This window comes from Cricetulus griseus, assembly GCF_003668045.3.
Source record: "Cricetulus griseus strain 17A/GY chromosome 1 unlocalized genomic scaffold, alternate assembly CriGri-PICRH-1.0 chr1_0, whole genome shotgun sequence".
Classification (NCBI taxonomy): Eukaryota; Metazoa; Chordata; class Mammalia; order Rodentia; family Cricetidae; genus Cricetulus; species Cricetulus griseus.
In genome coordinates this window covers 198,308,005-198,446,660 of record NW_023276806.1, presented here as the reverse complement: position 1 = coordinate 198,446,660, position 138,656 = coordinate 198,308,005, and the positions used below count along the sequence as shown (strand labels likewise).

At 50.7% G+C, this 138,656-nt stretch overlaps 7 protein-coding genes and 1 non-coding gene across 15 annotated transcripts in view; 6 read left to right on the top strand and 2 right to left on the bottom strand.

The window, feature by feature from the left end:
* Positions 1–1,044, top strand: part of Calu (calumenin) — a 29,350-nt gene extending 28,306 nt beyond the window's left edge. For both annotated transcript variants that reach the window (XM_027391355.2, XM_027391356.2), the window contains exon 7: positions 1–1,044. This exon is cut by the window's left edge and continues 1,219 nt beyond it. The gene's annotated coding sequence lies outside the window, so the exon portion shown is untranslated.
* A 220-nt stretch (positions 1,045–1,264) lies between these two features.
* Opn1sw (opsin 1, short wave sensitive) lies at positions 1,265–4,861 on the bottom strand. The gene is made up of 5 exons (XM_027391354.2): positions 4,457–4,861; positions 4,056–4,224; positions 3,648–3,813; positions 2,979–3,218; positions 1,265–2,344 (listed from the first exon to the last, which is right to left on the bottom strand). The coding sequence occupies exons 1-5, from the start codon at positions 4,800–4,802 to the stop codon at positions 2,225–2,227; spliced, it is 1,041 nt and encodes a 346-aa protein (XP_027247155.1). The 5' UTR covers positions 4,803–4,861; the 3' UTR covers positions 1,265–2,224.
* A 9,281-nt stretch (positions 4,862–14,142) lies between these two features.
* Positions 14,143–14,214, top strand: Trnap-agg. The gene has a single exon. It is a non-coding gene; the product is annotated as a tRNA-Pro (tRNA).
* An 8,242-nt stretch (positions 14,215–22,456) lies between these two features.
* Ccdc136 (coiled-coil domain containing 136) lies at positions 22,457–54,247 on the top strand. Of its 5 annotated transcripts, XM_027391345.2 has the most exons (19): positions 22,457–22,566; positions 23,301–23,408; positions 25,642–25,887; positions 25,972–26,046; positions 32,360–32,680; positions 36,418–36,529; positions 37,255–37,423; positions 38,435–38,575; positions 38,875–39,033; positions 39,521–39,691; positions 40,044–40,229; positions 42,243–42,437; positions 42,890–43,114; positions 44,520–45,023; positions 45,380–45,592; positions 46,442–46,723; positions 47,312–47,453; positions 47,667–47,830; positions 54,001–54,247. In XM_027391345.2, exons 1-19 carry the CDS (start codon positions 22,509–22,511, stop codon positions 54,109–54,111), a joined length of 3,582 nt encoding a protein of 1,193 aa, XP_027247146.1. In that variant the 5' UTR covers positions 22,457–22,508; the 3' UTR covers positions 54,112–54,247. The 5 variants fall into 5 exon arrangements, with proteins under 5 accessions (XP_027247146.1, XP_035306839.1, XP_027247139.2 ...); XM_035450948.1 differs by lacking the exons at positions 47,312–47,453; positions 47,667–47,830; XM_027391338.2 differs by lacking the exons at positions 47,312–47,453; positions 47,667–47,830 and having other exon boundaries at positions 38,875–39,048.
* A 5,884-nt stretch (positions 54,248–60,131) lies between these two features.
* On the top strand, positions 60,132–88,214 carry Flnc (filamin C). Of its 2 annotated transcripts, XM_027391357.2 has the most exons (48): positions 60,132–60,743; positions 65,548–65,796; positions 67,252–67,349; positions 67,485–67,635; positions 67,722–67,840; positions 67,955–68,032; positions 68,185–68,347; positions 68,509–68,709; positions 70,001–70,138; positions 70,486–70,612; positions 70,767–70,903; positions 71,106–71,299; positions 71,396–71,509; positions 72,089–72,232; positions 72,453–72,576; positions 72,680–72,840; positions 73,105–73,195; positions 73,296–73,465; positions 73,669–73,786; positions 73,871–74,133; positions 74,462–75,059; positions 75,633–75,806; positions 75,911–76,073; positions 76,324–76,484; positions 77,139–77,306; positions 77,396–77,519; positions 77,972–78,128; positions 78,204–78,393; positions 78,592–78,615; positions 78,732–78,979; positions 79,428–79,526; positions 79,839–79,938; positions 80,262–80,402; positions 80,672–80,800; positions 80,890–81,063; positions 81,746–81,907; positions 81,985–82,188; positions 82,626–82,778; positions 82,867–82,989; positions 83,149–83,391; positions 83,586–83,855; positions 83,977–84,114; positions 84,380–84,495; positions 85,583–85,715; positions 85,814–85,990; positions 86,221–86,439; positions 87,020–87,229; positions 87,346–88,214. In XM_027391357.2, the coding sequence occupies exons 1-48, from the start codon at positions 60,389–60,391 to the stop codon at positions 87,531–87,533; spliced, it is 8,181 nt and encodes a 2,726-aa protein (XP_027247158.1). In that variant the 5' UTR covers positions 60,132–60,388; the 3' UTR covers positions 87,534–88,214. The 2 variants fall into 2 exon arrangements, with proteins under 2 accessions (XP_027247158.1, XP_027247159.1); XM_027391358.2 differs by lacking the exon at positions 79,428–79,526.
* A 5,276-nt stretch (positions 88,215–93,490) lies between these two features.
* Atp6v1f (ATPase H+ transporting V1 subunit F) lies at positions 93,491–96,341 on the top strand. The gene is made up of 2 exons (XM_027391361.1): positions 93,491–93,721; positions 95,894–96,341. Exons 1-2 carry the CDS (start codon positions 93,564–93,566, stop codon positions 96,093–96,095), a joined length of 360 nt encoding a protein of 119 aa, XP_027247162.1. The 5' UTR covers positions 93,491–93,563; the 3' UTR covers positions 96,096–96,341.
* Positions 96,264–102,153, top strand: Atp6v1fnb (ATP6V1F neighbor). 2 transcript variants are annotated; one of them, XM_035451241.1, is made up of 2 exons: positions 96,264–96,400; positions 98,830–102,153. In XM_035451241.1, the coding sequence occupies exon 2, from the start codon at positions 99,628–99,630 to the stop codon at positions 100,165–100,167; it is 540 nt and encodes a 179-aa protein (XP_035307132.1). In that variant the 5' UTR covers positions 96,264–96,400; positions 98,830–99,627; the 3' UTR covers positions 100,168–102,153. The 2 variants fall into 2 exon arrangements, with proteins under 2 accessions (XP_035307132.1, XP_027247161.1); XM_027391360.2 differs by lacking the exon at positions 96,264–96,400 and adding an exon at positions 96,480–97,452 and having other exon boundaries at positions 98,830–101,779.
* Positions 102,154–107,720: 5,567 nt separating this feature from the next.
* Positions 107,721–133,399, bottom strand: Kcp (kielin cysteine rich BMP regulator). Its single transcript, XM_027391362.2, has 38 exons — positions 133,327–133,399; positions 131,081–131,247; positions 129,813–130,002; positions 129,647–129,723; positions 127,351–127,447; positions 127,155–127,237; positions 126,863–126,956; positions 125,786–125,874; positions 123,580–123,673; positions 123,365–123,444; positions 123,199–123,292; positions 122,859–122,944; positions 122,709–122,790; positions 122,342–122,494; positions 122,156–122,262; positions 121,987–122,080; positions 121,234–121,407; positions 121,068–121,150; positions 120,878–120,971; positions 120,619–120,807; positions 120,224–120,394; positions 118,299–118,475; positions 117,535–117,620; positions 117,236–117,326; positions 117,026–117,108; positions 116,841–116,934; positions 115,588–115,761; positions 115,266–115,348; positions 114,427–114,547; positions 112,884–112,963; positions 112,600–112,699; positions 111,372–111,514; positions 110,957–111,129; positions 110,763–110,874; positions 110,574–110,675; positions 109,535–109,699; positions 108,317–108,623; positions 107,721–108,145 (listed from the first exon to the last, which is right to left on the bottom strand). The coding sequence occupies exons 1-38, from the start codon at positions 133,397–133,399 to the stop codon at positions 107,874–107,876; spliced, it is 4,734 nt and encodes a 1,577-aa protein (XP_027247163.1). The 3' UTR covers positions 107,721–107,873.
* Between the last annotated feature and the right edge of the window lie 5,257 nt (positions 133,400–138,656).

The window sequence follows — 138,656 nt, the reverse complement described above, 5'->3', positions numbered from 1 at the left end:
TTATAAAGACCTCATGCTGCTGATTGGACCAGGGATCCTCATACCTCAGAATGCAAACCACTCTCTGTCAGGCCTCTTGCTTACCAGAGCTTGAGCTCTGACTTAAGGATGGATGGGCACACAGAGGGGGCTCTTTGGTTTGAGGACCTCTGCTCACCCTTCCTGTCTTTAACCCATCACATCCCATGTTGTCATCTGCCTTTCTCTCTGACACTAAAAGGTGGGGTTGGTAGGAAGGTCATGAATCACCAGGTTGCCGTCCTTAGCAAAAACCCCATCTGTTGCCAACTATTTACCCATATTTTGTGCAACCTAGTATGGGTCTCTTACTATGGGCCTCTTAAGAATTATTGTATTCCAAATCTTTAACCCTCAGGTTACTAAGATAAATATATGTATGTATAATCTTTATTATTTCCTATATCTGAATAACACATTCAGGTGGTGCTGGGGGATGGTCATATCTGAACCTGGACCTACCCTTTGGTCTTCCACAACCCTGTTGAGGTGGGCTGCTTGGTGTGGTGTAACTTCACCCAAGCCATTGCATCAAGCTCTTGATATCAAACACACTCGAAGTTTTAACCCCAGGATAGGAGTAATGAACATTCTCTGCCTTCCAGACCCTCAACTCTTTCTTGTTAAGGAGACCAGAGATAATTAATGCCACCAGCCCTGGCTTAGAAGGGTGTGCCATCCTGTGTGACAAGAGAGCCTTAGAGCCTAACACTGACGTGAATGTCACACACTTAACCAGCAAGCTTAGCTGCTACCATGGCATATTCTGGACATGGGGTGCTCAGCAGCAAGAATTGTTCTCATCTCCATGCCCCCCACATAGTGTTGGGGTTTGGGTTTGGGTTTCTGGTTTAAATCAAGTCTGAGGCAGTGGGCAGTGGCTGCATGTCCATAGGGTGTGCTCTGTGAATGCTAAGCTCTCTTGAATTTGAGTATTGGTTCTTTTTATAGAGTGTAAACCAAGTTTTATATTCTGTAATGCAAACAGGTACCCATCTGTTTCTGAATAAAACTGTTTACATTCATCAGGGGTGTATCTGTCTTTCATTCTCTTGGAAACGGGATTGTGTTCCAGGCTAGCCAAGGCTCCATAGTGAGACCCTATCTCAAACTATGAAGGGGCTGGAGAGATGGCACAGTGGTTAAGAGCACTGGCTGCTCTTCCAGAGGACCCAAGATCAATTCCCTGCACCCACACAATGGCTCACAACTGTCTGTAGCTCTAGTTCCAGGGGATCTGATACCCTCACACAGACATACATGCAGGTAAAACATCAATGCACATGAAATAAAAGACCATTTTTTAAAAAGAAATAGAGGAAATGGGATTGTGGCTTATTGTTCTGTGTTGTCAAATGTCAAAGGAAAGGAATTCTCCCAGAAGGTCCACCATATCCCCACCAGACTGAGAGAGCTGCCTTCTCCCTCACACTTAGTCCTTTCCTCTTCCTGAGGTTTCTGGTTGCTGACCCTCCTGCCTCCTGGTGCATCATTACCTGAGACTGGCACCCAGTATTTCTTGAGTATAGCTGAACACAGGTGTATCTTGGTTTTCATTTCAAAGGTGCTCATTTTCCAGGAGCAGCAGGTGTAGGGAGAGCGTAAGGTAACATGTTTTTAGCACTTGGGTTTGGTTTATAAATGGTACTGAGACATGCAAATTCGATTTGAGGATGTCACGGGATTAAACCACTAACTTTAATCAATGCACAGCTTTAAGTGGATACATTCATTTAGCCAAGTGAGGAGGAAAACACCTAGAATACTTCTGTTTGAGATGAGTGAGCTGAGGCAGCTCTGGCCATAGTAGCTACAACCTAGGCTGCAGCGACTGGGAGGGACCACATAGGGAAGTTCTTTTAAGTTCACGTGGGTGCTGGTGTTTGCTGCCTTTTCTCTCCACTGCCCCTATTGCTTATTCTAACACAGTATATACCATCTCAGATCCAGAAAGGGAGAAGAAAAAATGACTGAAAAGGAAAGTGTTGCCCATACACCAAAAACAGTCCCTTCTCTCACAGTTCTCTGGGGGTGAGGGTGCCACTTAGGAGTAGAAACTGACTGTTGAAATGGCCCATGTGGGAACAGTACCCTCAGGAAAATGAAACTGATTCCCAGGAGTGCCATTACTCCTCTCCCATCCTTTCCCTGCCTTTGGGTTTTAATGTGGCGGTCTGATTGCTGCCAGTGGGCCAATTGAGGGTCCTTAGTGAGGGCCAACTTTGCTAGAAGAGACAGTAGAAGCTTCTGTTTTCTGAGAGCCAGACATGTCGGATTCATCTGTCACGGGCTTCCTGCACACCATCTCCATGATGCAGGCCCGGAACTGGAAAGAAAGGTGTGTGTATGGTGGGTGTCCTTGTCCTGAAAGGCTAGACTTTAGAAGGGTCGGATTAAGAATTTGTAGAAGGCTAGGCATACGTGGTGGTGCACACCTTTAACTCCAGCGCTTGGGGACAGAGGCAGGCTGATCTTAGAGTTCAAGGCCTGCCTAATTCCCATAGGAGTTCCAGGGCAGCTGGGGCTACACAGTTTGAACCTGTCTTAAAAGGGGGGGGAGGCGTGTAAAAAGCTAGACATCTGTTTACTGATGCTGGTACTTTTTTACCTAAACAGAAAACGTAAGGCCAGGGATGTATAACTCAGTACTAGAGTATTTGCCTAGCAGGTGAAGTGCCCTGTGTTCAATCCCTAGCATTGCCAAAAGGTTCCCATCTCATCCCACTCTTTAGAACAACTCAGTTTTTCTGCCTCAAGGCCAAGCCTACCTTCTAGTATTTTAGTAACCACACACCATACATGTGCCTACCAAGAGCTTCCTGACTTGCTTGGACTTTCTGTAGCTTTCCTCATCTATAAGGCCTGTGTAGCGTCCAGGTGCTCAGTTAAAACGTCAGTGGGGGAAAGAACCAGGGTCGAGTGGACCAGGACCTCCTAGGGAGGCAGATAGACAGCTTTACCTGCTTATTCATGAAGCAGTAGATGATGGGATTGTAGACACACGAGCTCTTGGAGAAGAAGGCAGGGATGGTGACTAGCCGCAAGTCCAGCCCGTGGTTGCGATTGTTGACCATGTACATGGCCAGGGCAGCATAGGGCACATAACAGAGACAGAAAGATCCCACCATCACCACCACCATGTGGCTCACCTCCCGCTCTGCCTTCTGGGTCGTAGCTGACTCTTGCTGCTGAGCTGCCACCTGGAATGGAGCACAAGGGTCATATCCCTCTCACTTCTGGCCTCAACTCCCAGATCGCCAAACCCTTTTGTGGAGGGAAAATCTCTCACTGGCTCTTCTGGCTGAGTTTGGCTTCTCCTTGAGGGAGACATCATGGAGGTGGATCTCAGCTCTTTGGCGTTAGGAATGATCACAGCCTCAGCCCCTTCCTCCTCCTCTCTCAGGTCTTTTATTCCTTCCCCCACTGCCTCTTGTGCTGGGGATGGAGCCAGTCCCTCGCACCTGTTGTACCGCTGGGTGGTAACTCCACAACTTTTCATTCCTTTACATGCCCCCTTCCCCACCCTTGCTAGCTCCTGATTCTCCTCCTGCTTGCCATGGATATTCCAGACTTGTGTCCTGGGGCAGATACACATGCTCCTTGTCCTGACCCCCTCAAAAGCCACTCACAGCTCTGAGAGTCCTCAGCAGCTGCGAGTAGGAGAAGCAGATGAGGGAAAGGGGCACGATGAAACAGAACAGGAAGAGGAACCACGTGTAGTACTCGCTTCGATACTTGGTGCCCACCGTGTACCAGTCCGGGCCACAGGAGCACTGCAGGCCCTCAGGGATGAACCTGAAAAGGATCAAGCGTTCACTCTGGGCTCTCCCTCAGAACTAGCAGGGTGGGAGCTGGGATTCCTGGATTAACCTGTCCAGCTGAAAGAATGCCAAAAGACTACAGTCACTCCAGCTGCAGAGTAAACACGGATGTCTCCAGCTGCCCTTTCTCCTTTCTTATCTACCAACTCAGATCAAAGAATAAAAGGCTATACCCAATCTCTCTTCCCACATCAAACCACTGCTCTACACTCTCACCTGCTCCAGCCAAAGAAGGGTGGGATGGACACACCAATACCAATGGTCCAAGTGACCAGGACTACCATCAGTGCATGCTTGGAGCTGAAGCGGATGTTGCCAAAGGGCTTACAGATGACAATGTAGCGCTCAAAAGCCAGGAAAGCCAACGACCATCCAGTCACTAGACCTGTGGCAAATGTGAAACAAATAGGGTAGACAGCCTCACCCAGCCTGGAGAGGAATAAGGGTGTAATTGAGCAAATCCAGAGAGTTGGAATGGAGTTTAATGCTCACACATCCTACTTTGGCCAAACTACTCAGGGTAATTTAGGGCCCGCTCCAGTCTCAAAGTCTGGCTCCAGGTTCTAATCCTAGAGCAGCATCCTTTGCCTGGCCCTAGCCCCGGGTGCCTGCAGTACCTGCTACAGAGCCCAAGAAGGCCTCCAGAGCACAAACATGGCGGCCAAAGAGGAAGTATCCGTGACAGCTGGCGATGAAGACAGTGAAGACGGAGAAGCTGCAGAAGAGGAAGCCCCCGAGGGATACGTTGACCAGAATGTAGTTGAGGGGCTGCCGCAACTTTTTGTAACGCAGTGTGACCACCAGCACCGTGGCGTTGAGTGGGGTCCCTGCAAGGAAGACAAACCCCATGAAGGCTGCCTGGAGGTGGAAGGCCCAGACGGGAGCAATGTGGTACTGAGGCCCATCCCAGGGCCCCACCGAGGAGATATTCTTAAACAGATAGAACTCATCCTCCCCAGACATCTTGTGCTCAGGACACCCTCACCACCACCTCTAGTCCTCCTATAGATTAGTCTTCTGCTGAGGCCCCTCCCCACAGCACCCACCTTTAAAGACAGAGTGGGACTGAATGATCCTAAGCCTCCCAAAAGATGAACCCCAGGATTAGATATCACTATGTCCCCACCTAAACCTTTCTTGATCCCAAAGCTGATTGCAATCTTCAGAGGATAAAAGATTGGGGTCAGAGACCCTGGATATGCAAGGCTGGGTGCTAAGGTGGGTCAGCATTGATCTCTGTGGCCTGGAAGACGCTGACCTATTTATATCCACCGTAAATGCTGCTGTACACTTCTTTAGCTTCAGGCTCCTGTGCACCTCACCTGGCCCTTTGTGAATGGTGCCCGTCTGAGTGTCCTTATCCAGAGAGCCTGGGAATTGGCCCCAGGAAACAGGAAGGGGAAACACCCTTGGGAGCATTTTTTTTTAATTTAATGATTTATTTTTATGTACATTGGTGTTTTGCCTGCATGTGTATCTGTGTGAGGGTGTCGGAGTCCCTGAAATGGAGTTACAGAGATTTGTGAGCCACCTTGTGGGTGCTTGGAATTGAACCTGGGCTAATGCTCTTAACCACTGAGCCATCTCTACAGTCCACTTTGGGAGCATTTTAAACAGCCATCATGGAACATTACAGAAGCAACTCCAAAGGACCACAGTAATTCCAACTGTCTTGGGGTCCAGGGTGTGCCTGAGCCACGACTATGTCATTTGAACCTCTGTGGGGAGGTCTTCCTACTTGGACCTCAGGCTGCTTCTTAGACTAGACTTTTAGATTAGAACAGGAGAGGATGACTTCTGAATAAACCAGGCTCACCGTTAGGTGATGGACACCCAGTTAGCATCTTAACATCATCACACTCAGCCTCACACAGAAGACAGAGAAATGAAAGTGGGTAAGGCCACAATCTCCCCAAGCCTGCCCCTAGTGACACACTTCCTCCAGCAAGGGTCTACACCTGGAAAGTTCCATTATCACGCAACCCCACCCCCCACCACTACTGTCATCACCTGTGACCCAAGTGTTCAAATACATGAGCCTATGGGGGAGGGGGTGTTTCTCATTGAAACCTCCACAGCAAACTAAAATATGAGGGCTAGAAAGATGGCTCAGTGGTTAAGGGCACTGGCTGCTCTTACAGAAAACCTGAGTTTGGTTCCCAGCACCCACATGGTGGCTCACAACTAACTCCAGTTCCAAGGAGACCCAGTGCCCTCTTTTGGCCTCCACAGGCACCAGACATGCACACCTTGTTCATACATACACATAAGTTAAAAAAACAAAACAAAACAAAATAGCACTGTTTGTTTGTGGCAAGGTTTCTCTGTAGCTTTGGATCCCGTCCTGGCACTCACTCTGTAGACCAGGCTGGACTCGAACTCACGAAGATCTGCCTGCCTCTGCCTCCACTGTCGGGCTAAAATAGATTTTATTTATTTATTATGTATACAACATTCTGCTTCCATGTATATCTGCACACCAGAAGAGGGCACCGGATCTCATAACGGATGGTTGTGAGCCACGATGTACTGGGAATTGAACTCAGGACCTCTGGAAGAGCAGTCAGTGCTCTTAACCTCTGAGCTATCTCTCCAGCCCTGAAATAGGATTTTTAAAAGGAGTTTAAACACAGGTAGGCTGCACACTGAACAATGCTTCCCCCAGATTACATGGGTTATTAAATGAACATCTCAATGCCAGGCATGAGACACCTCCCTACAAGTTTCCAATCAGGAGGCCTCACAGGTCCCAGAAACAGCACAAACTATTGCCATCGCTCCTGCTGCCCACCATAGCTAGGGTGTTAACACCCCATTGTTGGCCACTCTGGTTATAAGGGATCAAGCTGGAACGTCTTCTCTGCAGGCTAGCTTTTACAGTGCCAGCAGGTGCTATACGTGCCATGGGTGGGGGGTCAGTTTTATCCAGAAATGAACCCTAAAAACTACGATACCCACATATCAGGTAATGGTTACAGGGGTAGCCAATCACTTCCTGATTGGATTTTAGGCCTGGCACACAGGCAGTACAATATAGATTTACAGTACAGTACCTGGTACTCTAAATCTTTCTTTTACAAGATTGCTAAAAAACCCATAGCTTGGGAAGTCTTGGTGTACATGTTGCTAAACTGCCTCTTCAATACTTAATCTTACACACATAAACTAGAGCTGTTCTCAGCCTTAGCCTGGGAAAGCCTCTTCCTCAGTGGGCAGCGGTTAATGAAGAGACTCATCTGGTCAAAGGGCTGAGAGTGACTGTTGAGTGCCCGGCCCTAAATCCTAAATGACTGGAGTGTCTGTATCAACTCTCTCTCTCTCTCTCTCTCTCTCTCTCTCTCTCTCTCTCTCTCTCTCTCTCTTTCACACACACACACACACACACACACACACACACACACACACACACACCCGCGCGTGCGCGCGTGCTCAGGGACCATCACAGAAGAGAACAGGAAGAATGGAAAAGCCAGAGGATGGAGAAGAGTGCTGTGGAATTCTGTCTTCTGGACATGACCTGGCCTTTGCTGTCATCACCTCACTGCTGCTATGGTTACCTCCACAAGACCCAGCCAATGAGATCATCAGCACTCCAGCCAGCAGCACTGGTTGGGCTCAGCGGGTCACAAAAACAGAAACGAAAAGGGATGGACACCACAGTGGGAGGGAGACATGTTGGGGAGAGTGGGAGAGGAGAGTTGGGTCTTGGGACTCTAAGTTCAGGTCCTCATACTTATACAGCAGCCTTTACACCATGGTGTCGTCCTCTCTGCCACCTTTTCTTGTACACTTAGAGAAGTGTGAAAGGGGAAGTGTGTGCTGGTCCAGTAAGCAAACCTGTGTGAGTTGGCGCTCACTGGCCCTGCTACACCAGTCACCCAGTAGGAAACCTACAGTTCTGGCCAGCTTTCACCACTCCATTCCTCTAGGCCCACAGGCCTATTCTAATACAACACGTGTGTGTGTGTGTGTGTGTGTGTGTGTGTGTGTGTGTGTGTGTGTGTGTGTGTGTGTTATAGGGCTAGAGAGGTGACTCAGTGTTTAAGAGTACATACTGCTCTTACAGAGGACCCAAGTTCAGTTCTCAGCACCCACATAGAGCAGTCCACAACTGCTTTAACTCCATCTTCGGGAGATCCAATTGTGTGTGAGTGCACACACACACACACACACACACACACACACACACACAAAGAGTCCTAATACAATTAAGACAATAAAAATACATTAAAAACTTCTTTAAACAAAAAACCCAAAACCTAGCCAGACCAGGATATTTGTTGCAGTCCCTTGAACCCTAAGTCAAAAGAGCTAGGAGGAGACTAGTCAGCCATTTTGAAAAGGCTGACATTCCCATGTGCACACACAGTACCTCACACAGATGCTCACAGGTAGGATCCTGCAGAGATTACTCAAAAAAATCCATCTGAGGGTCTAGAATCCGCCTGGGCAGGACCTGAGGACAGAGCCCGAGGCCACATGGCAATTGTTCAACCAGCATTCTGAAAGTCAGCATACTGTTTCTGACTGTCATGGATTCAAGGCAGCCTTGGCTCTCTTACTCCTAATGAAAGGCTGCACTGTTGACCCCTCTTTGGCCTCTCTGAAATCCAGATACCGACTCAGACAGTCCCCTCCCATGTCAGAGGGTTTGGGAGGAACCCAGACCCAGTTACAATGTTACAGATGACCCAGTGAGGCTTAAACCAAAAAGTATCACCAAAGTACAACTTCTCACCAACACCAAGCAGAGGCGTGCCTCTTCAGAGACCCTGAAGCCATGCAGTAAGGGACAGATGGGAGATTCCAAGGAGGGGGCATGGGACAACAGAGGAAGGAAGGCCATGATACATAATTGGAACAGTGTCTCTGGGCCTCTTCCTGGACTCACTGGCACACCCTCATTCTAGGGGATGCTTTTCCTTTCTGTCTCACATTGTTTTGTGTGCGTGTGCGTGTGCTTGGTGTGCGTGTGCTTGTGCGTGTGTGTGTGTGCGTGTGTGTGTGCGTGTATAGGTGTGCACATGTGCTTATGGTGCCAGCAGAGAATGTCACATCCCCTGGAGCTACAGTTACACGCAGCCAGTTGTGAGCTGCCCGACGTAGGTGCTGGGATCCAACTCTAGTCCTTTACCAGAGCAGCAAACTTGTAACTGCAGAGCCAATGTTTTTTTTTTTTTTCCTTTCTCGAAAAGCTGTCTCCATTTCTGTTTCTAAATATGCTTTCCCCAACACTTGGCATTTCCTCAGTTTCTCTGACCTCCATGGCCAAGTCCTCCTCCCTGAAGAAAAGGACCCCTCCTTTTGAGAACAACTGATTTAGATGCATATTATAGATGCTCAGTGTAGGAAAGGGACATAGTTTCTTAACCATTTCAGGGATTTTTCTTCTATTCTGTTTATGGGTTCACAGACTTTTTTTTTTTTTTTTTTTTTTTTTTTTTTTTTTTTTTTTTTTTTGGTTTTTCGAGACATGGTTTCTCTACATAGATTTGTAGACCAGCTGGCCTCGAACTCACAGAGATCTGCCTGCCTCTGCCCAGCTGGTTCACAGATTCTTATTTCTAAATAGATTACAGAAGACTAGTAGGAATATATGGGACACCATAAGAAGCCATGAGTCAAAAGCAGGAACAGAAGAAAAACAGCTCCACCAAGTGAGAATTCTGAAAGTGAACTCTGATCGCCTGTGAACTTGCCACCCAGGGCCACAGACTTAGCTCCAAGCATTCTAGATAGCAGTTCTCTACCCTTTGGAGGTTGAATGATCCTTTAACAGAGGTCACCTAAGACCATTGGAAAACACAGATATTTACATTAGATTCGGAACAGTAGCAAAATTACAGTTATAAAATAGCAATGAAAATAATTTTATGGTTAGGGGTTACCACAATATAAGGAACTGTATCAAAGGGTCACAGCATTAGGAAAGTTGAGAACCACTGTTATAGAAGCTACTCATCTCAGGAATCTACAAGGTTGACCCCAGCTGAGACTCCTAGCAATAGTTGAGAGAGTGTCTGAATGGGCCTTTCCCGTATATCGGATTAGTGACTACCCTAATTGTCATCTTAGAACCTACAGCCAGTAACTGATGGAAGCAGATGCAGTGACCACAGCCAAGCACTGGACTGAGCTCCTGGAGTTCAGTTGAAGAGACGGGGTAGGAATCAGTTGAAGAGAGGGGGTCAAGAGCATGATGGGGAAAACCACAGAAACAACTGACCCAAGCTAGTGGGAGCTCTCTGTCTCAGGACTGACAGCTGGGGACCTGCATGGGACCAAACTAGGCCCTCTGAATGTGGGTGACAGTTATGCGATTTGATCTGCTGGGGAGGAGGTGCTGGCAATGGCACCAGGACCTATCCCAGGGGCATTAACTAGTTTTTTGGAGCCCATTCTCTATGGTGGGGGGAGACCTTGCTCAGTCTTGATGCAGGATGGGGCTTGGTCCTGCCTCAGCTTGGTATGCCAGACTTTGTTGAGTCCCCAAGGACGGCCTTACCCACTGTGAGGAGTTGGAAAGGGGGGAGGGGGGAGTACAGAAAGAGGGGAGGGAGGTGGAACTGGGGTTGGTATGTAAAATGAGAAATTATTTTTAAAAATCAAATAAAAAAGAAGCTACTCATTTACATAATTCGAAGTTCAGGAGAGTCTATGGCAAAAGTTGATGTAAACTAATGCAAACCAACTATTTTTGTAGTTACGATAATTAAGAATGCTCTCTGGGGACTCACAGGGGAGACATTGGTGAGTTACAATAAACAATGTCCTCAACAGCAGACACAAGGAATGTACCACTGGATCACTCACTCCCAAAATGGGCTCACAGCGCGTAAGTCAGAAGCACTGTGTGAGGTGGAATTCCACAAGTCCATGGGGCTCCTCTGGTCCAGGCAATGTCTTGTACCTGGAGGCTTGAGATGTATTTCTCCTTATCCTAATCATTTTACTTCTCTGCTTAGTATTTATGACATTTAAAAATCACCAAAAGAATATATGCTAACGTTTTATTCCACCCAGGCTCCAGCTGGCTACTCCTTCCAGAGACAACTTTAGGGTTAGCTTGTGCCCCAGAACCCATGTGGAGGTCAAAGGACAACTTGTGGGAGCTGGTTCTCTCCTTCCACCATCTGGAACCAACCTTGACACAGTCACCCTTACCACTGGGCCATCTTACTGCAGTCTTGTGTGCTTTTCATGCAGAGGTGACAGTGAGCTTGACACCTTTGTGACAATTCTGCTGATGTTGACCCACAGGGCTCCCCAGATGCGTGATTGGAATCAGGAAGGCCTGACACACTTTAGTAGATCTGAGTGGGGGAATGTGCCAGACTGGAAGCCATCCTCTTGCTTGGGAGAAAGTTTGAGAGCTCCAGGGGTACAATGGGGTCTCTCTGGAAGATTCTCTCTGTGGCTTCTTTGATGTAGAAACATCTGAACAATGATGAATCTGGACTCAGGGCACAGCCATTGTCATCTGGCACTAAACTGCAGACAGGTGCTGATGGATTTCCATCAGGGTACCCCCCCCCCCGCCCGCCCACGGCCACCATCTGAAAGCATGAAGGAAGGGGTGGTTCACGATGCCCAAACTGCAGAGGTGAGATGGCTGGCATTCAGTACCCAGAATTGTGCTCCAGAGAACAATCCTGCCCCAAATTCAGAACCTTTCCCACCCCAAAGCACTGGCCAGGACCTAAAGTGGAGTTTCAGCTCCGAAACATCTTTAGCAAAGTCCCTTCAAGAGCAACACCCACCCCTGACCCACCAAAGAGAATGCATGCTGAGGTCATGTGATGACGTGTTGTGTGTACTTTTTATTTATACGTCAGTTGAAAACATAGGAACAGCTACAGGAAAAGCTTCTCTGGTTTAAGAGTAGATGAGCCTCTCTCTCTCTCTCTCTCTCTCTCTCTCTCTCTCTCTCTCTCTCTGTCTCTGTCTCCCCCACACACACATACACTGGTGGTCAGAGTCACCTATATGGTACAGACAGTCCTGAGTGGCAATAATAAAACTTAACAGCCCAGGAGGAAGGAACGCTGGCTAGTCCATTCCCAGAAGTGAGGCCCGTGCGGGATCTTCAGAAGGATCACTTCACAGGGTGGGATTCCACTCAGAGCTCCCCGGCCCATCTCTTCCCCCTAGTGATTTTGTGTGTGTACATTCCTGAGACTTTCATTCACTCGTTTCTTCCTCCCACAGCCTCTGCTGAGTGACAGATACAGGCATAGTTACACAGAGAATTCGGTGAGACTGGTCCTGTCACGTGCTTAAGTGGATCAGGCCCACAGATTGCCAAAGGCCAGGCACAGGGTTAGACTCAAAGAGCACTAAAATAAGTCTTTGCCCACTGGGAGCTGTCTGCTCACAGAAGCCCCTGCCAAGAGAGGGTTCCCTGTGTGTTAGATGTGGAATAGGCCCAGCAGAGACCACTGCCTCTCCTACACGGTCCTCGAACCTGAGCCATGACTTCATCCCTCACCCACTTTGGGGATCCGTCTCACCTGCCAGACCCCCATCCTCACCGCCCTTAGGCTGTGTGCAGGTCATCTTTGTGTGGATGGAAGTTCTCAGAAACAAACTAAGTCTATGTTAAAGGTCCTGTGGGACTGATCAACTGATGAGAATTTCATAATTGTGTTAGCTGCCAAAGCAGCTCAGTGGGAAGAGCATTATACTGAAGAACTTAATAGTGGTAGGGAGTTGGAATGTTGCAGATCTGGGGCTAAATTATCTTGGGCTATCTTTATCCATATTAATAGCCATTGCCCACCTCTGTGTCTGGCCTAGTGTCCTTGTGACTATCACATGAAGCATTTTGCAAGGTCTTAACATACCACTAGCTTCCACCGTAGAAAATGAATGTTATCAGACAGCAGTGAAAACCATAGCAGAGATTTCCCCCACTTTGTTCTAATCCACCTACATGACATTCCCATCAATGCATTTGATAAGGGCTCTAACTTATAATACTCTTTTGTTGTTGTTTGGTTTGGTTTGGTTTGGTTTTGGGTTTTTCTTTTCTTTTCTTTCGTGACAGGGTTTCTCTGTGTTATCATGGCTGTCTTGGAATCTCTCTGTAGACAAGGCTGGCCTCCAGAGAGTCACCTGCCTCTGCCTCCTGAGTGTTGCAATCAAAGGTGTATGTCACCATTTCCTTGAAAAACAAAAACAAAAAACTTCATGAACCTGCCACCACTCTAGAAAATGGTATTTGGGGCAACCTGGGCCCTGGTCACTCACATTTGGCTCTACTCTCCTCCTCTTGAGACAGGGTCTTACCATACAGCCTCAGGTAGCCTGGCACTTGCTATGTAATCTATGCTGGCATCAGCTTCCTGAGCCTTGGATCATAGGCTGTGCCGCTGCATGGCCTCAGAAACTAGCTCCTAACTCTCTGCGATGAGACTGTTTGGAAGTTGACACTCAGCAGCTTCCGTGGACCGCTGAGTAGGGCTGGCTGGCTGGTGGGAGGAAGGCCGTGTAGGTGTGTGAGGATGGATTCCTGTCTCCAGTTTTCTTGAAGCCGCTTCAGATGCAGAAGTCTGCAGAAGCTGAAGCCAGGCGAGGATTCCAACAGACAGTGACTCTGGGTGAGTGCAGGCAAGTGTCCTTATCTTGCTGCAGGGAATGTGGACCTCATCAGGCTGCCCCAAAGTTAGCAGGTTGGTAAAGCACAGAGCACATGCTTTGCAGTGAGTCCGCTAGGTCCTTCCCTGCTAAGCTTAGGTCACCACTGAAACCATGTGTGTTGGAGAGCTCTTTACGAGTCCCCTCCCCTGGTTCTTACCATCACGCTGTAAGGTAGACAGGGCAGGTGTTGCCTTTCCCAGTAGACAGAAGGAGATAGGTAAGTCAGCCAATGTGGCCTAGATAAGGATGAGCTGGGTCTGGCTTCTGGGTTGCCACCCAGGAGTTACCAGATGTGGAGTTTACCACTTTTCCTAGGAGTCTGACCAGGAGCTAAGAATGCAGAACAGCTCTTAATTGACTGCAAGAACTCCTAGACAGGCCTTGTCAGCCCTGGGGCTACCCGGAGAAGAGGTGCCTGCTGGGACCTGGCCTTCTTCCACCAATGTGTTTGGAAGAATGAGCCCTGTATGGAGCCCCAGGCAGAGGAGTGGCTGTGTGGCTGAGGAAGGAGCCCAGGAGCAAGGCCTGCTGGAGAACTGCCTGCCTGGGCTGGGAGCCAGCCTGAGAGGAGCAGCAGAGAAACTGTTCCTAGGAACCACAACTACTGCTACTAATGATGATGATGTGGTAGAGAGGACACATCTGGCCAGAAGTAACTACCAGTGGCTCGTTGGTCTAGGGGTATGATTCTCGCTTAGGGTGCGAGAGGTCCCGGGTTCAAATCCCGGACGAGCCCTGTTTATTCTTTTCTGTTTCCCTTTGGCCAGCTGCCACATACACTGTCTGCTCATTCCAGAGTGGACACACTAATATATATCCTGTTATTTCCAGTGGTTAAACTGGACAAGCATGCTGTGGTTTCCAGGCATCCTGGGTGAGAGAAGCTTACTGTAAGTCATCTGCATGGTACTGGGACCTAACAAAAGGACAAAATGAAAGCCTGTTTACTAACTTGAAATTCCTAGAAATACCACATAACCATACCGAAGCCAAGACAGAGTTCAATAAACAAGGGTATATGGGGGAATTTCACCAAAAAAAAAAAAAAAAAAGAAAAGAAAAAAGAAAGAAAGAAAGGAAAAAACATTAAAAAGGAAAGAAGGAGAGAGAAGGGGATGGGGAGGATAAGCCCGAAAGAGAACCCTGCTAAAGAAATCACTACACTATGATTTGTGTAGGATTTCCCAGTTTCTTCTACATTTTCTAAACAAGAAGTTCAAACTGCGTTAAAAAAAAAAAAAACAACTGTTATGCAGCCAGAAAAGTGTTATACAGTCTGTATTTTTCCTACAGACTCGACCACCCCCAGGCACTGATACAGTGTTTAGGTGGTTGCTCAAAACACTGGCAGTCTTGGAGTATGCTCCATGCTCCATGGGGCGGAGGACACCCACAAACACACTGGCAACACTAATTCATGGAGGAGGAGTGGGGAATAGATATGATCAGGGCGTGTTGGATACATGTATGAAATTGTCAAAAATAAAAAGAATAGAAAAGGTGTCAAATAACCAAATACACCCAATCTGCAGCCATTCCTTACGCCCCTCCATACACTCTGTGCCCCAGCCTTTTATTGTGGACATACCCGTGCAGAATCCCTCACCTCACTGTGTTCCTGTTCCTAACTGTGCATGTGTGTCTCCCTAATCAATGCCTTGGACTCATCACCTGCCATGCAGAGCTGCTTTCTTTAGGCTCCCTACCGGTCCATCATGTACATGCCCCACTAAGAGTGCCCTGTCATCATCTCTGGGGTGACGCCCAGGTGAAATGAAATTCGTCCCTGAGGTAACTCCTCCTAAGGGGAAGAGGAGGACACAGCACACAAGAGTGCTCCAAGAGCTGGAATAGTAAGTACACATCAAATATTAAAGATTAAGACTAGAAGGTGAACTGTGATGAGAATAACAATGACTATAAGGAGATTGTTGAGGGAATAAAATAAAACACTCAGAAATGAAAAACAGAGGGCTGGAGAAATGGTTCAGTGATTAGAGGACCTGGGTTTGATGATCAACACCCACAAGGCAGCTTATAACTGTCTGTAACTCTAGTTCCAGGGGCTCCAACACCTTCTTTTGGTTTCCACAGGAATAGGCACACACACGGTACACAAACATACATGCAGGCAAAACACACATACACATAAAATGAATCTTTAAAAAGGGCTGGGGAGGAAGCTCAGTTAGTTGCTTGCCTAGCATGCCGGCAGCCATGCACATCCGTAATCCTGAACCAAGAAGTGAAGACAAAACAGTCAGTCATCAGGTACAAGAGGAGTATCAGGCCAGCCTGAGACTGAGATACAAGAGCTCTGTAAAAACAAACAAACAAACAAAAAAACAGAGTGGGGGGGGGCAGCAACGATTCTCCAAACAGATTAGACTCAGAGAGCTAGTGAAGTAGAAGACAGAGCTAATAAAAATCATTCAGAATCACTGGGCAGTGGTGGCACACACACCTTTAGTCCCAGCACTCGGGAGGCAGAGGCAGGTGGATCTCTGTGAGTTCAAGGCCAGCCTGGTCTACAGAGTGAGTTCCAGCCAAGGCTATACAGAGAAACCCTATTTCAAGAAACAAAAACAAAACAAACAAAAGGATGACAACAAATCATTCAGAAATGTGAGCAAGTAGAAAAATAATATGAGGAACCCTGAAAGAATAGTTAAAAAACACAAGGGAGGGAATGAGACATGCTAAAAGGCTGAACAAGTAAGAGAATATAGTATTGTAAAAAACTAGAATCTTTCCAGACTCTAAACCAGACATAAATCCTCACATTGAAGAATCCTGAACTCACTAGGGTGGTAAAGCTATAGAAACCAACAGAAAGGAAGATCTTAAGATCCAGTCAGATGGCTCAGAGGTTAAGAACACTGACTGCTCTTCCAGAGGTTCTGAGTTCAGTTCCCAGCAACTATAATGCCCTCTTCTATAATGCCCTCTTCTGGTGTGCAGATATATATATGGAAGCATAAAATCTTTTTAAAAAAATCCAGTCAAAAAGGAAAGTACCTGTTGTTGGTAGAGTGGTGTGTGTGTGGTGTGTATGTGGTGTGTGTGTGTGTTGTGTGTATGGGTGTGTGTGTGTGTGTGTGCAGAGTATGGTGTTTGTGTATGGGGGTGTGTGTGTCATGAAAACCAGATGCTGTTTGTTGTCAGATGTCTTCTTTTATTATTCTCCATCTTATTTTTTAAGACAGGGTCTTTCCCTGAACCTGGAGCTTGCCGTTTTGGCTAGATTGGCTGGGCAGCAGGCCCCTGGGATTCACATGTCTCCACCTCCCAGTGCTACAATTATGGTTGTATGCTGCCATGCGTGGCTTTTTAAGGATCCAAACTCAGTTCTTTTGCTGACACAGTATTTTACTCACAAAGTCATCTCTGGAATTTAAGGCCAGCCTGGGCTACCTAGCAAGTCTCCCGCCAGTATGGGCAACAGGGTGAGACTTTGTTTCAAAACAAAAAGTCCAAGAGAACAACAACAAAACTCTGTCCACCTAACTTCCATTGAAGGAGTATAAAATCCAGGCATTTTAAGAAACAGACTGAGAATAATTGCCAGTCAATGATTTTCACCAACATGCTACAAATAGATATGTTTCATAAAAAGGAAACAGAAACAAGAAAGAGTGGAATGCAAGCAGAAATGGTGAATAGAGAAATTTAAAAATACATTAGTGAGGCTGGAGATGCATTTGTGGCTCTGTTGGTAGAGATTTAAAGGAAAAAGATTAGGGGACCTAGTTGCAGGGAGCCCAGGTTCTATCCAATAAACCGTGTGTGGTGGTACACACCTGTAACCCCAGCACTTGGGAGATGGAGACAAAAGGGGGATCAGCTAAGTCCAAGGTCATTCTTAGGGCTCCTGTCCTAACATAAGATAAAAACAAAACAAAACAAAACAACAAACAGAACAAAACAAAACAAAACAAAAAACAGAAAGTAAAAGAAAAAAGAGTGAATCTAAACAAATCGTGTTCAGAGGGTGATGATGGTAGATTACAGATGATGGTGGTGGTGGTGAATCTTAGTGGGGTGAAAGACAAGCTGAAACCAAAATACCACATTGAAATATGGGGACTGGGAACGAGTGTCGGCTTGTGCTAAGCCATTTCTACTTGCTAGAAAAGCATGGTGACTGCAGACTTACATAGTGAGGAATACAGCTGGGTGTGGTGGCACACACCTTTGACCCCAGCACTTTGGAGGCTGATGTAGACAGGTCTCTGTAAGTTTGAGGCCAGCTTGCTCTACATAGCAAGCTCTAAGTTAGCCAAGGCTACACAATGAGACCCTGGCTCAACAACAACAACAACACAAAAAAGAAAAAAAAAAAAAAGGAAGGAAAAGAATTGTAGAAAAATGTACAAGGAGACTAGAATGAGTGAGTAGCTTTTACACAACTGACAGCTGGGAAATAAAGAAGACAAGTAAATCCACAAACTGTGGCCTTTAAATTGGCCCAACTACTTTACAGAGGAATTTGGCAATAATTAGTAAAATTTAAAGGCACCTATTCCATGACCCAGAAATTCCCTTCTAGGTATCTGTCCTTGGGACAGTCACACACATGCCAAGAAGACATATATAGAATTGCCAATTGCAGCATTTACTTTATTATGGAAAACTGCACACATTCCAAATGCCACTAGAGGATGAAGAGAGCTACATGGTATCATGGGTACCTACAATTTTAAGGTTTGCAGATGAAGGTGGATAATGTAACATTATTTAGACAGATGTCTAAACCACACAAATCAAAATTATGTAATTTTGTGAATATAAATGTACAACTTTCTTTCTTTTGGTTTTTTGAGACAGGGTTTCTCAGTGTAACAGCCCTAGCTATCCTGGAACTCACTCTGTAGACCAGACTGGCCTCAAACTCACAGGGACCTGCCTACTTCTGCTTCCCACACGCTGTGATTAAAGGCATGCACCGCTATGCCTGCCTAAAGAACAACTTTCAAACCAAGGATGGTCAGGGTTGGGTTTTTCCAGGTTCTGGGCTTCTAATTCAAGTAAGGGCTGACACAGATCTTCAAAGTGCCAAGAAAACTGTTCAAAAGCAAAGCAAGCAGTATGGACCCAAAGAAATCCATGGGATTTGTGGTCCACAGGACGAGAGACTGATCAAGAACCCCCAACATTGACTTGAGGTTTCCCTTTGTGGGGTTCAGAGAAGAAGTTTGGTTTCTTAAATGCATAATCAGAGTAGCTCTCTATTTTCATGAATAGGTTAGGTCATATAATTATTTTTCCCATGTCCCTTTCCATCATGCATCTGATTTTAATTGTAGAGGCACCCAATTATACATAGGCATAAGATTACAAATAGGGATTTTCCCTAAAAGTTTACTCACGGACACACCTTACCTTTCTGTGGGCACACACCCCAAACCCAGTTCAGGTTGGACGGCCTTTCTTTTCTTTCTACTCAGGTGCATTGGGAATATATTTTTCTTTTATCATCATTGTTGTAAGACTAGCCTTTAACAGCTAAGACCTCTCTCCAGCCCTGTTGGGAATACATTTGAATAAAAATCTTGATAGTTGTTAGGGATGGAGAAACTTAAACTGTTGTTCAAAGAGTGGTGTACGTGTACTCTGATATAGGTAGGGATCCACGGCTGCTAGGTACGTTGTTTGAAGAAGGTTGTGTATACATACATAGGACAGGAGGGAACTAGGCTGCCAAGCACATTACAAGATGGAGGGAGTGTACGTAACTAAACCCAAACAGGATCCCAAGTTGCTACACTATTCCCTGTGCTTACCTACCTCAGAATCAAGTTTGGCAAGATACTGTCCTGGAGAGATGGCTCAGTGAATAAGAGCACTGGCTGCTCTTCCAGAAGACCTGGGTTCGATTCCCAGAACCTACATGGCAGCTCACAACCATCTGTAACTTCACCCCACAATCCAATGCCCTCTTCCAGCCTCCTTGGGCACTTCACACATGTGCTTCGAAGATATAAATGCAGGCAAAAATGCTCATGAACCTTCACATAAGTAAGTTTTTAAAATATAGTTGTAAAGCCGGGCATTGGTGGCACACACCTTTAATCCCAGCACTCGGGAGGCAGAGGCAGGCAGATCTCTGTGAGTTTGAGGCCAGCCTGGGTTACAGAGTGAGTTCCAGGATAACCTCTAAAGCAATACAGAGAAAAAGTAAAATTGCTTCTGGGAGAGAGAAAGTCAGTTTTCTTTAATGATGTGACCCCCCCACCCCCGGCCGTCGGCTGACCACACTCCAGGGCAGGCCCTGCTCCCAGGGGTAGGAGGACAATACAAAATGGATTTGATTAAAAAATAAAAGAAGACAACTCGCAGCTGGGGGATTAGTGAGAGGAGTGTGAAGGGGGTGGACATGGGAGGAGTGGGGGACAGTAAATAGAATCAAAATGCACTGTATGAAATCTCCAAGAATTAATTTGTTTCACAATAAAACTTAAAAATGGCTAGGGATGCAGCTGGCTAGTGGGACACTTGCCTACCATGCCCAAGGTCCAAGGTTCAGTGCCCGGTAGCCTAGGAAAAATAAAATGATATGCGCAGTCTGGCATACACACATTTGCCACATTAGTCTTTGAACTGTACCTCTCTGCATGTTGCAAATACTCATCTTCAGAATGTTTTAATGGCTGCTCTGAGCATTTGGAAATAGGGTAAAGGGGGATAAATGGATGATCTCCTGGGATGGGATTGGGGCGAGACTGAGTCCTAAACCCTGCGATTATGAGGATTAATCCAGATCATCCATCTAAGCTGTTCACCTGGCTGACACACCCAGCATGCCTGGCCTTTCAGAGACACACTCCTGAACCACAGCCCCCCTCCCCAGACCCGATGAGCTCTGTCCTTCTGCCCTCTAACCCTCATCTCAACCCCATCCTGGTCTGAATAGGGTTTGCTTCCTACTAATAGACTGGTTCAGGTTCTTCTTGAATGTTCTCCCAGATCAAAAGTGAGTGATGATCTGGACCCCAGGAACCAGGGAGAGATTAGTCCAATGCTCAAGATTCAGGCTCCCCTAAGGAGAGCTTGGACTTCTGGATGTCACAGCTGACAACTTCTTTCTTCCCATTTGCCCACTGCCAACTGCTAGTATGCCCTCTGCTGACACAGAACCAGAAGGAGGTGCACAGGGCAGAGCAACTGAGCTCCCAGAATTCATCTCCTTTAGCCCCCCTGGCAGCCACTTCCCATCATCTCTACCAATCAATCATCAGAGGTGTCTGAGCCCAGACACCTCTGCCCAAATCTGGTTGGATGACCTGCTGACCTGCAGGTTAATGTAGTTGGAAGATTCATTTTGTTCCATGGGCCAGGTTCTTTGCTGGAAGCTGAAGACAAGATGACTATCTTTTTTGTTTTGTTTTGTTTTTTGTTTTTTGAGACAGGTTTCTCTGTATATGTAGCTTTGAAGCCTATCCTGGCACTCGCTCTGGAGACCAGGCTGGCCTCGAACTCACAGAGATCCTCTGCCTCTGCCTCCCGAGTGCTGGGATTAAAGGCGTGTGCCATCAACGCCTGGCTGATACTTCCCAATCTTAACAGCAAAGTCAGAAGAGCACAGCAGAGTATCTAACAAGGAAGGGCTAGGGTGTCCAGAGACTCTCAAGGTAGGGCTGAAATGACTGATAAGTAGGGATAGGTAGGCAAAGAAGTACTTCGTTCCTGTGGAACATGGCATCCTGAGAAGGTGAACACAGCCAATCCATGTCCAAACTTTAAGAATGAGACTACAAGAGAAAGAACTAGTGTGTGTACCCAGCTTAGAAATCGCCCTCACAGAGCCCATTCCACATAGAGGGATACTCCCTGAGCCCAGACACACGGGGGCGGGCCTAGTCCCTATCCCAAAGGACACAATAGACTCTGATGACCCCCCCCATGGAAGGCCTCACCCTCCAGGGGGAGCAGAAAGGATATGTGATAGGTAGGGTTTTAGTTGGGGGGGGGGCTTGTAGTGGAGGAGGGCAAGGAGAGGGAACTGGGGTTGACATGTAAAACCATCTTGTTTCTAATTCAAAAAAAAAAAAAAAAAAGGAATCGACCCACAATTTTGACTTGGGGAGCCAGTTCCTGTGTACCCACTTCTGACCTGAATGAGACCTGCTGAGAAGTCAGATCTGTCTCAAGATCAAGATCGTCTCTTGAGTGGATAGTTGAAAAAGTGAAATAAGCCCTGTGGTTTCCCACACCTTCTGTTAGAGGGGACATCAGCGGTGCCCACAGGACATGGGGGCGTGACTCAAAGGACATGGAGAGGACAGGTCTTGGTGCACCGAGGGCAGCAGGGTTGGGCTACGGAGGGCTCCTTCTAAGTCAGTCCTTGGCTCTGGCTTGGTGGGAATTCGGAAAAGGCAATGATGCCTGCCTTGCAGTTGGCACATCCAAGTCTCAAGTTCCCTACTCTGCAGCCCTGCAGCAGCTCTGTGGCACGTGAGGCCGCCAGGAGGAGATGGATGGGCTCGGTGAACTGCGGCCATGGAGACCAAGAAGTGCGCGCGTGTCTGCGCATTTGCAGGAAACAGTCCATTCTTGGTTTTTTGTTTGTTTGTTTGTTTGTTTGTGCCTCAATCACCAGGTAGGACCAGGCCCAGAGACCCAGAGCAGAGAGGTCCTTAGGAGCGACTGACCTAGGGTGGGTTCTGTCGCCAGAAGCCACCCATCTTGTCACTCCTTGGGAGCATCCTTAGGACCCGGTAGCTCACGTCCGCCGTGCAGGAGGCGCAGCAGACCCGGAGCTGCCTCCGGTGAGGCTTGGGCACTTTGTTAACGCGCAAGGAGCCTCCAGGGCTGGTCCCTATGCGGTCCGGAGCCGCGGGGACAGAGAGGGTTTCCGGGCGGCGGCAGGCTGGCACCCGCGTCAGGTGGCCAGGCCAGGCCCCGCCCCCTCGCCCCGCCCTCTCTCCTCCCTGCGCACCGCACCGGGCTCCCGGTCCCCGGCCCCGCGGCTGCGGCTTCTGCTCGGAGGCTGCGGCGGCGGCGGTGGCGGCGGCGGCGGCAGGAGCGGCCATGGAGGCAGGCGGCGCGGGCCGGCGCGGGAGCGCGGGCTGGAGCTGCCCCGGCCCAGGTCAGAGCCGCCCCTCCCTCAGCTCCCCATGCTCCTTCCCCCTCTGCTCTCCTTCCTCCTGACCCCCGGGTGCCCGGGGTACTGAGTCGACTTCCTCCACCCCGGCCTCCATCTTTCGACCTGGGGGTGTCCCCTCCCTAGCGGTCACTCCTCGAGTGCTCCCCACCTCGTCTCTCCAGCCCGACCGTGCTTCCAGCTCGCCAGGGGCGGTGGAAGCAGCGGGGGGGGGGGTCTCGAGCCTGCACCCTTCCAGTTCATAAAAGCTCTTGACCAGGGGGTGAGGGTGGGCTGGGCGAGGTTTGGTGAGGGAGGGGAGGGGAGAGGAGAGGCCTGGGTTGGAGCCCCTTCCCTCCAGGTCCGGCCGCCCCTCCCTTCCCTGCCTTGAGCCACCCGCATCCTCCAAAAACCTTCTTTCTTAGTTCCCATCCTACCCCTCTTCTCCTTGTGCCCCAAGCTACACACTCACCCTCTTTCTGTCTGGGCGGGGAGAGGAGCCGGCGACATCCTGGATCAGGGGTGCTGAGGCTGGGCAGCGCCGCGCTGGGGTCCTCTCCTTAGGCAGAGCATGGGAGGTGGCGAAGGGAGTAGAATCACACAGCTGGACAGCGTGAGTCAGGCTCCTCCAGTGGGATTACAAATTTCGGGGCTCCCAGACAAGAATCCGCGTCCCTTTCTTTCCCCTCAGCCCCCAGCCTCTTTCCAATCCTACAGTGCCTACTTTCTCCTGCTCACAGGACCCACAGTAACCACTTTAGGCTCTTATGAGTTATCTGAGGGTTGTGAGAGGAAGAAAGGCCAACGCTGGGGGTCCCTGGAACGCCGTGGGATGCAAGCTATGGAGGGTGAGTTTTCTGTCGAAAAAAAAAAAAAAAAAAAAAGCTTTTCCATCTTCCATCACCCTACTCCCCAGTTCCCTTCCATCCTACTTCCTTCCCTGACCCCAGAGCTCTGAGGAGCCAGGATACGGCCCTTCCCTCACTTCATCTCAGGCCCCTCCTCCCTGGTGGCAGAGCTCCAAGCCTGTCCTGGGCTCAGGCATTGATGGAAGTTTGGGCACATCCCTTTGGGCTCCAGTCACCCAGCTAACCAGGTTGTGTGTCCTGGGGGAGCTGCCAGACAGACAGAGGTCCTGCTGAAAGGAGCCTGGAAGCAGCCTTTCAGCGGGGCGCTTGTTCTCACTGCCTGCTGACCTGGATCCCAAGCTGTCTCTTATTTTTAAAAGCCAGGACATGGGCGGGCGTGTGAACTGTCTTTCTGATGCCTCCACTGTCAACTTTGAATGGAGCCTTGCAGCTTTAGTAAGAGAGGCTTAGGAGAGATCGAAGTCAACTTCCCACCACCACACCACAGGACAGGGCAGGGAGGATCAACCAGGACTTCTTGTGAAGTGACCCCAGGCCCTTTTACAGTTCAGTACAGGCCTCCCCTAGAGACTCGATAGCATAAGGGGTCTCAGATGAACCATATGCTATTGGTATTAGAAAAAGAAAACCAGAGATTCAGAATTTAAAAACAAAGCAGTCTCCACCAAGACAAGATTGCTATTTACGGGAACTGCATTGCAGTAAAAGAAGTGCTCACCAATCCAAAAATGGGACCAGTACCAATTCAAGATTTTTGGTTTTTTTTGTTTTGTTTTGTTTTTGGTATTTGTTTTCTAAGACAGGGTTTCTATGTATAACAGCCCTGGCTGTCCTGGGACTGGCTCTGTAGACCAGGCTGGGCTTGAACTCACAGAGACCTGCCTGCTTCTGCCTTCCAAGTGTTAGGATCACACCTGGCTCAATTCAGTGTTTGGTTTTTTTTTTAATAATTTTACTTTTACTTTATGTGCATTGGTGTTTTGCCTGCATGCATGTCTGTGTGAGGGTATCAGGTCCCCTAGAACTGGAGTTACAGACAGTTGTGAGCCGCCTGTGGGTGCTGGGAATTGAACCCAAGTCCTCTGAAAGAGCAGTCAGTGCTCTTAACTGCTGAGCCATCTCTCCAGCCCCTCCAATTCAGTTTTTAAGATATGTCAACAGTACTGGAGGGATGGCTTAGCAGTTATCTTGTGTTTGATTCCCAGCACCCACATGGGAGCTCACAACCATCCTATAACTCCTATAACTGACCCCCAAGGCTACTGCATGCACACTATAGACAGACATACAAGCAGGGAAAACACCCAGATGCATAAAATAAATAAATATTTTTTAAAAAAATGTGTTTGGATGGCAGGCTTTCTTTTATGCATGAGTTCAGTTTCAGACTTACCCTGAAAACCAACTTGGGTCAGCAGGAAAGAGGTGGCACCCAACAGGAATAAAAGTTAGTGTAGAAATTTTCAAAGTCGGGGCTGGAGAGATGGCTCAGAGGTTAAGAGCGTGGACTGCTCTTCCAGAGGTCCTGAGTTCAATTCCCAGCAACCACATGGTGGCTCACAACCATCCGTTATGAGATCTGGTGCCCTCTTCTGGTGTGCAGATATACATGGAAGCTGAAATGTTGTATACATAATAAATAAAATCTTTAAAAAAAAAAAAAGAAATTTTCAAAGTTATTTGATAGCTTGCTTTTGAAAGGGTTCCCACATTTACCCAGTAAACAGCTCAGAGCCATTCCCTTCCAATGTTTTCCTTCTCCACTACAGGCCAAGCCAGTACTTTCCTATTATTAAAAGGCCACCTGGATGTGGGTTTTTTGCTTGTTGCCTTTCCAACCTTGCCCGATTTGGCCTAAATACGCAGCTGTGTCTGAATGTCTGAATCCTTTCTTAACTCCTTGTCCCATTACCCTGTGATCATACTGGAAGTTCCAGGTGTCCTTATGCTACCAACTTCTTGTAGATGAGCCAGGGTGGTGCTGTAAAGGCAGGAGACATTCAATATTAGGAGCTTGGAAGGGGGAAAGGGTACTTCCAAGTCCGACCCACCAGTGCCTCACTGTGAGTTAGGTCCAGCCCAGGGGATCCTGAGAGGACACTGGGTGGCACTCTTCTACTATCCAGTCCCCGGGTGGTAAGATGCAGGACTCTGGAAGGACTGTTGAGGGAAATGGCCATTGACTCTCCGGTGGGATGGTTGTCTCTCCTAGGGGAGGTGCTACTTCCAGCTCTGTATGAGGAGGAAGAGGAGGAGGAGGAAGAGGAAGAGGCCGAAGAAGAGCAAGTGCAGAAAGGAAGCAGTTTGGCTTCCCTGTCCATGAGCAAGCACCGGGGCCTGAGCCTCACAGAGACAGAGCTGGAGGAACTGAGGGCTCAGGTGCTCCAGCTGGTGGCAGAGCTAGAGGAGACACGTGAGCTTGCTGGACAGCATGAGGATGACTCCCTGGAGCTTCAGGGTGAGCATATGTGACAGGGCAGGGGGCATGGCCCAAAGGCTCTGTGTTTCCCTGGTTCCAAACCAGATGTCCCTCTCACTTCAGGGCTCCTGGAGGATGAGCGGCTGGCCAGTGCCCAGCAGGCAGAAGTATTCACCAAGCAGATTCAGCAGCTCCAAGGTAACTGCCCCCCAAGTCTAGACAGACACTGGCCACCCTAATCAAACAAACCTAACTCAGTACCTTGGTCTCTTTCTCTCCTCTCTATTCTTTCTTTTCTCACCCCTTTCTCTTCTCCCTGCCCCGCCCCTCCCAGGTTCTCTTCTTGCCTTCATTTCCTATCTTTGCATTTCTACATGGCAGTCCTCACCTCCTCTCTCTTGACACCTTTTTCTCTTCCCAACCTCTCCCCGCTCCCTACATCCCTGTATACTTTGTTCTCCCAATCCAGGGCCAGGGGTGGATGATCAAGATGGAGTTCTAGGCTATATTTCTTTTTCTGGTTCCTCCAAGGGGGCCATAGGAGCGAACAGGGAGCCAGCGGGATGAGACTGGAGGACACTCCATGTGTCTTTGAAGGAAACATAAGAACATGAGTTTGCCCCCCCCATCCTCTCTTCCAAAGCCTGTGTCCCTTTGTCTCAGAAATCAGGAAGGCAAGCGTCCCAAATTCCACTGCACTACCAAATAAAGAGGGAGCTTTTGTTACTTCTGTGGGCTTCCGGAAGGTTTTGAGGATCTGCCCTAGAAAACAGCAGGGACTCTGTAGAGAGAGCTGAGATCAAGCCAAATGGAAAGTATAAATGGAGGAAAAAAGGTCTGGAAGCCGTCCTGGTGAGAGCAAGCGAGTGTATAAGAGGAGGAGCAGAAAAGAAGGGTACAAGATGTAAGCAAGGGGAGACACAGGAAAAATGGCAAAGAGAAGAGAAATGGCAGAGATGCAGAGCACTGGGAGGGAGGGAGCGTGGGTGTTGTTTTCATAATATCTGAGCTCTTGGGCTTAGCTTTATCGTGTACAAATTTTTGCTAACCTTGGGCAGGTCACTTTTATCCCTGTGAGTCTCAAGTTTCTTGTCTGTAAAATGGGTTAACTCATTTGTCTGTCAACTATTTGTTGAGATCCATTATATTTAAAGGACCAACAAAGAACACAGTTGACCAAATCCCTAAAGAGTAGATTCCAAAGCTGGGCTGGGTGGCGTAGGCCTGTAATCCCAGTATGTGGGAAATAAAGGCAGGAGAATCAGGAATTTGATGCCATCCAAGGCTTCATAGTGAGTGCAAGGCTATCTGGGCTTCATGAGACCCTGTTTCATTTTTTTAAAAGTAATTCTAAAGGAAAACATAAACAAGTTCAGTTGGCAATAAAGGCAATGCATATATGAACTCAGTGTAGACCTGTGATATGTGGTCGGGAATGAGATAGGAGTCCATTTTACATAGATGCCTTTGACAAGCCTTTAAGAAGATGGCACTTAAGTTGAGTAATGGGAACGACCCAGACATTCAAAGATCTGATGGAAGGACCCAGTGGGCAGAAGGACCTGAGATGGGAATGAGCGTCATGTGTTGGGGGGACAGAACCAAGGTCATTGTGAAGTGCTTGTGAACGACTCTGGTAAGAGAAAGTTCCAAGAGAAGGCAGAGGTCAGGTTACAAGAGGCCTTTTAGGTCAGCTGACAGGGCTGGGTTTCATTGTAGGTGAGGTAGAGACTACAGGATGCATTTTCCAAGGCTGCAGTCACTGATAAGGTTTACATTTTTAGTTTAGCTTTGCCTTTTTCCTCCACTGTCAAGTGTTCTACGACCGAGCAACATCCCTAACCCTCCAAAAGAGTCCTTTGGAATGCAGGGGGAGGAGGAGGAGGGAGTCAAGTATGCTAGTAGTTCATTTAACCAATTGTTTTCTTGAACTAAGGCAGTAGAAATGGAGATGGCTCAGAATATGTTTTGAAGGTGGAACCTTCATGAGTTTACCCAGGGAAAACGGGTAAATAGTGATATCTTTTTTTTTTAAGATTTTATTTATTGATTCTGTATACAACAGTCTGCTTCCATGTATATCTGCACACCAAAAGAGGGCACCAGATCTCATAACAGATGGTTGGGAGCCACCATGTGGGTGCTGGGAATTGAACTCAGGAACTCTGGAAGAGCAGTAGTGCTCTTAACCTCTGAGTTATCTCTCCAGCCCTAAATAGTGATATCTAATAGGCATGGAAAAGGTTGGCAAGAAACAAGTTTGGGGACTAGGGAAACCATTTAAGAGTTTTTTACTGGGTGAGTTTGATGACCAAATGAGTATGTGAAGAAAGCATTTGGGTGTATGAATCCACAACTAGGGAAGAAACAAGGCCTGGAAATGAGATTTGGTATTTTTTTTTTTAATTCAAACCTCAACTTAAAAAAAATTATTTTATGTATGAGTATTGCATCTGCATGTACACCTTTATGCCAGAAGAGGGCATCAGATCCCACTAGAGATGGTTGTGAGCCACCATGTGGTTGCTGGGAATTGAACTCATGACCTCTAGAAGATCAGCCAGTGCTCTTAACTGCTGAGCCATCTCTCCAGCCCCTGACTTAGTAGTTTTTAACGTGCATTATAATCTATGGGAGATGGGCATTCAGTCACACCAGGAGATGCCAGAGGGGAAAGGCCCAAGACAGGAGGACCTTACAAAGGAAATGGTGATAGAAGGAACACCTAAGTCCATTCTGCCCTGAAAGCCAAGAGTAGACAGAAATGCTTCTGCGAAGGCAGGTGAGGTGGCCCCTGGAGTTGGCAAGATGGAGAACCGGGAGACAGCGCAGACTGGATTGGAACTGGAGAGAAAACAGGAGGTCAAACGGAGAACTGAGCACAGATCATGGCGATGACCGTTTTAAAGAGGAATAGGGACAGAGAGAGAAGCGGGGTCAGGGGAGAGGGCTTGTCTTCTAAGGAGCCCTTGATCTTGTTTATACGGTGAAATTGAGCCAAGTATTAGCCCTTGCTTCGAAAGGAACATTCTTCTCCTTCCCAGTATGGCGAAGTCTGAAAATCTGAAAAGGGAAAGGAGCTGTTGCTAGATGCCCATGACTCCCGGGCGAGGGGCTGCGGCGCTGAGACCCACCCAGGCCCCGCCCCTCGGGAGGAGCCTGAGATGGGTCGGTGCGCACGCGCGTTGCCCGTTTCCGCCGAGTGGGGGCGCTCGCGGCCTCAGAGGTACCTGGTGTTCAGAGGCGGTTCCGGCCGCCACAGCCCCCCCGGGGCGGCACCGGCGGGGAGGCGGGAGGCCCCCTGGGAGACCGCTTGTGGGGGGCCGGCGAGATGCAGGCCATAACCAGTAAGTGCAAGTCGCCTTCTGCGCCCCGCTGGCTGACGCCCGAATCCTCCTCGGCGCCCCGACGGCCCCAGCCCGCAGTCAACCGGCGCCGGCTCTTTGGAACCTGGTCCCTGCCTTTCCAACTCCTGGCCGGCCTGCCCCATCCAGTTCCAGGATAGGCCTGGCTCCTCGCCACCATCGCTACCCTGACTCCCAGCATCTGAGAAGGCACTTCACAGAGCCCCATTCCAGAGAGCCACCGGGCGGGCGACGTCTGAGGGAGGGCTTGCTAGAGGGAGACGAGGCTGGTCTGCCCCCCCCCTCGAACGCCCAGCCTGGGTGTTCCGCCATCACGGTGACCAGCTGACCTCCACGTCTCCCCCCTCCAACCAGACTGAGCTGTGTCGTGGGGTGCTGTAGTTGGCCTCCCCGTCTCTCGGCTATGAAAGCAGGGAACACGCTCGCTTTAATTCCTTTCAAAGTCAGGGCTTGGGGGTGTAGTTCATTCAGTGTCTACAATACGTGAGGTGCTGCTGGGTTCAACCCCTAGTAAAGAAATTTAAAATAAAAACAAGACCCAGGAAGTTAGACGACCCGGTGCACATGCTTGACGGAGACCTGGAGACCTCTTCTCCTTGAGGTGCCCTGTCCACTCAACAGTGATATCTGCCATATATCCAAATAGGTCCTTCTCCCTTCTCCCCGCTCCCATACAGCTTGACCCAACCTGGGCTCACACTCCTAGGCTCAAACAATTCTCCTGCCTCAGCCTCTAGGGTGCTGGGACTACAGGCATGTACAACTATGCGCTTAAATCCTAGAGTCTCTTAAACATGTACTTTTGTATACACAGAAGAGACTTAAGTAAAAATTGAACAAATGAGTCCCTCCATCATGCATGAATACGGGAAATATTTGTTGAGCCGCTTTCTGCCAAGCACAGTACCAGATATGGGAGCGGTAATGGTGAACAAAACAGGCGCGTCCCCTGTTTTCATAGTTTATACCTAAGTGAGGATGGAACGGAACACAGGCACACATGCTGCTAAGTTCAAGGAGCCTTGAGAGCGTTGGGGATCCCTCTTTAGGAGGAGGTGAGGGAGATGCTAGAACAAGATGAAGTCTGGATGTCTGGTAGAGTGAGCGGGGGATGGGACATGGGGGCAGTATGAAGTCCAATTCTCTTTAATCCGTTAGCCCCACCTCTACTGAATTCTTTCTGGAATCCATGCCGTTAGCTCTCCACTTTTGAGAGTTTGGCCCATTCCAAATGGGTGACCTGCATCTAGAACTCAGAGAGGCAAAACTAGACGTGGTGGTGACTCATGTCTGTAATTCCATCACTTGGGAGGCTGAGGCCAAAGGAGTTTGAGACCAGCATGTACCACAGAATGAGACACTGTCTTAAAAACAACAAAAGAAACCTCAGATGTTCTACAGAGCTGGACACATTTGTTTTGCAAATTTTAATATATGCATAACCATATATAAAATGTAGAAACTTGTGAAAATCAAGCAACACAGGTATGGTATGGAGATTGAAATACCTGCCATATGTTAGCCTACTCCTCTGAGGCAATTGCTATTTTTTTTAAAGATTATTTATTATGTATACAACATTCTGCTTCCATGTATATCTGCACACCAGAAGAGAGCACCATATCTCATAACGATGGTTGTGAGCCACCATGTGGTTGCTGGGAATTGAACTCAGGACCTCTGGAAGAGCAGTCAGTGCTCTTAACCTCTGAGCCATCTCTCCAGCCTGCAATTGCTATTTTTTAAATGAATTTTCTGTATATGTGTGGCATATGTGTGTTCATGTGTGTACGTGTGTGTGTGTGTGTGTGTGTGTGTGTGTGTGTGTGTGTGTGTGTGTGAATGCATATGTGTGCATATGAGTGTGGAGACTAGGAGTCAATGTCAAGTGTCTTCCTTAGTCATTGTCCACCTTATTTTTTGAGACAGGAGTTGCTCACTGAGCCAAGAGCTCGCTGATTCAGCTAAACAGGCTAGCCAGTAAGCTTCAATGATCTTTCTCTGCCTCCTACCCCCTCCCCAGTCCCAAGGGCAAGGGTAACTGACTCATGCCACTATGTCTGGGTTTTTATGTGGATGTTAAGGCCTGCACTCAGGCCCTTATGTTTGCATGGCAATTGTTTTACCAACTAAGCCATTTTCCCAGCCTTGAAGCAACTGCTCTATGGTTTGGGGCCATAGATTTTTCTAGGCCTTTCCCCTGTGTTTTTAAATGTTTGTTGTGTAGTGTCTGGTTTGGTTTTCTTTCTAGTCACAATAGCATGGGAACACTTTGATATTTTTAGTTAGTAAAAAGGTTTGCTTTGACTGAGGTCTAAAGTGACACTGATTGGCTCCTACTAAGGCCCTCTTGGAGAATAGCACCATTGACTCAAACAGTTGACATTATCAGTCACCTTGTAGGTTAGTATTCCATGTTTTATTGTTTTATAATGAGCTTTTAAAATTTGACCTTGAATTCTAGATTAGTGCTGTCTTTCATCCTGTGCTTTACAAGGTGTTTGGGGTAAGGGGCAGCCTCTGAAGCTGTAAGTCTGAATTTCCTAAGCTCCCAGGATGGAATTTTTGGTAAGACTTAGGACACTGGTAAAATACTGCCTAATAGAATACCTAGCCCAGGCTGGACCCAGATTCACAATATAGCTGAGAATGACCTTGAATTTCTGACCTTCCTGTTTCCACCTCTCAAGTTTTGGAATGACAGTGTGAGTCACCACACCTAGGGATCTTAGATTTTAACTGGCAAGTGGTTTTTTAGACATACTTAATACTATTCTGTTTGTTTATTTTTTTTTTTGTTTTTTAGATGAGCATACAAAGTAATGGGTTTTCTTGTGGCCTCTCCACGCAGGCGTCACTGTACTGTGTTCTTGTAACACTTCATACTTTCTGTTCACACTAGCCCACATTGATGCTATGAATGTAAGCCCTCAGAGTCTGCCTTTCTACCACATTTACTACAAAGAGTCATTGTCTAACCCTTTCTTGAGTACCCTTTCATCCTATACCTTATGGTGCTCTACTTCTCTTGTGGGGGTCAAGACTAGGTAGGTTGTCAGTAATTCCCAGACAAGAAGTAAGTCTATCTTCTAACATGCTTAACTTATCCACTTATCTTCTTGACCATCAACCTTTGGGTTTTCCAGGTGAGCTGCAACATCTACGGGAGGAGATTTCCCTGTTAGAGCATGAGAAAGAAAGTGAACTTAAAGAAATAGAGCAGGAGTTGCATTTGGCCCAGGAGGAGATCCAGAATCTACGGCAAGCTGCAGCAGATTCTGCAAGTGAACATGAGAGTGACATAGCATCCTTGCAGGAAGATCTCTGCCGGTTGCAGGGTGAACTTGATGACATGGAACGCATTCGAGGGGATTATGAGATGGAGATTGCCTCGCTCCGCGCAGAAATGGACTTGAAGACTTCTGAACCATCTGAGATAAGTGTCTCAGACTTCTCTGGGGTACAAGGTATGAGACCTTCTGTTTCATTCACAGAGTTGAATAGAAGAGAAGACATTGTAGATAGGAAGATGGTGGAAGAGTAGTATTAGATTATATATTAGAAACCTCTAGGGGGCTGGAGAGATGGCTCAGAGGTTAAGAGCACCGACTGCCCTTCCAGAGGTCTTGAGTTCAATTCCCAGCAACCACATGGTGGCTCACAACCATCCGTTATGAGATCTGATGCCCTCTTCTGATGTGCAGATATATATGGAAGCAGAATGTTGTGTACATAATAAATAAATAAAATCTTAAAAAAAAAAAAGAACGAAACCTCTAGAAAAAAAATCCCCCATGTTTACTTCGAGACTGGAGAGAAAGACTCACTCAGCTGTTATATAACCATTCCATGGTGGTGTAAGAATTAGTGCCATAGAGATGTTCCCTGGAGACTTTTTTTTTTTTTTTTTTTTTTTTTTTTTGGTTTTTCGAGACAGAGTTTTTCTGTAGCCTTGCAGCCTGTTCTGGAACTCGCTCTGTAGATCAGGCTAGCCCCCCTGGAGATGAACAGGGAGCTGTTGGGTACTGGTCAATTTAACTCACTGGGGAATAAAAGGTCTAGGGAGGATACAGAAGGAGGAAAGATGTCACCGTAGGAAAGCCTTCTTGCTGCTGTGGTATCATGGCTCTCTGCCTGAACCTGTTTAGGCCTCTAGTCCTGAGTCTGAGAACCAGAATGCTAATTCTTAGGTTTCCTTAGCCCTCCCCAGAGTAGACACTTTTGCAGATCAGAGCACAAGCCAGCTGGGGAGAAAGAGAGGTTATTTCTAGTAAGCATGGGGTACTCAAAAGCTTCAAGCCCTGTTTTCAGACATCTCCCAGCTAGATGCTAGGATTCATGACATCAGCGGGTTAGCCTTTATTCTAGCCTGGATTTATGATCTAGGTATGATGGAGGCCCTCCCTACGTTTGGCCAGGTCTAGCAGAGATAGTCAACAAGGAAATAAAAAGAATTGCAAGTTTTCCAGCTGTATTAAGCGTTTTTCAGAAGTGCCTTTGGACAGGTGGTGCTAAGAGAGGGAGGCAGCACAAGGGAAAGGATGCAGCCAGAGTGGACCAAACCTGAGTCAGGAACTCAGCTCTAGCTGGGGTAGCAGGATCAACTCAGTCAACTTATTACATCTTTCCAAGCTTCATCTATATCTGGACTATGGATCCCCAACGTGGTCAAATCTAAATGACATGTGGAGTTAATCGAAATGTATGGTTGTTGATTCTTAATCGTGACAAGTAGGCAATGTAACGTAAGATGCTTAATAGCTGAGGAACTTGGGTGAGAATTCTCCCAGGGAAATTTGAACTGACTTTGTGCGTGCACTGTCTTAATTTTTTCCTTTTAAACCTAAACCTGTTCTAAAATTAGGTTTTTTTTTTTGTTTTTGTTTTTGTTTCTTTGTTTTTAAACTAGGGGTCTGGGGAGGCCTTATACAGGGCTATTTCAAGGATTAAATGGGGGTAAAAATCATCAAGTCCAATGCTGCATGCACAGTTCTCATTAAAGGTTTCCTTCCTTCCTATGGTAATCTTCAGAACTTCTCTTTCTTTCTTTCTTTCTTCCTTTCTTTCTTTCTTTCTTTCTTTCTTTCTTTCTTTCTTTCTTCTTTCCTTCCTTTCTTTCTTCCTTTCTTCCTTTAGTTTTTTTTCATTTACTAAATTGAAATTTATTTATTTGTTTATTGAGACAGAGTCTCCCTACATAGCCCTTGCTGTTCTGGAACTTGCTCTGTAGACCAGGCTGGCCTCAAACACACAGAGACTTCTCTGCTTCTGCCTCCCAAATGCTGGGTTTTAAGGGATTTGCCACCATGCCTGGCTTGGGATAAAGAAGAGACATTAGAAGTGTTGGTCAGGGATGTGACTCTTCTGTCAAAAAAAAATACTATCTTGTATTAAATAAGGCCAGTTAGTGTACCTTCAGTGTAGTCAAATTAGTGCTCTAAGTGCTGTGATTTCTTTTGTGTGTGTTGGAGTGTGTGGTATATGTGTGTTGGGGCTGGGGAAGCACTGTCCTCTACATGCAATGTAGAAGCCAGAAGTTGGTGTTACGTGTCTGTTCTCCGTGTCCACCTTATTTTTTTGAGACAGGATTTGTCACTGAACCTGAAGTTTACCACCTTGGCTAGACTGGCTCACTAGTGAACCCCCAGGGTATCCCACTGGTCTTCATACCCTCAGTTCTGGGTTTATAAAGGTACAAGCTGCCATTCCTGGCTTTTTATGGGGATACTAGGAATCAGAACTCATGTTTATACAAACAAGCACTTTACCCACTCAGCTATCTCCCCAGCCCCAGTAATATTATTCTTTTCTTTAAATATTTATTTACTTTTATTTGTATGCATACATGTCTGTGTCTTTCACATGTTTGGGTAACAGCTAAGTCCAAAAGAAGGTATTGGAGCCTCTGGAGCTGGAGTTATAGGTGGTTATGAGTCAGGCAACATGGGAGCTGGAAACTCTGTTAGAGGCTGAACCTCCTCTATAGCTCTGATGGTTCTTACTCAGAGAAATACAACTTGGGTATTTATAGCAATGGGGAATTTCAACAGGACCTCTTCTCTCTTCTAATGCTTGAGAAAAACAAGCATTTTAGATTGGGATGGGCGTTTCTGTTAGCAGATGAAGAAAAATGAGTGTGGCTTGGTGGTAGCGTGCTTGTTGGTACACATGGTGAGACCCTAGCTTTTATCCCAAGCACCCTTTGTCTTAGTTAGGGCTTCTGTTCTGCAATAAAACCCCACGGCCATAAAGGTTTATCCAATGTGCACTTCCACATTGCTGTTCACCACTGAAGGAGGTCATGGCAGGGACTCCAACAAGGCAGGAACCTGGAAGCAGGAGCTGATGCAGAGGCCATGGAGGAGTGCTGCTTACTGGCTTACTTCACATAGCTTGCTCAGCCTGCTTTCTTATAGAATCCACGTCCACCAGCCCAGGGATGGCACCACCCACCATAGGTTGGGCCTTTCCCCCATTAACCAACCTTACAGCTGATGCTCATAGAGGCATTTTCTCAACCGAGGCTCCTTTCTTTCTGCTGACTCTAGCTTGTGTCAAGGTGACACACAAAACCAGCTAGTACACCATTCCTCCCCACCAAAAAGCAAAAACAAACCTACAAACAAAAACAAAAAACCCAACAACAAGGAGTATTTGGACTGTTTCCAGTCCAGTGTCTTCAGTGTGGTGATAAAGGAAATAAAGGATACTCAGAATGAGTGGACTGTCTCTGAAAGGCAGATCTGGCAATTTACATCTCTCAGGGTTTTGCGCTAAAAGCATGTTGGGGGCTATGGCTGTGCCTCAGTTGCTAGAGTGCTTGCTTAGCATGCATGAAGTGCTGTGTCTGATCCAGGATACCTCATTAAAAAAAAAAAAAAAAAAAAAAAGGTTAGTTAGAGACTAGCCTATGCTACCTGAGGCTCCCTCTGAAGAAAAAAATAATGGGGAGGCAATCGTAAATAGTTAACTAGAAACTTAGATACAATGAATTCAACTTAAGCCTTCAAGAGCTGCTGAAAGCTCAAGACAGTATTTCAGTTGGGGCTGTAAGGATGAATATTCAGGGTCTGTCTTCTGTGCCTCGGGAAAAGAGGGACTGTGTAGCTCTTTGCTGTTGAGTTTCCATCCACGAAAACTTGGGACTGGTCATCAGGGCTTCTATCCACTGAGGGTCTTCTTTCTCTCTGCTTATCTTCTGCAGAAGAACTACAACAGCTTCGGGAGCGCTACCACTTCCTGAACGAGGAGTACCAGGCCTTGCAGGAGAGCAACAGCAGCCTCACAGGGCAGCTTGCTGAGCTGGAGAGCGATAGGTATGGCTAGGAGGCAGGAGCGCAGCACATTCTCTCTTGGGCTCTCTTGGGCCTTCCCAGAAGGCAGAGGCTGGAGTAATGAATGGTCCTCTGCCTCTGGCAAGCAGTTATTTCTTTGTTATCCCAAGGGTATGAGACCTCCCAGGAGCAGACTCAGAATGCCACCAAACTATATTATCAGAACTGTAGTTAATGAGCAGCCACAAAGATGTAGTTTTCCTCTATTTTGTCATTGGTTCTGCTTTGTATTGGATCAGCCGAGATTCCTTTGTTGTCCATAGATATAATTCAGTCTAATGTCATAGAGCAGTGACTCTCAACCTTCCTAATGCTGCAATCCTTTAACACAGTTCCTCAGGTTGAGGTGAGCCCCAACCATAAAATTATTTTGTTACTACTTCATAACTGTAATTTTGCTACTGTTATGAATTGTAATATAAATATCTGATATGTGACCCCCAGAGGGATCATGACATGAAGGTTGAAAACCACTGGGATAGAGCCTTCAGGTTAGAGGTGGCTTGGCATCAGGCCCAGTCTTGAAACCAAGATCCTAGGATTTCCCAAAGTCAAAATGCCCATGCAGTGAGGCACTGGAGGTTTTGTGTCATCTTCTAAACACATTTATTTGAGAGGTGAAGCACAATAAAAGGCTTGTTAGTAATGTTGGCTCAAATTGGAAGCACTGGGCCTGAGCCTAATCAACCCTGGGTTCTGGATTACAGGACACGAAGAGCAACAGAACTATGGCTGGAATCCCAGATGCTAAAGAGCAAGATGTCAGTAGAGTCTCAGACTTCAGAACTGGACTTTCCAGAGCCTAATCCTGAGATGCAGCTTTTGCGGCAGCAGCTGCTGGGAACTGAGGAACAGATGCAGGGCATGAAGACCAAGGTAGGTTTGGAGGGTGAAGGTTCCTGCTGCCACCTTGCACCTTTTCCTTGCCTCTAGTAAGCATAAGGGTAACAAAAGAGCCATGCAGTATGGCACTGTGGCACGGTATGGTATCTTGGGGCCTTGCCTGACTGATGGAAGTATAGTCACGTGTCATGTGATAGCATTTCAATCAAAAAATGGACCAGATACATGGTAGCAGTCCTATACAATTATATGAGTGCTAAAAAGTTCTTACCCCTACTGATGTTGTAGTGTAGCAACTTACTGAACAGGCGTATGGTTGTGCTAGTGCAAAGGAGCCTACTGTGTGTGAAACTTCCAGTTGTGTGATAGTATAACACACAGTTATATAGTACAACAACTTAATGAGAAGAGACTACTAATATTTTATGTTTTGACTGTATTATGTTTTTATTATTTTTAAAAAGCCTTTCTCCTTAAAAAACAAAAACAAAATGTTCATTATGAAACAGGATGCCAGCCTGAGGTGGTGGCACACACCTTTAATGCCAGAATTTGGGAGGCAGAGGCAGGCGGATCTCTGTAAGTTTGAGGCCAGCCTGGTCTCCAGAGTGAGTTTCAGGACAGTCAGAGCTATACAGAGAAACCCTGTCTCAAAAAAAGAAACAAAAAACTGAGGATGCCATATTATACTGACAGCATCTTCAGATATCTTTCCTTTTTTTGTGTGTCTGTTAATGACATCATTCTCTTTTGTGCTTAGTTCAATCTCAGGGTGTTCATTGGTACCCTAGGAACAGTAAAGCATGGTCACCACACACACACACACACACACACACACACACACACACACACACACACACACACCATACTAAGTTTGTGTAAGTATACTCTGTAATGGTCACACAATTATTTAGTAGCTTAATGACAAATTTCTCAGCGTGAGTCTACACTGTTATGTAACATCTGACTATATTCAAATCAGAGGAATGATGTATTTTCCCTATTCCTAGTGTGCCAATCAGCCCCATTCCATTTCCCACATAGTGTAAGGACTTGTGTTCTGAGTTGGAAGAGCTCCAGCATCATCGCCGGGTCAGTGAGGAGGAGCAGAAGCGGCTGCAGAGGGAGCTCAAGTGTGCCCAGAACGAGATGCTTCGGTTTCAGAACTGCCACAGCGTTACCCAGGTAAACACAGCTAGGGTAAGAAAGGGCGGCAAGGCTAGAGTCACTGCCTCCAGGGAGGCTGGACATCAAAGAGTGAGGATGAACTCTGCTGACAGCATCACCCAAAGCCCCTGCATAGAGAAGCCACATAGATGGCATGTAGAAAGGTGGTCCTTGTTGAGTGTCATCACTGAAGAAACCCAGCCATAGATCGAGAGAGCTTCTCAAGGGTTCTGCACCAGAAAGGTACCCTAGTGGCCTGCATAGAGCCCTACTGCTTCTTGAGAGTAACTGCTCTACCCACATCCTCCCTACTGCAGAATGAGGAACTGAAGAACAAGCTCTGTGCCCTGCAGCTAAAGTATGAGGCTAGCCAGGATGAACAAAATGAGCTTCTTAAGGTGCAGTTGCAGCTTCAGTCAGAACTCCGGCAGCTTAAAGTCACCAGAGCCACACCCATAGAGAGCCAAAATGAGAAGGTAACAGAATCAAAGGTAAAGGGACAGTGGAGGGGCCAAGAGCGCTGGACTGAAGTTTTGGGGGAAGGGAGATAATAATGACTGCAAAACTGGGGTTTTGGCTTTTGGTAGACTTCCTGCCTAGAATGCATGCGGTCCCAGGTTCAGTCCCTAGCACTGAAACAAAAGACAAAAGCAGACAGCATTTGTTGAGCCTGGTGTGGTGGAACACATGTATAATGACAGAACCAATGAAGTAAAAGCAGAAGAATCGGGAGTTCAAGGTAGCTCCAGGTACACAGCCTGGCTTACATGAGATTGGGTTACATTTATTGTAAACACACACACACAAGCCCAAAAGATAACTGTCTCCCTCAAGTGCTGCATAGGTGGGAGGGCAAGTGGCAAGTGAGAGGAGGGGAGAGATTGTCAAGTGGTCAGTGGCTGAGTTAGGACAAGAGCAAAGTCAGAAAACCCAGCACCACTACCCAGAGCCCCCTGCACGCAGGAGTTGATGTGCCGGCTCCAGAAGCTGCAGGCGCTGCACCAGTGCAGTGAGCATGAGAAGGAAAGGCTGCTGGAGACGCAGCACCACCTGCAGGACAAGCTGCGCTGCCATGAGACAGAGCTGCAGCGTCTCCGAGGCATTGTGGACTGCTTGCAGGAGAAAAACGATAAGGTAAAAGGAGGAGCAGGCCAGGAGCACACAGCCAGGCAGCATCTTTTGTGAGGGTGAGCCAGAGTGGGCCTGGTAGAAGTTCTGTGGAGAAACTGTCAGTGAGGTGGACCAGAGACGTGTAGAGACAGCTGCTGGAGATATCCCCAGCTTCCTTTTATTTTAAGCCAGAAGATCAGTCTACAGAAAGAATCCTGTTGCAGTGTCTTGAGGTCAGGGTGTTGAGCCTGTTAGAGAGACGGCTATTTGGTTCTCCCTGGCTGGGTGAAGTCAGGCTTGGGAAGGTCAGGGGAGGACAGATCCAGAATGAGCGGATAGGTGTACGTGGGACGACGGCTCTGCCTCCCCTACCCAGAATGCAGGGTTGCAAGCCCAGCTTCAGGAGATGAAGGGACTGTATCAGTGCAGCCACGACGAGCTGGAGCGGCAGAAGCACATGTATGACCAGCTGGAGCAGGACTTCCAGCTCTGCCAGCAGGAGTTGACAGACCTCAAGGCCAGCCAGTCTGCTTGTGAAGACAATGGAAAGGTTTCCAGCAAGGTAATTGTAGTTCTGAGTGCTTCTGGCACCAGCTTGGGAGAAAGGAGGTACAAAGGCAAGGGATGAGGTTACCCAGCTAAAAGCAGAAGACAAAGGCAGACCCATTTCTACTGTCCTTGACTTGTCTAGAACTTGACTTGAATGAGAGCCATAATCTAGCAGATCAATGCTTTTGATCTCAGTAAGTATGAACATCTGTTTTTCATATGACTCCATGTATATGTGCATTTCTCCACTGTACATATATATACTGATGTCCCATCATATCTAGGGAGGAACATACACATAGGCCCATATATGCTTAACTAAACTAAAAAGAATAGGGCCAGATTCCTGAAGCAGGATGCAAGTGATCTTCTTAGGGGTTATGGTCTGCACCCAGAATACTGATTGAATAGCCAGTGCTCTTTTAGGATATAGTCAGTCTTGGAGTAAATTCTCAGATCTTTAATTTTGCTTTCTTTAAGTTAAACCAAATGGTATTTATTTGTTTGTTTTGGTGGAGACAAGGGCTGAGGCAGTCTCACTGTGTAGAGCAGGTTACTCTTGATCCGGTGGCTGTCCTCTTGCTTCCCTCGATTGCTCAGATCACAGGTGTAAGACCTGACTTGGTACAGAACAATATTTTGTCTCACTTCCCTTAAGAAATAAATTCTGGCTGGGCAGTGGTGGCGCATGCCCTTAATCCCAGCACTCAGGATGCAGAGGCAGGTGGATGTCTGTGAGTTGGAGGCCAGCTTGGTCTATAGAGCAAGTTCCAGGATATCCAGGGCCACACAGTGAAACCCGCTTTTGAAAAAAAAAAAGAAAGGAAGGAAGGAAGGAAAAAAGGAAGAAAGAAATTCTAGCAGTGATACATAAGGGTTTATATACTTTTTCTGTGGTGCATAGAATGTCAGCCATTGTTACTTACTCTGTTGGGCACTATCAGCCCTTGGTTGCTAATGGGAGCTGGAAAGTCATGGAGCGCATTGGAGAAAAGGCACATGAGCCTTGGGAGATGGGGAAGCCGGTCAACATTCTTCTGGGATACTCAGGCTCCTGCCTCTCCTGCCTCATATTCCAGTAGCAGACTCTGTCCCTAGGGAAAGGCCTCCACAAGACAGGATTGGAAAGGTTGCAGTCCAGGTGCTTCTCCATGCCCAAGGCTTGCATTTTGCCTGCTCTCTTCACTCCCACTCAATTGAGAGATCTATTAGGTCTGTGATTTACTCGATGCCTCTTAAGTGGTATAGTTCATAAGAAGGAGAAATGCTGGACAGTGGTGGTGCACACCTGTAATCTCTATTTGAGGTCAGCCTGGTCCACAGAGAGAGTTCCAGGTCGCAAGGGCTACACAGAGAAGCCCTGTCTCAAAACCCTACTGCCCCCAGAAGGAAGTGAGAGACATGGTGGAATAAAAATCATTGAGATTTTGCTTGATTTTTAAATGTCTGGTTTTGAGAATCATAGGATAATGTCATCTTAACCCAAATTCAGCAATAGCTCATATTTTTCTAGGGGTTTTACAATATGATTAAGACTGGGAATGGAGCTTGCTGGCTGGTAGAGCACTCACTGCCTTAGCATTCATTAGGCCCCAAATTCAATCCCCATATGGGTGGGAGATAAAAGTAAGGGAAAAAAATAAGAAAAATTAGGTCAAAATTAAATCCTTTTTCATGAGGGAAATAAATTAAGTCTAAAATTGGCAGAGTGGCTTGAGCTGGAGGTCCCTACAGAAAGGGGGCCACAGGAAAGGACCTGAGAACAGGGAGGGCAACTGAGATCACTGCTTCTCAGATCACCTCTGAGGGGACTGGCAGATGAACCCTGAGCACAGACATTGAAAGTACAGCGCAGACTGCTCAAAACTACCCAGTTCCCCCACCCCCAGCATGGGTTAGCCCATGGTGACTGACAGGGGAGAGGGAGGGCCTTGTGTCACAGGAGGCTGGGAGCACCCAGGTGCTTTGCCAGCCCCCAGAATAGACCTTACACAGAAAACATGCCCTGCTCCCCTCCCCACCTTAGTGTGATGCACTGATGTCCAGACTGACAGAATTGCACGACAAGTTCAAAGGCTGCCAACAGGAGATGGGGCACCTGCAGATGGAGCAGTGTGAGCTCCTGGAAGACCAGAGGAGACTGCAGGAGGAGCAGGGCCAGCTGCAGGAAGAGCTGCACAGGCTCACATTCCCACAGCCCAAATGTGGCCTCTTGCAGAAGGTACTCATTGCTGGTCAGGGGAGCTGTTTTGGGAAGCTTCCAGGTATAAAGAATCTGCCCATGGGAAAAATTAAAGTCAGGGAAGTGAGCATTTTCCTTTCTTGGCGAAGCACTTTTTCCTTTCTGACCATTCTCCCTGCAGAGCTGATTTGGATGTTTCTTCAGAAGGGCTTTAAACCTTAAAATATATTTTATATTCTAAAATCTGTGCAGCATTGTATATTTAGATATTTGGTCCATCTGGAGGAAGTACACCTGAAAATCCCTTTGTAAGCTGGAAAATATATCCGCACATAGGAATCTTTTTTATTCAATTAGCAGAGCTCCATAGAAAGAAGCCTGTTCCCCATAAGGGCCATGTGGATCAATAAAGAGACAGAGCCCCATGTGGATGGGGCCTAGGAGAGGTACTTTCCCTTTAATCATCACTTTTGCTTCCTGTGCCCGACCAGAGTAAGGAGCTGCTTTCAAAGTTGCAAGACCTATGTGAGATGCAGCTGCTCTACCAAAGCATGCAGGACCAGCAGAGAAAGCTGATAAAGAATCAGGAGAACTTACTGAAGGAACAGCTAGAGGCCCACAAAGAACTCCGAGAGTTTACAGACTCTGGTTTCCACGATGTGGTGGCGAATCCTCAGGACACCAAAGGGCCTAAATCCTCCCTTTGTGAGAATAAGGTAACCACAGCAGAAGGAAGGGCAGTGTGGCAAGGAAGGGGGACTCTGTGGAAGAGTGGAGTCAGGAGGAGGCCTGTTTGGGTAGAAAGCAGGGTAAGGCTAACATCCTGCCTGCCCTTCACTGGTCAGAGGCCTCCATTGGCCCCAATAAGCTGATGCCCACACTCTGGTCTGATGTTTGGAATTATAGATGATTTACTTTAAGAGCTGAAGTGTAGTCAGCATCTAGAACAGAGTTCAAGGGGCACAGAAGTCTGTCTGACCACTGGATTCAGTCCTACCAACATGGCATTTCCAAGATATGTGAGATCAATTCAATGTTTGTTTTGGTTCCTTTGGACTGGCCCTAAATGTGTCATCTTTTTTGTTTTATCTGGAAAGTCTACTTCTCCGTTTTTTGAGTTTTTAACCTTTTGAGGCTCCATGAACAAATCTGGGCCCAGTCACCTGCAAGGAAAGCAGCTGCAACAGACAGACAGACAGACAGACAGACAGACAGACAGGCAGGCAGGCAGGCAGGCAGGCTCATGGTACTGACTACACTGTGCAAGCCAGGCCACAGGGACATAGCAGAAAATCAGTGTTTCTCAAGCACTACCAGGTGCCTATGAGGTAAGATAGGTAGAAATTTCTATACTAGTCTGTTCAGAGTTGGGGAATAAATTTGGTGTGAGGTAGAGCACATAGGCAGTTTCAGTTCAGGCTACATGAACAAGGAGAACCAGGAAGTAGCAGAAGTCCAAACAGTGGAGCTTGATCATTGCAGGGGTGTCACATATCCAGGCTGAAAAGCCTGGGTGGCATAGAGACTGGGAAACCAGATAGAAACTATTCCCTTAATCAGTTCCCTTAGTCTAGTGCTGTATATCCACTGGGCTTGGAAAACATTCCTCAAGACCAGATACAGAATCCTAGCAGAAGGTAAAGGGACTAGTGGGTAACAAGACCTTGATTCCAAGCTTGCATCTTCCAAGGACAAAATTCATCTTCACACATTCCCAGCTGGGATGATTTTACCATGAAGAGAGGGGGAGAGGACTGAGGATCAGGATAGTGGGTATACTTGATTTAAAATGATGGTATGGTAGGGAGCCAGGGTGTTCTTGAGACCCACCTACACTGCTCCAAGGAAGAAGATGTATATGCCAGAGTCAGAAACCAGCAGAAACAGAAGCCCTAAAAAAATCACTGAGTATCTGCCCTGGGGAGAGTTTCCCAAAGGAGCAGAGAGCTGACATATACCAGTCCCTGTAGGTTAAGTCAGAGACAGAGGCCTTGTTGGACTGTGGTGTGAATGTACAGTTCTCTCAGGTGAGCACTCATACCTGCCCTAGGAGATGGGGCAGCTGAAAGTACTGAAATGTCTCAGAGTAATAGTGATGTCTCCTGCTCCCCCCCTCCCCAGTCCAAGGTGCTTATGGACCAGCTGCAGGCTCTGCAGGTGCTATATGACACCAGTCAGAGGCAACAGGAGCTGCTGCAGCAGGAGCATGGGCGGCTCATGGAGGAGCGGAAGAGGCTGCAGGCTGAGCTACAGCTCTGCATGGAAGAAATACAGCTGCTCCAAAGTCAGTCCCCCACCATAAAAATGAGTCTTGAGTCCTACAGGAAGACCCCAGGCAGCATGGCCCCCAGCAATGAAAGCTTTAACAGGAGTTATGACAGCACCATCGAGGACAATGAATGCTTTCAAAAGAGTTACGTAAGCTCCCAGGCCAGCAATGACAGCTTCCTCAAGAGCTATGAGAGCAGCGCCAGTTGCAATGAGGCCTATCAGAAGAGTTACCGCTCCAGCAACACAAGTGTTGCCTATAAGAAGAGCTATGGTAGCACTGCTAGCTCTGAAACCTTTCACAAGAGTTATGTTAGTGTTGCTGATGAGGACCCAGCAGAGCCTGGAGACCTAGAGGTAACCATTGTGAGGTGACTGGTCAGAGGGACAGATGGGTTTCTATCTTTGCAAGAAACATCACCAGGGGGAGGGCATAAAAAGAGTGAGATAGGAGTAGGATCAGAGCTGGCCTGGAAGACTTCTTGAAGTATGTGAGGCTTCTGTTTATGGTCGCCCTGCTTCCCCTCGCTCCTGACATAGGTGGCCTGATTTGGACAAAGTCCCCAGGGTTCAGGACTTTGAACAGTCAGGAAATTCTTTCAGGGAAGAAATACAGTCTCCCCTAGGCAGCTCCAGGGATGGGCCTAGCAAGGTGTAGGGCAGAGATCAAATGCTTCTTGGGGTGCTGTCATTGCTCCCCCCACTCTCTGCAGAACTTTGAGGAGACAGTGGCCAAGGTGCTGACCAAGTTGCAGGCTGTGAAGGCCCTGTACCAGGTGAGCCAGGAGGACCACTGCCAGGTGCAGGAGCAGATGAACAGGCTTCTGGTGAAGCAGAGAGAGCTGAGTCACGAGCTGGAGGACTGTGAGAAGGAGTTGAAGGAGTGCCTGGAGAAGCCTGCAGCTTCCCAGAGCGACAAGAATGAGGTAACTGCTGCGGTGGCAGAGCTCCCACTCCGAAGCCCCTAGAACACTTTAGAGAACAAGGTAGGCAGGGCAGTGCAGGAAAACCAAATCCCAGGAGGCCAGACAGTCCGCTGTACCTGATGGACAGTGCTCACTGCTGGCATACTGGTCAACCATTCTACTGTTCTTCCCTTTGCTGCTTCTATTCTCTCTAGTACTTTGTGCCCCCAGAGCACTATAATATTCTTTCATTATTTTGAGTGCATTGTCTTTTTTTTTTTCAACTAGGTTATATGCACTTCAAGGACAGGTTCACTGTCCAGTGGGAGGGTCACTACATATGTGCCTGGGAGAGATAGAACAGACCCAAAGAGTGATGGCCACATGAACCTAGTCTGATTGGTGCTTATTGAACAGACTGTACGCTGCCATAGGCCTAGGAGAACAAAACCTGAGACTAGGGGCAAGGTTATAACTGTGTGTTACCAGGAGGGAGGTGCAGGTGCCCAACCAAGTACATGCACCAATTCCCTAAGTTACTATCTGTTAGAGGAATGGACTGGGTAAAGTAGGAGTTCCTGGAAAAAAGAATTAGATAATAATAAATGCCTGAGGTTCAGACATGGTGGTAGTCCTGTAGTTATTCCCCAGACAGGTCATGATCAAAAACATAATATCTATTGATTTAATACTAGTTTTTTTACCATGCAGACCTTCATTTAACCTCAACTTAGGAGGAAAGCTATCTGCATTAGGTCTCATGGTCTACTTGGAAGCGTTAGCAGGGAGAGTTGCAAGGCAGTGCTCCCTTGAGGGCCTGGGCTGACTGGGTGGGACTGCCATGGATAACTGGAATCCCACCACCCACAGATCAAAGAACTGCAGACTAAGCTGCGGGAGCTGCAGCTTCAGTACCAGGCTAGCATGGATGAGCAGGGGCGGCTTCTGGCCGTGCAGGAGCAGCTGGAGTGTCAGCTACAGTGCTGCCAGGAAGAACTCCGCCAGCTCAGGGAGAACAGGCCCTCTATTAGCTCAGAAGCCAGGGGCAAGAATGTCAATAAGAATGTGAACAAGAATGTCAATGAAGTGAGAAGTAAGAAGACAAGCAAGGCGTGCTCAGAGAGCTCAGAGAGCGACTTTGGGAACGAGAAGGTGAGTTACAGCCTCAGCAGCCAGAGGCAGGTAGATGGAGGAGGCCCTGGGAGGAAACATCATATCCTCTAACAGTTCCTGCCAGGAAAGCTACTTTGAGGAAGGCTTTTGGTACTAGTAATGTCTGCAGGAGTTCTGTCTCTATAAGAGTTTGGCCACTTTTCTGGGTGCTACGGGGAGAATGCCCAACAACTGCTTTCACTAGCCTAAGCTCATCTCTGGGACTCCTTTGTTCCTAGTTACATGATCAAGAGAAAGACCAACTAGACAGAGAGAAAGGAATGTATTCAAGAGGATTGGTTGTGATAAAAATTACCAGGAAGGGTAGGAAGCAACAGTTGAGGAGCAGAGCCCAAGAATCTTGAATTATCGTGAACTGCCTTAAATGGCTTAATGATCGCATAAGAAGCGCTGGTTTAACAAACTAAATGTGACTGCCCTCCATGTCATTCTTGGAAAGATTAGCATACAGTCCCACACTACAGTCCTGCACAGTGGAACTCTGACATGGTACAAGTAGAGCTTTATGTCTGTAGTCTTTTCTTTATCAGTAACAGCGGCCCCACCCTGCCCTGCCTCCACCTGCAGAGTCTGGAGGTGGTACTGTACTACAAGGCCAGCCAGAGGAAATTAGATGAGATAGCGCAAGAGGAAAAAGAGATGGAAGAGGCAAAAGGGAATAAAAAACAAGACAAGAAAAAATCATGTGAACTAGCTACTGAGCCAGCAGATCCTAGGAAAGAGCCTGAGCCTGAGCCTGAGCCTGAGCCTGAGCCTGAGCCTGAACCTGAGCCTGAGCCTGAGCCTGAGCCTGAACCTGAGCCTGAGCCTGAGCCTGAGCCTGAGCCTGAGCCTGAGCCTGAGCCTGAGCCTGAGCCTGAGCCTGAGCCTGAGCCTGAGCCTGAGCCTGAGCCTGAGCCTGAGCCTAAGCCTGAGCCTGAACCTGAGCCTAAGCCTGAGCCTGAGCCTAAGCCTGCAGAAGAGGAGGATGGAGTCTACGAAGAGTACAGACAAGGGCAGGATAAGGAAGCCAGTGAAGATGAGGAGGTTGAGTCTTCTGAGACGGCTGAGGAAGGCAATCCTCTTACGATTTCTGAGAGCAGAAAGGTAACCACAGCCAAGGTGGATGGAGTGGGAATGAGCCTAGGGTTCAGGTGCCTAATTTTCAGAAGTGGTCCTACACTTGTACAAGAGTAGAGGCCAGTGAATATGTGCTGGGGATGGGGATGGGGTTGGTGAAGGCAGTCTTTCTGAGCAAAATGGCAGGCCTAGACTAATTTGCTGTGGAGACATTACACCATGACTGCCTTTTCTCAGAGCCAAAGTGGAGGTCATGTGTACTTTCGCTTACACTGTAGTGCTCAGAACCTCCCTATATCAACAGTGTCCCCTCACCCCTCTCCCTGGCCTCCCTTCTTCATGTCTGCTAGCCTCGGCAAGTCACTTCATCCTGTTTTCCCATGATACCCTGTGAGAGTTCACATGTATTAGTGCTGTGGCTTGCAGACTTGTACCACCCAGTAGGTTTTGCATATTATAGGATGTGAGAGTGTTGGGCCTTGGGAATGAACAGTGAACCCGGTGACACTCAAAGTTTCAGTCTGCACAGCAGGGACACTGGCCAGCCTGCCACGGGTCACTGCTCTAACCCTTTAGTTCCTGGATCTTTGAGAGACTGGGAGGGAGGTGTCTTGGGGTATATGCAGATGGCAGGTAAGGCAGCTGCTTACGGAAGTATTATCATCTTTCAACAACTGGTACATTTCCATAGGTATGTGTCAGCTGAACTCCTACTCTGAGGCTAGTTAGCTAAGTCCCCAGTTTACTGTGCAGAAAACTGTCTCTTGTGATGGACTATCCCACTCACTTTACAGACATCTGGAGTTTTCCGGCACTTCAGTCTACATTACTGGTTCATGATCCAGTATGCAGTTCCCTGTTAACCATGAGGTGGAGGACTTGTTACTTAGGATGTACTTGTTACTTAGTAAGTGACTGTAGCCCTTCACCAGGCCAATGTTTCTTTTGAACTTAACATATTCTACTACGGACTGGTTCAGAGCTCATGGACTTCTTAACCTCAGGGACCACTTTTCTAAGTCTAAGCTTGGCTTTTGTACTTCAGAGTCAAATACATTGTTGATGTCTAGATGCCCTTTTGCCCCAGTGGGTCCTGAATCTTTTGCAGACAGTTCAGCTGGCATTCATGTTATTGCATACAAATTCAGTTGCTCTTTGTAAGTTGTTGCAGGCAAAAAACTAACCTCTTCCATTGTTAGGCTGATGTATTACATCTCACAACTCACAACGCATTAGATTCCTAGGAGATCGTAGGAACCAGAGCTCTGCATACCACTAAAACAGATAGGAAGTAAAGCTGGTAGGTAGCCAGCCTGGCTGAAGATGGGCTCTTTCTGGAGGAATCCAGGAAAAGTATCTACCTGATTTCTGTAAGGAAGCCCACTGTCTTCTCTGAAGCATCACTTTCCCAGAGTGTCTGACTCAAGAAAGATCTAGGTGCAGGTAACTTCTTAACAAGATAGGAGCTGCACATGACTAGAGAGAACACTGGTCCAGATACCTAATTTGGACCTATCTGCTGCTTAACTCCATTTTGCAACTGTTGCAGGCTGCCAGAATGAGGAACCTCTCTGCTCTTCCTAAGGCTCTGGGAGCAGAGAAGAAATGCTATTGCTCCAGCTTATGTGGTTTTTAACCTTTGATTCTTTTCTCTTTTCCCTTTGTTTTCTCATCTTCATTATCTGTTGGATTTGTGTGTTCGTGTCTTTTCATGCAACCACGCGTCTCCCGGTCTCTCCTGTGCTTCTCATTTGACACGTTGCAGTCATCCCCTGCCCCTGATCCCCCCATATTCTCCTTGCCTCTTGTAGGCCTGGTGGTCATATCAGCTCTGCTCTGGTGCTGGTGGGCTGAGACATCGTCCTAACCCAGGTACTGGTATAGCTTCCTCTCTTCCCCCTCAGCCTCTTACTCCTCCCATTATACAATAGGTGATGCTGAGTTTTAGCGCTGGCCTTTTCTTACTTTGCTGCAAAGCCTACAAGCCTTCTTGAGCATGCCATGATATTCATAATGCACAAGTAGTTGGAACGCTTACCAGAGGCATAGTTTGAGTTTCTTTCCTTGGCATATCTCTTTTGCTACCAACAAAGCTGCCAAGCTACTTCTGATGAGCTGATGTCTGCCTGCAAGGCGGGCCTGAGCTTTGTCTTTGTTTAAACCCCAAAGCCAAGCTTTTGCCATTGTTTCAACCCAAAAGGAATTACTCCCTGTGCTTAAGGATGAGAGAGGAGGTCCTAAGAGCTGTGGTCCTGTGGTCCTCTCAGGAACCCTCATTTGGTCCTTCCACTTTGATGGAAGTAGAACTGAATCCCTGCTGAATTATATATTCCTGCTCTAATATTCCTGGTTACCAGAAAAAAATGACAACAGAGTCCCAGGAAATTATGTATGCTTGTGTTCATTCCTTTGGGGGACCAGATTCCATTATACTTGGCTTCTCAAGCCAGGCTTCTGGAGAGGATGTGATGTTAGTGGAAAGCTCCTAATGATTAGAGATGTAAACGTTCTCAGGAAATCAAGACTGATGTGTTCTGGGCACCTCTCCATTGGCCTAGCTCATGTAATCTGGTCTGTTGACAGAATTACCAGTTTAGGATGAAGATTGTTTGATGATCTAAGGTAGGAACCTGTGGTTCCACTTGCCTCCTGGAACCTGTAAGTTCTATTTTGACTTCTTTCTTGGACTCTGCCACTTCTCTCTCTCCTCTTCTCCTGCCTCTTTAAATAAAGTACAGTTGACTTAGTACAAAGTTCCACAATGATGGCTGCTGTTGGTGACACCCCAACATATATTTTTCAACATATATATTTCTCAAATATATATATATATATATATATATATATATATATATATATATATATAGTGAGCTGGTATTTGGAGGTCAGAGGACAACTTTCAGGAGTCAGGAGTCTGTTGTTTCTTTTTTTCCTTCTACCCTGTCTGTCCCAGTGATGGAACTCAGGTCATCAGCTTAGCAACAAGGGACTTTACCTGCTGAGCCAGCTTGCTCCCCTCCCAGCTTCCTCTTCTCTCTTTAATCTTCCTTCTCACTATCCCCCACCCCCTCAGTCTTTCTCTTAGGCCCTTCAGTTATTTCCCAGGACAGTCTTTAGCTCCTTTCATGACAGGGAGCTCTCCTTACACCTGTTCCGCCCAGCATACTCCCAGAAGTCTCTGGAGTCCCTGTGAAATGAGACACATGGGATTCAGTCACAGCCTTTTGCCAGGCTCCACCGTGCCCCATCAGAGTGCAGGGAAGGAGCTGTGGTTAAGACTTCTCTTGGGAGACTTTTGTGCCCTGAGCTCTGGCCAAGTCCCCAGTGTACAGCTTCTGCCCAGTTCTTGAGACACAGTAGTGTAGAAGGCAGTGACAAGTGACAGGAGCTTGACTGAGCCTATCTCCCTTTAGCTTTGTCCACAGGGAACAAAATACATGATTTAGTATTAAAAGGTAAATGAAGGATGATTCCATTCTGCCTTTCTCATAATACCTGTGAGGATGGGATAAATTAACATGTGTAAATTGCCTTAGAGCCTGCCAGAAAGATGGCTCAGGGACAAGAGTGCTTGCCTGAGTGTCTTCCATGGGACCCACATGGTAGAAGCAGAGAACCTATTCCTACAAGTTGTCCCCTGACCTCCACATGCAAAACCCCCAATATAATGTAGTAACTGGTTTAAAAATTACAAAACTAGATTCAATTTAATGTTTAAACTTGCGTGAGTAACAAAAAGCACATGCATTTAAATAGTGTGTGCTGTGTGCCCGGGACTAGTCGCAGTGCATGTATGAACAATTTAATTCCTACAGGGATTCTCTGAGAAAGCCCTTCCTGTTTCATTTTCCACATGAGAAAACTAAAGTACAGACAGGTGACTACAGCCAGGCACTGTGGGTGTGACTGTAAGGTATCCATATTCAGATATAAAGTTAGACTCTTGGCAGGGTGTGAGGACATATACCTGGAATCCCATCACCTCAGTCAGAGAGGCAGGAAGATGGGACTTTGAGACCAGCCTGGGCTACGTGGTAAGGACCCTGTCTCAGGAGAAAACAAAAGCAAACCCTCTCTCTGTGTCTTAGCTCTCTCACTGCTCCCTTTCTCCACCCCCCCCCATTTTCCTTTGTGATTTCTTTTTTAAACGGGGTCTCTTGTAGTCCATACTGGCCTCAAATCATATGTAGGGGAGGATGACCTTAAACTCCTAGTCCTCCTGCCGCCACCTCTAGATTCCTAGCATTATATGTGTGTGCCACCACACTGAGTTTTGGGGGTTCTGGGGATCGAGTCCAGGGCTTCAGACATACCAGGCAAGTATTCTACCAACTGAGCTCCACCCCAGCCCTTATTTCTCTTCTCATGTGGAGCATCCCTCAATGGCTGGCCCCCAGGTACAAACCTGTTCTGCTTATACAACCTTCACCCTCAGTAGCTCTCCTGATAACTAGTATTAATTTATTCATGTCATCTTTCTAAAACTCTTAAGTATACTTTGCACACTTAAGTATCCTCTCCCTATTCTGTACGAACACTTGATTGGCGTGCAAAGGCCAAATTTTCCACTGTTCTCTCTTAACTACAGTTCACTGCTGTAACCTGTGAATTTTTGTGGGGTTTTGTTTGTTTGATTATCTTGACACTGTGCTTTCACAATATTCCTCTTACCTACTAGCTTCATTCACATTCTCACGGGTGACAAGGCCACTGCCTTTGTGTTCAGCCAGGTTGCATGGAAAGACCCAGGCTCTAAGGACTTGTCTTGCCAAGGTCTCTTTAGTCCTCAATTTGGCCACTTAAGAAATGATCATACTGGGCTGGAGAGATGGCTCAGCCGTTAAAGGCTAGGCTCACAACCAAAAATATAAGAAATGATCATACTACAGACTATGCTGTTAGCTGCAAAAAAAAAAAAAAAAAAAAAAAGAAAAAAAAAAGAAAAAAAAAAGGCTGTCCTTCTCTCACATCCATCAGCTGCCAATAGCCCCTCAGCTAGAGGGGCATCTGGAGATTGTTCTGTAGTTTGGGGTGGGATCTCATGTTTCCCAGACTGACCTCAAACTGGCTATGTGGCGAAGCACTGGGATCATGTGTGTTGCCACAGCTGGAGCAAACTTGTTTTCTAGATTGTCTGTTTGTCTTGAGAGGGCCTGGCATGTAGACCAGACAACAATATCTCCTCCTGGTTCTGCTCCAAGTTTTTATTGTAGTATGGTCATTGTTAGCTTTAATGGGCTCTACTCCATTTTTTCTTCAAGCCATCGTTCTTCCCCCTTATGCCATAACTTATGACTCACAATCAAAATTCTGTCCTTTGAGCAATGAGTAAAAAGGGCACTAAAGATGGGAACTGTTTCTCTTTTCGTGTCCAAGAGAATTCATGTTTCCTGAATATTTTTATGGTGTCATTTGCTACCCATGAGTCATCATGGTTTACCAGCAGTTGGAGTGTTTAGAAGCCTCTCAGCACACTCTTAAGTGCATGGTACTAGGTCCATCCATGACCTAGTGACTGAATGTGGAGAGCTGGGGTGAGGAGTGTATTTATTGGCTCTTGATACTTGCTTCCCATGACCAGCAACAGGTACCCCTGAGTTTCCTAGAAATAACACCATCTGACATAAAATCTCTGGCTAGCAATGAACCCCCTACTTACTTCATTGTACAGTGCATTTTGGTCACTTCTGGTCACTTCCTTTCATCCCCCCCCCCTTCATCTTAACTCAGATCTCACTTCTATATAAAGTTCATGAGATGTGCCTGCCTTCTCCAAAGGCCTGGATCACCCCACTTCTTCTTCTTCTATTCTTCTAACACACACACACACACACACACACACACACACACACACACACAGAGGGGAGAGAGAGAGAGAGAGAGAGAGAGAGAGAGAGAGAGAGAGAGAGAGAGAGTGTGTCTCTGGAATCTTGCTTGTACACTAGTAACCAGTATTCTCATCCTACAAAACAAATCAAGCACAGATTCAGGAATAACCTAAGTGATACATACAGTGTCCTACCACAAACCTAGTGATACCAGAATGAAAAGACCACAGTCTCCATGGTTACCCAGGAGATGACAGGCTAAGCGGTAATGTTCCTGAGGCGTGCCCTCTAATAGGCAGGTGATTTCTGGCTTAAGGAAGGAAGGGTTCAGAAGGCTGGTAACTCACTGTTTTCCCTTGATCCCCACAGAACATGTTTGGCATGTGGAAGCCTATAGTATTCTTGGCTATCGCAGCTGTGGCTTTGTATGTGTTGCCCAACATGCGACCACAAGAAACAGAATACTGCTACATGAAGTGATGGCAGACCTGGGCCACCTCAGAAGGCAGATCCCCAGAGGCTACCACCCTCACCTTTGGGCAGAACACACTGTGCCAGAGCCCCCACCCCACTCATGTGCCCCATCCTCTTTGCCTCAGCCACTCAGACTGGAAAGGCTTATGGGAGTTGTAGCTCCCAACCTCCTGCCTGTGTAAGAACCTGGGTTCCTTGTAATTAAATGTCAGCCTAATTACATGAGACATTGTGTGGCTTTTTCTTCATTAAATGTTTCACATAACACTGAACAGAGCAATTACCCTTCAACCAAGTATCCCACCCAAGAGTCTGCCTTTTAAATACAATTTTTCAGAAATGAGATTGGCTCCCTCTGCTGCCAGCTGAATCACAGAGAGATTGAACTGTACCTGTTTAACCCCATCTCAGGGGACTCTCAAGAACACAGAGAAGTGGAGTGAACTGGGTAGGTACCCTGTGTATGAGGCAGGGTTAATGGGCAAGCAAATATCTTAGTTTCTGTGCCTGGATGAGATCTTCATGGGAATCTTTGTGGCTTAGCCTTCCAACTCAAGGGACTCCCGTTTGAGGACATTTTAATTAGTCAAGAGCCTGGCAGCTAACAAGACATTGGATGCTTGGACTGAAGAGAATTTCATGAAGCAACTATGTGTGGAAGACTGGAGAACCAAGGAGAAATTGTCAAGTATTCAGGTCCTAACAAGAACAAAACATTGTTACCACCCTAGACTGGAGGAGGAAGAAGGAACTTAGGCTTCAGGTCTCAACCTGCTATTGAAGGAAGTCAGCATGAACTCAAATCAGAACCCATAGAAGAATGCTGTTTGCTGGCTTTCTCCCTGGTCCACTTTGCTAGCGCGTGCATCCCAGGCCCAACTAACTGCCCAGGCATTGTGCCACCCAAAGTGGGCGGGGTGTTCCCACATCAATCATCTGTCAAGACAATCCCTCACAAACATGGCCATAGGCCATCCTGATCCTAGCAATGCTCCCTCAATTGAGACTCCCTCAGGTGACTTTAGGCTATGTCAAGTTGACAGCTGAAGGTAACCTGGGGTGCTGAGCAAGCCTCGTGACCTAAGGTCAATTCCCTGAGCCCACAGTGGAATGAAAACCGATTCTTGGAAGTTGTCCTCAGACCTCCAGATGTGCGCCATTGTGTGTGCATGCTTTCACTCACTCACCTGACACAGGAGTGCTGCACCACATCTATGAGGACGAGGGACATTTAGTACCCCTTCCCTCCCATCAGCCTGTATCCCAGTGGCATCTCATTGGCTGAAACTGTCAGTGAACCAGAGAGTAGATGTGCCCACGTGAGGCCCACGTGAGATGTGACACTTCAAGGTCAGCCTCCTGGAGCCTAATGCTGGACAGGACTGAGAAGATCTTAAAGGAGACGGCAGCATGGCAGGGACAATGTGTGCAGGCTTCTGTTTACTTCCACTCCTGTGAAGTCCTTCCTTTATGACTGGCTATTCTCAAGAGTATTGTTCCACATGCACGACCCCCAACTAGTGAACTGAATGGCTTTTATGACCTTGAAACCCCACTTTCTGCCTCTGTTGTGTAACAAACTTTTCCTGGGGAGTCCGAACACACACACCTACTCACAATAGTTAGGGAACCCATGACAGACCAAAATACAGATACCACTGAAATAGAATCTGGTGAACCAGTGAATTTAATTGGGGTTACTTAACAGGAGTATGGGTGAAGGGTCACTCACAAGAGCAGAAATGACTCAAAGACAGCTGCATCACCAAAGCCCACCCCAGCACGGTGGCAGTTCGAAAAGCTGGGAATCTGGAACACACTGCACAGCATGCAGGCAGCTCAATAGGATGGAGAGTGTGCTTTCCAGGTGCCTTAGCTGGTCTAAGTCTCTTCCAGGAAGGTTGGCTGGTCTGAGAATCTTTGTAGCTCAGCTTGTCTGAGTCTTCTTGGAAGCTCCACTCCTTTGAGAGTCTTTTATTCAGCTTGGCTCTACTCCATGAGGGCCACATATCAGTAACAGTAGGTCCCAGCCCAGATGACATGGAGGACCACCAGTGTCATTTGGAATTAGAAGATTCTGGTAGGCAGTCCATGTAGCCAAGAGACCTGGACCAAAAGTCTGGATAATGACAGAATATGGCCTGGCCTTTCCTCACAAACAACAATTGTTCCTTTTGGGATACCTGGTCCTCTCCCCATTTTAGAACATTGCCCTAGGGAAGGAGAGATGGTGCAGCAATGAAGAGTGCTTCCTGTTCTTATAGAGGATCAGAGTTCAGTTCCCAGCACCCACATTGGGCAACTTACAACTACCTATAACTCCAACTCCAGGGAACCCAACTCCCTCTGGCTTTCACAGGCACTTACATCACACACACACACACACACACACACACACACACACACACCCTTCCCTCTCTTCATTTGGCCTGGACTTGATGCCTTCAGGTCTTGTTGTCCCTGTGTTCCCAGAGTACATAAAACAGGTCTCTCTTTGTTAAATGTGAAACACTCACGTGACTTAGCTTGATAAGTCAAAGAGAAGCTGATTTTAAGTCTGGAGAAAGTGTGTTTTCAAAATCAAAGTCAGGCAGGCACCACAGTCTGGGTACAGTTGGAATGAAGAGACCTAGCTACTGCCCACTGCATAGCGGCCTGCTTTCTGCTCACTGCCTGCAGACCAGGCTCTACTGCAGTCCCATGCAGAGTGACACCTGCAGCTTTTGCCAAGGACAGCTGCTTTGGGGGTGACAGCAGGTATCTCCAAAGAGCACAGCTGATTCTGGCAGGTTAAGTATTGGGATAGAGGGGAAAGGTGAGGGGAACAGCTGTGAGGAAGGGCTCTACTCCCCAGAGGAATTTAATGTCTTAGCAGCAGAAACAGCAGATGAGGTCTTTCAGTCCCCTAATAGGTGCCAGGTACCATGCTTGTCATCATCCATGTTATGTTAGTTTGTTTTGCTTCTTGTCTTTATGCATTCTTGGAGGACACTATTAACTCCATTTTACAGATGAACAAAAAGAGGTTTAAAAGAGTTAAGTAACCCACTAAAGTTCTATAACCTGCAGAGCTACAAGTGGAGAGACAGGGATTTAGCCCTGTGTCTCTCCCCTCCACCACCCTGCCTGACATCCAGGCCAGGCCACAGTATCACTGACTGTCAGGATCTCCACTCCAGAGGCCTAGGCTAGCGTCCTCACAGGTGACATGGGAATGTCCCTGGTTCCAAAACTCAAAAATTTCAAACCTGGGGTATTTGACTCACTCCAGTGACTTCAAGCCAAGTTAAAAATGACCACTGTTTGTATTGATGAGCAGTGTCCCTTGATGGGAGAGGCAGGCCCAGGTGATGAGCCAGGCAACTGGGTCTCTGAGATAGGTCACCAGATAGTCAGGGGGCTATAAACAGCTTTCGGCCCTAGCCAACACTTCTCAAACGCACTCAGCTGATGAAACCTCCTGTAAAGCCCCTCTTGGGACCTCTGCCTGGCTTGTGGGAAGAACATACTAGCTTTTCTCAGGGTGCCCCCCTCCCCCCCCCCCGCAGGCCCCAGGACAGCATTGCGCACGGTCCGTTCTGCCTGCATGGCTGAGACTGGGGCCTGGGCTCATGGGCTATATTGAGGGCTGAGTCACCAGCTTGCTCCTAGGTAGGCTGACTGTGACAGGCTGCCTGCTGGGGCCTGAGTCAGGCCCCGATTTATCCTGGAGAGCAACAGGCTCAGGTTTCCCGGAGGAGGGTGACAGGAATCATCCATTGGCTTGCTCTGCTAACCGACCACTCCCTCCCTCCTGTGTGGGGCCTGCACATGGATCTCCCCAGAGTGAGATAATGAATGGAAGAGCAGCTCACGGGAAGCTATCCCTGGGAGGCCTCTCCCCTTGCTAGATTCCCTCTGATCAGTCCCACATCGACAGAGTCCCTGGCCTGACTAGGGACCCCATAACACCCACACACACGAGGCTGAGAGCCACGAGGGACTGACTGTAAGGGGTCGGCTCCAGGTACTCTGCCCAACCTCCTTTCTCCCTCTCCAGTAACTCTGAGAATAATCTATTCTTTTTCAGATCTATATTTTTGTTTCTTCAACAAAGACAACACCGTGGACCTAGTGCTCCTAAATCCTTAGGGTTTAGCTGTTAGAAGTCTGCCTTTACACACACACACACACACACACACACACACACACACACACACACACACAGCTTCCCTTGTGAGACCCGGCTAAGTGTCTAAAGCTAGGCATCCTTCCACAGGAGAGCTGAATTTCAAGTAGACAGTGCTGGTGCCTGCTGGGGGTTTTGGCTATGTGATGAAGGTGGCGTGGGGAGAATGACAGTATGGGAGACAAGGAAGGGGGTTGCCAACAGGAGAGAGGAATTCCTGAGCACCTCGTCACAGGCAGCCAACAGAACATGAGCTGCAGGGCCCAAGCTATTTATACCTCTCCTGTCATTCTCAGGGCCCCAGAGGCACCCCCTGCCACACACACCATGCACTCCAGGTCCCTTTTCTGTTTCTGGCCTCTTCTCTACTCCTCCCCCACTCCCTGCCTAAGGACCAGGCCTTCTCATTAGGTGAGAAGAAAAAGAAATGACTGATGAAAATGTCATGATACGCACTGCCTCCCTCAGAGCCCCTAAGCTCCTTTTTAAGTCCATAATGGGCATTGCTTTCCCTCTGCCCTTGGGAAAAGAGCCCCCAAAGATGTTCACTACCCCCTTCCTTTACACCATGACTGGGAGGAGAGGAACAAGGTAAAATGATTCACCTGTCCGGTCAAAGAACCATCTCCAGCCTCAGCTCTCACAGGGCTTGAGTTAAGGACTGTCTTCCTCCAACACTAAGCTTACTTCGTTTTGAAGGATGCAAAGCAGAGAACAAACACCCTGGAAAGTGTCAGGACATCTGACCTCTCCTTAATATATAGATGCATTTTTGTAGCTCTTTCCCTTGTCTGTGACAGGCTGCTGTGATTGTCTCAGTTTCTCTGTTGTCGACATTCCCCACGCCTCTTGCCTTATTGGGCTTATGCTCAGCCTACTGCTGCCTAGGCACCCAGCCTGCCTCACTTCATGCCTACTTGCCCCAGTCACATTACCCTTGCCTCCTCTGCCAGGGCTCTTCCTACTATTTGGCATACTCCTGCTTTCCCCGGGAGGATCTGCCCCGTAGCCCATATGGGCATATCGCCCAGGGGGGCTCCCTGGCACTACTGGCCAGAGGTGTTTCCCTCCCCTCATCAACTTGGTTGAGTCAGGCTGGGGGCGGGGGCGGGGGGGGGGCTGGCATACAAAATGACTCATTGGGTACCCTTTTTCTGAGCTCAGCTTCATTCTGAGCCAATAAGTCTAAACGGGCTAGTGACAGGGACACTGAGTCACGGTCAGGAGCCTTGCTCTTTCTCCTGTGGCCCTGGGTTTGTGTTCCAAATAAGGGTTATATGCTTGTAAAGTGGCAAAATAAGGGGAGCCTCTTAAACTCAGTCTTCCCCCCAAGTTGTCCTGGTCAGTGTCCCTGCTTCCTCTGGGGTTGTCCACACACACACACACACACACACACACACACACACACACACACACACACACGCGCGCGCGCGCGCGCGCGCATTCTCTTACTTCCTTTCTGAGTTCACAGGTGGACAATACACCAGGCTAGAAGCCAGGGCTCCTAGGTTTTGTCAACAGCCTTGTCACCAACTCCAGAAAGTTCTGTCAACACCACATCAGTGTGTTTAGCCCTAACCACTGCCTCAGTTTCCCCATTCATATCTTTAATCCAGCCTGGGTGTGGTAGGAGTGCACTTCACCCCCTCAGTGACTGGAACTAGATTTGGGAAGGCAGAGTGTGCTGCGAGGGCAAGCGGCCCGCACCCCATCCCGCTCCTGCGGGCTGCGTGGAGGAGGGGCTGGCGGAGGCGGGGCCGTGGGGCTCGGCGCGGCCCCCACCCGCGGGCCGGCGGCATTCCTGGAGGCCGGCGCTCTGACGTGGACCCGGAAAAACCCCCTAGGGCCTGCGGGGCCCGGCCCGCACTTCCCGAGCACCGCTCCGCCCCGGGAGGGAGAGAGAGGGAGAGGGAGAGGGAGAGAGAGCGAGCCCCAGCCGGACAGCCCAGCCGCTCAGCCCAGGAGGCCCGCGAGCCCCGCCAGCCACAGAGAAGTTACCTACAGCGCAGCGTCCCGTCCGTCCGTCCGTCCGTCCGTCCGTCCGACAGCGCCCCGACAGCACCCACAGTCCCACCCGCCCCAGACCGCACGCCCCCGGCCCCCCGCCGCGCCACCATGATGAACAACGGCAGCTACCCGGACGCCTCTGGCCTCGGCCTGGCCGACGAGGCGGACGAGATGCCGTCGACCGAGAAGGACCTAGCCGAGGACGCGCCATGGAAGAAGATCCAGCAAAACACCTTCACGCGGTGGTGTAACGAGCACCTCAAGTGTGTGGGCAAGCGCCTGACCGACCTGCAGCGCGACCTCAGCGACGGGCTGCGCCTCATCGCGCTGCTCGAAGTGCTCAGCCAGAAGCGCATGTACCGCAAGTTCCACCCGCGCCCCAACTTCCGCCAGATGAAGCTGGAGAACGTGTCTGTGGCCCTGGAGTTCCTGGAGCGAGAGCACATCAAGCTCGTGTCCATCGGTCAGTGCTGGCATCGCGGCGGCAGGGCTGGGTCACAGCGGGGGGTTGGGACGGGCACACAGGTGCGGGTACCGAGAGCCGGGAGGGAGGGAGAGAGCGGTTCCCCCGGCACGAGAGCGCCCTGGTCTAGTTTCGCCCTCACCAGCACGGGCTGCATCCCTGACACCCCTCTAGGGACGGCTGGCACCCCTGGGAAGAAGTCCAGCCATTCCCAAGTTTTCCGAGCCTCTCGGCTTCAGCCTCCTTACGCACACCCCTACCAACCTGCTCAGGGTTCCCACCTTTCATCCCATCGGGCAATCCTTGTGCATGCTTGCGAGGGCAGGGCTGGTACCCATTGTTAATCCCTGGGGGCGTCTCCCGCCACCCCCATGGCTTCCCATCCCCTTCGCCGCTGGGCAAAAGCAGACTGAACACAGGTCCCAACCACCTCTGGGTGCTCAGGGCCCCGAGGCCAGGGAGACTAGTGGCCTGAAGCTCCACCGGCTGTTTGCAGGCATGTGCTCCCCATCTGGGATCAGGCAGGGGGGCTAGGGCAAGCAGAACCCAGCCTCAGAAACCTAAAAAGGCACTGAGCGACCGGCCGGCCGGCCGGGAGCTTTAACTCCTGATTGTCTTGGTCGCCTCAGTCGCCTGGGAGGGGGACTCCTGACTGTCCATGCTCTCCCTGTTCCAACCCACCCCTTGGCCTGGGATTGGCTGCAGCTAAGGGTCAAGCTGCCCTAGAGGGAGGGGAACGCAAGAGAGGAAGTCACTGAGTGTAACCAGATTTGGAAGGTGTGTCAGTTCTGAGTGGGGGTGGGGAGACACGCTAGCCCTGGGAGTTCAGAAGCCCAGGGTGGGCTTTGGGTGGCAAGAGACTGTTCCACACCTTACAGCCCTGCCCCGCAGAACTAAGGTTTCCACTTTGCACCTTAGGTGAACTCTTCAGAGCCTTACAGGGACAGATACTGGACCTTTTGGGAGGATGGCCCTAGGCCTTAGAAGGGGAACGGTACATGGTGCTAGATGTTGTTGTCCACTGCGACAGGATGTCCCCAGAGACTTCACTACTTGACTAGATGTCTGTCCACTCACTAGTCTCCCTTAGGGCAACCTCCAGGCCTCCTGAATTAGCAGCTGAGATCAGTCTGGGGCCCTTTGCCCTGCCCAGGCTTTTCCCCGGGGCCTTACCTCTTCCAGCCCCAGTACTACCCCCCCACACACACACCCCACCCTCCTGCTCTGGCCTGGAAATAGCCCTGTCTCCGTGACACAGCAGATGTCTCTGAGCTTTCCAGAAGGACAAGCCTGAGGACAAGGGGTGGGGGAGGGGGCCCTGGTGTGTGTGGTGGAGCTAAGTATTAGGAGACTGTTAGATGGGTGTGGAGATGGGAGCTCAAGCCAAGCCAGTCCTGCCCCCCTCCGCCCCCCGCCCCCCCCCCGCGCACCTCCCTTCTCACGGGGACAGGAGAAGCAGTACTGACTGTCCCAGGTGGGGTCTCCAGGGGAAAGTCTGCAGCCTCTGTAAGACATTATAGGAAACGGCTCAGCCTCCTTTCCCTGCTGGCTGCGGGGGCGGTGGGCCCCTCTCCAGGCCTCATCCTTCCCCTACGCACCTCTCCCCTCCCCCCATGGTGGTGCCTGGCTCCAGCCCCCTTGGCTCTGCTGCGGAGGGGCCAACCCAGAGTAGAGGGGGAAGAAACCAGCGCTGGTTTGGGGGCGGGAGGGAAGCTCCCGGGTTCCCGCTGAGAGGAAGGGGAATTGTGCCCTGTTTGGGCCAAGTGGCTCACCCTGTGTTGATGAGATTAGCTGTCAGCAATTAAACGGCTGGGCTGGGCTGGGGCTGGGGCTGAGACTGGAGCAAAGGGGCACAACACCAGCCAGCGATCCCTAGGTGATGGAAGGGGAATACGGCAAAGGGGGTCATCCTGCTTACTCTGGCTCCCCATCCTATCTAGAAGAGGGAAGAGGTCTCCCCGCCAGACGCTGTCTCAGGACTGAATGGACATCTGGGCACCTGAGGGTGGGGTTCTCAGAGACTCCCCACTTCTCACTAGAAAGAAAGTCGGGGACTGGAAAGGTTGCTGATCGCGAAGTTCACCTGGAAGAAGGGCTCTAGGCCTGGCTTGGATCGAAGGGCTGGTTGCCCTTCTTACCCCCAGCACGGGGAGCAACCCCCACCACCCTCTCAGCCCCTCCAAACAAAGAGGCCTATGAGGCAGCTCTGTCCCGCAGCTGTTCTCCAGTTGCTATTCCTTCTCTTAGAGCCAATAGCTGAGGGAGGGGCTGGAGGGGACAGCAGCTGTCCCAGCCCCTCCCTTGGCCAGCCCTGTCTCCTCCCCTCTATTCTAGGCAAGGGGTGTGGGGGGGTCACAGGCTAGCTGTCTGACTCCTCCCACCCCTTTGGGTTATCCCCAGATAGGCAGAGTCTTGGTGGGATGTGTGTGTGTGTGTGGGGGGGAGAAGCCTGGCTTGAGCTGAGCTCTACCACCCTCTCCCCGCCTGGCCTCCTAAGAGGTTGGAAAGAGAGGAAGGTCATAGCTCCCAGGGTGGATGGAACTCTGGGCCTGCTATCCCGCCCTCTCCTGCCCCCAGCTGGGGACCACTTGCTGTCTGGCCCAGGGCCAGTTGCTAGGGAGAGACCTCTCTTTCCAGCAAACATGAATGACCCCTCTCCAGCTCCAGCCCTCCCAACACTGCAGCTTCAAGGTCTCCCTCCCAGGGGTCTGGCTCCAGTTTGCAAATAAGCCTTCTGGGTCTGGGAGCCTGGCTTGGGCTTGGGCAGCTGTGTGAACGGCTGGGGGTACCGAGTGTCCGGACTGTGTGAAAGTGTTGTGAGCCTGCATTTGAGAGTGTTGGAGAGCACCAGGAGGCTGTGTCATGGAATCTGAGAGCTGCCAAACCATTGTGCTCCAGTGTAGCCCGGGGAAAGGGGCGGGCTGCAGAGCTCCTGGGGAAGGAAGAATGAATCAGTGACAGTGGGGCCTGGGGGGACATAGATTCCTCTGCCCGGGGGCAGGTGGGGGTGGGGTGGAGGGTGGCAGAGGCTCCCCAAGATCTGAGGAAAGCAGAACAGGAAGTGATGTGTAAGGGGGACCTCCAGTTTCCCCTCTTGTCTCTCAGGAACATCTTCAGTCATCGTGTATCACAAACAGGGCCCAGGGAAGCTGACAGATTTCAGACCTCCATTTCCCTATACAAATACAGCCTACCAGTTGGGGTCCAACGTACTCCAAGAGCTGAGGCCACATGAGTGGTATTTCCCCTGCCTCCCCTGAAATGCCAGGAACCCCCAGCGTTAGGCAACATGACTTCCAAGTGTTAGCTAAGCATGTACTGTACCCTTCTCTCCTCCCAGACCCTGTTTGTTTCAGAAGCCCTTTTAGCTTTTCGGGCATGAATGTAGGCAGGATTGATCTGGTCCTGTTCAACTTTAACTTTGTCATCCACTATTCCTGAGACCCCGAGAGCCCAAGCTCCACTTTTGTAGAAACAAAATCCCAGGAGATGGCTAGGTTGGCAAAGTACTCACGATGCAATTCTGAGGACCTGAGTTGAGATTCCCAACACCCATGTAGAAAGCTGGTACACCTCTAATCCCAATACTTCTCTTTCTGGCCCAGAGAGGAGCATCCGTGGGGATGCCTGACCAAATTGATTAACACCAGGTTCAGAGAGAGGTCCTGTCTAAAAAGTGAGGTGGGGAATGATTGAAGAAGACACCACACATCAACTTCTGGTGCACACGGGCATGCACGTACACACACACACACACACACACACACACACACACAGAGTCATAAATACATACTCACATATATACATACACATGTTCACACACATATACACACATTCACATATATCCACATACATACACTCATACACATACACACTCATGCACATACACACATTCACATATACATACACACACTGAACACATATATACACACACTCTGTATATACACACACATACTCATACACATATCACACATACTCACATGAATACACACATACACACACACAAATGCACACATGATAAAATTCAAGGTCTGCAGCGAAGGAAGCTAGAACAAAAAGAGAAAGGAGAAAAATGTCCCAATTGAAAATGCAAACTGTCTGGAAAGCAGACAGAAGGTGGGGGCATGACAGGCTGGGAGGAGGATCACAGAGAGATATAGATGAGAAAATTTGAGGAGTGATGGTTATATTTATTTTTTTTATTTTATGCCAATGGTTTTGTGGGTATGCCTTATTGTCAAAGCTTATCAGATTATATTCTCTAATATGCACAGCCTCTGTGTCAAACAGTTAAAACAAGAGGCCTAGATATGGCTTAGTTGATCTATGCTCCACTGACATACATGAGACCCTGAGTTGATCCCAGTGCCATATAAACCTAGACTATAATGTCAGGACTCACAAGTAGAGGCTGGAGGGTCAGTATTCAAAGCTATCCAGTCCAGGCTACATAAGACCCTGACTCAAAACAAAACCAGCATCTGTCCCTAAGAGGCCTGCATTTCAGTAGGGCACCTGCTTAGATGGGAGGGAGACGCCAGCCAGTGGGGAGGATGGTTTTTCGGGTAGAGGAAGGGGTACCAGGGAGGAAAGCAGCCTGTTTATGAAGGTGAGACCAGAAAGGACTTGGCATCTGGCAGGGTCCACAGGAGTGAGTGAAAGAAGGCAGGCAGTGAAGACAGGGGCCCGGTCAGAGGAGGAACCTAACCCTGTCACCCGAACAGCTGCTCCAGGGGCAGTGTGGGTGATGGAGGGTCCCACCACAGATGCCCTTCTGAGCTGCCTTGTTCCCTTGGCTCTGCAGACAGCAAGGCCATTGTGGATGGGAACCTGAAGCTGATCCTAGGCCTGATCTGGACCCTGATTCTCCACTACTCCATTTCCATGCCCATGTGGGAGGATGAGGACGATGAGGATGCCCGGAAACAAACACCCAAGCAGCGCCTGCTCGGCTGGATCCAGAACAAGGTGCCCCAGCTGCCCATCACCAACTTTAACCGGGACTGGCAGGACGGCAAGGCTCTGGGTGCCCTGGTGGACAACTGTGCCCCTGGTGAGTAGGTCAATGGACACACCTCAGAACCGTTAGTCCAGTAGGAGGCTGGGAGACCATTTGGGGATGTTGTGGCTCTCTGTGCTTGTTGTCATGTCCACCCTAGAGTTCAAGGGATCAGGATCACCTGAGGGGTTTACTCCTCTCCCAGCCAGAGATTACTGCTAAAATCAGGCTGTTCCTGGTTGCTGGGCTAGGTTTAATAGGAGCAAGAAAAGGATTCTAACCTATCATTTTATAGGCAAACCTAAAAGTCCAGAGAGGGCTAGTGATTTGTCCAAGAACTCACTCCAGAAGTGACCTCAGAGCCCTGGGTCTATTCTGTCACATGGACACTGTTCCTTTACTCCAGCAGGAAGAAAGGAAATAGGTGGAACCTACAGCAAGAAATCCCGAGTTAGATACGGAAAATACTCTTTGTATGTCCCTTGAGATGGCTTTGAGGGAGGGGTGAGGCCCAGGATGGTGTCATTGTGTTGTCCAATGGCAGGTGACCCTGGCCTGCCCTTCTGGACCTGCCTGGTTAGACCCAGGCAGATCAGAGCTCCACCTAACAACCAGCTCCTTCCTGTCATCTACCGTGGGGCAGTTGGCCTAAGGAGCTTCAGCCCCTTGGGGGAATCCTCCCCCGCCCTGGGGTCAGCTGGGGAGCAGGGGTGGGAGGCGGGGGCATGCAGCCTGGGAAGCATTCCCAGCTGCTGAGCCATGGCCCAAAGCTGGTGTGGCTGCCAGCAGTGAGCTCAGCTGTTCCAGCCAGTCACGGATTCCAGCCTGCTGGCGGCCCCTTCCTCACCAGGGCTGTCAAGCCTTCTCTATCTTTGTCTTGGACCAAGCTGCCCCCATGACCCTACAACCAGCCCTTCACAGGGTGATCTGAGACTCTGTCAGCATTCTACCTGCTGGGAGGCTGGGTTCCTGATGTCCAGACAGAAGAACCTATCTTCTAGTAGCTACTTTGATGCCTCAGTTTCCCCAAAGGCAGTTAAGAAGGGAGAGAGAGTTATCCTTATTCCTAAGGCTAGTGTGTCATGGCTTCGAGAGACGAGACTTCTGGGAATCTGTGAAAAGATGTAATGTGGGAGTTATGGGGGACAGGGCTTTGACCTCCTGTCCACCCTTAGGCACCTGGCAGGAAGTGGAGGGGTCCTTTGTTTGGGGTTCGGTGCTCAAGGTCTCTGCTAGGTCTTGGGTTAGGCAGGAGGCTGCCTGGCCGGGCTGGTGCCAGGCTGTGTCATCTGAGGAGAGAAAGGACGCATTGTTGGTGCTAGCAAGGACTGCTATGCCTTGACATGGTGATGGGTTGAAACACCAGGGAATAAAGGGAACCTGGCTGGGGAAGGGCCTAGAGCTGGCTTGGAAGGATCTGAAGCTGTGGATTCTGGGATTATTGGCCAAACGAACACTCTGTGATAGCTCCAGGGTTTATTCCGTTATGTTCTGCCACCATCTCCCTAGGTCTCTGCCCTGACTGGGAAGCCTGGGACCCCAACCAGCCCGTGCAGAATGCCAGAGAGGCCATGCAGCAAGCAGATGACTGGCTTGGGGTGCCCCAGGTACACTGGCAGATGGGTATAGTGGGGCACAGGGTGGGAGGGGTAGTGGAGAGGTAAGGGCTGTAAGGGTACCTGGCCATGGAGCAGGTGGGAACTGGGCGAGCACTGTGCAACCATCATTTCTTCCTACGGCAGGTGATTGCCCCTGAAGAAATCGTGGACCCCAACGTGGACGAGCATTCTGTGATGACCTACCTGTCCCAGTTTCCCAAGGCCAAACTCAAACCTGGAGCCCCTGTTCGATCTAAGCAGCTGAACCCCAAGAAAGCCATTGCCTATGGGCCTGGTATGTGTTGAGTCCTACCAGCCTTTCTGAGGCCTCTGGGCAGGCGTGGGATCTTTGAGTGATCTGGGCTCCACTTCTGCCTGCAGGCATCGAGCCCCAGGGCAACACTGTGCTGCAGCCAGCCCACTTCACTGTGCAGACGGTAGATGCTGGCATGGGTGAGGTGCTGGTCTACATCGAGGACCCCGAGGGGCACACTGAGGAGGTAGAGTGGAGTTTGGGGGATGAAGGAATTGCAACCAGGGCTGCTCAGGATGGTGGAGTCCAGGGATTGATCACAATTATGTGAATTTTTTTCAATCTTTTTCCTTCCCAATAGGCCAAAGTGGTTCCCAACAATGACAAGGACCGAACGTATGCTGTCTCCTATGTGCCCAAGGTTGCTGGGTTACACAAGGTATCTCTCTCCCTGGAGGCCCTCATGCCCTCCACTGCTGCTCCTCTCAGCCCACACCCCACTGCCACAGTCTGCCTCTCACCCTAATGTTTCCTCTCGACTCCCTCAGAACTAGTGTCCCCTAAGCTAACCTTTGACCTCCCTCATCCCAGGTGACTGTGCTCTTTGCTGGCCAGAACATCGAGCGTAGTCCATTTGAGGTGAATGTGGGCATGGCTCTTGGGGATGCCAACAAAGTATCAGCCCGTGGCCCTGGCCTGGAACCTGTGGGTAATGTGGCCAACAAACCCACCTACTTTGACATCTATACTGCAGGTAAGGGCTAGCCATGGTGTGCTGAGGCAACCTTTCACTGAGTATGGGTGTGAGGCTGACTTGGCTGAGACAGAGGTCCTAGGTGGCGGTGGGGTAGTTTCAGGATGAGGGAGCCTGATCAGATGTGTCTAGAGTGGGTGCTGACCACCTGTCCTTTGCAGGGGCTGGCACAGGTGACGTTGCTGTGGTGATCGTGGACCCACAGGGGCGGCGGGATACAGTAGAGGTGGCCCTGGAGGACAAGGGTGACAATACATTCCGCTGCACATACAGACCTGTGGTGGAGGGACCACACACAGTGCATGTGGCCTTTGCTGGAGCCCCCATCAACCGAAGCCCTTTCCCTGTTCATGTGGCAGAAGGTAAGGGTTACCTCACCAGAGCCAGACGCAGACAGCTTGTCACCAGACTTCAGTCCTGAGGGCCGATGAGAAGAGCAGCACTCCATCCACAGGGGTGGAGGTGGGAGCAGCAGCTAGCTGTTGAGACAGACAGGAGCAACTAGGTGGGGCTCTGAGGGAGTTCCTTCTTTCTCATCACTCCACCCCAAGGAAGCTAGTTTGGCTAAGAGGAGGGCCAGAGACCACATGGAAAGAGACTCAAATATGGGCGACACAGAATGGTTGGGAGAGGAGGACGGGGCCACACTGGCAGAGCACACACGGCATGCTCTCACCCGAGTGCGAGGCTCAGTTGGTGAACCTACCCCTGACGGTTTCTTTCCCTGTACTCAGTACCCTCGCTGCGGCCTACCCCCTCTGTGTCCATTGTCCACCAGGCCAAGAGAGTGGCGCCACGTTAGTACTGGACAGTGGAGGCGTGGCCAGGCATGGTCCTAGCTGGCTAGCCTCACCTGTGCTTGTGGCATGCCCACATGGTGTGATTGCTCCTATTCTGTGCCGTTCGGTGACAGGCTGGAGTTCCATGCCATTGCCTGTGGTCTCTGACAGGTCTTTTTTTTTTTTTTTTTTTTTTTTGCTGTTTGCCTGGTAGTTTCTGTCACAAAATTTAGAAGCTGTCCCATTGTCTATCGGTGTTCTATGCCTGGCCCCAGCTGCTGAGCCGCTGCCTGTATTCCGTGAAAGGGTCTGAGTTCGGTGCCGCTAGCTGTGTTCTCCGGCAGGCCTAGATAATGTGTGGCTGTCAGTTTTGCGGTGCCCCGTGAGCTCCATGCCATTTTCTGTATTGTACCAGGCTGCTTTCCGTGCATTGCCCATGCGCGGTGGAAGGCTTAATGTCACATGGAAACCCTCTTGTTCCTTGGTGGTGCTGGATGTTCTGTAGCACGCCACAGTTTGTGAGTCAGCTGTGGCCGTCCTGAGAAGGCCTGGGGCTATAGGTGGAAGGCCTTAGGTGTCTTCCTTGTCTCTTAGCCTACTCAGTGCAGACTCTGCCGTGTCTTTGTCTGAAGTGACTCTGAGAAAAGGCCCTTTCCTGGGCCTGCACCAGATCTCTGCCCAGAGCTCAGCATTGCTCCCAGCAGTCCCAGTTCTGCGGTGGACACAGAAGGCATGGGGCAGGATTGCATGAAGCCATGTCCAGTACCTGGGAGGGGTCAGGAGGTCCATGCACAGTGAGGTGGTCAGGGACAAGGAGCTTGGTCTTTGTTCAGGACCCTTCATCACCCAATCCTTCTGTTTCTTCCTCCCCCAGCCTGTAATCCCAATGCCTGCCGTGCCACTGGGCGAGGCCTGCAGCCCAAAGGCGTGCGTGTGAAAGAGGTGGCTGACTTCAAGGTGTTCACCAAGGGTGCTGGCAGTGGGGAACTCAAGGTCACAGTCAAGGGGCCAAGTGAGTGCCAGAGCCCAGGGCTGGGGGACTGGACAGTGGTTCTGATGACCAGTGGCAGCCAGCACACACAGCCCCATCCAGAGACTCCAGAGACATAGTGACCAGAGGCACCATGGACTCTCCCCTGCCTGTTTCCCAGCCTGAGAACTGGACCTAGTTTTCTCTACCACGTGTGCTACACTGGGCTGCTGTGCTCAGGGGTGACACATGATCCCAATATTATATTCATCTCTGCCCACTAGTAGCACCTCCCTTATATAGGCCCAAATCCCAAGGATTCCTGGAGGGGACAAAAAACCTGGGAGTTCCAGACTTTTGACCTGTCCTCCCTGACCTTTATTCCTCAGAGGGCACAGAGGAGCCAGTGAAAGTGCGGGAGGCTGGGGACGGTGTGTTCGAGTGCGAGTACTACCCTGTGGTACCTGGGAAGTATGTGGTGACCATCACATGGGGTGGCTATGCCATCCCCCGCAGGTAAGCACAACGTCTCCGCCCTGTCTGGGTCTTCCTGTCTGGGTCACTGGCTGCAAGGAGAGGAAGTAGCTCCCTGCAGTTTTGAAGGAATGGGAGCGGGGTGGCTCAGACAGGGCACTTCCTAACATCGATGCCACGCCCTTCCTTTCCCTAGTCCTTTTGAGGTCCAGGTGAGCCCAGAGGCTGGAGCCCAGAAAGTGCGGGCATGGGGTCCTGGTTTGGAGACTGGCCAGGTGGGCAAGTCAGCTGACTTTGTGGTGGAAGCCATTGGCACAGAAGTGGGGACGCTGGGTAAGTGGCTGGGTGGCAGAAGAGGTGTGATATAGTGACTGACAGTGAGGATTTGGGGAAGAGGGCGATGGTGTTGAAGGGTGTCAGGATAAGCATGGCCCGGGAGACAGAGGCAGCTTGGGTGGAGGCAGAAGGAAACACGGGGGCCTGCCTGAGAGGCCCAGCTGCCTCTTAGCTCTCTGGCCCTCCCACCTCTCCCCAGGCTTCTCCATCGAGGGGCCCTCACAAGCCAAGATAGAGTGTGACGACAAGGGTGATGGCTCGTGTGATGTTCGGTACTGGCCCACCGAGCCTGGAGAGTACGCTGTGCATGTCATCTGTGACGATGAGGACATCCGAGACTCACCCTTCATTGCCCACATCCAGCCAGCCCCACCAGACTGCTTCCCAGACAAGGTGGGGTCCCAGCTCCCACACTCTGTCTGGACTGGGCTCGGGTGCACTGCTCCTCCTCCTGTCCCCAACCCAGCCCTCCTCTTTTGCCCTGCGCAGGTGAAAGCCTTTGGACCCGGCCTGGAGCCCACTGGCTGCATCGTGGACAAGCCGGCTGAGTTCACCATTGATGCCCGCGCTGCTGGCAAGGGAGATCTGAAGCTCTATGCCCAGGTGGGACATTCAGTGTCTCTACTGTGCCCCACTACCACAGACAGGGGCCTCCAGAAAGGAGGCTGCAACATCACAGAAAAGCAGGATTGAGTCTCATGTAGCCATAGTCTATGGAAAATTAAAACCATATTTTCTTACTGATGATAGATAATCTTAGAAGCAAATTCATTTTGAATCAGTAATTTGCAGTTGAAAGACAGTTTCACCAAATATGACATTGGTTTCAAGTCAGTTTCTCAAACTAGTGTCCACTGACCCCTAAAAGTCTTGAGGCTCCAAGGAGACAGTTGTTCTTTAAAAGACTTGGTAATCAATTTTAGGAATAATGACTTAGCCCGGCCTTTCCCTGACTAACTCATAAGATAAACATAAGCTAGGAAGCAGGCTACACAGGTGCCTCATGCCAAGTCTTTTGGCTCCCAGGGTAGGTACTGGCCTGATATCAGTGGCTGGGCCTTGGAGTGGGTGTGTAGATACTAAATGGAAAAGGTGCAGAGAATGACTGATCCAGCAGAGGGCACACTGAGAGTCCTGTGGCCACTTCTGCTCTTCTGAACATTGCTTGGCTGGTGCCCACAGGATGCAGATGGCTGCCCCATCGACATCAAGGTGATCCCCAATGGTGATGGTACCTTCCGCTGTTCCTACGTGCCTACCAAGCCCATTAAGCATACCATCATCGTCTCCTGGGGAGGTGTCAACGTGCCCAAGAGCCCCTTCAGGGTATGTCTACCAACCCCACCCCTTGCACACTATCTACCAGGAGTCCCAGAGGAGTTTGGGCCCCACACAGCCGGTACTGGCTGCATGGACCCTCTGCGCATTTTCCTGCCTGAAGCCCCCAATAAAGAGGCTGAGTGAGGCTGGGGTGGAGAGCTGCTGGGAGAGGTTAGCCTTGAGCAAGGCCTACTCCCTGAGCATCAAACCCCTCCCCTGCCCACAGGTGAATGTGGGAGAGGGCAGCCATCCTGAGCGGGTAAAGGTATACGGCCCCGGAGTAGAGAAGACAGGTCTTAAAGCCAATGAACCCACCTATTTCACAGTGGACTGCAGCGAAGCTGGGCAAGGTGCGCAACCCCCTTGGGGGCGTGTTCCAGGTGGGAAGGGCTTGGATCCACTGGAACCGGTTGCCTGAGTCTCACTCACGGTCCCTGCCCTTCCTTGTCTCAGGTGACGTAAGCATTGGCATCAAGTGTGGACCTGGTGTGGTGGGGCCTGTGGAAGCTGACATCGACTTTGACATCATCAAGAATGACAATGATACCTTCACAGTCAAATACACACCCCCAGGGGCTGGCCACTACACCATCATGGTGCTGTTTGCCAACCAGGTACCGCAGCCCTCAACGGTCAGGAGCTGTGGGCTTGCAAGTTAAAGGTCTGGGAAGGCGGCTGGAGTGAGCTGTTTCTGAGGCAGAAGCATAGTTGCACGGAGGCTGTGTGTGGCGTCCTCTTTGTGTGTGCACTGTGTCTCAGACAACACGGGGGTGCTTTTAGAGGTTGTCTTTACCCTCACTGGGTCCCTGAGTGTCCTGACCAGCATCTAGCTCAATCCTGTCTCCTGGGAAACCTGATCAAGACTTTTCCACATCCAGGAGATCCCTGCCAGTCCCTTCCACATCAAGGTGGACCCATCCCACGATGCCAGCAAGGTCAAGGCTGAGGGCCCCGGGCTGAGCCGCACAGGTAGGTGTCTGGGCCAGGCTGGGGCTGGTGTGAGTTGGGGTTGTGGTGAATTGGTTTCCAGGCCCTCACTACCATCTCTTGGCTGGGATGGGGATTCCAGGTGTGGAAGTTGGAAAGCCGACTCACTTCACTGTGCTGACCAAGGGAGCCGGCAAGGCCAAGCTGGATGTGCACTTTGCTGGGGCAGCCAAGGGCGAGGCCGTGCGGGACTTTGAAATTATTGACAACCATGACTACTCATACACTGTCAAGTACACTGCTGTCCAGCAGGTATGTCTCATTCCCTCATGCTGTCCCCTATGCTGAGCATGGGACCTGAATGCAAGCTTCTCAGCTTCAGCCCATTCTGGGTCCTTGGCCATTCCTTACCTCCTGTCTGCTCTTGCTCTAGATCAGTGGCCTGCAGACTCCAAGGAACTGTTACTAGGTTGGATCTAAGCCACTCCATTCTGACTTTCTGTTGTACCCCATAGGGCAACATGGCAGTAACAGTGACCTACGGTGGGGACCCTGTCCCCAAAAGTCCCTTTGTGGTTAATGTAGCACCCCCATTGGACCTCAGCAAAGTCAAAGTTCAAGGACTTAACAGCAGTAAGTGAAGAGCCACCCTGGGATTGCGGGGTGTTGGGTGAGGGGTGGAGTCTCTGCTCATGGTGTCCCTTGCCCTCTATGCAGAGGTGGCCGTGGGACAGGAACAGGCATTCTCGGTGAATACAAGAGGGGCTGGTGGTCAGGGTCAGCTAGATGTGCGGATGACCTCACCCTCCCGGCGACCTATCCCCTGCAAGCTGGAGCCTGGGGGTGGTGCAGAAGCTCAGGCCGTCCGCTACATGCCCCCTGAAGAGGGACCTTACAAAGTGGACATCACCTATGATGGTCACCCAGTGCCTGGCAGCCCCTTTGCTGTGGAAGGTGTCCTGCCCCCTGACCCCTCCAAGGTAAACACACAGGGGCTGGGATCCAGGAGTTGGGGGCTGATAGGAAAGATGAGTGAGTTATAGGCAGAGACCAGAAGAACACATGAGCCTAGAGTAGGCACATCCAGAGCCAGGAGCATCCTTTCTGGGGGATGGGTCTTAGAGACAGCTTAGTTGTTCAGAGACTGGCATTGGAATCAGACCTGATCCACAGAACTGATCCACTGTTACTCCATCTCCTGGAGTTGGCTGCTACAGCTCAAGGTGCTTGCTCAGGTCACAGCTGCAGAGTCTGGGAACTTAGAAGAAGCCAAGTTCAGGGGACTAACACATGTGTTCATCTTTCTAGGTCTGCGCTTATGGCCCAGGTCTCAAGGGTGGGCTTGTAGGTACTCCTGCACCGTTCTCCATTGACACCAAAGGAGCTGGCACAGGAGGCCTGGGGCTGACTGTTGAGGGCCCCTGCGAAGCCAAGATCGAGTGCCAAGACAATGGAGATGGATCCTGTGCTGTCAGCTATCTGCCCACAGAGCCAGGCGAGTACACCATCAATATCCTGTTTGCTGAAGCCCACATCCCTGGCTCACCCTTCAAGGCCACCATCCAGCCCGTGTTCGACCCAAGCAAGGTGAGGGCCAGTGGGCCAGGCCTGGAGCGTGGCAAGGCTGGAGAGGCAGCCACCTTCACTGTGGACTGCTCGGAAGCGGGCGAGGCCGAGCTCACCATTGAGATCCTGTCGGACGCTGGCGTCAAAGCCGAGGTGCTGATCCACAACAACGCGGATGGCACCTACCACATCACCTACAGCCCTGCCTTCCCTGGCACCTACACCATCACCATCAAGTATGGCGGCCACCCCATACCCAAGTTCCCCACTCGTGTCCACGTGCAGCCTGCAGTTGATACCAGTGGCATCAAGGTCTCCGGGCCTGGTGTGGAGCCACATGGTAAGAGAGGAGCAGCCCACAGTGTCGAGTTATGGGACTAGGCCAGGAGGGAGGGAGGAGAGCTGGGGGATGAGCAAATGGAGGTTTCGGGGGCTCAACACCCCAGAAAAAGGAGCAAGGGGGACCAACAGGGCATGAAGATTAGTCTCTGATCTTGTGACAAAATGGCATCGGCCCCTGGGCACTTTTCTGGTAAGATCTTTGAACTTGTCGATTTAAGGCATCTCAGACCCCAATAAAGCCGAGAACACATAAAAAGGCACAGTGGGAAAGCTGTATCTTAGGTGTCAAGAATCCGGGAGATAGTTACATGAGTGGGCTGCTTGCGAGGGAGACAGATCAACGAGGGATAAGCTGAGCAGAGGCAAGTAGGACACAGTCCTCAGCCTGGCAGGGCACTAACGAGGGCAGAGGACGGCACTGAATGGTGAAGGGAGCAAAGGCAGAAGGTGTGAGGGAAGGCCTGAGACTCAAGGGCGCAGAGAGTTGGCTAGGCTCTACTTAAAGAACAGCTTCGGAGTGAGGGATGAGGAAGGGGCTGAGTAAAGGCTGAGCCTGGCTCCCTGGATCTAGGTGTCCTGCGGGAGGTGACGACTGAATTCACCGTGGATGCGAGGTCTCTGACAGCCACAGGCGGCAACCATGTGACAGCTCGGGTACTCAACCCCTCGGGTGCTAAGACAGATACCTATGTGACAGACAATGGGGATGGCACCTACCGAGTGCAGTACACTGCCTATGAAGAGGGTAAGGGGTTTGTACGAGTGGGAACGGGGCACAGTGTGCTCTGGAGGGCAAGGATGAGGGAGGGCTCTGCGCTCCTTGACTGACTGACTGTGACTGGCTTCCAGGTGTGCATTTGGTGGAGGTGCTATATGATGAGGTAGCTGTGCCCAAGAGCCCCTTCCGAGTGGGTGTGACTGAAGGCTGTGACCCCACCCGAGTCCGAGCCTTTGGACCAGGCCTGGAGGGTGGCTTGGTCAACAAGGCCAACCGCTTCACTGTGGAAACCAGGTATCCTTCTCTTTGCCTAACCTTGACCCAAAGTTATATCCATCTTGATCTCTTGCCCTTTCCATTTATTTGCCCTGTCACCCACTTCATCCTATTTCAGAGGTGACCCAGGGTCATTCTCCCTGTATTCCTAGACAGCCCATGCAGTCCATCCCCAGCAGCCTGCCCTCTTTATTCCTCCCTGTCCCCCAACCCCTTCCCTAACCCTTTCACTGGCTCTAAAACAGCTGACAGGAGTGTTCTTTTATAGGGGTGCTGGCACTGGAGGCCTTGGCCTAGCCATTGAGGGCCCCTCAGAAGCTAAAATGTCCTGCAAGGACAACAAGGATGGTAGTTGCACAGTGGAGTACATCCCCTTCAGCCCTGGAGACTACGATGTCAACGTCACCTTTGGGGGACAGCCCATCCCAGGTGGGCAAAGAGGGTGGGCTGGGCTGTGGATGACAGGACTCTGGCGCCACAAGGAAGACTGGGGGAAGGGTGGATGGGGCGGTTTGCAGAGGGCAGAGCAGCGGGGTAGGAGGTGCTGTGGTGTGAGAGCCCCCAGTTCATTCCTCCAGTTCATTCCTCCAGTTCATTCCCAGAGGCCCTGGCCTGGAGCACCAGGCCTTGGTCATGCTGCTTCTCTTACTAGGTTTGCTGTCCTGTAGCCCAGATGCTTGAGTGTGCCTGTCTTCTCCCATTGTTCTAGGAACTGGATCTGCTAAAACAAGACTCTGTTTTCTCCTTATTGCGTGTTGTATAGCCTCTTCATGTTCTACCACAGTGTCAGAAACAGAAGTCGTTTTTAAAATATTCCATTTTTAACATTTTAACAATCTAGGAGGGTTATCTACCTGGGCTGAGCCCAAGTAAGTGAGGTTTGCCTTGCCTCACTCTGCAAATTTGCATACTCTTGTCTTTTATGTCTCAGCAAGTTCCAAACTGCCTTCATGTTGGTCTTTTGTCCGTATGGACCTCTCAGTAGCAGGGAGGTTGCCTCGTCCTTGGATTCTCAGCACGAGGAGATAGACTTTCCCAGGCAGTGGGGAGAGGATAACCACCATCTCCTCCTCCTCCTCCCAGGAAGCCCATTCCGAGTTCCTGTGAAGGATGTGGTGGACCCTGGGAAGGTGAAGTGCTCAGGACCAGGCCTAGGGACCGGTGTCAGGGCTCGAGTACCTCAGACTTTCACAGTGGACTGCAGTCAAGCTGGCCGGGCCCCTCTGCAGGTGGCCGTGCTGGGCCCCACAGGTATGGAATAGAATGTCTGGGGTAAGAAAGGGAAGTGGAGTGAGGTTCCAGGAAGCCCTATTGACACCCCCACCCCCACCTTTGTCCAGGTCTGGCTGAGCCCGTGGAGGTGCGTGACAATGGCGATGGCACCCACGCTGTCCACTACACACCTGCCACTGATGGACCCTACACAGTGGCTGTCAAGTATGCTGACCAGGAGGTGCCCCGCAGGTGAGCACCAGCCTTGGGCAATCCGTGCTGAGCTCTGGAGAGATTTTCCTGGGGCCACACCTTCAGGGCCGGGACTTGGGCAGAGTCCCTCTTATCTGTCTGAACCTCCTTCCCAGGACTTCCCTATCCTGCTACACTCCAGGGTTCTCTGCCTGAATATAATCTCACCCCAGGAGCTTTGATGCCAAATCAGATTCCAGGAAAAGAGCCACAGAAAGCCCAGGGACTCACCCCTTTAGACAAAAAACAACATCTTCCTTTGGATTAAAAAATGCTCAGACTACAATAAATGGGTCCTTCAGAGACCTCTTCCAAGACTCAAGATGTCTCCTGGTCCTGGGAACCAGCCCCTCCACGCTCGCCTTGCAGAGTCATTCCTCTTGCCCATATGTGGGAAGGCTCCCATTCCCAAGCTCCAACTCCTGATGACTGTCTGTTCTTTATTTTTCAAGCCCTTTCAAGATCAAAGTGCTCCCAGCCCATGATGCCAGCAAGGTGCGGGCCAGTGGCCCTGGCCTCAACGCTTCTGGCATCCCTGCCAGCCTACCGGTGGAGTTCACCATTGATGCTCGGGATGCTGGGGAGGGGCTGCTCACTGTCCAGATCCTGGTGAGTCTAGGCACAGCCCCCTTCCCAGTTGGACTCTGAGGGCAAAGGCAGACTTGACCTCTCCTTCTCCCCTAGGATCCCGAGGGTAAACCCAAGAAGGCCAACATCCGAGACAATGGGGACGGCACATACACTGTGTCCTACCTGCCAGACATGAGTGGTCGATACACCATCACCATCAAGTATGGCGGTGATGAGATCCCGTACTCACCCTTCCGCATACATGCCCTGCCTACAGGGGATGCCAGCAAGTGCCTTGTTACAGGTGAGCACCAACTCTGCCTCCCTTCTTACTGGTAAACCAGCCTCCCTAAAGTGCATTTAGATCCCCAGCCCAGTCCCTTGGGAATGCTGGCAAAGAGCCTGTCCCCTTTGCCCTAGCGCCCCCCTCCCCCCCCCGCCATCACCCCACCCACTAGCTCATCTTGAACCTTTGTGGCCTAACTTTCTTGTCTATTTCCAGTGTCCATTGGAGGCCATGGATTGGGTGAGTAACCTTGTTTCTCTTCCTTTGTTAGGGGCTGGAGGCTGTGGGAGCCACTGGAGAAGAGAAGGCTAGGCACAGCCTCCACAGCCCCTCATCTGGCTTTTCCATTGTGCCAGGTGCCTGTCTGGGTCCCCGAATCCAGATTGGAGAGGAGACTGTGATCACAGTGGATGCCAAGGCTGCAGGCAAGGGGAAGGTGACCTGCACGGTGTCCACGCCAGACGGGGCAGAGCTCGACGTGGACGTGGTTGAGAACCACGATGGTACCTTCGATATCTACTACACGGCACCTGAGCCGGGCAAATACGTCATCACCATCCGCTTTGGGGGTGAACACATCCCCAACAGCCCCTTCCACGTGCTGGTAAGTTCATGGCCATGGTGGGGCTGGAGGACAGGGTGGGGAGTGCAGAGTATGCCTCCTAGTAGCTGCAAGGGATCCTAGAAGCTGTCCTCAAGGAAACAGAGAGCTTGTCCCCATGTCCAGTGAATGGATCCTGGAGCCAGAGTACTCTAGAATTGAGCCCTCGTGAACCCCACCTCCACCCCCCAACCCCCGCAGCCTGCCACAGTGCGAGAGGTGGCACAGCTCCACCTCTTGCCTCAGTGGTGCCATCCCTCTCTGGAGGAGCTCACTGTGTTCCTCTCTGACCCTTCTCTGTCCCTGGCTCCTCTGTTTCCACAGAGGTGGCCCTGCAGGACAAGGGTGGAACACGTGAGCTACCCACCCGGGACTTCAGTCCTGGGCCATTCCGAGTCCGTTCTGGGCTCTAGGTCCCACCACATGGCGTGCCCTGTGCCTTGCTTCCCAGGCATGTGACCCCCTGCCTCACGTGGAGGAGCCTGCCGAAGTGTTGCAGTTGCGCCAGCCCTATGCCCCTCTTCGGCCCGGCACCTGCCCCACACACTGGGTACTCGAGCTTCCCATGGCAGGCCCCACCACCCTTCTCTTCCCCGCTTCCTTCATTTCTTCCTTCTGTTCTTCTGCAGGCTTGGGCCATGGTTGGGCCTTTGGGGGAATAGGCAGGCCTTAGGATGGGCAGAGGGAGCCCAGAGCTGGGTATGGCACCCCTTCTTTTCTTTTGCAGCTGGCTCACCTCTCCTGCCGCTCAGGGTTTCATCATTAACCTTCTTCTTGTTCTTTCCTCATTCTCTCTGACTTCAGTCACAAGGTGGGCCACACCCCCAAGCCAATGTCCTTTCTTCTGTCTCACCTGCTGCAGGCCACCGAGGAGCCCGTGGTACCCGTGGAGCCGTTGGAGTCCATGCTGAGGCCCTTCAACCTGGTCATCCCCTTCACGGTGCAGAAAGGGGAGCTCACAGGTACTGGGTCCTGCACACACGAGGCTCCCTCTGAGGAGAACTGAGGGTGCTTGTTGGCCTTTCGTCTAAGAGCAAGTGTAGAGATGAGCACTGGGGCCCAGGGAGAGAAAAGAAACGAGTCTAGGTCCCACAGTTGGGCAGACTAGAACTCAGGTTTAAGCCCTCTGTCTCCAAGCTCAGGATCATCCTTCTGTTCCCAAAGAGACTGCTTCCCAGTGTCTGGCCTCTGGTGAAAGCAGGACCACACCAGAGCAGACCCAGGACAGGCGGGGCTTGCAGTGGGAGAAACCAGGGTCCTTCATGTAAGTGTGTCTGCCCTTCAGGGGAGGTGCGGATGCCCTCTGGTAAGACAGCGCGTCCCAACATCACTGACAACAAAGATGGTACCATCACAGTGAGATACGCACCAACGGAGAAAGGCCTGCACCAGATGGGAATCAAGTATGATGGCAACCATATCCCTGGTGAGTTGGGGGTAGGGTGAGGCCATGGCAAGAGAAGCTGACATCATGTGGGTCCTGCCTTTCTCTTTTAAATAAGTATTTAAGCACCTGCCATGCACAGGCATTGAGGGAGGTTCTGGGTAAATGTGTGTCCTGGTGGGTCATGAGTCAAGTCGGTATGGTAGAGACACAGGGCTCAGCAACCAAGGCTGTTGAAGACGCTGGGGGCCGGCGTGGGTACAGGAAGCCCCTGCCCTTATACTGACCCAGCTCCATCTGTCACTACCCAGGGAGCCCTCTGCAATTCTATGTAGATGCCATCAACAGCCGCCATGTCAGTGCCTATGGACCAGGTCTAAGCCATGGCATGGTCAACAAGCCTGCCACCTTTACGATTGTCACCAAGGATGCTGGGGAAGGTGAGGAAAGCTGCCGAAAGAGGTGAGGGGCCTGGCCAGGTTCAGGCACGCGGGCAGACCCTCTGATCTCTGCCCAATTTCATCTACAGGGGGTCTGTCACTGGCTGTGGAGGGCCCGTCTAAGGCAGAGATCACCTGCAAGGACAACAAGGACGGCACATGCACTGTGTCCTACCTACCCACAGCACCTGGGGACTACAGCATCATTGTACGCTTTGACGACAAGCACATCCCAGGGAGCCCCTTCACGGCCAAGATCACAGGTGAGGTGCATATTCAGGTATATGCTCCAGTCAGTTCACGGTTGGACAGAGACTGCTGGGGAGAAGGAGAGCATCTTGAGATAAATGTAAGGATGGGCAAGAAACATCTCACCATCCCATGCTTTAAAAGACATGACCACCAGCCTAGTCTACACAGTGAGCTCCAGGATTGCCAAAACTACATAGAAAGACCCTGACTCAAAAAACAAAAACAAAAACAAAACAAGCCAGGTGGCGGTGGTGCACATCTTTAATTCCAGCACTCAGGAGGCAGAGGCAGGTTGATCTCTGTGAGTTTGAGGCCAGCCTGGTCTATAGAGTAAGTTCCATTACAGCCAGTAATGTTACACAGCAAAACCCTATCTTGGAAAAAGATAGGGTTTCAAATTAAATCAATTAAAGTTCCTCTTGAAAATGTAGGGCATTGACACTCTATGGCATCTTGAGAAAGCCCAGAGATAGCTTAGCACTGTGACAGAGCCATACAGAGAGTCCAGTGTCTTGTTCCATGTGACTCAGGATTAAATATGTAAAGGTTCAAGGAGGGACTTAGCCCTTCCTGGACAGTCAGGCATGAGAACAGGGATGCTGGGTCTCTCTGAGGTTGTTTGGGTTGATGTAGATCAGGGATGCTAGAGTCTGTCTGGAGCCAACAGCCTGACCCACCCCAACTCCTTCCTAGGTGACGACTCAATGAGAACATCACAACTTAATGTGGGCACCTCCACGGATGTGTCACTGAAGATCACAGAGAGTGACCTCAGCCAGCTGACAGCCAGCATCCGTGCCCCTTCAGGCAACGAGGAACCATGCCTTTTAAAGCGCCTGCCCAACAGACACATTGGTGAGCACAGTGATTCATGGGGGTACTTGAATGGGGGAGGCCTCAGGGATGCTCTGCTCAATGTCCCTTCTCCACAGGGATCTCCTTTACCCCCAAGGAGGTCGGGGAACACGTGGTGAGCGTACGCAAGAGCGGCAAGCATGTCACCAACAGCCCCTTTAAGATTTTGGTGGGGCCTTCAGAGATCGGCGATGCCAGCAAAGTTCGCGTCTGGGGCAAGGGTCTTTCTGAGGGACATACCTTCCAGGTGGCAGAGTTCATCGTGGACACCCGCAATGCAGGTGCTTCTCACCCCAGAATCCCCCCCCCCCCCCGTGTAGTTGGTACTCCACGGGTCCTTGTCCCTCTTTCCTGCCCAGAACCTCCCCCTCTGGCCTCAGCCTCCTCCCCCGATCTTCTTGAGCCTCTTGGGGTTGAACCTGGAGCTCACTGGGGAAAAGTGACTGTCCCCAATCAGCTCTGTCACAGTTAAGAGAATGTTTAGCCATCCCGAGCTTGTTAGTCCCCACTCGCTGAAATCTAACAGTATGGAATTTTCCAGAACGCCTCTACAGTGGGCCATGATGACAAACCCTGGGCTTGCTTTTCTGCCTCTCATGGTGCCATTCTCCCTAGTGGCCACTATACTCATTTGGCGTCTGCTCTGGGCAGAGTCTACCGTATGGGTCAGAAGAGCAATGTGGGAGCAGGTATCACAGGCTCGCTTTCCTTCCCTCAGGGTATGGAGGCCTGGGGCTGAGCATCGAAGGTCCTAGCAAGGTGGACATTAACTGTGAGGATATGGAAGATGGTACATGCAAAGTTACCTACTGCCCGACTGAACCCGGCACCTACGTCATCAACATCAAGTTTGCTGACAAGCACGTGCCTGGTGAGGCTCTGGGCCGGGGCTTGGAGGGGACAAATCTGGTGACCAGGCAGGTGACCCATGAACCTCATTCTCCTTTTCTCACTTGCAGGAAGCCCCTTCACTGTGAAGGTGACTGGCGAGGGACGCATGAAGGAAAGCATCACCCGGCGCCGACAAGCACCTTCAATTGCCACCATTGGCAGCACCTGCGACCTCAACCTCAAGATCCCAGGTAGGCTCTGCAAAGGCAGAGAAGAGCCAGGGCGGGGCAGGGTGGAGCAGGGCGGGGCCGGCCATGGGATGTACTTGCAGCCTAGCGCCTACATCGCCTACATCGGGCCTCTGTCCTGCCTGCCTCTCTCCTCACCCCCTGGCTCTGGGCTTTCTATAGGAAACTGGTTTCAGATGGTGTCCGCCCAGGAGCGCCTGACCCGCACCTTCACACGCAGCAGCCACACGTACACCCGCACAGAGCGGACAGAGATCAGCAAGACTCGGGGTGGGGAGACCAAGCGTGAAGTCCGGGTGGAAGAGTCCACCCAGGTTGGCGGAGACCCCTTCCCTGCTGTTTTCGGCGATTTCCTAGGCCGGGAACGCCTAGGCTCCTTTGGCAGCATCACCAGGCAGCAGGAAGGTGAGCAGAGAACACTAGGAACTGGGGTCCTCACAGGGAGACTGGGGCCTCCTGTTTTGTGAGACAGAATGGCCCCTTCTCTGGCCACCTTGGCCTAGGTGACCAGGACAGGTCTGAGCAGAGGAGGAGGAGGGAGAGGACAGTGGAAACCAGATATGGCCTCTTGTTCACCTGACATCACTCCAACCCTTCAGGTGAGGCCAGCTCTCAGGACATGACAGCCCAGGTGACCAGCCCATCTGGCAAGATGGAAGCTGCAGAGATCGTTGAGGGCGAGGACAGCGCATACAGTGTACGCTTTGTGCCCCAGGAGATGGGTCCCCACACAGTCGCGGTCAAGTACCGTGGCCAACACGTGCCTGGAAGCCCTTTTCAGTTCACCGTGGGTCCACTAGGTGAAGGTGGTGCCCACAAGGTGCGGGCTGGAGGCACCGGGCTGGAGCAAGGTGTAGCTGGTGTGCCAGGTAAGGGGAAGAAACCTCCCCCTGTGTGTGTGTGTGGGGGGGGAGGTAGTTGGGGCCAGGGCAGCCAATGTGAGGGGCAACAGTTCTCAGATGCCGCCTTATCCTTTTGCCCTGAATCCAGCTGAGTTCAGCATCTGGACCCGAGAAGCTGGTGCTGGGGGCCTGTCTATTGCTGTGGAAGGTCCCAGCAAGGCAGAGATTGCATTCGAAGACCGCAAAGATGGTTCTTGTGGCGTCTCGTATGTTGTCCAGGAGCCAGGTAGATGTTCACAGTTGGGTGGAGAGTGTGCTACCCCAGCTGCCCTTATCTATCCTGGGTTTCCACTTGCTGACCATACCAAAGATCCCTGGGGCTGTGGGACTTCCACCCATCAGTCTCCACTCCCCTTCTCCCCCAAATCCCTTCACCCATTCAGAGCTGAGCCCTAATCCAATGAGTTTGCCCTGGGATGAGACTGGGCTGGGTGTGGTGTGCCTCTTCTGCCCATACCCTGGAAAATGTGCTGACTAGCCTCCTTCCTCAGGTGACTATGAGGTCTCTATCAAGTTCAATGATGAGCACATCCCAGACAGCCCCTTTGTGGTACCTGTGGCTTCCCTCTCAGACGATGCTCGCCGTCTCACCGTCACCAGCCTCCAGGTCTGTGCCTGGGGTAGGACCTGAGAGAGAGGCAGGGTCTAGGAAGGCAGGCCCATATGGCCAGTGACTTAGCAGTGACCATGATAGATGAGTTGATTGCAGTCCCTTTCCCACTGTATACAGCAGGCACGCATGGGTCAAGGCCCTTGGGGGAGCGTGTTGGCATCCTAGTGAATGCTTCTACGTTGGCTCTACAAGCCCCTCTACCTTGTGCTTTCTGCAAGCCCTGTGCTTCCTGAGAGCTGACATCTCCTGTCACTGCATTTCTTCCACTTTCTCTAGAATGTTTGTAACTAATGACTTCATAAGTACATAAACAAAACAGGCATAAGCTAAAGGACTCCTGAGCAGGCATATGTAGCCACAGGGTCTGGGCTGCACCTCTCCTGGCTGCTGGGACCAGCTGTACTTTTCCTTGCTGTGACATCTAGAAAGGTCTCCTTTCCTTCTGCCATGTGGGAATGTGTATTCTGCAGACTCTTAGCAAAGCCACACTGACACATGAACACACTGTCACAGAGCCATTGTGTAAGGACAAGGAGAGGAGGGCCTTGCCCCAAATCCCTTTAGCTGCCCCACAGTGCAGTCTTACCAACCAATAGTGAACCCCTCCACTCTACCCCAAGCTTCCATCACCCTGCCTCCCCCCAGCCCTGCTTATATTTTCTCCGTTCTTCTCCCTGGTCACCTCCTTCAAAAAGTGTTCTTGGGGTAGTCTATACTCAGCCTGCCATGTCCAAACTCTCATGCGCCTGCAACTCACACAGCCCTCGAAAACTCTGCTAACGGGCCTGCATTGCTCAATGTCTGGCCTCTGCTTCATCAGCTGGGACAGGGATCCATCACTCCTCATCCCCTGTGGTACCCAGGATGGTGCCTGCCTCATTGCAGGTGATGTGGAGAGTGGCAGATCAGCCTTTGCCTTCTCAGCCCTTCCCTGCAATCTGGGCTGGCAGGCTGGGGCCATGCTGGAGAGGTGGGAGCATTGGGCTGGCCATCCAGTAAGAGCAGCCTTGAGGGGCAGAGAAGACTGCGTCAGCCCCAGCTTCCTGGGACTCTGAGTAAGTTTGCTCTGTGGTCTTTGCAGGAGACTGGGCTCAAGGTGAACCAGCCGGCATCCTTTGCGGTGCAGCTTAATGGGGCACGTGGTGTGATCGATGCTAGGGTACACACACCCTCAGGAGCTGTGGAGGAGTGCTATGTCTCTGAGCTGGACAGTGGTGAGCTGGCCCTGCCCCTGCCATCTCCTGCCAGGCTGGGATCTCTGGGGAAGGAGTGGAGAGAGAGGGAAGCTCACCCACAACCTTCTGCCTCACAGATAAGCATACCATCCGCTTCATCCCCCATGAGAATGGTGTCCACTCAATCGATGTCAAGTTCAACGGTGCCCACATTCCTGGAAGCCCCTTCAAAATTCGAGTTGGAGAGCAGAGCCAAGCTGGGGACCCAGGCTTGGTGTCAGCCTATGGGCCTGGGCTCGAGGGAGGCACTACTGGTGAGTGTGTAGAGCTACAGGGGGAGTGGGGTTAGATTTGGGGGAGTGGTCAGACACTCTTGGTAGTTTGGGGGCGTGGTCAGACACTCTTGGTAGTTTGGGGGCGTGGTCAGACACTCTTGGTAGGTTCGCGCTTGTTGGTTCTGACTTGCAGTGCTGCCCAAGGAACCCAGGGCCCCACTCGGGGCTGCGTTCTTTCTTGCCTTCAGCCTTGCTCCTCTGTCCTCCAGGTGTGTCATCCGAGTTCATTGTGAACACCCAGAATGCAGGCTCCGGGGCCTTGTCTGTCACCATTGATGGTCCTTCTAAAGTGCAGCTGGACTGCCGGGAGTGTCCTGAGGGCCATGTAGTCACTTACACTCCCATGGCCCCCGGTAACTACCTCATTGCCGTCAAGTATGGTGGCCCTCAGCACATTGTGGGCAGCCCCTTCAAAGCAAAGGTCACAGGTGAGTGAGCATCCTGGGTGGAGAAGGTTCATACAGCCCAACCCAGCCCTGCTGGCTCTCATGGCCTTTCACATTTGATTGTGGTCTGCCCTCAGTTGTGGTCAAGTAACCATGATGGAGGTGGGCCTGACAAGTAACCCTGATGGAGGAGGCGGGCCTGACAAGGCAGCATCCCATTCTTTAGAGTTGTGCATCATGTCTTTAAAAATACAACTCTCTCTTTTTCAATGCTGGGGTTTGAAACCAGAGCCCCACCCATACTAGGCAAGTGCTCTACTACTGAGCTAGAGCTCTAGTTTGTTCTGTTTTAAAGCCACACTCTTGCTGACTCCCCAGAGGAGGTCTGGGAGGGTGAGGGATGGAGCCAGAAGTGGCTCAGGCCCAGGGATAAGCGGGGATTGGTGCATTGGGAGCTGCTTGTTTGGAATAGGTTCCATTCTTCAAAAGCTGCAGCTGAGGACAGGAGGGGGCCTGGTGCGTTCCATGTCACCCAAGGCCCATCCCAGAAGATTTTCAATGTCCTAGAAAAGGACAGGAAGTCCTTCTGACTGGGCCCTTGGCCACCTGCTCTGCTCTTCAGGTCCCCGGTTGTCTGGAGGCCACAGCCTTCATGAAACATCTACAGTTCTGGTGGAGACCGTGACCAAGTCCTCCTCAAGCCGTGGCGCCAGCTACAGTTCCATCCCCAAGTTCTCCTCAGATGCCAGCAAGGTGGTGACAAGGGGGCCTGGTCTGTCCCAGGCCTTTGTAGGTCAGAAGAACTCATTCACTGTGGACTGCAGCAAAGCAGGTATGTCCCAGCTTATCAGGGGGAGAAGGGGAGGGAGCAGGACGCTGTCCAGGGAGTAGGGGTGTGGGCTTCTTGTGGCCCTGGTGTGAGCCACTCCTCTCTGCCTCCCTCTCAAGGCACCAACATGATGATGGTGGGTGTGCACGGGCCCAAGACACCCTGTGAAGAGGTCTATGTGAAGCACATGGGAAACCGGGTATACAACGTCACCTACACTGTCAAGGAAAAAGGAGACTACATCCTCATTGTCAAATGGGGTGACGAAAGTGTCCCCGGAAGCCCCTTCAAGGTCAATGTGCCCTGAATCCCAGAAGTGCCTCCCCCAGCCCAGGGCCCCCACTTCCTGCCAAACTCACACCCACACAAATGTGCCATATCCCTATGCACACTCACAGAATCAGACACGAAAACACCTGCCTTAGGTGTGAAGTGAGTGGCACAACCTCCCACCCCACCGTGCACTTGAGGGGTGGAGGGCCTTTTATCTGTCTGGGATCAGTGTCCCTCAGATGTGACCTGAGGGCAGACTGGAGTCAGACTCAGGGGCAGAGACTGTGATATAGGGGGTTAGACAGGGGTTGGGGGGGGGTCTGTGGAAGCCCCGAGGATCATAGTGGGGCTGAAGCCATTGGGCAAGCACTGAGCTGGTTATCTGTGTGTGGGAGAAGTCACCCTCACAAACTGTCGAGCCTGAGGACTCTATTGGCAGCTCTGGTAGCCATAACCCTAGAGCAAGGGATTTGGAGAATAATCAGAAGGAAATACAGCCAGAACAAGCAGCGCCTGGCATGTGGACTGGCCCCGAGTGACGTGCTCTGCCCAAGCCAGGCTTCCTGGGGGACTGATTTCTCTTACTATATATTTTTTTTTTATGGTTGCACAGCTCTGCCCTATTGAGGGTCTTTTTTTACACATTGTGGGGCCCAGCTTTCTGGGAGACTTTTGCACATGTGGAAAACACCAAATAAAGTGTAGCTGTTGCAGAGGCTTGGCTGTTCTTTATGAGTGTGTGCGCTTGTCCACTGTTGCCTCCTGACCCAGAGTAGAGGACCACACAGAGGTGATTTGGCTGTTACCCAGAGACCTGACCCTGAGGGCTGAGAGCAAGAGCCTGGGAAAGATAGGAACTATGGTCTGAAATGTTGGCTGAAAGAGGACCTGATGGAGAATTAGACTCCCACTAGCTGGAAGGCTAGTAGATGGCAGATGAGAGGGAACGCTATTAAAGGTGACTGGAAGGCCACTTAACATTAAGCCCACCTTGAAGGATGTTCGTCACATTAGGTTCTTAGAACTGTGATCACAAGGCCAGGAGTGGTGGCCCACACCTTTAATCCCAGCATAAAGGCAAAGATGGCTCTTTCTGTGTTTCAGGCCAGATACATAGTTTCAAGACAGCCAGAGCTACATAGAGAGACCCTGTCTCAAACAAAACAAAGAACTGTGACCACTGCCTCAAGCAGTGATGCTCTTTATCCAGCAGAAACCAAATGAGAATCCCGAGCCTTGCTCCAGACACTAGGTCAGACCTGGAACAACTATACCCTCCCCTCAAGTCTTGACCTAGCTCAGGTCTCCTCTTGGACTCCATAGCAGCTTCTGAACTAATCCCTTGGTCCTTGACCTGCCCTCCATGTTCCATGCTGCTAGAATGGATCCCATTAAAGGCCTCATGTCCCTCTGGGTTAGAGCCAGAGCCCTTGTGGCTCTGGTGCCTTTCCAGGAGATGGTCCTCTCCACAAACCCCTGAGTTCAGACCAATCCCCCCACACGTGGTTGGGCAGGATATCCAATCTTCATTTATACTCTGCACCTCACCCTGCTCTGTGGTTTCCTGGGTACCTATGCTGCAGCTCTGGCCTCTGTCTGGAACACTTTTGCCTTCCCACACTCATCTTTCTGGCCTCTTCTGGCCTCTCCTGAGTCACTACTACCAATTTCCACACATCCGTGGGGCACATGTCTGCCTAAGATTATTACCTGACCAGTGACCAGATACCCATGGTCTCCACAACCAGTCTAAGCTCCTGACCCTGAGAGTTCTAATACAGGCGAGAATGCTCTGTGAACACGTTGCAAAGCAGGGCAAAGCTCACTTCACTAGATGGATCCCATAACAACAGAGCATCCCCAGGCACTCCACAGGGATGCCACCGAGACCCAAGACAATGTGCCCCTGGCCCCCAAACCTGGCTTCATCCAGTGGCCTGTACGCTCCCTCATTCTCTCCTTAGGTTTCCTCTTTCTCTTCCTGTCCCAAGAATGAGGCAGGACAGAAAGACTCATGGGAAGGGAAAGGAACCTCCTCCCTCCCAGACTCTGGCTCAAGTCTCAGAGTCAAGAATTCCGGCACAATTCACATTTTCTGTGAAGATTGCCAACATGGAGACAATACTCCTTTTATGTCAAGCTATTTCAAATAAAAATGTTAAAGTAGCAATGAACCATGCTCAAGGCCTAAGTATGTATGGCCTTTCTTCCCAGCTGCAAACAGGAAGTTTTCCGGGAATCTTACAAATAAGACTAAACTGTGTTGACAATTAAAAACATCTTAACTTCCCCAGGCTTCCCTTGTGACTTAGGGTTATACTTATCAGCTGAGAGCCTGTTCAGGGCACATCAGGAACCACCCTATGATCTCATTTAAGCTCCTTAGTAACCCTTTGAAATGTGGCTACAGAAGTCACCAAAATAATGCATACGGCTATGGTTGAGACACGTCATTCTCTCCTGAGAAGCCACACCCATGCTTGAATGGGTCCTATCCTTCCTCTGAGACCCTCTCGGCTAATCACCTTGCTAAACCTCTACTAATCTCTAATAAATGTGAACTCGGCTTTAGTACTGTCTCATCCTGAAATTCTTTTCTGAAATGAAAACAAACAAAAACAAAACAGCTTTACCTAAGAGAGGTCTTAGAGGAAAAAAACAAAACAAAACCTCTCAGACTGCTGCAGATGGCAGTACAGAACTATGTCTCCTGTCCCTGCACACTGTAGGTGACAGTGGGTACTCTGTCTGGATCTGCCATCAAGGCCCCTCTGGAACTTCTCTTTACTGCACCCCTGCTCTTCCTGAGATTTCTCACTCCCCCCTTATCCCTGCAGGGAGCTCCTGAGAGCAGAAATCCTGTTCTATCAACCATTCATTCCTAGCTCCTATTCATGGTCCCCTTTTGATAAATGGAGGTTGAATGAAGGAGCAGTGATATGCATGGCACTGTTCGGCTCCTTAAAGCTCATTCAGCCCATTAAAGTAGGTTTGCTCTCTTGAGCACCCAGCCACTTGTGCTCACCAGGGACTTCTGTGCCAGGTGCTGGAGCATATGGTCCTATCCAGACCCCCTCTCACTCCCTCCCATCCCCTCTTACCCCAGATTGAGTACAGGCACATAGTGGGTCAGCAGTTCTCACCCAGCCATGGTTGGGCGGTAGCTGCTGAGCAACTGTGGGCCTCTTCACAATCCTTTTACAGTCCTGTGACATGGCCCTGAAAACTTCAGTGCTGAATCTAAAGTGAAGCCTCAAAATAGCCAAGCGAGAGTGAAACCCCAGTGCGCTTCCATTTCCCAGGCTGTATTGCTCCAATTTTTCTTGTAGTTGTGACCAGATATCTGACAGGAAATACTGAAGGGATGACAAGTTCCATTTTGGCTCACAGCTTGAGGTTACAGTCTGTCACAGCAGGGAAGATACAGCTTTGACTGGGGTGGTAGGAGCTCAAGGCTGCTTACACATATGGGGAAGACCAGGATGCAGAGAACACATATGGGCAACTCAGAAGACACTCAGATCACACTAGACATCTGTAGCCTTTTTACTCAGTCTTGGACCCCATCGTATGTGATAGTGTCAACCATATTCTGTGTGTGTGTTGGGAGACCAAAGGTAAGTCTCACTAAAGACCTGGGACCAATCAAATTGACAATCCAGATTGATGCCATACATACATACATACATACATACATACATACATACAACCACTAGACTAGACCTTGTGGATGTGTCAAGCACTCCAAACCCAAGCCCAGTTCTTGCCCCTGTGTATGTATGTGAATGTGTTGGGGTGTGTGTGTGTGTGTGTGTGTGTGTGTTTTGGAAGAACAGTGGCCCTTTCCCCTCCAACTTGCTCATTTCAGAGTGTATGCCCTCAGGAATGTTACTCTTGTCTCAGCAGATACACAGACTAGAAGATGAGGCCTCTCTGCTGCTCAAACACATCTAACCTCAAAGCCAGTTTTGTCTACTCTGACTCTAAGAATCTCTCAACTCCATCTACTCCACCTTCCCCATGGTGGAGAATCACACCCCATTCCAGCCACCATGCTTCTGTTTGGGTCCTCTCCTTCAGTCTTGCCTCTACACACAGCATAGTCTCCGATAGTTCTAATGCGTGAGTCTGGTGATAATTACCCTTTATGCCGCAGGAAAACCTCTAGATTCTTTAATTTTGTTTGCTTTGTTTCCAAGATAGAGTTTTGCTGTGTAGCTCTGGCTGTCCTGGAACTCACTCTGTAGACCAGGCTGCTCTCAAACTCAAGAGAGCCACCTGCCTCTGCCTCCTGAGTGCTGTTTTGTTGTTGTTGTTTGAGATGGGTTTCAAAAAACCAGTTGTTTACATTTATTTAGTTATTTAGTGTGCCTCTGTGTGTGTATTCCATAACACAGACGTAGAGAGGTCAGAGGACAACTTGCACAACTTGCTCCTCTCCATCCACCATGTAGGTTCTAGGGATTGAAACTCAGGGTGACCAACTGTGAACCATCTTGCCATCTCCAAGACAGTTTTAATATTTAGTCCAGGCTGACCTTGAGCCTGTGGCAATCCTGCTTCTAGCTCCTAAATACTAGGGTTACTTCTATATAGTTCTCTAAATTTAGCAGCTAACATAAGGCCTTGGTGCTCTGCAGCACTACTCAGTGTCAACAATTTGCCCATTTCTTTATTATATATATTATATATATATATATAATATACATATATATATTGTCGTAGTTAACATGCATGTATACATGATACTGCTATAGACCTTGACTTTCTAGCTAGGAAATAACTTTTCTTCGACAATTGTAGTAGCACATGTCTATAATCCCAGTACTGTAATCCCAGACTGAGGCAAGAGTTGGAGAGTTTGAGGACTGTCTGGGCAAAACAAACAAATGAAGCAGGCAGGAGGAAATAATGAATCCCTGTAATCCCAGCATTCAGGAGGATGAGAGGCAATAGGATAACTCACTGCAAGTTCAAGGCCAGCCTGGATTCTGAGGTCCAGGCAGCAAAGGTTACAAAAGATAAACTACCTGATAAAACCAAAACAAAGGGTAGGGGGTGTGGCATGGTGGCCAAGCCTTAAATTCTAGTACTTTCGAGGCTGAGACAGTAGGATCACCAAAGGTTTGAGGCCAGGTTAGGGTAAAATAGTGAAACCCTATCAAGAAAAAGAAAACAAAGAGAGGGAGGGAGGAGGGAGGAAGAAAGGAAAGAAGGAAGAAAGAGAAAGAGAAAAAGGAAGGAAGGAGGAAGGGAAAGATAAGAGGAAGGAAGGAAGGAAGGAAGGAAGGAAGGAAAAAACAAAAAAAAAACAAAAACAAACCACACACCGAATTGACTAGATGACCCTAAGGCCCACCTAGTGGAAGAGATGCTCACAGGGTGTACTATGACCTCACACACATGCCCCCACCTCCGTGCCCCTCTTGCGAGCCTCCAAAAGAACAAATGTAACAACAGAAAAAAAGTTTTTAAGCAAACAAACCATACACATACTCTGTTTTGTGTGGAAAGTAGCTGCGGGATCAGGAATTCAAGGCCATCCTCTCCCTACACTGCAAATTTAAGACTGGTCTGTTCAAAAAGCCAAAAACAAAACATCATACCCCCCAACCCCCACCCCCCAAAAAAGAGTATGCCCCCTGGGGTCTCGGTCTTCAATAACTCTAGGTTCAAAAAAAATGTTGCTTCCAGAAGAAGGAAGGACTAAAGGACAGAGAGAGAGAGAGGAGAGAGAGAGAGAGACAGAGGGAGGGAGGGAGAGGAGAGAGAGGAGGGAGGGAGGGAGGGAAGGGAGGGAGAGGAGGGAGGAAGGGAGGAAGGGAGGGGAGGGAGAGGAGAGAGAGGAGAGAGAGAGACACGGAGGGGGGGTTAGGCTTGTGCCGCTCAGCCTTCTGGGAGATGTAGTTCCATGGTTCCGGCCTCTATGGCGCAGCCGGACAGAGGCGTGATCCTGCTAATGCGCATGTCCAGGAGGCGGGGACCCCGCGCATGACTGAGGGCGTGGCCGCCGCGGGGGCGGGACATCTCAGGTGCTGGGGGAGCGCTCCGTTCTGCCGACAGAATGGCGGGCCGGGGTAAACTGATCGCGGTGATTGGAGACGAGGACACGGTGACGGGTTTCCTCCTGGGCGGCATAGGGGAGCTTAACAAGAACCGCCACCCTAATTTCCTGGTAGTAGAGAAGGATACCACCGTCAATGAGATCGAAGACACTTTCAGGTACGGTAGCCGGTGAGGCCTAAATGGGTCCTTCTGCTTGTTACAAGCGCGGGGAGAATTAGGGCCTGTTTACCGGGTGTCAGGCGGCGATGGGGATCGGGATGGCACTGGAAGCTGTCAGCCCGTCCGGAGCAGAGGCCTCCGCCGCCTAAGTTCCCCTTTGGGGCTCAGAGGGGCCCCACGTAAGGCAGGTCCACGAGCTCCGGGTCCGTCACATGATTGTGTGTCAGGTTAGGAGGAGAGCCGGGCCTGTGATCCGCCTCTGCCTCTGCCGGCCTCCTGGAGGAGCTTCAGTCGGTGGCTGAAGCAGGCTCAGCGTTTCTTCCGGGGTCCCCGACGCTCACCTGTAATGCATTCGCTGGACCTTAGTTTTGAGTCATATCCTAAACAAACCACACCCAGTGTGGGTCTGGACAGTGGGCTGTGTGTGTGTGTGTGTGTGTGTGTGTGTGTGGTGTACACACAGCTTCATTTTTCTTAGATGCTCACAACTGTCCTGTAAAGTAGTGTTTATCCCCAATTACTGGTGAGAAAAATAAAGGGCCGATAGGTTAAGGCACAGGCCCAAAGACACACCAGCTGTAAGAAGCAGACCCTTCTATTTGTTTAAGACAGTTTCTCTGTGTAGTCCTGGAACTCTCTCTGTAGACCAGGCTGGCCCTGAACGCAGAGATCCGCCTGCCTCTGCCTCCTGAGTGCTGGGATTAAAGGCGAGCACACCACTAGTCTGTTTTTATGTTTTAATTACCGAGTCTGTTTGTGTGATGTGTGACTGTGGGTAAGTGCTTGTCACTGTGTACATATGGAGGTCAGAAAACAACCTTGTGGAATCAGATTTCTCTTTCCATGGGCTTCAAGGATAGAAAAACTCAACTAGCCAACAGGCACATTTACCCACTGAGCCGTCTTACGCTTTCTTATGCTGGTGCCTACTCTTGTTTCTGTAGCTGCCCTTCAGTCTGCCTTGGAGTTTCCATTTGTCTTGAGCACCTTGGGCAGAACACGTGGAAAGTATGGCCTTCCACAAAGACCTGCACTTCAGGCCATCACTTTGTGCCCTAGGTCAAAGATCATAGTTTCAAATAGTGGGTGCAGGTCTTCCAAGCCAGGAAGTGCCCTGTTGATTAGAATCGAGGGAGCCAACACCCTATGCCTTCACTCCTTTTCCAAGGCTACTGTGCCAAGTCTCAGGAATAAACTGCCCTCACCTGTTTTCCCTAAACTGCCCAGTCAAGGCATGCTGGCTGAGGCTAGTTCCCACTGCCTGGGCTGTGGCAGGCTCCGACCTGGGAGAGACTGATCAGCTGATCTCTAAGCAGCATGATAAAGTGACCTCCGTTGTCACCGGAGGACAGATTTTACTTCTAAGAAGTTTCCATGTTTCCAGCAAGAAGGGATCCTAAAATGATCAAGTCAGATCTATTCCATGCTTGACACAAAGTAGGTGCCCAGTAAATTATTATTGTTTTCTTTTTCGAGACAGGGTTTGTGCAGCCTTGGCCTATCCTGGAACTCAATCTGTAGACCACGATGGCTTCAAACTCAGTGATCTGCCTGCCTCTGCCTCTGCCTCCGAGGTGCTAGGATTAAAGGAGTACCTCTACTGCCTGGCTTGCTTTCTTTTCTTTCTCTCTCTCTCTCTCTCTCTCTCTCTCTCTCTCTCTCTCTCTCTGTTTTTTGGGGTTTTTTTGGTTTTTCAGTAAATTATTTTTAATGAGCAGATGGCTGAATGTGCTTGTCTGTGTGTGGGGGGTGATCACATGACAAGGCCATAATGACAGTTTCTGTCTGGAAATTGTGATTCCGTCATTGCTGAGTTTCCTCTTTCCATCTTTTCTTTGACTTCTGGCAAATGTTGTCCTGGCCTCATCAGCACAGACCTTGAGGCCTTCGGGGTCCCCTCAACTCTATATTTTAAAATTTCTCCCTTCTCTACCTTCATCAATAGTAAGAGTCTTATGTTTCTAGAATCTTCTTATGCAGATACAAAGAGCCTCATACCTATTTCCTTCTCCTCCCTTTTCCTACCCAGAGGCAGCATGTAGAACACACTGACATGCACCCCAGTCAGTGTGTTTCTGAGCTCTTCATCCATCTCTCTATATTCTATAGTTGAGAGAGACCCTTGTACCCCCAAGTCACTGCCATTCTCCTCCTTTGTTGTCCCAACAGGCAGTTTCTGAACAGGGATGACATTGGCATCATTCTCATCAACCAGTACATTGCAGAGATGGTCCGGCATGCCCTTGACGCCCACCAGCGGTCCATCCCGGCTGTCCTGGAGATCCCATCCAAGGAGCATCCATACGATGCGGCCAAGGACTCCATCCTGCGCAGGGCCAAGGGCATGTTCACCGCCGAAGACCTGCGCTAGGGCTCCCCAACCCTCAACCCCCTCTCACTACCAGGCCTCTCCCAGTTTGCCATCCTCTATTTAAGTTTGAAGTCTTGGTTTCCAGCCCCTCCCTTTCTTTTCACTGAGTGGCTGCTAAGCTGCTGGGGCTCTGCTGTTGAGATCCAGGCTGGTTAGGGAAAGAAAGCCCAACCATCTCTCTCCACTACCTCCTCCCTGTGCTGTTACACAGTGTCATTGTTGATATTAAAGAATATTCTCTCCAAATGGGTGCAGTGATGGAGGACATTAGGTTGGCAAATACGGAAAAGCTGCCAAAGAATCAGGTGAGGAAGAATTGAGCCAGGGGGCCTACCTAATTCAAGGACTGGTCACCTGGATCATAGACTGGCTTCAGGGACGGAGAACGAAGTGTGAAGCCAGTGTGTCTTTACTTTGTGTCTTCACTCAGTTTTCATGGTGGTGGGAGGTGCCTTGCCCAAGGGACAAAAGCAATCACATAGGATTGTCATTCTAGATCAATAGTCTCACTCAGCCTGTGGGTAGAGACCCCCATGGGGTTGAATGACGCTTTCACAAAAGCCAACAGAAAACACAGATATTTACATTACAGTTATGAAGTAGCAATGAAAATAATTTCATGATTGGGGATGACCACAACATGAGGCACTGTATTAAAGGGCCACAGCATTAAGAAGGTTGAGAACCACTGCTCTAGGTAGAGCCTGGGGTCTACAGGTTTGGGGGTTAAGGTGTTTAGTTAGTGAGCCCTGCGCTGGGCTGCCTCAGAAAGGGTGACACAGGACATCTGCTGAGGGCAATGGCAGGTATAATCCTGGCCCTGTGTGAGGTGAGGCTTGGTTGCCAGGTGACTGTCCCAGGGTAGACACCCACTGTCTCTGCCTCCTGTGCTCACTCAGAAATAGCCACCCCAATAGTGCACATTCCCTTGCCACCATGGCGAGGCAGCTTAACATGGACACCCTGCGGCAAAACTTCTGGAAGGAGGAGTACCTCAAAGAGATGAAGTTGCGCTATGAATGGCACCGCAAGTATGGAACTCTGTTGAAGGCCAAGCAGAAGGCTAAGGCTGCAGCCCGCCTGCCCCTCAAACTGCCCACCCTGATGCCTAAGGCCCCGGTCTCACCACAACCTGCCTCCAAAGCTGCCCCTTCTAAGGCCCCCAGCCCTGTCCCAGAGACTCCTTTTCAGTCAGAAATGTACCCAGTACCACCCGCCACCAGAGCCCTGCTGTATGAAGGAATCTCCCATGACTTGCAGGGGCGCTACCAGTATCTCAACACCCGAAAACTGGACCTGCCAGAGAAGCGCTACCTGTTCCCCATCACCACCAACTTTACATATGGCTGGCAGCTGGGTGAGCCCTCACCTCCCAGACATGAGTCACCTCACAAACACGGGACTCTGCCTTATGCTGGATAGTGGAGATTCTAGGGGAAGGCCAGATTGTATAAGGGCAAGGAAATAGATCTAAGAGGGACAAGCCCTGTGAAATGAAGGGATGGTGGTGGGTGGGGGGCAGGACATGTGCTTCAGGTTGGATTGTTAGCAAAGGCCTTTCTTGAGGCTTTTGAGGCTGAGGGTAAATGATGTGAAGGAGGTCTTTGGATTTACCCTAATTTGAGGGGAAGCTAGTGAAAGTTTTAAGTGGGTGAGTGATACTGGATTTGGGGAAGTTGATGCATCTAGCAGATGAGTTAGGTGTTTGTCTTGTGTTATCTTGGCAAGTTGTGGGTAGGATTAGCAGAACTGAAATCAAGGGTGTTTTAGACAAAACTCAGTGGAGCTCATTGAAGGCAACAAGGACAGCAATCGATGGCAATGCACACATTTTGTTGAGGTTGCTGGTAAAATGAGAAGAGACAGGGCTTGAGATGTGTGAAGAGAGATCTGTGTTGGTCGTGCTAGGAGGTCCCAGATGTCACCAAGGCAGCTATGTGTGGAAGCATGGCCTTCAGGAGTTACGCCAGAGGAAGTCATTAGAGTGTAAGACTATTTAAAGCAAAGCATGGAAGGTGGCCAGAAGGTAGGGCTGGCACTAACAGGAAGGCAACCCACCTGAGCGCCCCCCCCCCATACCCCCTAAGCTATGTCATCAGCTGGGGCAGAGATGGCTGGAGAAACTCAGTGGCTTCTCAAGAGTGGGAAAGCAATAAGACCACAGTGTAGTTGCATTGATGAGGGCTCTTGAGTGTCCATTTGCTACCGATCAGGAATTTCTAGGGAGTGTGTCCCACTGCCTGAGTGTGTGCAGAAAGGGTGGAGTGGTTGGAGAGCAACACAGTTCCCTCATCCCCACCCCCATCCATCCCCTGAGAGTAAGGGGAGCAACTTCCCACAAAAGCAAGAGGAAGCCCCAGAAGGGGTGGAGGCAGACAGAAGTCACATGTCCCCACAGTCTGTCCCTGTGACAGTCATAGCTGGAAGCACACTGATCTGGTGGCCCTGGGGAGAGAGTAGTCTGTCATCTAGATACCCAAACGAAGGCTCTGGTGGAACATCTAGGAACTGGGTGACCATGGCAGACAGCTGCAGGCCACACTGCCATCACTGCTGAGTCCAGTTGTCCAGACCCAGATATATTGTCCCGTAGCCCCCACTCCTCGGAAGCCCTTTCGTTTATTCACACAGAGTGGATACAACGTGGGCGGAGTCCTAGGGCTATGTGAGAGACTCCTGTGCTCTGAGACCCCTCCCCAGAAACCCATTCCTAGTGTCTGGCATCTCTCCCCAGGCCCTGCTACAAAGCAACCAATACTCTCCTGCAAGATGTGCCGCATCGAGACTTTCTTCCGTAAGAATGGGGCCTTTGCATTCCTGGATCCCCGGGACCTGGCCCTCTGACCTCGGGCCTGGCAGTGACTTAGGAGCAGAAGGAGGAAACAATGGGATTCTTGGTGGAGCTGTATTGCTGTGTGTATTTTTGTTCTCCCTGGTCTTGATGCTTCCCTCCAGACCTTTCTGAAACTACCTCACACCTGGGGTCACCCTCTAGCCTTTTCCTTAACCATCATCTCCGTATCTCCACGAGGACTGAGCAAGGACAGGAGCAGGCTGGGTGGTGGGCGCACTATTCTCCGGGGCTGGGCTTCTCAGTGCCAGGGGACAGTAGTAGCTCCTGAAAGTTCTGCATGTTCCTGGAAGGGAGAGTGGCTTGTCAGTCAGATGTTGGGGCAAAGGAGCACCTACTATTCCCTGCCCGCCCCTCACCTGGCCCCGAGTGCCCGCAGCCACTGAGTCCTGCCTCGGTGCACTAGTTCCAGCCGCTCCCGCAAGAAGTGTCTCCATCCTGCCGCATCCGCCTAGGTGACAAGAGCTCTGAGCCGGCCGGTGCACCCAGCAGGCTGCCTCCCAGCACCCGCCCCTCTCCCGCTGAGCCCCTTCGGAAGCCCCGCTGGCTACTGCCCTCCCCTCCGGAGGCCAGAGCCGCGGTGGTCGAGCCGCCTTTCCCCAGGTCCTAGCCTGTGGCGCCATCTGAGCTGCGCCGGGAGGGAGCCCCAGCGGGTGAACCCGGCGACGGTGGTTCCCGAGGATGCGGAGTCGTTCCAGGACCTGGGGAGGCAGCAGTCAGCCGGGCTCTGCCTCGGCGACCCTCCCGTCACCTCACCGCCCCAGGCGGGGCCCCGGGACGCACCCGGAGCCGCTGCCGCTCGCGGTCCCGCAGCCGCCGCTCCCTGGCCGCGCGGTGCAGCTCCAGCAGGCGCTGCAGAGCCTCCTGCTCAGCGCCCGCCAGCGCCTCCTCCCTGCTCCGGGGCTCGGGCCACGCGGCCCTCGAGGATTTGGGGTCCCCAGGGCCTCTCTGCTCCCAGGGAGCACCCTGGAGCCCCGGTGGGGGCTCCTGCGCCCCAAAGGCCGGTATCGCGGCAGGGGAAGGAGCCCACGCCCCTTCCCGGGTGGCCACCACCCGTGGCAGCTGGGGGCTACCACCCGGGGGTCCTGGTATCCGCGTTTGCACATGCTGGGGGGTCGGTTTTCCTGGGGACCTGCAAAAGTCCCTGGAACAGCCCTCAGGGTGGCCCTCTTCCCGGCGCCACACTGTCGCTCCTCCCTGAGCTTCCCCGCAGACTTCTGAATTACCACCTTCCCCAAAGTGAGGGGGTTCGAATTCCTGCTGAGCCTGCTTCCTTTCACTTCGACTCTGAGGAACCGCTTTGTCTTGTCCCCGAATCGGTTCTCCTGTATAACTCCGAGGCGACTGCCCACGCTGACCCTGTGGTGTCTCAGGGTCACCCTGAGGAGAGTCTGTCAACAGTGTCTGGGGCTCAGCTCCCTCGGCCCTCTCGTGACTCAGGCCAGCGCCAAGCCCCGTGGAAGGGGGATCTTGGAGTTCTGGCAATCCCTGGGAAGCCAGGTCAGAGGGCTCCGGGCCTTCCTGGCCCAGCGTTCCCTCCTGTGGGCTTCTAAGCCTCTGTCCACAGGAACTCTGAACGTTTGGCTCTGCTGGACCGCTTTCTTCCATCTTGCCTGAGTCCTAGGAAAGAAAAACATTTTGGGTCCAAAAAGTTCGTACTCTTTCCCCAGCGCGTCCCATATCGCATCACGACCATCACCACTACCCGAGTGTCCTAAACCCATTTTATGCGGTGTAAAAGGTGGCCCCTTCGGAAGCCCCGCTGGCGGGGTCGCCCCTCCTTCCACCCAGCTGTGGAGGCGGCCCCACCTCACCCCAGCAGTCTTCTCCCAGGCAGACTGCACCCCTGCTGCCCCTGAGAGAGCTCCTGCCCATGACCCTTTCACCTTAAGTTCTGAGTTTCCTGGCTCCTTGAAGCTGCAGCTGGTGGTGGGATGTAAGCAACCTAAAGTGAAACGACAGACATTGGCCAATGTCTGCTGATGCCTATCCTCTAACACCCGTTCCAGCTGAATTAGAGTGAAGACTCCAGGGGTGCGCCCTATGCATAGGTGAGGGAGGAGTCGCAAAGGTGACACTTGAGCTTCATGTCATAATTCACACACTTCATCCCATCCTCTACCATGTGCTTCCTGTGCCTGCAAACAGCCAATCCCAGCTTCCTCATCTCTTTAGCTCACTTCCTCCCTCCCCCAAGAACACCACAAGAAGGGTCCATTTGCTGAGGTCCTTTCAGGACCCCCACTTTGTCCAGGTATGCTGGTTCAGGCCCACAGAAGAGCCCTACTGTGTGTGCGCCACACTTTCCCTGTTAAGAAGAAAAATCCTACTTAGATCTTTGTTTCTGGCTATAAAATCGAAGGAAATTTTAAGCCAGAGTCTGGCTTAAAAACTGCCAAGTCTTCATAATTAACAAAAGAAGTCTAAAATGAGGAAAGTGCTGTCGCTGCTCCCTGCAGCTGTGGAAAAGAGAGCCGCTCTGCATCCACAACACTGGTTCCTAAATCGAGCTCCTTTGCAAGACAGTTACATCTTTCTCTTGCAAGGAAAACAGAGTATTCACAACAGTAACCACAGGGGTGTGTTTTCTATGGAAATTCATGCGGCTTCAAAGGGCTTTTTAAACAAAGGAATCTTATAAGATTCTTGGCTTTAAAAATCATTGCCAAGAAAACAACCCCCTATCCTCTTCCTTCTGAGCTGTGGTCTTAGAGAACCTCCCCCAAGATAATAAAGTGTAGACAGGTAACAGTGTAATTTGTATCCTTGTCTTCCCAAGAGACAACTTGTAAAAACTCTTGTCAATCAAAAAAAAAAAAAAAAAAAAAAAAAAGAACCATTAGCACTCTTCCAAGTGATAAAGCAATTGGAAGTATGTAGTTTTGACTGATGTACTGTTTGACACAGAACTGTAGAGTCAATCAATACAGCAGGCTGGGGGAGGGGAGGCCAGGGCATCTATCCCACCACAAGGTTGTGATCTCAAAGACTAGAACAAGTCCTCCCAAGTCTCTGTATGGCCCCTGTGCTTGGCATAAGGTTAGCAAATGGATAACCTTGGATTGCTATTCTGTTCCTTTTACCCTGTTCCTTCAACTGCTGGCTCTTCCTGCCTGAGCCCCAATTCAATTCAGAATCCCACTGGACACAGTGCCTGAGACACCTGGTGCCAACTGGGAAATTGGCAATAAAACCTACTTCAGTTGAGCATGGTGGTGTACCCATAATCCTAGCACTTATGAGGGTGAGGCAGGAGGATTGTGAATTCTAGATCAGCCTGGACTATACAGCTGGGCAGTGGTGGTACATGCCTTTAGTCCCAGCCCTCTGAAGGCAGATCACTGAGGCTAGCCTGGTCTACATTGTGAGTTCCAGGACAGCCAGGGCTACACAGTGAAACTCTGTCTGGGGGTGAGGAGTGAGAAAAGAAAAAAAAAAAGAATAGCAAAACAAAATAAAAAAAAAGACGGCCTATACAGCAAGACCCTGTCTCAAAATACGAAATAAAACAAAAATAAATTAAAGTCCTATCTGCCATCCCCAGCTGACTTGACACCCCGTGAAAAGGTATGAGATGAAGAATAACCAGGGGTGGTGCTCTCCCTGCCTCCCAGTCTAGTCTGGCTTACCAGCTCCAGGAGTACCTGCTTCCTTGGCTTCTTGACACACTCCTGTTGGTGTACCAGGTGTCATCGCTGCAGGCATAATGGGGCCCTCCAGCCTTGGGTCTGCATTGTTCCTGCCTTCACCCAGATCTGAGGCAGATGAAGGATCTGGGGCCTGCCTCCTGCAGGAGTTCAGCAGCTCCAGTGAGGAGCAGCCTGCCTGCTGGACTCCCTCATCCCAACTCCATATCCCGGGGGGCCTCCCCTAACTCCGGCACCCAGTGGATCCTGGGAGCTGCATTGCCCTTCCAGGGACTGAGTGTGGGCAACTGTGGGTACAACTGAGCAAGGCTCTAGAAGGAATTGGAGGCAGGAGGAGGGACACTAGGAGGACTGTGACTGGGTGTGAGTTCTCTGTCACCGTGAGGCAGTACTGAGAACACAGAGTCCCTGGGGAGCAAGTCTCACCCCTTTAGGAGCTGATGGCTGTCATTTGGGGCCTCCCCAGCCTGGGTTGGAGGGTGCAGCTTGAAATTCTGCAAGAATTAAGAGAGTCCAGACCCAAAGGGTAGCATTCCCCAAGTGTGGAAGGAAGCTTCCAGCAGGCCCTCAAGCCACCTGCCTCGTGGCACTCATGCTCTTTGTGACACCTGTTCCTCAAGGCTGGCTGAACTCCTCCTCAGTGGACACTACTAACAAACCTTTTGTTACCACAGAGGATGCCTCAGCCCTGAGAAGCCACTAATGACCTCAGTGACAGGACTGCGGTGCCATCCCCAGTTCTCAGCTGTTTTGGGACCAGTCACCTATCCAAAGGATCAGCCCAGATTGAGTCCTGCATGAGGGAGCCGTGGTATAGGCTTCTCAGCATCCCTGTCTTAGGGCCATGCTGGGTGCCAGTGCCTCTGCCCTCTTGGACCTGCCAGGTGACATCCTTCCCTCTGAGCAGCCACATGGAAAGGCTCTGCATATGGCCCACAGTTGACTTCACCAGCCAGTCGTTAACTGTGCAGTCTTCGAGTTAGGAGAACATGGTGTTTGTTGGTTGTGGTGGGAACCCTTTTGTCCCAGTAGTCCAGTGGCTCAACCAATGGCCTTTGAAGAAATTCTAGAAGGATCTATCGTCACCCGCATATATAGCTGAGCAACCAGAAGCTTAGAGTTCACAGGAAACTACAAAGCAGACATGAACCTAGCCCATGCATCTCCCACTCCCCCTCGCCCTCTTGACTACCTCCGTGTCACATGGTACCCCTACTCACCAGCTGCTCAGAGTCCCCATCTAGATTCCTGCCCCAGGACTGGCTGCGCTGGTTCCATGAATGCTGAGTCTGGACCCTCTGGCCATAGGACCCAGCCCAGGGGGGCCAGAAGAGGCCCAAGCCAACCCCAGTCAGCAGCTCCAAGTCCCAAAGAAGCTGCATGAGGGGAAAGCCAGAGAATGAGGGGATCCACTCTGCCTTCTGCATCTGCTTCCCCTGTGTGCCAGCCCCTACCTTCTCCTGGGCCCGTAGGCTCTGTTCCATCTCTAGAAGTACCATGGGTAGCTCCAGCCCTGGGAGACAGTCCTGGCCCTCATGAACCTGGAGTGGAGATCCAGGGTGGGGTCAGGTCCCTGTCTGCTTGTCCCTTGGAAGCAGCCCACGGTCTTCTGTACCTGCTGTAATGCAGTTTGGAGCTGGCCTAGACTTGCAGGACGCTGGAAGAGAAGCTGGCTCAGGGTCAGGGCTTCCTCGTGGCTGCAGGGGAGTCTTGGGCCCCCAGGAGCAGTTGCCTGTGCCATGGGGAAGAGAACAGGACAAATATCCTTTCCCTCCTCTGTATCTGTATCTGATGCAGGGGCCTCAAGAGAGGTGGAGGACAAGGAACATGGAACAAAAGCTCAGATCTCAATAATGCAGGCCCCTGACACCTGAGCAGGGCCAGGCAGTGCAGGAGCCTCCAGGAGACACTGGGCTCACTCTTGGATAGGTTTCTTGGACTAGAGCTGGAACACAGAGCATGATACAAGAGACCTCAGTACCTGTGCATATTTGCAACCCTAATGAGTATTTTTGTCTTACATATTCATTGCTCTAGTTTTATTTATGTTGCCGAGATAAAGTGGCCCAACAAAAAGCAACTTAGAGGGGCTGCAGAGATGACTCAGCAGCTAAGAGCACTTGCTGCCCTCGCAGAGGTCCCAGGTCAGTCCCCAGCATATACGTGGCAGCACACAAACAACTGTAAAAGCAACTCCAAAGGATCCTTCACCCTCTTCTGATCTCTGTGAGCACCAGACACACACACACACAATGTCCATATAAGCATTCAGGCAAACAGACATAAAAACAAGTTCAAGCCGGGCGTTGGTGGCACACCCTTTAATCCCAGCACTCGGGAGGCAGAGGCAGGCGGATCTCTGTGAGTTTGAGGCCAGCCTGGTCTCCAGAGCAAGTGTCAGGATAGGCTCCAAAGCTACACAGAGAAACCCTGTCTGGAAAAACCAAAAAAAAAAAAAAAAAAAAAAAAAGTTCATCTTAAGAAAAAACAGTTTGGGGGAGAAAGGTTACAGGTTACAGCCTATCACTGTAGGGAAGTCACAGTGGCAGGAAGTCACATCTGTAGTCAAGAAGAGAGAAAAGAAATACATGATACATGTGCTTAGTATTCAGCTAGCTTTCTCTACCTTTATACAGTCCAGGTCCCCAAACCAGGGAACAGAGCCATCCACTTTCAAGCTGTTTCTTCCCTCAGCAATTAAAGCAACCAAGATAGTACCCACAGACATGCCCACAGGGCATCCTGACCAAGACAGTCCCTGTGGCAGCACTCTTCCCAGGTGAATTAGCCATCACACGAATACTCCATGTTAACAGAATCTTTCTTTCTTTCTTTCTTTCTTTCTTTCTTTCTTTCTTTCTTTCTTTCTTTTTTATTTTTTGGTTTTTCGAGACAGGGTTTCTCTGTGTAGCTTTGGAGCCTATCCTGGCACTCGCTCTGGAGACCAGGCTGGCCTCGAACTCACAGAGATCTGCCTGCCTCTGCCTCCCGAGTGCTGGGATTAAAGGCGTGCGCCACCAACGCCAGGCCTAACAAGAATTTTCTAGCTGTGTGATGTGACCGCCATGTAAGTTTGCTACATGTGGGTTACCGTGACAGCAGCAGCTCCTGGCAGCCTCGTATGTTTCAGGACCCACACGCCTCTGCATGTGATGCCTTTTCTCAGAGCTCCATGCTATGCTCATCCTTAATCACACATCATGAGACTGGCTCCAGGGAGCCTCTAATTCACTTGGAGGGACATGACAAGCACACTCTGGGAAAGCATGGTCCAGGGACGATCAGTAAGAGGTGAGTGTGAGCGGTGAGAGTGGGTGTGAACAGAGGGAGCCCAGCAACAGTGCAACCTCTGCCCCCCTGCTAAACGTTGTTCAGGGTCATCCCACCCACGATTCTTCCTTGCAAGATACATGATGCTGCTATTCCCATGTGACATAGGCAAACTAAAGTAAGGAAAAGGACCAAATGCAGACGAAGGTCTACTGTACAATTGGGATGTCAACTTCCTCCAGAGACCCATGTGTTAAAGACTTGCTCCCCGGGCTGGCACTATTGGGAGATGCTGTGGTCTTTTTTTTTTTTTTTTTAAGATTTATTTATTATGTATACAGCATTCTATCTGCTTGTATGTTTGCACGCCAGAAGATGGCACCAGATCTCATTATAGATAGTTGTGAGCCCCAGATCTCATTACAGATGGTTGTGAGCCGCCATGTGGTTACTGGGAATTGAACTCAGGACCCCTAGGATAGCAGCCAGTGAGCCATCTCTGCAGCCCCCGATGGATGCTGTGATCTTTTAAGGATGAAGTATTGTAGAAAATCCTTAGGTCATTGGCAATTGAAGTCTATTTTGGGGCCCCTGCCCTGCCTTGTCTCTTCCTTTCCTGGCTCAAGATGTAAGAAGTGTGCTCCAATGGATAATCCCTGCTATTGCCATCTGCTGCCCTCGCCAAAGGCCTAGAGCAACAGGGCAAGCCAACCTTGGATGGGAGCCTCCAGAACTGTGAGCCAAAACAAGCCTTTTCATTTACAAATTAAATGCTTTGGGCATTTCATTGTAGTAATGGAAAGTGGACCAAGGCAGCCTGGATCTTGGCAACCTGAGTTGTCCTGAGCAGCATGATTTGCTTGCAGCTTTGCCATCCCTGTAGGAGACAGTGGTATAGACTTTTCTCTCTGGCCCCAAGTGAAAAATGGCCTCTCTCTATTCAAAAGGCTGAGCTGGAAGGGTGGGTAGGTGGGCTTCATTCAACTCAATACTCTGTTACCTAAGTAAATAATTAAGGACTTGGCTGTATCCTCTCCTGGGGCATTCAGCCGTTAGAATATTGGAGCCATTAGTGACAATAGAGTCCCCTGATCAATTAGGAAACCAAGATTCCTGAAACTCTTAAAGTCATAGCAAAGAGAACTCAAATTCTGGACTATTTCTATTTCAAAACCCATGTTCCCTCCCCACAATGGCGTCTTGGCAAGCTGCTTTTCCTGTCTCCATGTCCACCTGATGCTGTGGCTTGGAATACACACAGCTGCACAAACACATGACGTATTTCTAAGGGTTCTCATGTATATGCATGAATGTATATGAAGCTTCTATTGTCTCTCTCCCTGGATATGGAGTCTTGTGTCACTAGTTCTGAGTGTGACCAAGAAGAAGCATCCAGTACCACCAAACCCAGGAGAAAGAAACATGAAGGCTAGTCATGGTTTGGCAAAGTCCCACATGGATCCACAGAGGGTCTCATATAAGTCAGTCAGTGGTGGCACATGTCTTTAATCTCAGCACTCGGGAGGCTGAGGAAAATCTCTTTGAGTTTGAGGCTAGCCTGGTCTACAGAGTGAGTTCCAGGACAGCCAGGGTTACACAGAGATCCTGTCTTGAAAAACAAAAACAAAAACAAACAAACAAACAAAAAAAGCTTAACAGTCATGCCTACCACACACACAAGGCAGGGACCAAGGCACTTGGGTCATCCTTTCTGTTTCTAAGTTTCCCAGACAGCACCGGGAAATGGCTGGTTGGGGCAGCCCAGGGATATAGGCATAAGGATGACTCTGACCACTGGACCCCACGTTTCAAGCAGTCCAGAAATGAGCGCCATGAAGAAATACACACACAAGGAAGTCATGGGCAAGGGTAGAGTTTATTCTTGTGTTTTGGCACTATGGATGTGTGGAGGATAGGCCCAGGATCCCATTGCCTCAGCAGGGTACTGTCCTTACAGCTGTGGCCAGGAGGTCACTGCCCACCAAGGGGTGACTTCTGGCCAGAGAAGTCCTAGCTGAGGGCATTCTTAACTCCGGGTGGAACCAGGGGCTGCTCCTGACTAGGATTGTCACCAGTAAGCAGGACTGGTGGGCAGGCCTCAGGTGAGATGCAGTGGCCTTCATGCTCCACCAGGCCTGCAGGACATTGGCAGCCTGGAACACAGGGCCTCACACAGTGGGCTGCCAGCTCCCCCAGGGGTATGTGCTGGTTGAAACAGGTACGGGGACAAGGCGGTCCACACTCATCAAACACAAAGCCACGGTCCATGGGGCAGCCCACCACTGCAGGCAGAGAGGCAAGCCATGTCACAGAGGTCCCCAGCATCTCTTTAGTCGTTATGCCATACTTTACAGATCTCCCTGTGCCCTCCCTGCCCAGACTAGAGTCTATCGGGCTAGTCCTCCTTTCTGTACTGTGCCCTCATCCAACACAAACTACCATCACCCCCTTACCACAGAGTGTAGGGCCCCTCCAGACAGGAGTCACCCCAGCCTGGCGACAATGGCTAGCGTAGGCTTCCAGGACATCACAGAGACAAGTGTCAGCTGAGGAGCCTGGCCCACAAGCACACAGGTCATATACACAGGCAGCAAAGAAGGGCTCTGGTGGCACCACAGCATGGCAGTGACTGAATGTCGAGGTCTTCAGGAGCCCACACCGGGCATTGGCCTCACGCCTGGCACGGTAGCCTGCTGCCCGGCATGGGTCCACTTCTCTGCCTGCAGAACAAGGCTGGCTAGGACCCAGCTCCTCAGGGACCTACATGGAGAGAGCGACCAAAAGATGAAAAACATCACTGGCAAAATCTCCCTGCTCCTATAAACCAGTTCTTACCCATAACCTTAAATGGAACTCACTGGATCAGAGAAAAAGAAATAAAAAGACAAGAAAGAAGAAGTGAGGGCTAGCTGGGAAGAGGAAGGGGATTAGTGAGAATAGAGGAGACCAAAGCTATTGCTTTAAGAACAGCAAATGCTGGGCTAGGGATGGAGCACGGTTGGAAGAGTGCTTGTCTAGCGAGCACAAAGCCTTATTTTGATACTCTACACCTCACAAAAAAGCTGGGATGGTGGTGCACGCCTGTAATGTCGGCACTTAGGAGACAGAGACTGGAGGGTTAGCAGTTCAAGGCGACATGGAATTCAAGGACAGTCTGGGTTACATGAGTTTTTTTTTTCAAAACAAAACAGAAAGAAGCCAAAGTGCCTGGCCCATCTGGTACAATGGAAGCTGTGATACGATGGTCACAGGTTGGAGCCCAGTATGGGCTATCTAGCAAGACCCCGAATCAAAAACAAAAATAACAACAAACAAAGCAGCAAAGAAAAAGCACTGTCTTTTCTTTCTTTCTTTCTCTCTCTCTCTCTCTCTCTCTCTCTCTCTCTCTCTTTCTTCCTCCTCCTCCTCCTCCTCCTCCTCCTCCTCCTCCTCTTCTTCTTCTTCTTCTTCTTCGAGTAGGTAAATGATTTGTTCAAAGTCACACAGCCAGTGAGTGACAGAGTGGGCTTTAGGGATTCAGGTAATAAGCCTTCTAATAGGCCCGCCTACCTCTGCTGTTAAGTCTCCAACTTCCATGAAAACCCCCAAATCTATCTTGGGTCCCTTTTCACAGCAGGGGCCATGCCCAGCTCCTCCAGCCTGCCCCAGTTTCTTGCTCCCAGGCGGCTCACCTTCCAGCTGTTCCCAAATGCAGCCTCTGTGGGCAGGAACCTCCCATCGGGACCCCGCAGATCATCCTGGGCAAAGCCATTGAAGTTCCCACAGAGACCACACGTCTGGCCCCTGTAGGAGCTGGGAACTCTCACCTCCACCTGGGACTGCCCATCCCACAGCACCTGTGTAGAGAGGCCTGGGGCTAGGGAAGGGGAAGGAGAAAGACCCCACGGAGCTCATCTGCTAAAATGCCAGTCCCTGTGCTGCGGGGTGGACAGGTGCACATGGAAGGGGCACTTCCCTAGCCTGTATACATTGGGTTTTTTTGTTTGTTTGTTTGTTTTTTAAGATTCACTTATTTATTTACAGTATTCTGCCTGCATGTATGCCTGTAGGCCAGAAGTGGGAGCCAGATCTCACTACAGATGGTTTTGACCCACCATGTGGTTGCTGGGAGTTGAACTCAGGTCCTCTGGAAGAACAGCCAGTGCTCTTAACCCCTGAGCCATCTCTCCAGCCCCGCCTGTATACATTGTTATGCAGCCTGGACAAACACTTTTGGCAGGGGGAGCTGCCCACTACTCCTGGGTATATTTCAACTTGGTTTCTGGTGGTACAAAACCCACTTCCTGAGAATCACTATCTTTCGACCTTAAAGATAATACAACACAATTAGAGTCTGGATGAAGTGCACACAAGCATGGGTTTGTAAGTTATGACTCTGGCTGGAATCAAGAGAAAAAGCCACCTTTCCACATGAGAGTTGGGAGAACCCCCAGAGACCACTAGAACTCTTTACTTGACAGCCTCCTTATTCCTACCAACTCCCCACTTTACAGACAAACTGAGGTCCAGAGAAGGCTGATATTGGCCCAGAGTCTCAGCATATGGATGGCTGAGGCAAGGTTGAAAACAGACTCAAGACAGCTTTTTGAGGCTGTGGTGACACGCTCTCACTTCGGCCCCCTCCTTCCACCAGGCAGGAGCAGGCACCTGTCTTTGTAGTTAAGGAAGCATGGGCTCCCAGACCCACCCAGCTTTGTCCTCTGGCCACACCTGAAGCCCAGGCTGGGCATGCAGGATCACAGTGCGACCACGAAGCTCAACAAACAGCAGGCCCTCCCGAAGGAAAGGCAAGGTCACTGTGTGCTGGTCCACCTGGAAAGGGGAGGCAGAAGGGAGGGGCCGTGTTGGACCGGACAGGTGATGTGTGCAGGACTGACCTACCCTGAGTCCTTGGCTCACCATGACTGTCCTGCCCTGCAGCAGCCTCACAGCCACGGTTCCCAACAGCACCGCTACCTCTTGGGTCCAGGCCACACCCCTCCGGCCCCGGTCATCATTAGTCACGTGCACACTATGGGGAGGAAGGGCCCGGGTGCCAGAGGTCAGAAGCGCCAGATCTAGGTCTCTCGGGGAGAAGGGAGAAGGGTGCGCACCTGAAGTCGTCACTGTGGCAGTCCTTGGCCAGCACGTAACTGCAGCTGCCCTGGAAGTGCAGCAGGCGGCCATCGAACGTGCGGTAATGGGGGTCTCCGAAGGCCATGCAGGAAGCCGGTCGGGGCAAACAGCGGGGGCAGCAGCTGCCGGGACTCAGGGCAGGAGCCTCATCCTGGCCTCAGACCCAAACACGGTCAGTCACAGCATCCGCCCATCTCTCTGACCCCTTGAACCCAGGTTTACTGAGAGCGGGTTAGGACGCCCTCTTGTGTTCACTCCCAGAACAGCACCATCCTTGGCTCCACTAGCAGCTCGTGAATGGCAGTAGAAGCCCAAGCCCCCTCTCATGGCTCTGGCGTAGCAATAATGCCCCTTTTGCACCCCGCTCCTACAACCTTGGACCAAAGCACTCACCTGGCCACACGCGAGCTTACTGCATCGCTGGCTCTGGCAGCGCACAATGCCAGCCACACAGAAGCAGCTGGTGCAGGCGTCTACAGTCCAGTGTTCCCCAGAGGCTACCTGGCGGCCCCGATGCATGCACGACTGAGTAGGGGCTGAGGGGAAGTGAGACAGAGAGGGTCAGTGCCCTACTCAAACACATCAATGCTGATGGAAAGACACCGTTTCTCCTTCTTAGACTGAGAGGTGGAGGCTCTCCCAGGAGCCTAGTAGGTGTGTGAGTTCTTGTGGGGCAGATGGAAGGGATCACCCGCGTCACCCTTCCTCCATCATCACAGCCCTCAGCTTGGCATTGCTCACAGAAGGTGCCAACTTTAGGCACCGCCAGCCAGCCATCAGAACAGCAGAGCTCTTGGCACTCCTTGAGGTGACACTCCAAATGGCCCCGCTAAAGGCAGATACTATTGTTTAGGGATTCCCTGCAGGAACCAAGTCTGCAATTTCCGTGGGCCTTCTGAGTAGGGCCTTAGGCAATGCCTCTACCACCTGTCCCTTCTATCTGTCCCCAATAGTGCAGGTGGGAATGAAGCCCAAAGCCTCAACTCGTCACCCAGAACAATGCAGCTGCCACTCACAGGGCCCATATTTGCGGGTGGGATGTTGGCCCCTCCTCCCTTCACACAGCGCTTGTCCCCAGGTTACATGACAGGTGCAGGTAATGAAAGTGTTGCAGGGTCCTGCCAACTGTCCCTTCAGCAGGCTCCTGCAGAGACCCCTACCACTCAGTCTAAGGAGGAGAAATGGATGTCCTTCCATCAGCACTCCCACTTCTCAGAACTCACTGTCTCATTTTACAAGCTCCCTCAGCGACGTGATTTCCTTGGTAAGTCTGGTGGGCCTTGCACTCAGGCTGGCTGGTTATGGAGTCCTGGAGACCCAAACTATCAGTCCCTGGAACCTTCTACTGAGCTAACCCTCAACTGCAAAGTGCAATGCCTATGTGGGCTTGGGGTTCACAGGACCCCTAAAAAAAACTTCAGGCTTGAGAACACAGGCCTCATTCCCTATTTCTTCTGCCTCATGGGTCTCCCCTGCATCCCAGTGGATAGCTCCTCCATTTCTACAAAAGAGTGGGAGCTGCATTCTGCCTGCCTGCAGACCTCAAGGCATCCACAAATGCCATCCTTTCCTCCTCTCTAGCCCCAGGTCTCTGATGGGGAAACCAAGTCTGGCCACTTACCCTTACACATGGGGCAGCAGCTGCCAGTGGGTGTGTGGCGCTCCCACAGGGGACAGCTGAGCTCAGGACAGGCCCGATGAGTACAGAGCCATGTCAGATCCTATTGTGGTCATGTAAACATGACATGGAGAAAACAGCAGACGTCATGGAGTTGTGGGGGCAGAGTCGGGAGTAGGGTGTTCGTACAAATGGGCAAATGTCAGAGGGAGCAAGAGCTGGGGTAGCTTGGAGAAGAGGCGAGCCGCAGCTCAGAGCAGGGCAAGGGGGCTCTGAGCAGGACTCACCTGACACTGGCAGGCGTAGCAGGGGTCTGGTGGCATCAGCTCAGTCCCCAGTAGGTCCTCTGTGCAGTTACTCAATGCCTCTGTGAAGGCAAGAGCCCAGTGTGGGGTGAAGGGGTCAGAGGACAGGAACTGCCGTCCCAGCTCTACCCGCACAAGGAAAAGTTTGGATCTCCTGTGCTTTGTGGAATTATTCATGAATTTGTGTTTCATCCTTGTAACAGGGGCCATGATAATCCTCACAGCAATGGTGTTTGTCCTTCCCCAACCCAATTTTAGTATATGTGCTGCTGAGGCAAGCATCTTTAGCCCCTTGGGCGAATTTTGCTACTAGGAGGGATGGGGCTGGAAACCAGCATAGCATGGCTTCCTCAGCCTGGGGTCACTACCAAGCATGAATCACGGTCAGGTGGCCTGGACTATTCTTCTTGTTACTTCCCTTAATCTAATCTTGCCAAAGGGGAGGCAGATGGACCACTTGATAGACAAATGAATTTACTTCTCACTTTTTACATGTTTGAAAAAGGAACAATACCGCTTCACCTGACTGGGTCACTGTGAAAATCAAATGAGATGCAGTTTATCAGAAGCACCAAGTAGTGTGTGGTTTGCATTAGCTTCCCAATAACGTAGTCTTCTTCTCAGCCCTTGCAAGTACTATCAGAATGTATTGTTCTGCCGGGCGGTGGTGGCAGACGCCTTTAGTCCCAGCACTCGAGAGGCAGAGGCAGGTGGATCTCTGTGAGCTCAAGACCATCCTGGTCTACAAGAGCTAGTTCCAGGGCAGCCTCCAAAGCCACAGAGAAACTCTGTCTCAAACGCCTCCCCCACAAAAAAAGAATATATTGTTCTGACTGTGATGGTTTCACATTATGAAAGCACTGAATACCTCCGAGCTGTAACTTAAATACAGCGAAGATGGTAAACTGTATGTTACCAAAGAGTTGTATGCCTTTACAATAAGAACTTGAAAAGGGCAGAGGGGCAGGCAATCCCCCCTGGAGAATCCTGTCTGTGTGTAGGAAGATGTGAGCTTGTAGAGCAAAGCTGAACCATCATGTCTACCATGCTGGGCACCTGGCTTCCACAACAAAGATGGGATGGCTGAGTAAATGCCAAGTCTCAAATCTAAGAAACAACTGTGCCGTTTTTCAACATTTATAAGGAGAAGATGACTCTCCATGCTCCCACATATCTTTATAAACTCTTATTTGGAAAAAAGAAACAGAATGGCTCTCCCTAGCTCTGCTGCTGAGCCATTCAACGCCCTATGCCAGACAACTGCTAGCCTGCAGTGCCACCTGCTGGGCAGGATGTCCCACAAACGACATTTGGCAGCAGAGGCCATCAGTCCCTGACTGTTTCCCGTGGCAGCTCACTTAGGAGTGGAACAGGCTTCATCTACTTAGGCAAGAGCTTCCAAAACAGTACACGTGAGTCAGCAGATGGCTGAGGTGAGGGAGGAGAGCTAGATGGCTCTTCTAGCATTTCTCTAGAGGTGCAGTCTTGCCCTCCTAGTTTATCTACCCCGTATCCTAGGACTCACGGGCACAGGTGGGGCAGCAGCGCTGGGGCCCAGGGGGTAGAAGCTGGCTTGGTGGGCAGCCCACCAGAATGGGGCACTGCCGCCGGCGACAGTGAAGGCTGGGAGGCTTCTCGGGTTGCAGCTACAACAAGAATGAGTGAGCAGAGATGAGTCCAAGGCCATGGAAGCTGAGCTGCTCCTGGGTGCCAGGATCCCCCTGTCTGCTGCACCCTTGTCTGCAGGTAATGTGAGCATGTCACTTAGCTCTTAATCCAGAGATGATACCCCTTCTTTTTTCAATTTACTGGGGCTTGAACCATCATGTGACCTTTAACCCTTTGGCACTCTTCATACCACCCGCCCCCCCTGCCCTGGCCTGTTTCTAGGCCAAAAACCATTCAGCATCACTTTTGTTTTTGATGATAGGGTCTCATGTCGTCCAGGTTGGCCTCAGACTTGATATATAGCCAACACTGGCTTTGCCTTCTGGCCCTCCTGCTGCTACCTCCCCAGTGCTAGGATTATAGACACATGTCATCATACCCTGTTTGTGTGGTACTTAGGACGGAACCCAGGCAAGCACCAACTGAACTACATGCCCAGCCCTCACTGGTACTTTGAAAACGGAATGTAAACACTTTCCACGTGGGCTACTCACTACTCCTGAACACCACCACCCCAAAGGCCAGCCAGGGGGTTCATCGACAGCCTCCCCATTCGGACCTTGTGTTCTGTCCAAATCCAGACCAGGTTCCACTGACCAAGCTCAGCCTGGGTCCTGGACCCAAGAGACAAACTCTGTCTGATCCCCATGGTCCTGCTCCATGAAGTGGCCAGTCCCAAGCCCTGCTCTCTCCTACCTCACAGGTGCACACTTCACAGGGGTCTGCCCCAGGCTGGAAGCTCTCCCCAGGCTCATACTTCCGGCCCTCATGCTCACAGCCTTGAGGTGAGACAAGAACGAAGCCAGGTGGGGGAAGCTTCAGGCTGGCAGCAATGCCAGGTGGAGGGCGCCTCCACCCTCCAGCTCCTGTCCCCCTCCCTGGGACTGGGGACTGCACAAGAAGGAAGGCTCCTTCTCCTGTCTCCTGGAGCCCCCTCACACCCACCCCTGCCACCCAGCCCAGCGGGGAGGTGCTCACCCCCTACCCAGGGCTCCCTCCCACTTCAGTTTCCAAGTACCAGAACATGGAGGACAGCAGGCACTGGGCTCCTGCTGGGGCTGGCGGCAGGCGCTGACACACTGGACCTGCGCGCAGGTGATGGTGCCCTTGTGGCACATGCAGGTAGAGCAGGGACTGTTGGCAGGCACCCAGATGCTACCTTCAGGGTGCTCCTCTCCGTGAGCGAGGCAGCCTGTGTCCCAGGCAGGCAGATATAAGCCTTGAGTCCAAGATCTGGACATCCGCACCCCCCCCAGTCCCACCTGTGGTCAGCAAGACACGGGGCACCAGCATAGGGGTGTGGCATGGGTATGGCCAGGGCAGAACTCATGTCTGTGGAGGTGTGGGGAGCCATTTGCTTGTTTGATCAAGTTGCAAGCAGCAGGGGCTATGGATGGAAGCCCATGAAGCAGCACTGGTATACAGCAGGCATGTAATAGATGCACATGGAATGAATTACCCTATTGCTACCCATGTGCCCCAGGCATCTCTCCGAGCCTGTCTCCTCCTGTCCCCAGTTGGGATTATATCTATCCTGTCTTGTTCACAAGGTAAAGCAGTTCTGGGTTAACTATGAAAGGTAGTATGAGAGGCAGCAGACTGGCTGAGAAAGGCTGAGATTCTGGGGCCAGAGGCCAGAATGAACATATCGACCTTGACACCTTCAAGATGAGTGGCCAGGAAAATTAGGTCTCCTTTTCTCATCCTTAAAAAACAGGAGGCAGGAGACCAGGGAGATGGCTTAGCCAGGAAATGCACTTGCCACCAAGCTGGACAACCTGAGTTGGGTTCCTGGGACCCACGCGGAAAAGGGAGAAAAAGGACTCCCATAAGTTATCATCTGATCTCCACATGTAGGCTTTGATGGGCTCCCCAGCCAAAATAACTGAATAAAGGTAATAAAAATGGGAGCGAGGACGCCATATCTAGATAAGATAGTTATGCTCTTAAAATGAGGGTTTGTGTGTGTGTGAGAGAGAAAGAGAGACAGAGATAGAGACAGAGACAGGGGGGACAGAGAGAGAGAGAGTTTGGTACACTGTATATACAGTTCTAATAAACATTGTTAATCATGATTATATTACTTCTGAATAAGGAGAGAGACACCATTGGGAGGAACTAGCTGGCCCGCTAAGTGTGTGTTGATCTGGGAGAGGAAAGGGTGAACGTGGGATAACGGGACAGCCAAGAACTGAGGCTTGGGGTAGGGGTGGGGTGGGGGGTAAAGGGAAGGTCATAGGGTCAGGGGTATGGATATAAGACTGGGTATACCTGTGCATCGAGGACAACAGCTCCCTGGCTCTGTGACCTGAAGCAAGCAGGGCAGGGGAGCACACTGAACTCTCATACAGCTGACCCGGCCAGCCTGCAAGCAGGAGATGCAGGGTCAGGGGCGTGCCATGGAGGCATGGACCCAGAAGCATGGGCCGCCCTTGCTCAGCCTTGCTTCTACCTACCCAACAGTGGCAGCGCTCACAGCTGCCCTCCGGTCCCTCAAACTCCTCCCCATCTTGGTGCTCCTGACCATGAGAGAGGCAGCCTATGGGAAACACACTTTCTGTGGGGAGGGGGTTTGTGCTGCCCTACCTCAGACCTGACAGAAGGAGAGGAGAGGAGGAGGGTACAGGTGCCAGGCACACAGAAATGTAGTGGCAAACTATGCTCACTGCGACAAACAGGGCAGAAGCAGGGGCCTGGAGCGGGGTGTGAGCAGAGAGCCGGAGGACATGGTTTCTTCTGACAGCGCATAGAACCTTCCTGGGAGTAGAGATCACACTGTTACTTGGACTCCAAGTTCCCTTCCAATCAGGCTGCACCACCAGCTTGGATTATTGATCTTATCAAGCCCAAGACTCTCTTCCCTGGCCAGAGAGACCTGACTCCACCCTTGTCTCATCAGATGTTACAAGCAGACAACTCCTTCCAGGCCGGAGAGAAGCATAAGGGATGAGAAGATTCACCTCACCTGGCAGGTGCATAGGGAGCAGGCGGGGTCAAGAGGATCTGGAAGGGTCTCTCCGAGGGCAGCAGTGATTCCATGGTACAGGCATCCTGGCAGAGTGGGGAATGCAACAGGCGGGCCACTGTCAACAGAGCCCTCCCCGTCACATGCATGAACACACGAACGCGCGCACACACACACACACACACACACACACACACACACACACACACACACACACAGAGCTTCACTAGAGATAATAAGGAAGAGAGGGCCAGGGCAGGGAAGGGTGAGAAGGTAGGTATCACTGGGGCTACAGGACTTTGCAGAGGCTTGCATGCACGAAGAGGCTGGGAGACAGTGGATGTGACATGGAGAAGAAAGACCGAGGAGAATGTCCTGCCTGCACAGGAGAGGACAGGGTGGCTTGGGCAGGCTGGATATGTAGACCAGGTGGGCTGGGTCAGAGGAGGTGGGCTGGAAAAGCTGTCCATCCTGGTTAGTGACTGAGGCAATGGGAACCACTGGACACTTTTTCAACAGGGTGACATTTTAAGAAGGCAGCAAGACAATTTAAGACTACAAAAACTTAGAACACAAAGGACCAATTGGCAAGGTGACAATGGGGACAGAGAAGAGGGCAGATCATGCATATGAGAATTCTGGAGGTAAGAGAATCTCTGTGTGTCTATCTCAGGGGGTTCAGCTGTAGACAAACCTCCTGCCCACGGGTGCCTGGCCCCAGGGAGTACCAGCAGGAGTAAGGGGATGAGGTGGGTGGCTCCTACCCTGGCAGGTTGGACAGCAGTGCCCAGAGATGATGAGTGGGTGGCTGCAGGCTGGAGGCTCACAGGGCTGGCGGGTGCAAGTCACAAAGCCTCCAAGGCAAGTGCACAGGCTGCAGGGTTCCCTGGGATCTGGGAACTCCTGGCTGCTCAGGTAGGATACTCCCAGGTACTCACAGCCTATCAGAGAGGGGAGTGGAAGAAGAAGACAGAAAAGGGAGAGGAAAGCAGTCATCCCCTGAGCTTGACCTGGCAGGAGGCCAAAGGCTCAAAAACCTAGCACCTGGGGGTCTTGAAGGTGGGGCTGGGTCCAGGCTCTAATAAAGGAGCCTCCATGGGGTAGGGTTTGGACTGACCAAAGGGCAGGCTTTCTCTCCTACACCCTGCAAGAAATCCTAGTGCCCATCTATATGAAAAACACACAAGGCTCTGCCATAGGGTTAGATGCTCAGTGGGCACCAGGTCTCCCAGATTACAGACAGGGATGCAATGGTGCCGGGTAAAGGTAGCCACTTTCCAATACTCTGTCAAACCCAGGTTGATTAAGGAGGGGACAGTCTACTGGGCACTCCACATTCTGCTTGTATCCCTTAAAAAGGGGGAGTGGCTCAGCAGTTAAGAGCACTTGTTGCTCTTACAGGGGACCGGGGTTCAATTCCCAGAACCCATATAGTGGCCTATGTAACTCCAGCTCCAGGGCATGGGATGCCCTCTTCTGACTTCTGAGGCCATTAAACACACACATGGTACACAGGCATACATGTAGGCAAAACACTCATACACACAAAATAAACAGACCTTGTCTTAAATAAAGAAGGCTGAGTGTGATAGTGACGGGACTTTTACACAGCCATACATATAGATTCATACACACAAAGTTAAAAGCTTAGAATTTAATGCACACACACATGTATTTAACATATGTATGTATGTATGTATGTATGTATGTATAGATTTTTTTTTAAACAGGATCTCATATTGATGAGGTAAGCCTTGAACTCCGATCTTGCTGTCTAGACCACCTCAGTCCTAGGATTACAGGCATGGGACACCACACCCAGGCAGAATTTCACAGTATTATATTTTAATTGTATTTATTTTAATCTCCTAATTTTTTTTTCACATAACGCATGTAGGGTGTTGGTGAGACGGCTCAGTGGGTAAAGGCTCTTGCCATCATGCCTGATAATTTGAGGTCAGTCCCTGGGAACTGGTGGAAAGAGAACTGATTCCTGACAGTTTGTTGTCCTTGGACCTCCCTCGACATAAATTGAACTAGTATGTTCATTTGAAGAAATGCACTAAATAAATAAAATTACATTTTGTAGAAGATGCTAAAATAAATTGGGCTTGCTGATTAGAGCCTGTAATCCCAGCATTTGCGAGATGGAGGAAGGAGAAGAGAGCAAAGGTCATCCTCAGCTACATAGCAAATTAGAGGCCAACATGGGCTACCAAGACCCTGTCTCAAAAAATGAGGATTGCTAAGATAATACAAGAGTGACTAGGAGGGAATAATGTTTTTCTTTTTACAGGCCCAATGGGATTTGGTAATTTGCCCAAGTTCACACTCCTGAGTTGTTTCAAGGACAGGAGAAAACGCAGGGGGACTTTGTGGTTGCTTGTTGTTTTTCAAGATAAGGTTTCTCTGTGTAGCTCAGGCTATCCTAGCAGTCTCTATGTAGACCAGGCTGGCCTCGAACTCAGAGATCCACCTCTGCCTCCTGGGGGTGGGGTGGGGGCCTGGAACTAAAGGCATGCACCACCACTGCCCCCTTTCTCTTACATTAAAAAAAAGATTGTTCCACTATTTGGGGCAGTGAAGAGGAAGCTAGCTCAGCTCTCTCATCAGCCCGGCTCCTAACCCCTCCTAACACCCCCCACTCCCGCGCAGTGTGTGCCCTGCTTTTCCCTAATCCCCAACTCACTGTCACAGGTAGGGCAGCAGTCTTCCCTGGCGGGGAAGGGACATTGTGCCGGGGCACAAGCCTTGGGCTCGCAGTTGACGCTGCCCTCCCAGCAGAGGCATACGTGGCACGCGATGCTGGGAGACGGGAAGCGCTGCCCACTGGCAAACTCCTTCCCCTGATACAGGCAGCCTAGAGGGAAGGGCAGGGACTGGGAACCGTTGTGGCCGGTGGCCAGACCCTGCTATTGGACCCTGTTGGTAAAGTCCCCAGGTAGGAGTGACCGTCTGAGGAAGGCGGACCCCTGGGAAGGCGCAAGAGAGGAGCAGGGGCATCAAGGCTGGGAGAGGGGTAGCGGATGGCAAAGCGGGGTGGGGTTGCCACCTGGATCTAGAGAGGGGCCGTAGAGGAGGTACCATCGCAGGAGGGGCAGCAGGGGCCCCGGCGCGGGTGCGCGCAGGGCGCGGGCGGGCAGGGCAGACGCCGACAGGACACCGAGCCATCCAGACAGAGGCAGCGGCTGCAGGGATCTCCCGGTGGGAAAAAGTGCTCCTGGTGGCGGGCGGGGACCGCATCCCCTGACTGTGGGCAGCCAGCGGGGGCATCTGCAGAGAGAGTGCGTCACGCACGAGGGCAGAGGAGCCGCGGGGAGGGGCGGGCAGCAGTGGAGCCTACCCGGGCACTGCGGGCAGCACTCTCCCGGAGGCAGAACCGGCTCGGGACAGGACAGCGGCGGGCAGCGACGCGCCAGGCACTGTGCGTTGCCGCCCTGAGGACGGACAGACAGATGGAGTCCAGCCGGGTTAGTGCAGAATTGGTCCCCACCCTTTACGCACCTCGCCTCTCCTCCGGGTCACACACTCACCAGACAGCGGCACAAGCGGCACGGGTCTGTGGGGTGAGGGAAGTCCGCTCCGTTGGGGTACTCTTTCCCGCCAAAGGCACAGCCTAAAACGGCGGCAGCTATGGGTCGCTGTCCCCAGGGGAGTTCTCCATACCAAGTGCGCCTCAGCCCGGCCCGGCCACTTCACCTTTGCAGTCTGTCCTGCAGCAGGTGCTGGGCAGAGGGTGACCACAGGGGGCGCTGGGGCAGGCACGAGGCTGGCAGTGAGCTTGGCCTTCCTGACAATGGCACTCCTGGCAGGGGTCTCTAGGGTGAGGGAAACGCTCTCCATCCACAAACACCTGTGTCTCCAAGATGCAGTCTGGCAGCAGACAGTGGACAGGCGTTCCTTCCAGCAGAGGCTGACAGTGCTGGGTGCCACCTGCAGCCTCTCCAATGCTCCCAGAACCCAGAGCCACCAGAATAACTGGGAAGAGCCTGTTTTGAGGCCATCTCCAATCAGGAAGAGGAGGAAGGGGGCTGTGGGTAGCAATGTATCTCTCTCGTGCACTGATGTGAAAAGTTGGAGTCCCTTTACTTAGAGATGGAGATGGATGTGTGTCTCTGAAGGCACTGAGAACATCTTACACAAGCGTGTGCCTAGGTCACATATCCATGCCCCACACACCCACGTTGCAGGAGCCTGTGTTACTCGGGTGCATGGTGAGTATGTCTGGGAGGAAATGCAGGGTCACAGAGAAAGTGTTCTGGTAACACAAAAGGATAACGAGTCTTTATTTTTCTCCCACCCATGCCCTGGTGAGTTCCATGGAGTTCTTAGTTGTGTAAGGCCCAAAACAGTTCTGAGAGCCATTGCTTTGGGAGATATCTGTTGATCCCACCTGGCTGTGTGGCAACAGAGTCTGGGCCCCCAGGCCAATGAGACACAGTAAACACATACCTGGGCACTTGGGGCAGCACTGGCCTGGTCCACTCTGGGGCTTGGTACAGGTTGTGGCAGGACAGTTGACTGATGAGCACCTCACAGTCCCATCCTGGGAGCAGGGAAGGGACAGTGGGGGAGGGTCCAGGAGGGGCTCTGCAGGGCAGCTTTAAGCCCAGGAATGTACCTCACAGTGGCAGATCTGACAAGGGTTGTCCACATCTGTGAAGTTTTGCCCATTATTGTATACTAGGCCACGGTAAGCGCAGCTCTCACAGCTGGGGCAACAGGCACCTGTGTGGGGCAGGCTGGTCAGGGTGGGCTGGTCAGAGCCAGAGAAGAAAGATGAGATCTGGGGTGGGGGGGCACTCACCAGGTGGCTGGGTAGGGTGTTGGCAGAGCACTGGGGAGCAGAGTACAGCCCTGCACACAGGCATTCCATCTTGGCAGGAACAGGTGGTACAAGGCTGCCCATCTGGCTCCCACTGGATGCCCTCTGCAAACTCCTCACCATTGAGCACACAGGCTACAGCAAGGGGGGTCTGTCACCATGGCAACCTAAATATCTTCATCCTTGTCCTTCCCAGCCCATGGGGGCCCTGGTTTGCACCCCCACCACAGCCTCTGAACAAACTCTGAGATGCTTAGTAGACCCTCCTTATCGGGGTACAGCTCTCCCCTGAACCCCACCCCATGTAGTGCCCTTGGCAGATGCTCCCCGCGTGTACACACACACACACCTGAGCAGAGCTGGGGGCCAGAGGCAGACCGTGTACAGGGGGCGACTGGGCAGCCCTGTTCTTCACAGGATACTTCACCAGCCTAGGAAGAGGGCCAAGTGAGAGGTCTTTGAGGAGTGACATAACTGGGCGGAAGGTAGGCCCACTCACCTGGCAGGAGCACCGAAGGCAGCGGCCGTTCTCTTGGAGGGTGAAGGTCTCCTGGCTCTGATATTCATGTCCCTGGTATTGACAGCCTGCACAGGAGGACAAGGGTCTGGGGGACAGGACTAGTGGCCGAGCAGGAAGTGTCATGCCACCTCAAGGCATATTATCCCCATCTTGAGGAAGACGACTTAGGCATGTCCTCTAGGAGGCCCCACCTCCTACATCTCGCTATATACACCAGAGACGGGTGTGGATTCGGCTATGGGGTTGGAGCATAGGTGCAAGGAAAGCAAAGCTCACCATCATCCAGAGCCTGTCCAGGTCGGTGCCTGCCCCCACTCACCATCACAGACAGGGCAGCACTGCCCACGAATCCTGCCTGGGTATCTGCAGGGTGCAGGTGGGCAGGGCAGAGGCTCACACTGGACACTCCCATTCTGCCAACAGGGCCCAGTCAGCAGGGAACAGACCCTGAAGCCAGGCCCTCCCTACCAGGCAGCCATACTCACGGTACAGCGGCAGCTGGAACAGGGGTCCTGGGAGCCCACAGGCTCCCCACTGCTGTGCTCCCGCCCATTTAGGAAACAGCCTGTCGGGAAACTGAGCTCAGATGCTCTTTGGGGAAAACTCACCGCCCCAGTCCAGCCCATCCTAGATAACTCATGCTGGGCCAGCCATCAGCACTTCTGGCCTCTCTGGGGTCTCTGCTCCACTCCCAACTCACCATCACACACGGGGCAGCAGGTGCCCGGAAGGGGCCTGGCAGGGTATGGACACAGGCTGGCACACTCCTTCTGGCGGCACTGGATGTGGCCCTCCTGGCAAGGGAAGGCAAAGGAGAGACCCCCAAGGTTCAGGCAAGAGACAGAAATGGCATCAGAATCCCAGTCATCAGCTCTCTGCATGTGCCTACAGGATGAAATGCACTCCCCCCCCCCACATTCATATGCTGAAGCAGAGTAGGTTGTACCCCAATCCACTATGACTTAGCATGCCTATATAAAGGGAACTCAGACTCACACATAGGGAGAATGCCACAGTATGAAGATGAAACCAGATTTAGAGGCTGAGAGCTGGCTCATCACTTAAGGGTGCTCACTTAGATACTGTAGAGGAAACAGGCAGCCCCTGCCACCTGGGACTGCTGCTCCAAAGGATCTGTTGGTGGATGGTCTTCCTGGGGACTGCACTCACTCACAAACCCACACTCAGACACAAGTATACTCACAAAGTTCAAAACAAAACAAAGGGGCTGGAGAGATGGCTCAGTGGTTAAGAACTCTGAGAGTGGTTAACCTCTCTGAGAGGTCCTGAGTTCAATTCCCAGCAACTACATAGTGGCTCACAGACATCTGTAATGAAATCCGGTGCCCTCTTCTGGCCTGCAGGCATATATGCAGGCAAAACACTGTATACACAATAAATAATCTAAACAACAACAACAACAACAAAACAAAACCAAAAAAAAAAAAAAACCAGGCCAGCTGTAGTGGAGCAAACCTTTAATCTCTGCACTTGAGAGGCAGAGGCAGGCAGATCTCTGTGAGTTCAAGACCAGTCTGGTCTATATACTGAGATTGTCTCAAATTTTTTTAAATAAATGAAAAATAAAATCTTAAAAAATATTTGGATGCTCTAGAAGCCAAAGAACAGCAACAATGATGAGAAGCCAGGAAAGGCACAAAAAAATTCCCTTTCACAGTCATCCAAGCAAACCAAACCTGCCACACCTTGGTCTTGGGCCTCTGGCCTCCAGAACCATGGAGTATATCTGTGTTGTTTTACGTCACTCAGTGTGTAGTTCTCAGTTACAGAAGGCTTAGGAAGCTAGTACAAACACGCAGACTAGCAGGCTACCTAGCAGTATGTGACTCTGTCTACCTATCTGAAGAAAAAGCGGGTAATTGTAGTCCAATGCTCATAGGCTGTGGGCTGAAGTGAAGTGTAGGTGAATACCCAATTCATGACGCTGGCACTTCCAACTTGTTCCACCTTTGTCCTTTGCCTATTCCCAGGGCATCCTTCTCTACTCCCCCTCCTCACTCACTCTTCAAGGCCTACGTGAACAGCACCCCACACATGAAGTTTTAGCTCCATCTTGCTGAAGAACAAGGTTAACACAAGCCGCATAAGCCATGTAAATCTTTTTTTCCAAGGCCAACTTTTGAAACGTCAAAGGAAACAGAGAAAATTAAAATTTATATTGGAATCTATTTACCTATCAGATGCAAAATATTACTTCAACATGTAATCAACAGAATATTAATGAGACATTTTGCATTCCTTTTTATTCTGCTGTCCCTCTCTTCATTTTTTCATGGATTTTTGTTTGTTTTATGCTTGGTTGGTTGGTTGGTTTTGAGGGATGATAGCTGTGACAAGGTCTCACTATGTAACCTATGCTGTCCACGTATTCAGGGTCTCCCTGCTTCAGCCTCCGAAGAATTGAGATCACAGGCAGGCATAACTACTTCCAGACATGGTCTTACTATGTAGTGCAGGCTAGCCTCAAACTCACGAATTTCCTGTCTCTGCCTCCTCAGAGCTGAGATTAAAGGCATCTGCCACCACATCTTGCCTATAGCAGTTCTGGCCAGCCACATCTTAAGGGCTCTGATGTCACAGGATTAGATATTACAAGTACAAGTGTATTCCTCTCTCTTTGGAGCTCTCATCACCCAGTGTGCCCCGCCATATTGGCCCTCTACCCACCCATGAACTTCTTGAGCCAAAATTACCAGCCTGTTGAACAGACCAGGCGAACAGACAAGCCCACCAGGTCACATGCTCACAGGGCCCACAATACAATCATTTCCATCACTGTCTCTTTTCAGTGCCCACAGACGTGGCCCATGGAACGAATCAAGAATCTAGCAGGTCCGATGGCAGGGCAGGGTGAGGGACAGTCCAAGGGCAGCCCCAGGACTCACCAGGCACTGGCAGATGCGGCAGGGGTCTCCAGGAGTGGTCCACTCTTGGCCGTGCTCCCTGTGAGAGTTACCTTCTGTGCAGCCTGGGGCTGAGGACAGAGAACAGGCCTAATGGGCATCTTCCTGGACCCCATCTCGCCATACGCTCTACCCTCCTCTCATGCTCTTACCTCTGTCTCGACCTTCTTAATGCTTCGATCCTTTAATATAGTCCTCGTGCTGTGGTGACCCCCAACCACAAATTTATTTTCATTTCTACTTAATAACTATAATTTTGCTACTGTTGTAAATCATAATGTAAATATTTTTGGAGATAGAGGTTTGCCAATAGGGTCGAGACCCACATGGTCTAGATTCTCAGAGACGCCCAGTGCCCCCAGGCCAGGTGAGGTCCTCGCTGCTCCTCAGCATGCTCTTGCCTGCCTTTCCTAGACAGCACAGCACCCCCCCCCTCCAAAGAGGATCCCCTGGAAGGCTTTCCCTGCCGTGCCCAGATGGACTTGCTCTCCTTTTTAAGTTCAGCAGGACCTGGTCCCTGCTTCGGCTCTGTCTCTGTAACACTAGTTTATAGGGTTGGTGTGACTCAGGGTCACTCTCTAGTGGCCTCTAGGGAGGATTCTGTGTCTGGGTGCCCAAAGCAGACAATGGCCATTTATTATACAATCCTAGAAGGTACATCACGTGCACCTTACAAATGAAAAACAAATGGAGAAACAATGACTTAGAATCATGCAACCACTAAGAAACAATGGAAAACTTTGAACTCGGGTACTGTAGCTCCAGAATGTAATTGGCCTGGCATGCTGCTAATCAAGCATAAGTCTAGAAGGGAGGACTCTGGAGTTAAGAAACAGTGCTACAGCCTGCTGGGGACTCTACAGAGAAAGAGCTACAGGGACCCGAAAGATGGCTCAGTGTTTGAGAGCACTGACTGCTCTTTCAGAGGACCTGAGTTCGATTCCCCCCTCTCACCCCCCCAGGCATTGAATACACATGGTGCACAGATATACATGCAGGCAAAACACTCATTTACATTAAATGTATATGTGAATAAATGAAAGGGTCATGGGCTCTCACTTTGGCAGGCTGGGCAGCAGTGTCCAGGCCTCAGGACTGGCTCCGGGCAGGGGCTTGGCAGGCACTTCACAGGTACACATTGAACCAGGCTCCCCTACAATGGACAATGTCTATAACACTCCGGGTGTGACTTCCAGCAGGTTCAACACGGGCAGGTGTCCAGCAGGGATGGAGGGAGACTCTCAGTGGTACCAGGCTCAGAAGGCAGGGACAGGGTTAACAGTGATGGACATTGCGGGGTGAGACAGAGATGGTTTGAAGACAGAGATGGGTTGAAGCTTCAGTGACTCACCAGGCAAGAGCACTGGAGGCACGGATTGGAACTGGACAAGAAGCTGGCCCCTTCCTCATGAAGCTGCCCTTCGTACTCACATCCTGGAAGGTTGTCAGGGTCACCAGAGAGCAGGGTAGGTGGACAATACCCAAGGGCCCCAAGTAGGTGTGGGCCCACTGAGGCTGAGGGGCTGAGGGTGAGAATAGGATGTCACCTGGACGGCAGACGGGGCAGCATTCCCCAGGTGGGGTGAGGGTCTCCAGGCAGTTGAGCTTGGAGCACGAGGGCCCTTGGCACTGCACAGTTCCTGCCTGCGGGGCAGACACCAAGTCCTCCCTTGAGCTCTCTCCACTGTCCATGCTGGGGTACTCTGCAGGGCCTCAAAGGCCTACCAGGCTTAAGACCAGAATGCCCAGAGGCATGGCCAAGCCTTGGTTAATTCAGAGCAGTGGGACTTGAACAGAGATGGGATCTACACCCTAATTCTCTTACCTGACATAGCTCTCTGGTTGCCACCTTTCAACAGTCCTGTGGCCCCCAGAGCAGCCTTCAAAACCAGGCCTGGATCCCCAAGTAAGAGACCCAGATGCCTGGGACTACATCAAACAGCTGGACGGCCTATTTTTATATTTCCTTCATCTTTCCAGCAAGTGGCAGTCAGGGGTCTGACTCTGACACAGTGTGCTGACTTTGTTTATAACAGGAGGGAGGAAAGTGTCTAGAATGGTGAGCCCACCCCACCCCTCCACCACCACGCCTCATGCAACACAATCATCAAAGGCTCTTGTCATATAGAGCAGCATTGGTCCTGAGGCACCATATACCTGAAAGTTCTCTCTGTGTGTTCATGTCTTTGAATTATACAGTTTGGGGCAAGAGAAGAAGAATTCTGGGGCTCTAAACCAGTACCTCTGTGTGTTCATCATGTACTCTGCCACTGAGCTACATTGCTAGCCCCAGAGTCCTTTTCAAATCCATCAACTCCTAGGACTTCAGTCTTGGTCTCTATCCAAGGGCTGGCTGGAGTCCTTGTCCCTCCTAACTGACCACCAACTGGTTTGCCTCTCCTGGTAGGATACCAGACAATGTACAGGGCACTCAGTTACAATGGAATTCCAGATAAGTAACACGATACCCTTTTTAGTATGTCCCAACCTGGCCCAGTGACACAGGTCTCTCATTCCAGGTACTTTGGAGGCTGAGGCAGGAGGATCAAAAGTTCAAGACTCACTTGGGTTATAGAATAAGCCCAAGGCCAACCTGAGCAACTCAGCAAGACTATGACTCAAAAGAAGCAAGCAAGTGAGCAAAGACGATGAAAGCAGAGGTCTGTAAATATGGATTAGTGGTGGAATGCTCTTGGTTTAATTGCAAATCTCTCTCTCTCTCTCTCTCTCTCTCTCTCTCTCTCTCTCTCACACACACACACACACACACACACACACACACACACACACACACTTGTAATCCCTGCACTCAGTAGGCCCAGATAGAAAGACTGCTATGAGATGAGTCCCGCTTGGGCTACCCAGTAAGTTTCAGTACAGTGTGTGAGCCTATCTCAAGAAATAAAAAACCAAACGTGATGGTGCACACTTAGAATCCCAGCACTTGGGAGGTGGAATCAGGAGGATCAGGACTTCAAGGCCAGCCTCAGCAACATGAAACAGTCTAAAAAACAAAAACCAACAAACAAAAAACAAAAACAAACAGAATGTCCCAAATATATATTGTATGGGAGATACACACACACACACACACACACACACACACACACACACACACACACACACACACTCATGTGTTACTTGAAATTCAGATTTTGCAGAGACTAACTAAAGAAGAAACAATGGACTTGGAAGGCAGAGGCAGGAGGATCCCTGTGACTTTGAAGTCAGCCTGCTCTGCACAGTGAGTTCCAGGCCAGCCAGGGCTACATAGTGAGACTCTGTCTCAAAACAACAAAAGCTCCTACACAGCCACTGCCTTCCTCCCTCCCGGCTGTCTTCCAGTTGCTGTAGAAACAGCCCCTGTCTGCAGCCCACTGCCCTCTCTGGCCCTGTGCCTAGACATTAGCTGTAGCAGCCTCCCAGCTGGTCTTTGCATCCATCCCATATGGGGGGGAGGGAATATTCCGAACCCTCTTCTTGGCTCTGTGGACTTCAGTGGTATCCCAGAGCCACAGAAGGAAATCCAAACTGCACAACTGACATTGTCCTGGCTCTTCTGGCCTTCCTAGATTGACCACTGCCCTATGTCTCTCTACCTCTGTACCTGAATACATTCCTCTTTCTAGTGCAATTTCACCAAGAAGCTTTGGGGGCCCAATAAGTATGTGCATACTGAGCTCCAGAAAGTAGAGTCAGTTGGAATCCCAAGGTCATGGATGAAAGTCTGGGCAGGTAGACTCCACAACACAACCGGCACAGCATGTCAGTGACAGGCAGCTAGAGAGGCAGACAGGAAGGAGTGACAGGTCTGGGGTTTCCAGGTGGGCCTCAAGCACTCACCAGACAGCGGCAGGTGGTGCAGGCATCTGGAGAGAAGGTCTCCTCATGACCATAAGACTGGCCATTGTGGCTGCAGCCTGAGGTGGAGACAGTAATGTCATTTGGGGCCCTAGTGCTTTCTCTAGACCCACAAGTAGCCGCAGCAGGTGGACAGGGTGACACTGACCGGGGCAGTGGGGCAGATTGGGCTGGGGGCCACAGTGTGCGGTCCCATCACGGCACACACAGGCTGTGCAGGCATCAGGCTCCCAGCGAGCCCCTTCAGGACAGGTGTGACCCAGTCCCCGGCACTGGGGGGAAGCTGAACAGCAGTCACAAGACTCCAGTCGTGTCACCCTGGCTTGCAGGTCCCTGTTCTGAGGAAACAGAGTGGGGGGACAAGCTTGGCGCAGCTTCCTTCATGGATAATTCCTCAAGGGTTGTGAGACAGAGAAACTGAGGCAGGACGAGGATTCCTAAGCAGAGGTGGGTGCCTTTCCATCAGCATGTTTCAAGGAATGTAAAACTATTGCTTGAACAGAGAAACTTAGGACCCCTTCCCCTCCCTAATAATTAAGAGTAACTTGGAGTGGGGGATAAAACCCTAGCTGGTGGTTACTTGTTATGAAGTCTAGTCGGCCTCAGTCTCTCAGGTGCTGGGACTACAGGCATGCGTCGCTTTGCCTGGTTTTTAAAAACATCACCCATTCACAACCTTCCAGAGTGGTGTGTTATGTGTAGGCAGTATCCCATTCTCTTTGCCAAGTGTGTGAAAGACTATATAAGCCTGGCTCAAAACCACACACCCTGGAGGCTCCACATTCCGAAAGGAGGAGGTATCAGGACCAGTCAGATAAGAACCTCTCTATGTGCATTTACAACAGAGTCCTAAGGGCTGGGGATATACACCTTAGTGGTACAGCCCTTGCCTAGCCTGTGTGAGCACCCAGGTTCAGTCTCAAGCACTGTCAAAACAATAAACAGATAAAATAAGGGCAGGGAATGGCTCAGTGGTTACAAAACTGGCTGCTCATGCAGAGGACCTGGGTTTGGTCCCCAGCACCCACATGGTGATCCAGAACTCCAATTCCAAGAGACTCAATGCCTTCTTCTGGCCTTGACAAGCAGGGGACACACATATGCTGTACATATAAACAGGTATACAAACACCCACACATGCAAAATAAAAATAAATCTTAAAAAAAAATAAATAAATAACAACAAAGGCCATGGTAATGCACCACTCAGGAGCCAGGGGGAGGTAGATCTCTGTGAGTTCAAGGTTAGCCTGGTCTACAGAATGAGTTCCAGGACATCGAGGACTATGTAGAGAGACCCTGTCTCAAACAAAACCCTCTATTTTACTGTTCTTGGGACCTCCAAACCCAAGCCCCTCTTTCTCCCAATATGCAAAGTCCATCCTACCCAATCCCTGCCAGTCTGCCTCCACAGTACCTGCTTTCTGAGGTCAGTCACCTCGGCTTCCAGCCTTTCCAGCCTCTCCTTCAGGGGGCACCATTGCTGTTGGGGACCCTCAGCAGGAAGCAAGGAGTGGGAGGGTGCCTGCTGCTGATAGTCAAGAATGTCAGCAAGCCTAGGGCGCTTTCTGGAGACCTCTCCACCTAAAGGGCACAAGAAGCCAACTTAGGCAAGGGTTGGTGAGGTCTCCTGGGTTCCGTCGTCTAAACCACACAGGGGAAAGAATCACCCTGAGCATCACACCTACCCCACCATTCAGGTGAAGAGATGTGGTGTGTGAAGGTGCTGGGGTTGAAGCAGGTAGGTGGGGAAGAATACAACAACACAAATGAGAGGAGGCAGAAGCCTTGAGAGCACTGTAGTTTCCTGAAGGAACACAGAGCAGCACCCAGACCAAGGCCTCCCTGCAGCCTGCTCTAACTATACGGGGATCCTTAGGCATGGAGCTGGGGTGTCAGGACCATCCATCCACTGTGGGCCAGAGATAGCATGGTGATCTGACATGTTATGTTCGACAAGAGACCAGCACAGGCTGAAATGCAAGAGAGTTGGGGGGAGGGGCTGGATTATGCAAGGAGGGCTCTATAAGTAGCTGGAAATCTGGTGTGTGTTTATGTGTGTGTGCTCGCATGTCCCACCCATCTAACCCCGTCAGGAAAGGAACTGCTTTGGGCTTGCTTAGGTGCTGCCCACCCCACTGTGTATAGGCGCATGGCAGAAGCATGGGGCCCCCATGTTGGATGAGGTGGGCTCTGGAAAGTGAACCTAGCTGTGCTGAGCTGGTAAGGCCTCCAGCAGACCAACACTCAGGCAGCGGCCACAGCCTGTCCCTGGTTCTAGGTAGCATGTCCAGGAAAGAGAACTGTGCCTCAGAGTTTAGGCCAGGAGCAGGGCACAGTGGCTTTCCCCTCACTTCGTGCCCACTAAGTCAGGAGGGTAGAGGCAAAAGCTGCTTCCTTCCCACAGACATCCAGGGAGTAGGAGGGCAGGGGAGGCTTCCCAGAGGAGGTGACAAAGGAGGTGGCTGGCCTTTCTTTCCCACAGGGGCAACTCAATCAGGACTAGCTGGAATAACCCAGGGTCTTCCTCCCAGGGACACTAGGCCTTGGGGGCAGAGGGGGGCATTCGAGTCCAACTCACTCAGTTACCTAAGGTAGAGATCTGGGGCTCGGCTACTCTTCTGTCCCCCTCTTAGTCGCTACCAGTTTCCAGCTTCCGGTTTCCCTCAGTTGTCCCACAACCCACACCGTCCATCCTCCCCTTTCCCCAGTCTTCATTGAGGCTGAAGAGAAAGCTCCCGAATTCAGTTTGCCCCCTTCTCTCTCACACAGCACAAGGCTCCTGGAGCAAGCTAAGATGTCACTTGTCACCCTTTCCATCCTGCCCTGTGCCTCTCCCCACCAGAGGTCCTAACCCTCCTACCCTTACACCACAAACAGCCCTCCCAGCCTGTTCTCATCTCCTGCCTTGTGCAGGGGATCCTGTCCCCGGAAATTGGCACTGTCTTAACATGGTCTCTGCGCCCAGCTTCTGTCCACACGGAGGGTGCTCACGGATAGAAATCTCAGTTTCTGTAACCCTCCACCCAAGCATGACCTCCTCTGCTATACTACCCCATAGCCCCAGCACTCCAGCCGGCTCCTCCAGTTCTGCTTAAGCAGGCACAACAGAGGGGGTCAAGGAAGCAGTGGAGGGAGGAGGGGAGGGAGGGTGTCCTCTGGAATCCCCAGCGGAAGATCTGCATAAAGTCCTCCTGGAAGTAGCACAAGCCTGGACGCTCCCCAGAAACTGAATTCGAGCTCTTCCCCCCAGTCTCCTCCTACCCTGTCCCTGCAGAGACCATCCTTTCGTGCAAACCCCAAAGGCTACAGCCTGACAGGACAAAGTCAGATCCCACAGAGAGCATTCTCCCCTCCCCCTCCCCTTCTCAATACAAATAATTAACTTCAGACACCCAGATACCAGGACAGCCTCTGCTTCACTGCTGCTAAGAACTCCTTGGCAGGGACGGCGGGAGGACCTGGCCCAGACCAGGAACCCCTCTCGAACCGCCCCCCACCTCCCCCGGCTCGCCCACCGACGGGGAGCACGGAGAGAGAGAGAGCACCCAGGCTGGCCGGGGACAAGCAGCCCAGGAGGGGCTGGAGAAGTGGTCTGGCCCTGTCCGACGGTCTGCTGGGTTGAGACAGAAGTGGGGGCACACCCTGGACACCTCGACTCACCGCGCGCGGCCAGCGCCAGGCTCCCGAGCTGCAGGAGCAGAGGCAGGAGCAGCGCCGCCCGGGCCCCCGCCATGCTCGCTGTGGATCGGTGCTCGGCGGGCGCTGCGGGAGGCGGGCTGCGGAGACTCAAGCCGCCGCCCACCCAGTCTTTGTTCAGGGAGGGCTCGGCGGTTCTCCGCCCCTTGGTGCCCGCTCCCCCACCCCACCAGGGGCTTCGCCCCCGGGGCCCCTGCGGGTCCTGACCCTTAGCAGCCTTCCAAGCCCTCCAGGAAGCTGAGCGCAGGGTGGGGGTGGGGGAGTCAGGACCACCCATCTCCCTGCCCTTTGGGCTGCTCACCCTTCAAGGGTTCCGAGTGACTTTTTTTCCTCCACCTCATGGGGTTTTAGGAACAGCAGGCTGAGCTGGGTTCAAGGGCTGCTCAACGGTTAGAGGCCCTTGCTACTCTTGTAGAGGACCTAGGCTTGGTTTCCAACACTCAGGTGGCTACTCACCATCACCTGTAATTCCAGTTCCAGGGCATCCAATTTCTAACCTCCCCAGCACCAGGCATGCAATACATACATGCAGGAAAAACACCTCATACATTTAAAATAAATAAATGAATATTATTCTAGCCCGATCCCTATGTAGTCAATTCCACGTGCTTTTAAATTACCCTTTACTTCCCTCAGGGCATTTGCGTTCCTGTTTGTAAGCATTGACAGAACGCATCATCCACTTAAAACTGTACAATGAAGAGCAAGTGAAGTCACTTACATGAAGAATCTAGGGGGCTGGAATGGGGGGTAAAAAAGGAGTAGGGTAGCACATGACCCCTACTCCCGGTTTTCCCAGTTGAAGCAAGAAGAACAAGTTCCAAGGCCATTGTAGCCTATGCAGCAGGTTTGAGACCAGCCTGGGATACATGAATGAGATCCTGACTAAGTGGGAAGAGGGGAGAAGACTTGAAGGGAATGGCTGGCAATGCTAAGTACTCAGTAACAGAAGGTGCTCAGTTTCAATGAGGAGTACCCACTCTTCACTTACACGCTCTTTCCTGGACCCCACTCACCATTTCTGCCCCAGGCCCAGGCATGGCCCCAAATGCCTTGGCCTCCCTTCTCTGGCTGGATGAGCCCCCCTTTCAGAGCCTGAACTCAGGCAGGCCTCCAGGCTCAACCCCAGTTGGGAGCAGGGTTGGGTCCTGGGTTTACTAAGCAGGGAGGAGACCAGAAGTGAGGAAATGAGGAAAACTGTCCTAGGAGCCTAGGACTGGGAAGCGGCTCAGCGCAGCTGGGAAGGCAGGCTGGGGCCCCATGCTCACAGGCAAAGGGACATTGAGGGTGGAGCTGTGAATTCAGCCAAAGTCCCTCTCCTGGCCTTGAAGGCCTGGAATGTGAGGCTACCCTCACCCAGCTGAGGAAGAACTGGAGGTCTCCCTCAGGAGTCAAGGCTTGAGTAAAAAGAAGGCAGGGTCTCTTCCCAGATGTATGGGCCCTCTGGGGCTGAGCAGCGGGGAGAGAGACTGTGACTCAACCTTGTCTCTGTGACCTGGAGCTAGGGTCACACAGCAAAGGAAAAGCCAGTGCCAATGAAGCCAACAGAACTAGGAACTAGCAGCTCTCGTCCAACCCCGAAAGTAATGAGAAAGAGAGAGAGAGGAAGAGAGAGAGAGACAGAGACACAGAAGGAGATAGAGACACAGACAAAGAGAGAGAAAGAGACAGAGACACAGACACAGAGAAGGAGAGACAGAGACACAGACACAGAGAGGGAGGGAGAGGGAGGGAAATACGGGGTGGGGAGGAAAGTCTTTGAGACAAATCTTAAGTCTAGACTGATGTCAAACTCCACATATAGCCAAGGGTGACCTTGAACTTCTGATTCTCCTGCCTCCATTCTAGGTGCTGCTATTACGGGGACTCACAGCCATGAAGCATGAAGATGACATTGAATGTTGCAGATGGAACCCAGGGCTTCAAGCATGCAAGGAAGCACTCTTTCAACTGAGCCGCATCTCCAGGGGCAAAACTGTTCTATACTGGGTGCCTCTTACAAAGCAGGAGAGAGTAATGGGGCTAGGACCACAGACCTGCAGGAGGAGCAAGGGTGCCGGGCACGTACCGGGTCTGGTCTACTGCTTACTGCTATGTGACCTCAGACAGGATATGTCACTTTCAGTGGCTGATTTCTGTCTCTTTTAAAGATGCATTTATTAGTGTGTGTGTGTGTGTGTGTGTGTGAGAGAGAGAGAGAGAGAGAGAGAGAGAGAAGTGTGTGTGTGTGTGTGTGAGAGAGAGAGAGAGAGAGAGAGAGAGAGAGAGAGAGAGAGAGAGAGAGAGAAAGTGTGTGTGTGTGTTTAGATATGCGCATACCACAGCTTCACAGCATGTGTGTGAACCTGAGGGTAACTGCAGCAGTTTTCTCCCTCCACTGTGGACCCAATTTAGATCAGAAGGTTGGTTTTGTAAGCACTTTAACAGCTGAACCATTGCACCAGCCCACAGCAGCCAATTTCTCTTATCATTGGTCCTAACTTCTAATCATCCTCCTCAGAAACTATTTGTGCAGATGAAAAATATTAATCCCAACCAGGCTGTGGAGGCGCACGCCTTTAATCCCAGCACTTGGGAGGCAGAGGCAGGCGGATCTCTGTGAGTTCCAGGTCAGCCAGGGATACACAGAGAAATCCTGTCTGGAAAAGTCAGTAGTTCATCATCATCATCATCATCTTCATCTTCATCTTCATCATCATCATCACCATCCCTGGAACAAGTACCCATCTTTTTTTCATGAACTCTATTCTGTAGCCCACCATTGCAGGGAGAAATGCCTCTGCCCCCATTTCACCCTGGAACCATCAGAGAGATCCAGGGTAAGCTGTTCAAATCCTACTGAACATGAGCACAGAGCCTGAACTCAGTACCGGAGGGGGTGGGGGGTGGGGGTGGGGGTGGGGTGGGGTGGGGGCCCTAGCACATCACTTCCCACTTCTCACAGAGGCAGCTCCTGTGCCCGCTGGCCCTGCCCCTTACCTTCTGAGGGACTTTGACAGACGCTGAAACTTCTCCGGACCATCAGTGTGACGTTTACATAAAGCTTAGACAAAAAACCAAACAGTTTTAAATCAGTCTCGAGTGTTGTAAATGACTCAGTTTCCCCAAACAGTTATCTCTATTAGATATACATGAGTTGTCCTTCTAAGCCAGCTTTAATAAATGTTAACTTGAGTTGACTTAACGTATTTTAATAACTGACTTAGTTAACTTAGGTATTTTAATAACCTTTAATTATCAGCTATATATCATCTTTTGTCCCATCCCCCACAGACCTCAATCTTTCTGTAACTTGGCTTTAAGTTTTGGGGTTTCTTTTTTATCTTAGATCGATCTGATCGCACCTTGGGGTTTCTTTTTATGTTTCCTTTTCCATTTTGAAAAACTTTAGTCATTTTATCCTTTGCCATACAAAATATTTTTTGTTCTAAACTATTCTCTTTTCTCTTCCCCCTTTTTATAACAAATATAGCCTCATATTCTCTCTCTCTCTCTCTCTCTCTCTCTCTCTCTCTCTCTGCACACACACACACACACACACACACACACACACGCACACACACACACACACACACACACACACATGCACTGTTTCTTCATTAAAATTAATTTTGAGATTTGTTTATTTGTGTTTTGCGTGCATGGGTGTTTTAACTGCATGTATGTCTGTACACTGTGTGTGCCTGATGCTCCTGAAGAGGGTGCTGAATCCCTTGGAACTGGAGTTACAGATGACTATGAGCTAGCTGCCTTATGGGTGCTGGGAATCAAAGAGCAGTCAGTTCTAACTGACAAGCCGTCTCTTCAGCCTCTAATGTTCCTTTCTTATTTTATTTCTCAAAACAAGAGTTGAATCCAAGTTGCACATACGGCACAATGCTGCATATTAAGATTACCGTCGCCAGGCTGTGGTGGCGCATGCCTTTAGTCCCAGCACTCAGGAGGCAGGGGCAGGCAGATCTCTGTGAGTTCAAGACCAGCTTGGTCTATAAGAGTTAGTTCCAGGACAGCCTCCAAAGACACAGAGAAACCCTGTCTCAAAAAACCAATAAAATAAAATAAAATAAAATAAAATAAAATAAAAAGGTTACCGCCCCTACACAATGGTAAACTACCAAGCTTCCCCACACACAACGCAAGTCATGGGCAAGCCTCCTCATTGCTTGGATTTTTTTACGACACCACCTTTTCCTTGTCTCCACTGTGGTCTCCCAGCGTCTGATATAAAGAGCAAGTCTTATATCCTAGCAAGAGTCTGTAAAGATCCCAGTGACCTTGATCAAGGAACAGTTTTTGTAAATAAGAAAAAGCAGAAAAGAAAGTGCACAGAGATCCCAAAGTCAATACACGTTAACTCAGTAACTGCAGGATTGCAGATGCACAGACACTGGGTCCCCTTGTTATCCCAGCTGTTGGTGTGTAGGAGGCTGGGTTTCATGGTCCTATAAGAGTCTCCTTCAAAACAGAAATAGCTTCTGACAGAGCCTACCTATGCCTATTCTGTGCTGTACAGTTTGAAAAATGTTCTAGAATAGCCATCTTTTCATTTTAAATGCGTGAATTTGTTATGTATATAGATAGACAGACCACTCTATAGAAAACACCCGGGGGAAATCAGGGTGTCCTGTTGAGGGAGTCATTTGGAGTTCCCAATAGAAAGGGCCCTGGGCAGAGCAGAGTGTCCCCTCAGGAGCAGAGTGTCCCTTCGGGTGAGGCTTCCAAGTAAAAGACAAATGACAGCAGACAGGGAGCACCATCAATTCAGACAAACGTCCTGTAGAAACCGCTGGGGAATCTGAGGCAGTCAACTGCCTCAAAGATCGCTGAACTTTCTCTTATGGATGAGCTTCCCATGGCTGAAGTGCCTGCTTCCCTTTCCCAATGCAGGCTTCAGGGCCACCACTTGGACTCCAGGAACACTGCCAAGCTTCAGGATGTCTGCTGAAAGCCAATCCATGCTCTGGTTGCTGACTGCTCACGGGACAATACACTTAGGGCTGTCATTTGTTTAGGAGTGTGGCTGAGTTTTTTGCTTGGTTTTGCTTTTGTGAGAGAACAATGTAGTCATGCTGAAATTCGAATTATCGTCAACCCTGGTAGGTGGGCACATTGTAGACCTGGCAATGACCTCCCGGTCCTGGGTTCTGAAACCAGAGGCAAGCATCTGTCTGTCTGACTGTCTATCTGTCTGACTGTCTGTCTCTGTTTCTCTCTCTCTCTCCCTCTCCTCCTCTTCTTAAATAGTTATCCATTTGCAAGTGGGCACAGATGTGTACCGCAGCACGTACATGGAG

Bases quoted from the DNA above. Each gene is read 5' to 3' on its own strand.
- Atp6v1fnb (XM_035451241.1), top strand. From the start codon at position 99,628: ATGCGGAGTCGTTCCAGGACCTGGGGAGGCAGCAGTCAGCCGGGCTCT.
- Ccdc136 (XM_027391345.2), top strand. From the start codon at position 22,509: ATGGAGGCAGGCGGCGCGGGCCGGCGCGGGAGCGCGGGCTGGAGCTGC. The intron at 36,530-37,254 runs GTATGGCTAGGA...TCTGGATTACAG, and splicing joins GCTGAGCTGGAGAGCGATAG to GACACGAAGAGCAACAGAAC. The intron at 45,024-45,379 runs GTAACCATTGTG...CACTCTCTGCAG, and splicing joins CAGAGCCTGGAGACCTAGAG to AACTTTGAGGAGACAGTGGC.
- Flnc (XM_027391357.2), top strand. From the start codon at position 60,389: ATGATGAACAACGGCAGCTACCCGGACGCCTCTGGCCTCGGCCTGGCC. The intron at 82,189-82,625 runs GTGCTTCTCACC...TCCTTCCCTCAG, and splicing joins CGTGGACACCCGCAATGCAG to GGTATGGAGGCCTGGGGCTG. The intron at 82,990-83,148 runs GTAGGCTCTGCA...GGCTTTCTATAG, and splicing joins CCTCAACCTCAAGATCCCAG to GAAACTGGTTTCAGATGGTG.
- Atp6v1f (XM_027391361.1), top strand. From the start codon at position 93,564: ATGGCGGGCCGGGGTAAACTGATCGCGGTGATTGGAGACGAGGACACG. The intron at 93,722-95,893 runs GTACGGTAGCCG...TTGTCCCAACAG, and splicing joins GAGATCGAAGACACTTTCAG to GCAGTTTCTGAACAGGGATG.
- Kcp (XM_027391362.2), bottom strand. From the start codon at position 133,399: ATGGCGGGGGCCCGGGCGGCGCTGCTCCTGCCTCTGCTCCTGCAGCTC. The intron at 123,674-125,785 runs GTGAGTCCTGGG...TTCCCTTGCCAG, and splicing joins GCCGCATCTGCCAGTGCCTG to GAGGGCCACATCCAGTGCCG. The intron at 123,445-123,579 runs GTGAGTTGGGAG...GTTTCCCGACAG, and splicing joins CTGCTGCCCCGTGTGTGATG to GCTGTTTCCTAAATGGGCGG.
- Opn1sw (XM_027391354.2), bottom strand. From the start codon at position 4,802: ATGTCTGGGGAGGATGAGTTCTATCTGTTTAAGAATATCTCCTCGGTG. The intron at 3,814-4,055 runs GTGAGAGTGTAG...GATCCTTTTCAG, and splicing joins CCCTTCTTTGGCTGGAGCAG to GTTCATCCCTGAGGGCCTGC. The intron at 3,219-3,647 runs GTGAGTGGCTTT...GCTCCATTCCAG, and splicing joins TGCTGAGGACTCTCAGAGCT to GTGGCAGCTCAGCAGCAAGA.